Source organism: Acanthochromis polyacanthus, chromosome 8, assembly GCF_021347895.1.
Source record: "Acanthochromis polyacanthus isolate Apoly-LR-REF ecotype Palm Island chromosome 8, KAUST_Apoly_ChrSc, whole genome shotgun sequence".
NCBI classification, from domain to species: Eukaryota; Metazoa; Chordata; class Actinopteri; family Pomacentridae; genus Acanthochromis; species Acanthochromis polyacanthus.
In genome coordinates, this window is record NC_067120.1 from 31,615,143 (window position 1) to 31,759,321 (window position 144,179).

The 144,179-nt window shown below is 39.8% G+C and overlaps 1 protein-coding gene across 1 annotated transcript; it reads left to right on the forward strand.

Moving 5' to 3' along the window:
* The first annotated feature begins 19,753 nt into the window (after positions 1–19,753).
* LOC110969157 (chemokine-like protein TAFA-5) lies at positions 19,754–106,221 on the forward strand. The gene is made up of 4 exons (XM_051952152.1): positions 19,754–20,654; positions 49,154–49,303; positions 76,455–76,582; positions 104,123–106,221. Exons 1-4 carry the CDS (start codon positions 20,564–20,566, stop codon positions 104,129–104,131), a joined length of 378 nt encoding a protein of 125 aa, XP_051808112.1. The 5' UTR covers positions 19,754–20,563; the 3' UTR covers positions 104,132–106,221.
* Positions 106,222–144,179: the final 37,958 nt, after the last annotated feature.

The following is a 144,179-nucleotide window of genomic DNA, read 5'->3' on the forward strand; positions in this document are numbered from 1 at the left end:
CCTGCTCAAAATCATTGTAACACAGTCTGGAGGAGTTTTAATGGAGAAGCACACAAGCAGCTGATTTCCATGAAATAAACACAAAGACACCCAGAGGGTTTTTAATGGTGTTTACACTTTATTCTTCAAGAAGAAAAGTCAACACACTTTCTCTCTGTTCGTGCAAAACCTGGAGCAGCACGCTAGCATCAACTTGTTCTGAAACCAACAGGGTTACACTTAATTGTTGGACTGGAGTTGCATTCGCATAGTTTAAATCAAATTTCCATCCTGCTTCACTCAACATAAATGTGATGACTAGTAAGGTTGTCACTCTTCTTGGCTGTGCTTTCAAGGACATCAACATCTCAGTACTGAAACAGTAAACCTACTGACCAAATGTGGACAGAAAATCAGATCTGAAGACACAAATCGGAGGGTGTCGTCACTTGATTTACTTCTCATCTTTGCCCAGGTGATGTAGCTGACAATCAAAATAAGAGTCATTTCAGAATTGGAGGACAATTGGGCTTCAAAATTTTTGAGGAAAATACCTTCTCTTTTAAAATTCTCTGCTACATATTCATCAATAATAGGTAATAAACTATCAAAGGCTTGATTGACTCAGCTTAGATGTCAATGGTACCATTTTTATTCCACGTTTTATTTGTTGTTTGCTTACCCTACTTTGATGACAGTAACAAGGTTGCAGATCCATGCTAATGTTAGCGTTTTCTCAAGAGTAGAAGCTAGATATTTAGCTAGCTGTTACTTGTCGGTGTCCATGATTACCATTCAATAAAAAATTGAAGTAAAATCCACTTTGGGGTCAACTGACCAAACTTCTCAAAGATGTAATAAATACTAATAAACTCTTGAATTTAGAAATTTTACATGCAATGAAAATTTGTTTTATGACGGTTAGGCATGGACTCGGACCTCATTATCCTCACTGTGCACCCTGACTTCAAGCCCAACAGACCCTGGCAGCTGCTGTCTCCATCAGGGGAACTCTGTGGTTGCTGATGCAGACAATTAGAGGTCCAAGCAGTGGTGGATTAGCACGTCCTGGAAGACGTGGACATAAACCTTTGGGAGAGATACGAAAACATTCTGCTCCACTGCCTGATCCGGGTCTGCACAGTGGGGCAGTGGTTAGCACTGTTGCTTTGCAGCTAGAAGATCCCTGATTCATGTCTCAGCCTGGGCCTGAGATCTTTTTGCATGGAGTTTGCCCTGGTGTACTCCGATCACTCCGGCTTCCTCCCACAGTCCAAAGACATGCAGAGGTTAACTGGTGACTCTAAATTCTTCATAGGTGTGAATGTGAGTGTGATTGTTCTATGTGTAGTCCTGTGATAGACTGGTGACCTGTCCAGGGTGTCCCCTGCCTTCACTCTAAGTCACCTGGGATAGGCTTCAGCCCTCCACCATCCTAAAGAGGATTAAGTGGCTATAGATAATGGATGGATGAATGCCTGATCAGGGTATGATAGGCTGCTATGAGCCTGGATAGAAGTGTTTGTTCTTGTCTGCTGTGCTCCACCCTCCCATCTTCTTCTGCCCCTCTCCTCCTTCTTCTGCCAGCTGCTGCTGATTGTCTACATCACAGCTGCCGATGTTTCATTCTCATCAACTCACTTCTGTTCTCACTTGACAAACAATTGTGTGCATCTCATTCACAGTGTGCACCTTGCCTGTGAATTACTATAATTGTGTTGTCTTTGTGTCAGGGGCAGGGGAGGGTCAGAAATGACACAAGGACCAATTGATTTGATTTTAGTAGTGATGTGGCTTATAGTCTCCATCCACGGATTTGGTAAAGATTCTGTGTCATTGCAAGACACTGACACAGCATCACTGTAACTATTACAAGTGAACACCACATCAGCTGCCTGCTGACGATCACGATTGCGCTCCTACTACAAATTAACCGCTGTGAACTTATCAGGACTTATCTGTCAGTAATGACTCAAGGAACAATTGATTAAATTGTGGGGGTGTTTCCAAGTCCCATCAATTCCCGCTGCATATTTAGGTCATACGACTTGGTGCCCTCCATGTTGACCAGTAAGTCGACACAGTCTGTGCTCACAGGTATTTGTCAGGTGTTGATTTCAGAGCCTCTTTGTTCAGACTGAAGTGTCTTCATCTCTTCCTGACTCTCCTTTCCTGTCAAACGGACAGTTTTCATTTCCTGTGCTGCTACAGACACCAGATGAGTCCTGACAGCGCTCCTGTTGATCTCTCTCTCCAGACTCATCTCATACAACACCTCTGGCCGCTGACTGACAGCTCTGCGGAAAGCTAATCGATGGCAGGAAAACATCAGCAATAATCACTGCCGGCAGAAGCCCAGAGAGCGCGACCTGATGGAGACAGATCCCAGATCAGAGCAGGAGGGCAGCGCTGATGGAGTCTGTCTGACAGGCTACTGAGAGCTTTGATAAGAGTCTGTGAACATAACCTGAAGCCTGTGAAGCTGAACGATCAATCAGCTGGATGGATTCATTCAGAGAGACTGCAGAGCTGCTGCTGCTGTCATCATCAGACGTTTCCATCAGCAGCAACACTTTTATCTGCTGACATTCATCTGCAAACACTGAACATGGAGGACAAATGTTGCTGCCCGAAAATATTTGAGGTGAAGTTGGAAATAAAAGATTGTGTCCTCAACAAATGAAAAATGATGAATTACTGTCTGCAGCTAGCTTCTCTGCTCCTGCCGAACATCTGTCCGCTGAGCCCAGCTGATGGATGCAACGTGTTATATCAACATCCATGTATATGTTTCTTTTTTGTTGTTTTCCAATTTGTTCCTTATAGACGTCCTTTGAGGCAAGCATGTGTAATATGGCAGTGAGCTAAATTATTACAGTGGTCACTAGAGACTCGTATAACTTATAATTTGCTTCTTTTTTTTTTTACTTTACTTTGCCATGGATGGAGATTCTCGGCGGAGTTATGTGACAATCGGCGTTGGTCTGCCTGTTTGTCTGTCTGTTCTCAACATTACTCAAAAACAGACCAAAAGATTTGGATGAAATTTTCAAAGAAAGTCAGAAATGACACAAGAACCAAGTGATTCGATTTTGGCAGTGATGCAGCTTGTAGTCTGGATAAACGTATTTGTTAAAGATTTGTGTATCATTGTGAGACAGTGGCACGGTGTCACTGTAACTATGACAACAAGTGAACACTACGTCTGCTGTCTGTTGACGATCACATGATTGTGATCCTACAACAAATTGACCAGACCACCAATTTTTTGAACATTTCATCCGCTGGACATCATACAAAGACTGAGCAGCCTTGGAGGAGTACTGCACTCTCTGAGTGCTTTTCTTTTAATTATTTGAAGTAGTAGCAAGCTAGCTCATGTAGCATTTAGCTCAGCAGCTGACTGAAAGTCAAGTTTTCAATGAACGATTGCTCAGGTTGAGAAGGTCAATGCTTTGACTCACCGCAGGTCACAGTCTTTTTTTTTTTGTTAGCATTTTAGCATCCAAAAATCTGAACATCCTACTTTTAATGTTATATGTATACATAGCCTGTGGAGCTTATTATATGATGCTGTCACTGTGGTCACTACTGGAAAACTGCTCCAGCAGGCTGCATTTGCTGGATATTCATGGTAAGAGGTTGATAAACAGTTGTTGTGGTAGCATATATACTACAGAGGTTGCTATAAGATGGGATGTAGATAAACCCGACTGCCTCATTGACGATGAAATGCAGTGTGTGCAGTGTTCTGTGTACTGGCATGGAGGGTTTCCATTTTACACATTACTGCAACAAGTTAATAACACTGTCACAAGCTCACAGCAACAGGAGAATTATCCTATTGGGTGAACAATGAATTCAACACGTGAATTGCTTCCATTTATTGTACTGACATTGTTGTGGTCTACATGCTGAATATGAATAAATACAAATTCTTTAGGAAGTTGTTTGCATTATTTGCATTATTCATATTCAGTGATCATTTTTATTTAGTTCCAGGAAGTCTTGCCATAAGAGAAATGACCATGTTTTTGTTTTCCTTTTGTTCAACAGCTCATGTTGTTAGCTACCACCTCATTGCCTCTTTCTGTCTTATAAACATCTCAAAATCTACTCTGCGTCACTCTTACTATACATGATATGCTCATCTACACACGGTTTGTATCTTACTGACAAGCTGTGCATACAGTATATTTAATATCAAAGATTTACACCATGACAAATATAAACCCCCTTCCATCCCTCTCTCACCCCCTCTACCTCTTCTGTGTCTGTCAACCTGGCCGGCCAGCAGCAGATGTTCATGGTGTCCCCTGTCTTCACCTTAAGTCAGCTGGGATAGACTCCCAGCTGACTGCTTTGTTTGAGCGCAAGAAGTGCTTCTCATAATCTGTTTATGTTGTTCTCACGCCCTTTCTCTCTCTCTCTCTCTTCATCCATCTCTAATGTCAGGTCAGGGGTCAACAACTAGAAAGCGTGAGGCCTGTCACACACAACTAAACTCAGCCTGCAAAACCTGCATAACATGCAAGGCAGAGCAGCTCCATCAGCTGAGACAAAAAAAAAAAGCTGGGTCCATACAGTTAGACGTCAGAAATCTAAGTTCAGTGGGCAAATAGCACTTTTTTTTGGAAGGAATTTCATATTTTACTATTCCTGAAAAAGTAACGTGGTTTCCTCAAAAGATAAATTCAATTTTTTCCTTTTTTTTTACGTGTTTGTTAAACCTGAGACATCAAAGTAAGTTGCCTTTAAAAGTCATTTTATTATGTCCCAAATAGGATTTAAGCTTTAACATTGAAAAATATCTTTCTGGTATCACTAAAACCACATGTTGATTAAATGTTATAAAGGTAATCAGATCTTTCTATCAGCTTTACCTTTGTTTTGTTTGTTTCGTTATTCTGAGTTTAAAGACCTCGGACATACATGCTTGACTAACGCATTTAAAGTTTGAATTTATTTTAAGTTGAACTTCCTCATGTATGTATTTTCACAGTGAAAATACCACCATGAAAATCAGAGCGCAACTTCCATCCAGATTAAAATTTATGTGATGATATGTGATTACTTTATTACTATACTATTTATTAATCATATATTTTGATATCTCGTGCGTGTGTCCTTGTGTTTTTAGCCAGAAAAAGTTAAGGCCCTAAAAGTTGGAGCTGTTTTTTTCAAGGCCTGGAAGGAATCCAAATGTCTGGCTGTCTGACGTTTTGGCTCAATGTTGCCAACTGACTTCAACCCTCCTGTCATCCTGTGGGTGAAACTGACCCGTTTTAAAGTTATAAAAAATGTGGAAAAAAATATATATTTTCACAACATTTTTGGTGGAAAAAACAAATAAAAAATGTTTAAGAACATTCAGAAAAAAAATCAACCAAAATCCAGTGAATTTGGGGATTTTTTTGTTTAAAAAAATAAAACTTTTGAGGGAGACTTTTCAGGAATTTTCTTCCTGAAGATTTTGCAAATTTTTATAAATTTGGGGAAATATTTTCTGAATTTTTGGACTTTTTTCAGAGAAGGCAACAGCATTTTTTTGGTAAGGACAACACGAGGGTTAACATCAAGTACATGTCTACAATGAATAAAGGGCCTCTATAATATTGTCATTGATTATAAAAAGTTTTGATATTTTTTTTCTCATTTAAAGTTTAGTATTTGATGACTTGTGTCCCTGTCACAGATACAGTTGTGGCTGCCTTCTTTTGATTAATGGAACAGGCACATCATCGCTGATGCTTACAAGCAGTTGAGACTGAAAGTTATCCAGGTAGCGACATAACTGCTCACATATCACCTCTAAGACCTGAGCTTTGGTTGGGCTTGCATTTTAGATTTCTTCCAGTTATTTGGGAAAAGAAGCAACCAATGAATATAATAATTGCATAATATCCGATTAATATGTTTAGTATATTTGAATTATACTGATATAAAAATATTATTATTATTAATATTATTGCACCTTTTGAAATGTCTGACTACTTTAATTCTATTTTTATGTTGTTGACCTTATGTTTTACATGGAAAGTCACTGAGTTGGAGCCGAAACAAGGAGAGAGAAGCAGAGGAGACGTGATCTGTTGCCTTAAATGCACTTAAAGATTTCGATTGCAAGAAGGATATTTATAGTGCCTTTTACTGTTACCTTGTAAATGACTTGCATGCCCCATGTAGTTAATTTGAAGCTATTTTTCCTTTTAATTTAATAACACCATCATAGGGAAGTCAGAAATACAGCCCTATATTGAATGTACTGACCAGTGCCCATTACTACCTAATTCACTTTATCACTGAATCATTGGTGTGTAAACATATTTAGTGTCTCCGCTTGTGGCCTTCATTCATCAGATAAACTGTCTCCAAGTAAAATGTGGACTTCACATTCCCCTTTTCGTCTGTTATGAGTTGCAAGGACAGTAAATGCTCTCAACTGGCAAAGTCTCAGAAAATGACATCACCACAACTGTGAGCCACTTTAGTAGCCTAGCCACGCTAGACAACCCACGGCAACGAATTTAATTCTCTGCCAGGGTGGGTCTAGTTACCCTCCATAAGGCACGAGGTTGGATGCTCCTAAAACTGGCCGGACGAATCACCATGAAGTGTAGAGTCAGAAGGCGGACGTAACTAAGTGACGACAGAGGCGCGACGATTCTGACAGAAACAACTAGCCTAGCCGCGCTAGACAACCCACGGCAACGAATTTAATTCTCTGCCGGGGTCGAAAACAAAAACGACAACAGTCGTTGAGCTCCATTAGCACCGACTCTGAATAATCTTTCTGTTAACATGTCTGTAATATACTTGAGCTTCACCCATTGACTGTATAAATAAGGCTTCACCGAACTACCGCATCCTCTGATTTCCAGCGCTCTAGGAGCCTATTCGTTGCGCTGATTGGTTGTATACCTACCCAATTGCTGCAGAGTGATTTGATAGACAACCTTTTAGCCCGCCTCCCTCCCTGTCGAGCGTGCCTAGACCCTTGCGTCTTCAGAGCATGGGTCTAGTGCGGCTAGGCTACCACTTTAGTGTATCTGACACAAAACAGACACAGGGCAGGCTGTACACTGAAAGGCAACAGCAGAACATTTGGTGAGCTGTGTTCATGACCAAGAAATTTTAGAGGAAGTTCTAGAAAATAAATGGCAAGATTCCTAAATAACAAACCTAAGGACGCAGTCATGTCAGCTTTTAGAAATGGACTTCCTTTGTCATTATTAAACACAAGAATCAGTTTCTGGTTGGCTGAATTACTGCAATATTGTAACTTACCATTGCGTCGCACAGAGTTGCAGTGTTGGAGCAGAGCTGTCGGTGAGCTGGTGTGCTTGACTTGCAAGGAGTTACATCAAAGCCAAGTAAGGTACCATATTAAGGGAATACTATAACCAGAAAAGCATTCTATGTGTATGTAACTTTGATACACAGAGGTGACGTTTTAGGGGTTAAATCAAAAGTGTGAGGTGGACATAAAGTATTTTCTTGACTTAAGAGAACAGATGAAAAATAACTAGAAAAGCACTGAGAGAGCGTAGTGGCCGCCAAGGCTGTTCATCCAACCATATGGCATTGTCTTTTTATTAAAATGCAGCATTTGTTTATTAGTTATTTATGATCAGAAATCATGGCAACATAGAATTTGGCAATATAATATAGATGTACCACAAACAAAATGAGCACAGGTGTGTGTTATGCATGTGTACGTTATGTAAGGATACCGAATCACGTGACCTAAATAAGTAGAGGGTGGCGGGAATTGATGGGACTTGGAAATAAACTGTCCTTACTACTACTAATAATAATAATAATAGATTGATCAATATTTCTTGTGTTTGAAGCATATTCGTAAGTCATACCTCACCTGAAAGGTTGTTTTTCATGATGAATCCTAAACAGTCTCACCTCAGCCTCAGTTCTGGCATTTTGATAATTATTAACCATCTATTTGAAGGCCCCAAAACAGAACTGCGATGAACACTGAACGCTCACAGTCCCAGCTGATAAGATGGACACACTGACCTACAGCACACGGAACCATGCACTAATTACTTCAGTATATTGTCTCTGATCATGTCATCCAGACTGTTGATAAGCAGATGTCACACTCCATTTTATAGACAGCAGGTCCCAAAGAGGGCTGTTAATTTGAAATGAATCAATAAACACTTTAGATTATTTAACAGCATGACAACAGCCCAGAACCAAGAACTGCAAAATAATGGCGGCACTGCATTTTTGGTTGGGCTGCAAAAAAAAAAAAGTAAAAGAAAAATATAAAAGATTTGTGGGCTTGTTGAAGGTAACCATCCATCCTCTGAATCCTAAAACCCTCAGGTAGGTTTAAAAGGTGGGCCAACCTTTTTTTCCTTTTTAAATCCAGAATTCTATCAGTCAGAACATTTGTCAAAATGTTGCTGACCAATAACTTCAGCACTGTCTTCTAATTTTGGTGTTAGTCTTTGCAACTCACCAGAAGCAAAAAGTGTTCTTACCAGCTCTCCTTCATATTCCCCTGTACTGTATGATGATACTATATGGACATACACAGAGTTGGATAAACACACTACATGTAGATGCCATATTATAAGACACTAATGTCATGGTCCCCCTATAGTGCCTATCCATACCTCTGTCTGCCATCCTCTCCTCCTCTCTCTCCCTCCCACTTGCTCGCCCTCTGGCTCTGCCAGTTAATTGCGGCATGAGAAGCAGCTGCAGCTTAATCAGCCAACTCTACTCACCTGCTCCCCTCCTCTGCCATAAAAGCCCTCTGCTTCCCTCAGTTGTTGCTGGAACATTGTAAGACAAATCCATTCCTTGTTGGCCTGCATCCCCTTATGGACCCTTTTGCTTTCCCCCTGTCTGGACTCCCCAATCTTGGACTCTGTGGTTTGTTTTGGATTAATCTTAGCCTGTTCGCTCCCTCGATTGTTTGCTTCCCTCGTGCTGTGAGTACCTCTCAGGAGCTCTGTGTTTATGTTTCTTTAGTGCCAGTGCTGTTCGGTTTTTGCTCTGCCTCCACAGTCCCGTCCTAGGTTGTAGTAGTTTTGATTTTTGACAATAAAACCCCCTTTTTTTCCCCTTTAACACCTGTTGCCCGTCTGAGTCTGCGCTTGGGTTCTACCATCCATCCAACGTAACAACTAAGGTCTTACTGAGGTTTAATAAATCAATGTGATTCAGATCTTAGTTACATTCTCTATATATCTCAGTCTCGCACACAAGTCTGGATCTGGAAATTCTGGCACCACTTCCAATAACTTGAACCAGCTCCGATCATTATTCATAATTCAATGCTGTGACCTTGACAGACAACACACTATCATATGACATTTTTGTCATGCTTTTAAGCCTGTTACATAAACACAAAGCATATTCATAAGCCTATGAAATAAACATAAAGTAGCCTCTATACATGAAAGTGTTACATAAAACAATAATTTTGCTCTTTGCTCAACCCAGAAAAAAGCATATAACAAGCCAGCTGCACATCTACTCATGCACATTATGAAAGTTCCCTTCAATGTAATTTAATGGGAAGGGGGTACTTGATATGCTGACACAACTCTAAATAGCTAGGAAAGCACTCAGAGAGCACAGTACTCCACCAAGGCTGTTCATTCCCCCATGTGGCATTGGCTGAAATATGCCTTTTTTATTTAAATAAATGCAGCATTTTTTGATTATTGATGATTAGAAATCATGGCAACATAGAATGTGGCCTTTTAATATAGATGTACTCACAAAATTACCTTGCGCTGAGCACAGATATGTGCACGCTATGTACGGATATCAAATTGTGTGATCTACCGGGCTTTGCAAAAGTTCTGTTACACGGTTTCATGATCTTTAGAGACGTTTACATGTCGGAGTGAAAAATTCCATTAAACAAACTAAACGTTCTACCTTATAGGCAGGTGTCATTGACACAAATTTGTTCTCCGGTAAAGTTGTATCAAGATGGAAGTCAAAAGAGTTGAGATATCTGCTCTCCTTCATGCTGGCCACAACAAGTCTGACATAGCCAAGCAGCTGAACATCAGCCGGATGACCGTCCACAGAGTCGCGGAGAGGCTCAAGAATGGTGCAGATCTTTCAGATGATCTTTCAAGAATGGTGAAGACCTGAAAGATCTTCACCAAGGATCTGCACAAAGGAGAGCAGATATCTCAACTCTTTTGACTTCCATCTTGATACAACTTCACCGGAGAAAAAAAATTATATTAAGGACACCTGCCTATAAGGTAGAACTTTCAGTTTATTTAATGGAATTTTTCACTCCGACATGTAAACGTCTCTAAAGATCATGAAACCAAGTGTAACAGAACTTTTGCAAAGCCCGGTATATAGCAGGCGGTGGGAATTGGTGAGACTTGGAAACACCCCCAGTTGTTCCTTGTATCACTTCTGACAGATCAGTCCCGATAAGTCCACAGTGGTCAATTTGCAGTAGGATCGCAAATGACGTAGTGCTCACTTGTAGTCATGGTTACAGTGGTACGGTGCCGCTATCTCGCAATAATACTGAAATCTTTAAAAAGTCCGTGGATCCAGACTATAAGTTGCATCATTTCCAAAATCCAATCACTTGGTCCTTGTGTCGCTTCAGACCTTCCCTGAAAATTTCATCCAAATCTGTTAATCCATTTTTGAGTAATGTTGCTAACAGACAAACAGACTGACAGACAGACAAACCAATGCCATTCATTACATAATCTTCACCACATTCCTTGGTGGAGTGATTATAAAAACCTATTATACTTGTACTTCAATATTTCGCATCACTGGTAATGAAAGTGCCTTCAAAATATGGAAATATGGTCCCTATGACCTTAATAGATTTGGAAAAAGAAATCTTCAGTGTTTGTTTGTAAAACAGACAGTTTTCTGTTCATCTGTCATACTAGCCCAAACAGCAAGTATGTTGGGCTGACTTGCTGGGCAGGTGAAGTGGTCTAAAGCTTCTATTTTGGCAGTGTATTTGGAAATCCAATGTACAAGGACACCACGGAGCTCAGAAGACATTAGAATATCCACAACATCATGTGGTTTGATGACAGGAGGACCATGGCCTTGTCGCTGGAAGATCACGGCATGGCCCCTTTCAGGTATGTGTGGGACTGTTTCCTGGCCAAACACTAAAGACGTTTCATCCCCATAGATATGCAGCTTGTACTATTTCTAATGGGGATTAAGCGGTGTATAGATAATGGAAGGATGGATAGTTGTCACTGGTCACAGCATTCCTACGGACAGCTTTTTCATCATTGTCTCTCTGGCTGAGAAGCTCCTTAAAGAAGAACCTGACCATTGTGGGGACAAACCAGAACAAGCTGGACATTCTTCCCGCAAGGTCTAAATTTAGGAAATGTATAGCTCAACATGACAATGGTAACAAATATGTCAAAAGTTGGGAAATGCTGTTGTCCTTTTCAGCACCATCCATCACAATGTTGGATGACAACAGTGTGAAACAGAAACCAGAGGTGATTCAGCAAACGCAGGAGTCAACTAAATGGATGAAATGGTTTCTGCCCACTCCTGTAAGTGGGGAACTTAGATGTGTCCCACAGCGCTCTGTTTCAATACCTTGGATGTTGCCAATCTCAGTGCAAACAGCAGTTTTACGTCACCCTGATTACATGGGTGGAGAGGGCAGTGCACTGTTCATCAAAAGCTGGGCAAAGAACTTGTCATGCCACATACAAAGAGACACATGAGGGCCACCGCCTGCCTCAAAAAGATATTACTGAGGCAATGGAAAGATGTGGGATAAATAGACCAAAAGCAGCCACCGGCAAGCCGCAGGAGGACATTAGACAGCAGCGCCAAGTGAACAGGAAGAGGTGCAAGATCTGCCCAGCTGTCAGAGATGAAAAAGTCAGCAGCTGGTGTCTCCTGTGCATCAGGCCTGCCTGCAAGGGGCAGAAACACGCCTCAGTAAAGATACTCTTTTTCTTGTGGTAGGAGCAGGTCTGCTAAGAAAACTAGCATCCTCTGCTCTCCCTCGGCCTTGCTGACCAGCTGTTTCTACGATAGCATACTTGAAAGCAAGATAAAAACATGGTCAGACAAAAAGAAAGAAGAATGGGGTGCAGGGAAGATACAAGCACTTTTATGCTGCAGAAAGACAAGAGAACAAGCACCGAATGAGAGTGGAAGAGAGTTAGGTGAAAGAATAATAACACTAGGAATCAGAGCAGCTTCAATAAGTGACTAAGAGAGGGTGTGTATGTGGGAGAGGGACAGAAAGAGGAAAGCTTAGCAGTGGTTCGTTGCAGAGTTGCTGTTTTTTCATAAAGACCATACAGGTGGAGGTTACAGTGATAATAGTGGTGACTAACAACAGGAGCTGTTGGACAACGGAAAGCTAAAACATGGGAAGTCTTTGCTTTTGGCAAGACTTCCTGGATGACTTCACATTCTAAATGCTGAGTTGGAACAAAAAAAAAGAAGAACAGACAGTTGTTCTCTGCACAGTCTACCATATCAGCTGCTAAAGCTTGTAAGTCCCTCAGAGGAGTCATAAGTGTCTTGGTGGCCTCTCTCACTAGTCTCTTTCTTGCACAGTTTCCCAGTTTTTGTTTTACTCAAATTTACACATGCCATATTCCTTCCATTTCTAAATGATGATTTAACATTTTAGCATTGTTTTTACTTAAAAATGAAAGAATCTGTTATGTAAATTCTTTTTTTTTTAATGTAAAAACTTTTTAAAATGCAATAAAAGGAGGACATTTTAAGGAGGATGTATACTTTTTCCAGGATATAGTTACTGTAAAACACAACTGAAAAAAAGTGCAATCAAAATGTACTTTAAAATGATAAATTAAAGCAAAAGTTGTGGTGTGGAGATGACAACTCCCATCCACCGGGTCCTCAGGTGGCAGAAAGAGGAACGGCCCTCACAAATGAAGGTTAGCTATGAATAGCAGTCCCAGACCCAATCGTGGGCTTCCCTTTGGTAAGGCATAGCACCCGCCTGCCACCTGTTGCAGGGTTACACGAAGATCCATTCGGGACGCAGGAATAGTGAAAGCATTGGTGGTTGAGCATTGATAGACAACTGTTTTTGTCACTGATGCCTGTTTGTTTAGTGGACGAACTGTAGAGTCAATGGTGAGGAAACTCTGCCCCCTTCAGTGGGGAACTGCTCCTGTGATAGTCTTGGCAAGTCGTCAGTCTTTCTGCTACTAGAAATTCATAATGAATTCAGATTACAGCTCGACAATTTGAAGCCCGTGCTACTAAGAGGAAGCCGGATGAAGAACTTTGTCTATGTCACTGATTCCATCTGATGCACTTGACTGACTGAAAGCAAAAATCTTATTAACTTCTACTTTAAATAATAATTAAATAACCTCTATCCTAGCAAATATTTTGCTAAATCTTTCTTACAAATTTACCAAATGCAAATACTGCTGGTTCCTACAAAGACAGCAGTACAGACACACACACAGAGGCAGTATGACTGTCTCCAGGTTCAGCACGTGTCGTCTCAGCAGGTTCACTGACAGGTGAGGAGGCGGACAGGTGTTGCCTTCAAGCCTGACCTTTGTTTGTGTGAGAGACAGCAGAGCTGTCAGAAGTCAGAGTGCAAGTAAACACACCATGATGGAGAGAGGAGAGAGAAATCTCTGCACAACAGACAGAGACACGTGACCCTGAATGCCTCGTCATACAGAGAAGGACACAGTCAATTAACAAAAGCAGCAGCTGGTTGAATCTTGTGACTGAGCGGCCAGACAGGTGTCTTCCACAGAAGTTCCATGATAAACATAGACGACCGTTCGAAACTTTGGAGTTACCCAGACAATTTCATATTTTTCATGAAAACTCACACTTTTATTCCTGTGCTAACCAAATTGTACAAGGGTTTTCTAATCATCAGTTAGCCTTTTAATGTGATTAGCTAACACAATGTAAAATTAGGAGTGATAGTTGCTGGAAATGTTCCTCTGCATCCCTATGTAGATATTCCATTAAAAATCAGCCATTTCCAGCGAGAATAGTCATTTACCACATTAATAATATCTAGACTGTATTTCAGATTAATATAATGTTATCTTTACTGAAAAAAATGCTATTTAAAAAAATAAAAATAAATAAAGATTTTTCTAAGTGATCTCAAACTTTTGAATGATTGTGTTTAAGCAAGTAAACAACCAAAAATATCAGTGCAGTCTAATATTAAACATGTACCACACAACATTTGGAATGAAGACTTCTACAAAGTTCTATTTTGATGTTTTAATAAATGCATTTATAAAAGACTGTTAACTAAACATGCAGTGTTAAGTATACATTTCAAAATGTATTCCATTAAAAGCAAAAACAATAATAAGATCAATAACTGTATTGAGTATTGTTATGTATTTCCATAACTTTTAAATTAATATAATTATAGGATTTTTAAAAAATAAATTAAGAAATCTAGTATTTTCTGTTACTATCCAGAGCTCATGATCAAAGGTGAAGGTTGGAAACTAGATTGACTGGTAGCTCAGTGTCTCAGTTCCTTCTTCACTATGACTTCCTGATATGTTACTGCAGACGCTGCATCTGTCCATCTCACTCTCCATTTTCCCATCGCACATGACCCAAATTCCAAGATACTTCAACACCTTTACTTGGGTTAGCAGCTCACCCCAATGCAGAGGAAGCAATCCACCACTGGACATTAGAGAACTGTGGCCTCAAACTCTTATCCCTGCCACTTCACAAAGAGCTAGAAACCACCTTAGTGCTGCTGAATATCACAGTTTGATTAAGCTAGCAGAACCACATTATCCACAAAAAAACAGAGATGTGACTCTGAGGTTCCAAAGCGGATGTCCTCCTCAAACCGGCTGCACTTTGAGATCCTGTCCATGAACATCACAAACTGGATCAGAGACAAGAAGCAATCCTGGTGGAGTCCAAATCCACAGGAAATGTGCTTCACTTTGTGCCAAGAATATGAGCAATGCTCTCTTTTGGTTCTGAAAGATTTGGTTTTAAAAGAAACAAATAACACAAGTACATATATCATGGTAGAGACTGCGATTTGGTAGAATCGGAGTCTCTACCAGTAGAGACTGCGATCGCAATCTCTACCAGTAGAAACTCCAATCCTACCAGTAGAGATTTGTCAGGGCTAAGGTTAGACTTTTAAGGTTAGGGTCAGGGGTCAGGGCAGGGGTCAGATTTAAAGTTCCATGTCTACTGGTAGAGACTCCAATCGCAATCTCTACTGGTAGAAACTCCAATTCTACCAAATCGCAGTCTCTACCCTGACATGAGGGTCATTCCGTGTGGTTTCACCAGATGGTGGTTGCCGCACCATCTTCAAATTAGTCCTAAATTTGTATGCCATTAGATAGTCAGAAAAGTACTTTCTATGCAAAATTGTAGGCCGGTAGCTCAAACAGTTTCTGAGTTGTGGGGGTCTGAAATTTTCAGAATTTGGGCTATAAAAAGCCTCGCCAGCGTTATTTGCATCTTTAAGTGCTTATTTCTCAGCCTCTAGACATACCAGAGAGCTGTGAGTTGGTAAACAAGACCTCTGCATGTAGCTAGTGCCCCACAAACATCCCCAGGTGTTTCCCTACACTCTGCAGGCCGTGGGGGCTTGCTAAAAATGCTAAAAATTAAGAGACACCGACTCACGAGTGGAGTTTGGGACCTTAAAAGTACTAGAAATACTGCACAGAAGTGTTCTAACACCCCTGGGTTCCATTCTACACAAACTTGTGTGATAACTTAGCAAACTGGAGCTTTCTAGGTACCTCAGTTTGGAAAATATGAGCTCCCAAAGTTGGACGAGATTTTAAATTGGCTATTTTGGGGGGCAAAAATCTCAGTGTGGGACAGGTACCAGAGACCCCAAATTTTTCTACAAGACAGTTCTATCTGTCGTCTATCACTGTACAAAAAAGCAGCAAGGTTATATTTGTAGTTACTGAGATATTCTTACTCAAAATGGCATGGGTAATGTCAAAATCGTGTTTTGCTTTTCAGTACTTTAAATTGGGATACAAGTATTAGTAGTCATTCCAATGGTAGTATTATGTATGTTTTGTTCTTTTTGAAATGTTAGTTGTTAAAGGTGACTACCTTCAAAAAGTGTAATGGTATAACTTAGGTATACCTAAGTTATAACTTAGGTATAGGTTCTTTTGCTTGTAACATGACATTATACAATTAAATTTAACATGTTTAATCCCACTGCACTGATACTGTAAAATTCAACATTATTGTTGTATTTTTAAATTAATCAACCATAAACTACTACAGAGCTCCCTGAATTCAAGTTAGTACATGTAATTTGTATGTGTATGTTATAATTACATGGATGCATTGCAAATGGGTGTCAACATGTCATTACACTTTTTGAAGGTAGTCACCTTTAACAACTAACATTTCAAAAAGAACAAAACATACATAATACTACCATTGGAATGACTATTAATACTTGTATCCCAATTTAAAGTACTGAAAAGCAAAAAAGTGTAATGTCCTTTTTGTGTCACAAGGTCTAGTTTAGAGCCATACCTGTAGATATCATGACATGTTGACACCCATTTGCAATGCATCCATGTAATTATAACATACACATACAAATTACATGTACTAACTTGAATTCAGGGAGCTCTGTAGTCGTTTATGGTTGATTAATTTAAAAACACAACAATAGTGTTGAATTTTACAGTATCAGTGCAGTGGGATTAAACATGTTAAATTTAATTGTACAATATCATGTTACAAGCAAAAGAACCTATACCTAAGTTATAACTTAGGTATACCTAAGTTATACCATTACACTTTTTGAAGGTAGTCACCTTTAACAACTAACATTTCAAAAAGAACAAAACATACATAATACTACCATTGGAATGACTACTAATACTTGTATCCCAATTTAAAGTACTGAAAAGCAAAACACGATTTTGACATTACCCATGCCATTTTGAGTAAGAATATCTCAGTAACTACAAATATAACCTTGCTGCTTTTTTGTACAGTGATAGACGACAGATAGAACTGTCTTGTAGAAAAATGTGGGGTCTCTGGTACCTGTCCCACACTGAGATTTTTGCCCCCCAAAATAGCCAATTTAAAATCTCGTCCAACTTTGGGAGCTCATATTTTCCAAATTGAGGTACCTAGAAAGCTCCAGTTTGCTAAGTTATCACACAAGTTTGTGTAGAATGGAACCCAGGGGTGTTAGAACACTTCTGTGCAGTATTTCTAGTACTTTTAAGGTCCCAAACTCCACTCGAGAGTAGGTGTCTCTTAATTTTTAGCATTTTTAGCAAGCCCCCACGGCCTGCAGAGCGTAGGGAAACACCTGGGGATGTTTGTGGGGCACTAGCTACATGCAGAGGTCTTGTTTACCAACTCACAGCTCTCTGCTATGTCTAGAGGCTGAGAAATAACCACTTAAAGATGCAAATAACGCTGGCGAGGCTTTTTATAGCCCAAATTCTGAAAATTTCAGACCCCCACAACTCAGAAACTATTTGAGCTACAGGCCTACAATTTTGCATAGAAAGTACTTTTGTGACTATCTAATGGCATACAAATTTAGGACTAATTTGAAGATGGTGCAGCAACACCCCCAAGGAATATCTGGTCATTTCACCTGGAATGACCCATATACATTATATAAGAAGTATAGATGCCTGGATGAGATAGCGATGGAAAAATAGAGGAAAGGTTGGAGTGAAATAAGAGAACAGTATAAAAAATCTTAAATTATGAAGTAGAAATAAGAAATAAAAGTAATTAGAAACTCCAAACTCCATGTGTCAGATTTTTAGAACAAATATGAAGAAACGATAACATTTTATCTGGACATTTTAGTATTAGCATGCAAATACAAATATTTAATTAGACATATAAAAAAAGTCTGTTAGCTGTGTCAGAATGTTCCTTCACCAAACAGAAACAGTGTCTCTGTATAAGAGTGCGGCTTTAGTTTCCATAGAAACTCTGAATAATTTATCCCTTTATGGTAAACAACACTGTAATTAGGAGCAGGATGTAAAGAGCAGCAGATTGCAGAGTTGATAACGTCTGAGTTAAGGGAAAATATAGAAATAGTCATTGGCTGGTAGATTACTGCAATAATTCATCCTGTCAGGGCAACTCGCCAAAAAAAATGGCTGTTAACAGAAGCATTCGTATATCAAGGTTTATACCTGACAAAAGATTTCTGCAGCAGGACGACAGAGGTGAGCTGCATTTATAGAAGCTCTCAAAGTGACATGATGCTGTATGTTCCTACTGAGGTCCTACAGTCACAAAACAACATATTTATTTCAGTCTCAACCTCAGTGACTTGCACACAGCATGTAGAGATGTAAATGATTATTTAGAGGATTTCAGCAACCAGCACAAATAATAAACTGTAACTGCTGTTTAAAATAACAGCTACACTTTCTATTGATGTTTCATTGTAATTGAATCAATATTAAAACTGAACCTTTAGGATATAAAAGAGTGTCTGTTATATTCAAGGCCTTGTGAAATGAGTTCAATGCTGATAATTGATAAATAAAATCAATGTGTTAGTTCAATAGTTTGCGGTCAAAAAAAGCAATTTTTTCAATGAAGGAACCATTAGATGAATCAGAAATACAGTCTAGACATTGTTAATGTGCTAAATGACTATTCTAGCTGGAAAGGACCGATTTTTAATGAAATAGCTCCGTAGAGGTACAGAGGAACATTTCCAGCAACCATCACTCCTGTGTTCTAATGCTACATTGTGTTAGCTAATGGTGTTGAAAGGCTAATTGATGATTAGAAAACCCTTGTACAATTATGCTAGCACATGAATAAAAGTGTGAATTTTCATGGAAAACATCAAACTGCCAGGGTGACCCCAAACTTTTGAACTGCAGTGTAACTAACAGCAACTAGAAATGAGCAGTCAAAATACGGTCAATTTATTCATTTTTGATACTACTGTAATTATACAGTAATGCTATAAAGTAAAAAAACGGTAATTACTGTCATTTAAGGAAGTAAATCTGGAAAGAATAAAATAGTAACTCCCTTTAAATGACAAGGCATCTACCAAAAGTTTACAGATTATCATCATAAGAATTATCCCATCAATGTACTATTATTTACATTTAAAATAGAAAAAACTAATTAAGAGATAAAGCATCTGTATAGTACAGAAATGTTTGCAGAGGTTACTTAAAATATGTGCAAACAGCAGGTAAATATTATTTGTAAAACTGAAAAAACTGTCAAGACATTGTTATTTGTGATGTAATTTTCCCGTAAACCTTTTTCTGTTCTTTCATTTAATGGAAAGTTACTGAAAAAATGAAAATGATCATATACTTTCGGATGACGGTCACATAAAGGAAATTTACATTTAATACCAAAATAAATATTTAAAAAATAACAGAAATGTGTAATAATCTGTAGCAGAAAAAACACAAAAAGATGGCTATACTACTGTAAAACATCTGTAATAACCGCAAACCTGGAAAAACTAGCGAAACAAAAATATACTTTGATATGAGTTTTGTTTTCAGGTTCATTTGTGAGATTTTCTGTGAAGTGCAATGTTTTATTTTTGGTTTTATCTTTTGATTAAGTGTTAATAAGTGAGTAATAAAATGATTAAAAACAATAAGTATGTCTGTGGATCATCAGAAATCATTCATGGCTTTGAACTGATGCGTTCCTTAATGACTAATTAAACGTTAATTAACTATTAATTACAGCATCATTGACACGGAGGTTCCTCTCAGAGCCTCAGTCTGTTTGCCTGCTCTGCTCTACCGCCTGACAGTCAGTCCCGGTGGCTCCGCGCCTGAGGAGGGTTTTGATACCGGCCGGGACACGCGTTATTATAACGGGTGTGACGTCAGTCCGTGATTGGAGAGCGAGAGAGAGAGAGAGAGAGAGAGAGAAGGCTCAGGCTACAGATCGCAGCGGATCGTCAGACCAGCACGCAGCTGCTCCTCATCCTGTCCTGCTCTTCACCTCCGGGCAACCGGGCACCGACTGGCACACCGGGTGGAGGAACGTGCAATAAGCTATGCCCAGTGCGGCAGCTCCAGCCGGTCCGGTGTCAGTTTTTCCGTCTGTGGCGGGATTTAAGCGGAGGAGCGGATCAAGACTCCTGATGGATCCAAAGCGCAGTGAGCTGTAAGTTGGAGGCGCAAAGCTGGAAAACTTCTACTTTGGAGCAGTTGCAGTGTTTTGGTGAACGTGCTGCTGCTGCTGCTGTGGAGGAGGAGGAGGAGGAGGAGGGAATCACCGGCACCTGCAGCTGCTGCCGGCCGCCTGCGCACCGTGACGCGCCGGGGAGCGCTGTGAGGACCCGAGAGGTTCCGAGTCTGAGGAAGAAGAGGAGGAAGAAAAAGCTCTGGCTGAATAGAATCTCCACCACTCTGGATTTGTCGCTTTAGGCTGGTGTGTGCTTACACAACCCGGGGATGACACCTGTCCCCCGCCTCCGTCCTCGTCTGGGTCGGGTCGGGATGGATGTGGCGTCGTGAGGAGGCACCGGCCTGCGGATAATCACACTTCGGACTTTTCTGGCTCACCGAGTCTCTCCCTCATGCAGCTCCTCCGGCTGGCCTGGGCTCTGACTGCCGCTGCGGTCTGCTTCCTGCTGCTGCTGCTCATCCACAACCAGATCCTGAGAGAAGGTCTGTAGTCTGATCACGGTCTCTGGGGTGGTGTGTGTGTGTGTGTGTGTGTGTGTGTGTGTGTGTGTGTGTGTGTGTGTGTGTGTGTGTGTGTGTGTGTGTGTTGTTTTTTTGTTTTGTTTTGTTTTTTGTTTGTTTGTTGTTTTTTTTTGGGGGGGGGGGGACTAAGTGTCCAGGATGCCTCAACAGGTCACAGAAATGTGTAAATGGCAATACTACTACTACTACTAATAATAATAATTGTTATTATCAGCGGTTTTATTGGGATGACTTTAAAGCTCACCGTGCACTGACAGGGGTTCCTCTGTTCTTCTGGAGAAATCCAGAACCATGAGACAGATGATGGAGAAAACACACTGCACATCTTGCTGTGCTACACACACACACACACACACACACACACACACACACACACACACACACACACACACACACACACAGTCCTTTGAATACAGTTGCTTTTTTGCACTGATTTTTCATAAACAAGTAAATTCTGTTGAGGCCTGTAGATGGTGATTTGAATTGATCAATCCGCAGTTTGTGTTTTTCAACAACTAGCCACGTTTGTTCCATAAAATATAAATTATTGGATTGTTTACGTTCAGATTTATAAGGTGAAACGTCACATGTACTCAATGCAGCACATAAAATAAGAAACACTGATCCCAAAAGAACAGTAATAGAAACAAGAAAGGCTCAAATGACATAATGACCTCTCACGCATCTACTGGCCGACCAAATGAAGTCAACTTTATGTGTCATGCCTTTTCAGTCACATGAGATACAACGCCATGAATGGGAGCTTCAGGGACTGAGCAAATATAGAAAAGAAGTCAAATAGAATACAGAAACCTGTTTCAAGTTATAAGTCCATCATTCTGGTTGAAATATTAGTGAAAAGGTGCATTTTTAAGTAACATCTAATTACCACGTTTAAAGGTATGTCATGTTCAGCCTTTAGTGGTGCCCTCGATGAGGTAGCAGGTTATTCCATCATAGACTCGTCAGATTCTATTAGATTCTATCCTTGGACATGACATGGATGTAGACTGACTTTATTCCTCTCCAGACAGAAATTTAGTTGTTACAGCAGCATGGATATTCAACAAAGGGATAAACAATAAGACAACACAAAATATTAGGGTAGGGTATAAAGTTTTTGTAAAATAAAATAAAATGAAATAAGATAGAAATATACAAAATATAATCTAGAGAGAGAAAAATAACATTCAAAAATATACAACAGTGATACAGAAATGTGCGAATGAGAAAGCGCTTAGATGTGCAAATGATGTAAGTAGGTGCAGTTAAAGTTTACAGATATAATGAATGATGTCAGAATGTAAAGTGTCCAGGATGGTTTTATCAGCAGCTGAAGTGATAGAGTCTTTTTGTGATCTGCCAGACGCAGATGCATTCAAAAGTCTTAATGCCGTGTTGAGGAATGACCTCCTGTACCGTTCCTTGGAGCAGCGGGGGTGTGCCAGTCTGTTGCTGAAGCTGCTCCTCAGATTGTCCACAGTTTTATGGAGGGGGTGGGAGGTGTTGTCCATGAAGGCCAGCAGTTTGGTCAGCATCCTCTGCTCCACCACCTCCTCCAGGCTGACCAACTGACAGCCAACAACAGACTGGGCTTTCCCGATCAGTTTGTTCAGTCTGTTGGCATCCTTCGCCACACCACATCAAAGATGATGGCGCTCGCCACCACAGACTGATAAAAAATTAGGACCATGTGGTTGCGCACATTGAAGGACCTGATCCTCCTGAGGAAGTAGAGCAAGCTTAGGGCAGCTACAGGGCAAAAATGCTGTTTGTATTTCTTTAAGCCAATTGCAGAAAGGTAGAGTGGAGCTAAGCCAATGATACAGATTCAGCATTTACTGACAGACGTGATAGAGGAATTGTTTTGGTCTAACATTTGCACACAGGAATGTGGGAACTGTCATTAAAATGGATAACTGCTCTTCTTTATAATCTGTGAGGCTCTGAACCGATGAGCTGATCCTCTGCAGCAAGGGGAAGTTTCAGTCGTCTTTTCTTGAAGTGGTCGCAGCAGTTAAGATAGTTCTAAGATTATTTCTAGAAAACTTTCAGCTGGAATGCATTTGCGTCTTGAAGTAATGATGAATTTCTGTTTGTGTTTTCTTAAATGAGAGGTTTTGCCTCGGTGAGGTCGTTTTCTTGCAATACCGTTGTAATGAAAAGTTTGATCATTTCATATTCCAGCTGCTCCTCAAAAGGCATGCTTTTGATATCATTCCACTTCAATTTTTAAGTTCCCTTATACACTTTTAAAGAAATTGCACGATTTGTATTACTACCCCAAGCTCTTTATCACTGTCAGTGTCATACAAGAGGTGATGCAGTGCAAAAAAACATGACGGAGAGCAGCAGCAGCCGGAGGAAAAGAGTGGAAAAATGTCTACAAAATGGATGTTGGCATTCTTGTATTGCAGTTCTGTGTAATATTCTTCTTTTTCCATGATCAGAATGTTCAGAATCAGTGATAAAATGAAAAATAAGCATATTTTATATATGAAATCATTCTTGTGTGAACCAAAATAAAAAACAAATAACACTAATTATTACTCCTAACTAAAATATTGAAAATGGCCATAAAAACACACTGATAGTTATATGTTTGACCCACTAATTGAAGAGTGCAGGGTTCAATCACTTGTACATCTAAGGGTTATTATGTAAAACTGTGGTAGCTGACTATCTTCTTTATACTAACACAAGTGATGCTTTTAAACCCATTGAGAAGGCAAATATTACCAATAGTGTGAAAATGATAATATCTCTGAAGGCACATCAGGGAGTTTAAAGTGTAATCTTGTGGTGCTGCGCCTTGGCATCCTGTACGACTTTATGCTTTTAAATATATGTGTACCTGCAGCTTAAAAACGAAGCCTTGTCCTAAAGTCAGAAGAGTCCATTTGAGTATCAGAGCCTCATTTAAGCTTTGACCTGCATTAACAAAATCAATGTAAAACTGCTCAGTGATCCAAGTGGAAGATCCACACAGCTTTTAGTTTTCTAGAGGACAGGACACGAATCAAATCAAACAGCGTCTGTTTCCTTCCTCAGCAGCACTAATTATCCTGTGAGAAAGTTTTTGGGTGTCAGTGCTGGTTTGTGCACAGCTCGTTATCAGAGGTTTCTGCAATGTAGAATTTATCCCTCGGTGAGTTGCCCTGCAGGAGATCAGCCGCATTTAAAGCTTAAAAACTGGAAATGTTAAATGAATAGGACAGTTTAGAGTGCAAACAGTGATTTAAACGCACATGCCGGCAAGCCCCCGCAGCTCAGCTGGTTGAGCGAGCGACCCATAAATAAGGGCTATAGTCCCTGATACAGTGGCCATGGGAGTGAGTCCGATCCACGGCCATTAACTGCATGTTCTTCCCTCACTCTTCTCCCTACATTTCCTGTCTCTCTCTCTCCACTGTCTACTTTAATAAAGGCTAAAAAAAGCCTCCTCAAAAATGCACACTTTGATTGAGGCATACGTGGACTGATCATTATTTTTTTTCTGTTTGTTTTCCAGTTTGACCTTTCAGTTCTTTTCTAAAACAAGTGGGTGGCCTCATGTGGCTGCTTGTTAGATTATCTGGATTAAAGGTGAACTCCTTTCATTTTTTTGCGTCAGTCAATTTTGTATATGAATGCCTACAGAGAAAGAGGTTACAGTGTCATTCCAACCCCGCTGTAACAGGACACTGGCTCTAAATGTGAAGCCTGTTGTTGTGGTCTTCTTTTAGCTCCATGTTGATGGTCCAGTATTGTGATTTTGATCAAAACATCTCCAGTTTATGGTCCCCAGAGGGAAAAATGACCAACAGACTCCTGCAGTTCATGACAGGTTATTATATGATAAAATGGTAGCCAGAAGTCCCATGTGATGAGCACACAACAAAAGCTGGGTAGCATAACCCAACACCAAGCCTGCTCCTTCTTTGGCTCATAACCAGGCGTAAACTAACCGTGACGTCACCCATTGGTTTCAACGCCGAGAAAATGAAGCCCGGATTTTGCTACTTCCTGGTCGCTGTTTTGGATTTTTTGGAGCCAGTGACGTAAAAAGCGTCATCAAACAGACTGGACCGGAGAGCAACTCGGGGCAGGATCGGCTGAAGACTCTCTTATCCCGCCCACATTTTACCGCAGAGGCTTCTGTTGCTGTCTATCAAGTATAGCTACGCCCCCTGGCTCCGCCAACTTTAACGATTTATTTAAAATTCAGTATTGATTTATTTTAAGATCGGCCACCTGATCTCTCATTTTGACCATGAAAACTAACGGGAAAAAAATCCTGAGCTGTAGAACATCAGTCTATTGAATTTTATTCTTTCCAAAAATGAATTGGGGTCTATGGAGAAAAAGCTTTTTGGAGCCAACCCTAGCGGACGGCGTGATATTGCAAGTTTTTGACACTTCCGAGTTGGCTTCAATTCTGGAGCCAGATGCTACGTCCATCTATATATACAGTCTATGCTCATAACAGCCAATCATACCTTGATAGTGCAGCCCCTTCACCCTGCGTCAGCCTCCTTGTGACTGCTGTGAAGCTGTTCTGACGGCCCGTCGACAGTGAGCAAAGGTTCATGTAGGGTTTCTGTCTTGTGAACTCGGTTCAGGTCAGCCTCTCTGAAACTTAACCTCAGCAACATTGCAACATTACTCAAAAACGGCGCAACAGATTTGGATGAAATTTTTATGGAAAGTCAGAAATGACACAAAGACCAAGTGATTAGATTTTGGCAGTGATGCAGCTCATAATCTGGATCCCTGGATTTGTTAAAGATTTCTGTATCAGTGCGAGATAGTGGCACAGCATCGTTGTAACTATTACACTAAGTGAACACTATGTCAGCTGCCTGCTGCGATCACGTGATTGCGATCCTACAACAAGTCGACGGCTGTGGACAACGAATAATTTAAAGATTGAGCAGCCTTGGAGGAGTACTGTGCTCTTTGACTGCGTTTCCTGTTTTCTCCTCATTTTACTTCTCTTCATTCAATTCTTTGTCCTTATTTATTCATCCTTATGTTTTTTATTTGTCTGTAAATGTAATTATGTGAATGTGTTTTTCATTGTAGTGCTATAATTAAAACTATTACCTGTGTGCCTTCAAAAATAAGCTAATAAATAGGTCAATCATTTATTGAACCTTTACTCTCTTTATCTTTATTGAAAGTATGTGATTTAAATGAAGTTAAAAATTATGGTAAATATTTCACCGCTATCACTCAGGATTGTGTTGCCTGTAAATTTAGTGATTTAATTCCCATTGACTGGAATTTGAAATTTAAGTTACCTGGCATACTAACACAACAGTAGCAATAGTAGTAGTATCGTAACACACATTGTAGTTGTCTAACACACGTGCAGGCCGAGCCCAGTACACAATCACTGTATATATCTATATAAAATGCATCAAACTAGATTTGAGGCAGAAAAATATAAAACAATGCAAAAATGCAGCTGAAACATTATCTGTGCATACTTTAGATAACACTTCCACAATAAGAGACAGGGGTGGTTACAGAAACAATCCTAGTCTGATAATCCAAAAGTGCTGCTTGATTGAGAAAATAGTACCGACTGTAGAATAGGTAGTTCTGAGTTTAAATTTTCGACCTTCTTGATGTCCTCATCAAATAGCAGTCTCCTCCTCTCGTCGTCTTTTCCACATAATTTACCATAACAAACTTTCACTGTTCTAATTCTTACAGAGCTGGAGTTACATCCATTAACCATTTGTCTTTGTTTTGGTGCATTTACAGTTAAAACTGCAGTCGAAGCTGTAGGATTCTGAATAAAAGGACTGAAGAGCCGATTATGGATCAGTTCCTGTAAACATCTGCACCGCCTCATGCCTACCTTAGGTTTCTGCAGCGGGAAAATATGTAAAGAAAGTCTGGACACAGACATGTAACATCACCATGCACAGTAGTACGGTGTATCCCTTGCCTGGAAAATCCAGACTGACTTTATTTATGTATTAATATAAATACAAATAAAGGCAGTCCTGCATTGTGATGATAGGAGACGATTTCAAAAAGGAGGGGCTAACGAATGCAGCTTGAACGAGAAAGAACCAATCAGCGTAACACGGATGTGACGCACAAACAAATCGACCTTGAAGTCCATGTAGTCCAAACAACAATGGCATGCAGCCGAGAAAGCGTCGCGGTGAATGATTACTGCCGTTTTTGTCACAAAAATCTGCCAATACATGGGGTACTCTCAAGTACAACACTTATTTTTGAAAAGGCTACGCAACAAAAGACTCCTTCCGAATGATTAGCGGTGTTAGGAATAACTTTGTTAATGTTTGTGTTTGGTTACGGGAGGTGCGCAGGTGTTTTATGGGTAATCCAGATGCTGAAGATGACGCAGCATTAACTCCCGCCTCCCGTGCTATGATTGGTCGTACCAAACTTTCCCGGGAGGGAAACGCGATTCAATACGCCCAATGCCAAACTGATTCTCCTGTATCTCCTAACATGGAGATAGGAGATTACATGGAGATTCAGTTTGGATTTTCCAAGCCAGTGTATCCCTGTGGTCTTTGTTCTTTAGTTTGTAGGCACCTCCACTCTTTGGGCTCATTTAGGATATCTGTTTAGCTGTTTCCTTTGTTTTGGTCACTTTGGAACAGTTCTATGTCTTTTCTTTGTGGTAATTACACATCTCAAAGCAATCACTTTCATTGCTTTGGTTGTTTTTGGTCGATTTGTGCTGTCTTACGTCACTTTGTGGTTATGTTGAGTGTTTGTGGCGGTGTTGCATTTCTTGTTTGTTTTACATCATTTTTTGCAGTCACTTTGCATTCCTTTGTGGTTGACTGATTGTTTTTGCGTGTCTGTGAATATTTTATATGTCTTTGTGATCAGTTTGCATCTCTTTTTGACCTAGGGGCCCAACAGAATCCTGTTAAGTCTGCTGTGATGAATCTGGGGGATGTGATTTTAGTGATTAGACTTGTTAGATGTTGTTTTTATAATGAATATTGATGTCCAGTTGAGCACAATGATCTAAACCAGGCTTGATAGACAGTGTGGATCATCTTCATACATGTTAATTTGGTAAAAACAGATTCTCTTTAAATATTAACAAGCTTCTTACATGTATGTAACTTCATTTTTTAAGCAGACTGTGACAGTAAAAATGTGATGCTTGTGAGCCAGACAGATGACGCACAACAACAGCAACAACACAAAGCTCCTCTCAGTCTCTGATGTACGGCACAAACAATAAACTGCCTTCTGCTCTGTGGTAGTCTGAAGTAGAAACTCAGCGCTTTTTGTTCAGCAGCTGCTTCTGACTCTCCTGCTCATCTTATGCAGATGTTTCAGACAATCAGTGCTGCTGCAGAAAGAGGAAAATCATAAACTCCAGCAGCTGCTCATTGAAATTCACCAGTCAGAGCTCAAACAGACTCAGCAGGTGCAGGTTTCCAGTGATGCTGCAGAGACTTTTATTTTGGAAAGAGATGAGGTCTATCAGTTCAAATTACATCAAAATGTCAGAAAAAAACAGGTCAACTCTTTCTCTTTTTAACAACGTCCGCTTGAGGAGTTCGTGTCTGTGATTGTCTCTTCTTCATTGATCATGGCAGTGTGAAAAGCTGTAATGAAGACAAACAGCAGACTGACTTTAATTCCCGTACGCTCTCTGTTTACTGAGTTTCTCTTTTCTTCTCTCTGCCTGCTCATAAAGCTCATTTAGATCTTGGAAACAAGCCTATTATGCAGCAGACACACTGTTGTGCCTACGGTGTAGAAAGCTTACCTAAGGAGCCGTCAGAGTCCAAATTAATTCTCAATGCTCCATTAAGTCGAGCATATATTCATGGGAATTATGAACACACTGCATTTGAATGAAGGAGAAAATCATCAGCTGGAAAAAAAACACACACACACACACAAACAGAAATTCAGGGAGCAAAAAGCTGCAGAGGGTGTAATTGGATTTGAATAAATGGATCTGGAGGAGGAGCATCAGGGAGTGATTCAGCGATGAGCGTGAAACTGCAACAAAAAAAATTTCCAAATTCGCAAATTCGCTGAGACAAGACGAGATCTGTCGCTGTGTGCACCAACACTCACAGGCGTTAATCCTCAGAATAAGAACCTCTGCAGCAGTAAATGCAGGAACTCAGGGGATAAACTCATAGATTTCATTTACAAAAAAGTCAGAAACAGAATATCCATCCATTCATCCTTTTATTATCTGCACCGCTTAATTCTCATTAGGGTCATGGGGGGCTGGAGTCTATCCCAGCTGACTTAGGGTGAAGGCAGAGGACACTTTGGTCAGTTCACCAGTCTATCACAGGGCTACATATACGGACAACAACGCTCACATTCACACCTACGGACAATTTAGAGTTACCAATTAACCATATTTTTGGACTGTGGGAGGAAGCTGGAGTACGCAGCACAGGGAGAACGTGCAAACTCCATGCGGAAAGATCCCGGGAAGGTGAGGACATGAAACAGGAATCTCACTGTGCAGCGCAGAAACAGAATTTGTCTGGCGAAAAAATGTAGAACTAGAGCTCTGTGACTGGGGTAATAACTAAAAACAAAAAAATTAAAAAATCAGAGAATTGTATGTGAATTGTTACCACACTGGACTAAACGTGCCTGACAGGGCCTACTTTTCTTTCCATCTTATCTCTACTTTTGACATTGAAAATGTTCTAACCCTTGGAGACAGTCACTTTGACATTGTCAGGTTTCATCATTCTTCAAAATACAAGGCTTATTACTCCAATTCAACCAGCAGATACCACTGTTCATCAACACGCCTGTGGTGTTACACTTGCCACTAGGGTGGCGGCATGGCTCAGTGGGTAGCGTGGCTGTCTTGTAACTGGAAGGTTGCCGGTTTGATCCTCAGCCTGTCAAGCTCATGTCGACGTGTCTCTGAACAAGACACCGAACCCCTAATTGCTCCTGGTGGGTTGTGGTTAGCACCTTGCATGGCAGCTTCCGCCATCAGTGTGTGAATGGGTGAATGTGACGTATCATGTAAAGCGCTTTGGATAAAAGTGCTATATAAATACAACCATTTACTTGTTTTAGTGTCATAAGCTGACTCTGTGTGGTATGTCACTTTGACTAGCAGTGTGTCCCTGCTGTTCGACCTCCATTTTGCAAATGAAACACTCTGTTACTCGTCTTCCACTGTCAGACACCTCTTCCCAGCAGCTCGTGTTGATTCTGTGCTGCTGCCTGTTGGCCGCATTAAAAAAAAAAAACACCCTTACACTGATGTTCCATCAGCAGATGTGACTATCCAACATTTTAATGTTCCAAATTATATACGTTTGTCACACTATATAGCATAAATAAACAAGAATAGACAATTTGACACAATGTCTATGGATGTAAGTTAAAAGCCAAACTTTATCCACGGCACATTTAGAGAGAATTGACGTGATAATGTAATAATAATTATAATGCGATTGTTCAATCCTATCTCCTACAGGTTTTGTCTCCATACAACTAAGCTGCAACAGCACACCGTTTCTCATGGAAATGTAACTGTGGCCAGATGATGTTTGCTCTGAACATAATGAGGTGATGTCGTTATTTAATCGATCTGGCAAGTTGCAAGTACGCTGATGCTAAAGGTATCAGCCATATGTTTGTTCACAGAAGATCTTTTGAGCCAATATGTCTGATCTTTCACCCATCTATCATCTATGCACCGCTTAATCCTCTGTATGGTCGTAGGGGGCTGGAGTCTATCCCAGCTGACTTTGGGGTGAAGGCAGGGGACACCCTGGACAGGTCACCAGTCGATCACAGGGTGACATTTAGAGACCAATCACACTCACATTCACACTTACAGACAATTTAGAATCACCAATTCACCTCAGAATGTTTTTGGACTGTGGGAGGAAGCCGGAGCACCCAGAGAAAACCCACACAGGTACAGGAATCTTGCAGTACAATATACACTATATGTATGTTTCGGCAAAAATGGCACCTTTTTTATAGTATTATTTTGGGGGAGCATCTTTGCCTCTTTTACATAGCACAGTGAGAGAGAGACAGGAAACATGGGCAGAAGAGCGGGGGAATGACATGCATTAAATGGCCATGAGCTGGATTCGACCCCATGGTCGCTGCGTCGGGGACTATAGCCTCTGTTGATGGGTCGCCCATCCAGCCAGCAGAGCTATTCGATCGCCCCGAATATGGCATCTTTTTTTAGGGCTAGGATGGATCGTGGTCACCTTGAAACTTTAACCTAACCGGAACCAATATCTGTTCAAATAAAACTGACATTTTTAGAAGGTTGCATTGTCTACTACAGCTGTAAGAGTTGTGCTTCATTCTGTTATTTCAAATTTGTTACAGAAGAAAAATTGATTGTTGGTCATTTTCACCACAAGAGGGAGTATCCCAGCAAGTGAGAGCCATCCATCCATCCATTCTCTATACACCGCTTTATCCTCACAAGGGTCGCGGGGGGTGCTGGAGCCTATCCCAGCTGACTCGGGCGAAGGCAGGGGACACCCTGGACAGGTCGCAGGACTACATATACAAACACACAATCACACCTATGGGCAATTTAGAGTTATCAATTAACCTCAGCATATTTCTGGACTGTGGGAGGAAGCCAGAGTGCCCGGAGAAAACCCACACATGCACAGGGAGAACATGCAAACTCCATGCAGAAAGATCCCAGGCCCACCCCGGGATTTGAACCAGGGATCTTCTTGCTGCAAGGCGAAAGTGCTAACCACTACTCCACTGGACAGCCCCCAAGCGAGAGTCTCTGTCACATTAAATAAAAGCTTTTGTGTGCTCGACAGAAAGGTGTCACAATGTAATGTACTGTTGTGTCTATATTGTGCAGGTAAGAAATTATAAAATTGGTAATAAGTGGACATAAGTGTGTCTGTTGGTTATAGAGATGGTGGGAAAGTTGTTGGCTGTTTATTCCTAGTGTGTACTTTGCATTCGTGGAAAGCAAAAGTAAACAAACAACAAACAAACAAACAAAACTTCCCCAGCACACTGTGCTGTGGTACTATGTGCCTGGACAGAAATGTGTCAGAGCATAATATCTATATTTTGGAGGACACAATTAAAGAAAGAAAACTATAAATCACACTGTCACGCTGAGTGTTTACTGAAGTGTGCAACAGTAATAATAGCTGCATTTTTATATCACTGTTATAAACAAGGAGTTCCAAAGTGTTTTGACAGAAAAAGTAAAAGCAAAATACCCTGAAGGCAAAAAAACACAAAACAAAAAGACAGCAGATGCAAAAAATGCAGTATGTCACTGTTAATAAATACAAATGAAACAATAAATGAAACCTCTGTAACAAAGAAAAGCTTAAAAGCAATTAACAGATATCATCACAGGAAAACTAGTCTCAACAAATGGATTTTAAGAGTTGACTGAATAGAAGTCAGTGATTATGTGAGCCTTATTTTCCCAGGCAGGTTGTTTTAAAGCTGAAGGGCCCTGACGGCAAAAGCACCTTTAGATCTAATCTTTCTGCTTTTCTCAAATGAGAGTCTAGATATAAACCCTGACAGCTGTGTGCTTTGTAGACTTAGACGGTGAGGCTGTGATTCAGGCGGTAGAGGGGGCTGCCCACGAAAGGCAAGGCGGTTCAATCTCCACGTCAAAATGTCCCAAAGTTGCTCCTGATGGCAGGCCTTGCATGGCAGCTCTGCTGTGTGAATGAGAAAGTCATTGAGAAGCAGTTTGAGTACCTCTAAGGTAGAAAAAGCACAGACCGTTTGCCAGACAATTTAGGCTCTTCATCAACCCCAGCCATCTCCTGTTGACTCTGATGAACTTCAGAATTGTTCTGCTGCTGATCATAGTCCTGCCAGTGTAACCATGCACCGTCACTGGCTGGTTAAAAACCCCTCTACTCTGCGTTGTGTAGTTTTAGTTTAAAGAAGTTCGTAGGCTGAGATGTCTTCTCTGTGTCCTTCATTCTGGTAAATATGAGAAAACCTCTGGTCAGCAAGCTCAGCCGTCTCATGCACAGGACACTCGTGCACGCCTCTCAGGAAGTGACAGTCAATTTACACAATTATACAATATTAAAACAAGGTAATAAAACAGAAGATGTACTGAGTAAATATAAGAAAACCTCTGGTCAGTGGGCTCAACTCTCTAAAAAGGGAGCAGCACGTTCATCAGGCTAATGCTTGCTAGCTAGCTTATGGAGTGTCTCAAACTCCCCAAATACATATTTAAACAAATAAAAACATTAAATACACTAACATTCAAAGGTTTGTGGTCACCCAGGCAATTTCAAGATTTCCATGAAAGCTCACACTTTTATTCATGTGCTCACAACATTGTACAAGGGTTTTCTAATCATTATTAGCCTTTTAACACGATTAGCTAACACAATGTAGCATTAGAACACAGGAGTGATGGTTGCTGGAAATGTTCCTCTGTACCCTTATGTAGATATTCTATTAAAAATCAGCCGTTTCCAGCTAGAATAGCCATTTTCCACATTAACAATGTCTAGTCTGAATTTCTGATTCATTTAATGTTATCTTCATTGAAGAAAAATTATTTTCTTTCAAAAATCAGGACATTTCTGAGTGACCCCAAATGTTTGAACATTAGTGTGTATGTCAACACACTCCACTGAACATCCAAATGGATCATAGTGTACATATACTCATAAAATAAACAAAAGGACATCAAGAAAACATTCATTCATGAGCCCATACAGTGCTCCCCGACCTACTTTATGCATGCCTCTCAGGAACTGACAGTGTGGAACCGATGCCAGTTACACACTATAGCTGCAGGGAGGGCGCTATTGAGCTAACAACGATAAATGAAAACCAAATTTCATTAAGTGGAATTATTTACCATATATACACTCTTACACCAGCAGTTATATTGCAACCACAACATCATTAAAAACATATAGGGTTGTCAAGAAACATAATACATAGTAAGCTGCTGCCCACAGTATGTGGCCACCATTTAATGTGACTGTCGCTCCAAGTTTCAAACCAGCTGACCTTTGATCTTGTGTTTGTTCACGTACATCAGTTTGTGCCCGTAAAGTTGCTCTGAGCCATCATTAAACAGTTCAATATGACCTCGACTCATTTTCAGACACTTCTATAACAGTCTTAATAGTTGTTTAGTGTCAGAGAACAAACAGCTTCAGAGACTTTGTGTCTGACCCGATGTTGGATTCTGAATTTGTCTCCTGCTGCACAATAACAAACTCATTAATTGTCATCAGAGGATCAGCAAACAGCCACTGCAACACGTCAAAACCAATTTCAGGCTCATCATTATTCCTCTGTCTTCACTCTCAGTGCAAACACTGTGACTTTTCAATTTGCAGGGAAATAAAAAAAAAAAAAGAGTGTAGATAATAAAAGCTCATATAAACCACATGTCAGTTTATCTTTCTTCCTCTCAACCATGAATAGATTATGTGTCAGCTCTGATTGGACAGGAAACTGCAATACAAGCCGAGAAAACAATGCGCTGTAATTGTTATTATTCTGCTGCAATCAGAGCGAGCTATTTGCAGGCTCCATGCTGCTGCAGTCAAAACACAGAGCTTCATGTAATTTGTTCGGCTGCATCACAAAGTAAAAAACAGCCAAGAGTTTCACTGTAGAGATCAGAGGAAGGACATCAATCCCCACAGGCAGCAAGGCAGCACAGAAAGTTTGCTGCTGTTAAATAAAGGAATGACAATAATGGTAAAGTTCTACAGGATATAAAACCTTAGATAAGAAGTCTGTGAGGCAGGTGTCTTTATAGGGAAGGTAAAGATTCCTGCAAGTGGAAAAACTGCATTTTCAAAACCGAATCTTGGAAAGAAAGACTTTAAAACTGTGAGCTGGAATGAGATATGAATGGAGAGTGATGGGTTTACTGGTGAGGGTTGTTTCTTCTTTCTCACACCGTCTGCTTGAAATACACTATGGGTCAAAAGTTTTTGAACACCCCAATTTTTCCAGTTTTTTTATTGGAAATTTTGCATGTTAACATCTTATTGTGTTCTTTGAAATGAAGGAATAGAACAAATAAACAAATGAAGTTAAAAAAAATCAATGTAGAAACCAAGATGTATTCCAAAGTTTTGTCTAATCAGCATAGCCACCTTTGGCAGATATAACAGGTGAACAAACTTGTGGCGTTCTTTCCACAGTGGAAATCAAATATTCTTCAGAAAGTTCTTCCCAATTCTGTTGCAGAAGTTCCCATAAATGTGTGCCACTTGCTGGACGCTTTTCTTTCACTCTTCTGTCCAGTTCATCCCAAACCAACTCCATGGAGTTTCAGTCTAGAGATTGTGCTGCCACTCCATGTTTTCAAGCTCATAGTTTGGACTTATGTTTTGGGTCATTATCTTGCTATACCTCTGACCAACTAGGAACATAGCAGAGGGCACTGCATAGCACTGCAGAATGCTGTGGTAGGCGTTTTGGTTCAGGGTACCTCTCACCCTATACAAGTCACAATTCCTGGATCCAGAAAAATGGCCTCAGTCCATCATACTTCCTCCTCCATGTTTGACAGTTGATGTCACACACTGAGGAACCATCCTCCTCCTACTCAACAGCGCACAAAAATCTTGCGTAATGAACCTAAGATTTCAAATTTTGATTCATCAGTCCATAATTTCCTCTTTTCTAGTCTTCTGTAGTCCACTGGCGATGTTTCATGGCCCAGGCAAGCCTCTTTTTCCTATTCTCCCTCTTTTCCTATGCACCTTTAGGAACAGCATTCACAAGGTGCTTTGTCAGTCAAAACATGTAACTCAGACAATCAAGCAAGTCATAAGGAATCAAGGCAGAGCAGTCAATTACAATAAATATCAAAAATGATGTTAAATTAATAATTAGCTACGTTAGAACTCAAAACAAACGAAGGAAAAGGCAGTTTAAAATCGAACTTAGAAATTAATAACAAAGAAATTAGAGAAAGAAAGACCACATCATACTAAAAAACTAGGAAGCTACAATTAAAATAAAACAAGAGAGAACATGTTAAATAAACAAGACAGAAGAGAACAATAAAACTATCGAAAGCTAAAACCAAACTTCACGTAAAAGCAAGTCTATGGGGGTTTTCAGGAGTGTTCAAAACATTTATAATACATACAGATCTGTACATTGTAGAATATGGATATAGTGAGGCTGAACATTTATTCAATGACAGTAAAGAGTGAATGTGCTACCCTCTGTTTAACTCCCACCTCAAGATCAAACAGTTTTTGATCGTCTTAATTATACTACGTTAAAAAAATCAAATGCTGTGATAAAACTGCCTTTCATGAAGACCTCCACAGGAAAGAAAGATCAAGAATTTCCTCTGCTGCAGAGGATCAGGTCATCAGAGTCAGCAGCCTCACAAATCAACAATTAACAGCAGCTCAGATTAGACTCAGTGTTCCCAGAATTCAGGCAGTGGACACGTCTCAGCTGTTGGGAGGAGAGTATCAGAATCAGAATCAGAATCAGAATCACTTTATTCATCCCCGAAGGGAAATTCAGTTGTCAGGGTTCTTATCTGTCTAATTTTGAATTGAATAGCCTGACTGCTGATGGCAAGAAAGATTTCCTAATTCTTTTGGTCTTGCAGTGCAGGGATATGAGCCGTCCACTGATGTTTCGTTGTTCATTGAGGCAGATGTGAAGTGGATGATCCATGTTTGTCAGAATGGCCTCCATCTTGCTCAGTGCCCGTCTCTCCACCTCATCCTCCAATGTGTTCAATGTGATACCAACCACAGAGCCAGCTTTTTTAATCAGTTTGTTCAGACGCCTTGCATCCTTCTGTTTTATGCTGCCTCCCCAGCAGACTGCAGCATAAAACAGGACACTTGCTACCACAGACTGATAAAACATCTGCAGCATCTTACTGCAGATGTCTAGTGATCGAAGTCTTCTGAGGCAGTAAAGTCGGCTCTGGCCCTTTTTGTAGATGAAGTCTACGTTTGTAGACCAGTCCAACTTATTATCAAGATGGACACCTAAATATTTATATGATGTCACCATCTCCATGTCCACGCAACAAGTGTTCACTGGCTGAAGAGGGAGTTTGGATCTGCGGAAATCTATGATCATTTCCTTTGCCTTTGAGGCGTTGAGTAGCAGGCAGTTTTTGTGACTCCAGCCACTGAAGGCACTTATCAGATCTCTGTATTCAGCTTCATGTCCGTATCAGACCTTCATGTTGAAATGCTGCAAAGAAAACACTGCTGAGAAAACTTATTTAGCAAGGTCGTTTTATTTGTGGGTACATCTATATTAAATGTCCTCAATATATGTTGCTGTGATTTCTGATAATCAATAACTAATAAACAATGGTGCATTTCTAAAAGAAATGCTGCATTTCTGCCAATGCTTTATGGGGGAATGAACCGCCTTGGTGGAGTACTGTGATCTCTGAGTGCTTTTCTTCTTAAATACTGTGTTAGCAGCAGCCCAGCAGTGTCAGGAGCTGTGATGACTCTCAGTTAATAAAACACATGCTGCGTCTTTTACGTTCTAACCTGAAGCTGCTTGATTTGCAGTTTTCACCTCACAGTGACTACAGCTCATTTAAAAGACCTCCAGCAGTTAGGAGTTCCTGACGTGCGGATCCAGAACAAACTGTCGGCCGTCCGTAGATCTCCTTTGACCTTTATTTTCAGTCATCTTCTCTCGGCATCCGGTGCTCACACTGACAGAGATGAGGAACAGTAACGTCCCGGTGAGCTGCAGCAGATGGAGACCTAGAGAGAGTTGGTGATGAGCTGCAGCTTACAAGCTAACAGAGGTGTGCCTCTGCTCTCTCTCTGGTTACCAAAGGATACTTGCTAGCTATGTGTCTCTTACGTCATCTACATGCAAAGTGAATCCCAATTATGAGATGCTCCTGCAGCAGCAGGTCTGATCTCAGTACCTCAGAGGTCTCGGGGTTATTGAAAGAAAACAGCTGAGACGTGCTGTTCAGTGACCACAGCAGTATCATCTGTAAACAGAAGCTCTTTAGATTCTTTTACAACGCCAGGGATTAACAGAGCACACTTTTAGACAGTCTGCCTTCAAAGACGTCTGTTAAAGCCCACTTACTTTACACCTCCACATACCTGACTAACAGCCGGGTAGAGTGGGTCAAGTTGTTGGACTGTTGGTTCTGAAAATTTACAAAAATTGCTGGGCACTTTTCTGATGCAAGAAACTCCTGTTCAACCGTCAACAACAACCAAATAAATAATTAAATAACAGTTTAATAAATGAACCCTCGGAACTCCAAACAATTTCTTCTTCCACAGTTTTACTCCCTATAGACTAATTTTTCACTGCAATAAAAAGTTCTGCCCCTCCATGGAAACAGTATGACCATGGCTAGAAGTAAAGTAAAAGTAAACTCAAAAATGTTATAATGCCATGTTTTGTTGGTTTTTTTAAAAAGAAAGTTTAATTTTCGGACATTTCCCAACACATTGCGGCCAACCAGTTGCTCTGATACTGTTTTTAAGAAATGCTGCTTTTTCATTATTGCTCAAGTACATTTTATTTTAAATCTCACTTATGGTCGTTGTTACGGCCACCAGTATTGGTGTGCCGTCTAGTTTTTGGGGTGATGTCCTGATGTGTGGGCTCAGCTGTGGTTGTTCCAGAGTCTCTGGAACCCCAGCTGCCAGCCATCCCAGACTAATGACATGGTTGCAGGTATATAGCCTGCAGGTGTGGTGCTGGCTGCATCTGGTTGGTCAGAGGTGGAGGAGAGCTGGAGGGTGGCCCAATCAGCTGGCAGCTGGGGTTCCAGAGACTCTGGAACAACGAAAGCTGAACCCACACATGGAATTTCCCCCCACACAATGGCCCAGCAGGACATCACCCCAAAAACTAGACGGCAATACTGGTGGCCCAAACAGTCGTCTTTCTGGTTTGTGTGAACACATCCTGCAGTTCACCTGACAACACCTGGAAGTTTGTCATGGCTGAGTCTGTCCTGGCTTCTAAGATGCAATTTTTAGTTTTTTTATGCGGATTCTTGCATATTATTTATATTTGTCAGATTTTTAAATGTGACGTAGAATGCTAGCCTAGCCGCGCTAGACAACCCACGGCAACGAATTTAATTTTCTGCCAGGGAGGGTCTAGTTACCCTCCATAAGGCTCGAGGCTGGATTCTCCTAAAACTGGCCGGACCAATCACCATGAAGTGTAGAGTCAGAAGGCGGGCGTAACTAAGTGACGACAGAGGCGCGACGATTCTGACAGAAACAACCGGTGCACAATAAACAGTTATCTTTCGACTCGGTTTTGGCCACAGCCCTTAAAGATTTGAAGCTAAAATTCAACTTGAAAGATAAACAAAGGACGGCACTGAAGTGTTTCATTGAGAAGAAAGACGTATTTGGACTTATGCCGACGGGATATAGCAAATCCTTAATACACCAGTTGGCTCCGCGGCTCCGCTGGTTGGGAAGCTAATGGGACTTAGCCACAATCCGCCGGTGCTCTCGGAACTACGTCAGCCTATTCATTGCGTTGATTGGTTGTATACCTACCCAATTGCTGCAGAGGGATTTGATAGACAACCTTTTAGCCCGCCTCCCTCCCTGTCGAGCTTCCCTAGACCCTTGTGCCGTCAGAAACATGGGTGTAGCATGGCTAGGCTAGTAGAATGCAGGTATTTTGATTAAATATCATCATCTTTGGCTTATTTTCTTCCTGATACATCAAACATCCATGGAACGTCAGAAAGTTTAAAATTGAATGATCCCCCCCCCCCCCCCCCCCCCCTTTTTTTAAAGAAAACATACCTTTCATGACACAATCAAAACAGTGAAGAAGACTAGTGCAGATACAAACCAGCAGGAACTGTTTAGTGCCATTTAACTGGGAGGAACAACCACCTTTTTAGATAATAAGAACTGAACGGCATGAAGAATGAGGCAGTAATGCGAGGACTTGATTGATTAATATGTTGATGATTGGTGTTTTTTCTTACCTTCAGACAGAATCAAGTTGACTGTTTATCGCTGTTTCCAGTCTTTGTGCTCGGCTAAACTAACCGGCTGCTAGCTGTAGCTTCATTTCTATTTAGACATGATAATATACATTTCCCATAATGCTTTAAAAAAGTAAACATATGCTGCCTTTTTAACCAAGAACACCATGTGTCCTGAGCCAGGGCCAACAGCGTCAAAGTTGTCCAAACGGTGTGTAAAGTGTTATTCACAGTGTAGTTGCTGTGAGCAGATATTGTATTTATTAAAACCAATGAAACTGTTTGTCAGATACGTTCATTAAAAACTTTTCCTCATGTTTGACAAACACGGTCTAGGCAGCAATATGTTTCTCTCCCGCTGACTGTGTTTGCTGTTGCAGAATATTAATGTCATTTGTCGAAGGCAGAGTTGAATTAAGACTTCGTAACATTCAGAAACTTGTCTGACTTTAATTTAGTTTTTCATTAAATCCTTCCCTTCACAGTACAGCAGTCTGTGTATTGGTGTGTTAGCCTCATCCTCTGACCTTTGTGTCAGATGTGGCTGCACTCAGACAGATGAAGGGAAACGTGTCCCTTCCCCAGCATCACCTTTGACTCTTTTCATATTAAATTACGCTACTGATTCCACATAAGTCACAGGGGTCTGTATACTGTCTGCATTCATACAGGAGGAGGAGGAGGAGGAGGAGATGATAACCCTCATCACAGCAGCACTCAGACAGCAATGAGATAGTTTATTAGCTTCCATGTAGCCCTGAGGCTAGCAGGACGGGGAGGGCACATCAGAGGCAGAGCAGCAGTGGTGTTAATGCAGGCTGTCAGACGTAATTATGAGCTTCATTAAAACTGCACAGAGTCTCAACACAAGGCTCTGAGCAGCGTTAGTGTTCTGAAAAAGAAGCTTCGACCTGTTAAATCTGCATTTTATGAAACACAGCTACTCAGTTTGAAGCAGCTTTTTAATACAGGTTTCACAAACACATACATGCACACACAATTATATTACATATAATTAATACATACATACACTGCCTGTCAAAAGTTTAGACACACCTTCTCATTTAATTTTTTTTTATGTATTTTCATGACTATTTACATTGTTGAGTATCACTGAAGGTATCAAAACTGTCAATGAACACTTATGGAATTCTGTAGCAAATAAAAAAGTGTGAAATTAGTCAAAATGGGTTTTAGATTGTGGATTTTTCAAAATAGTCACCCTTTGCTTTGATTACTGCTTTGTACACTTGTGGCGTTCTCTTGAATGCATTAAATGACAAAATCCCATAAATAATATCTATGTCGTCTATCAAACCGACGTTAGGTGTGACCACCCTTTGCCTTTTCAACAGCTCATCAGAGTTCTTCTGTTGATTTAGTCTGTTTCATTGTGCCCCGTCTCTTCATGTAATCCCATGTGAGTCTGTTGCAAGACTCCTTGTTCTTCTTGTGGCTCTCTGTCTGCAGTTATGGTGAGGATTGCATTCATGAATAACCAGATGCCTCCCAAATGATGAGGCATAACTGGGAAACTGTGCACAGTACTGCATGTTTAAACCAGCACAAAAATCCACAGTCTGGTATGAAACTTAATGTTGGAATCATGGTTCAGCGCATATTCAGTACAGCTGAGAAAAGAAAAGGAAGAAGTGTATGTAAAATGCAATATGGCTTTAAAAAAACTAATATTTTCAATACAATAAAAAAGAGCAGCTAGCAGTGCATAGTTTTTATTGTTACTCTTAATGCCCTCAATTGTTGCATGCTAGCAATTAGCATACTCGGTGTTTGCTCTCAAATATAAAATAAAAGTAAAAATGTCCACAAAAACAAGCACACATTTTCATCCTCCATCCATTATCTATACACCATTTCCTCCTGGAGTCTATACCAGCTGACTTAAGGTGAAGGCAGGGCACACCCTTAACAGGTCACCAGTCTATCACAAGACTACACATAGAGACAAACAATCACACTCGCATTCACATCTACGGACAATTAACAGTTACCAATAAACCTCATGCATTTTTGTAGACTGTGGGAGGAAGCCAGAGAACCCAGAGAAAACTCACACATGCACAGAGAGAACATGCAAACTCCACGCAGAAAGATCCCAGGAAGATGGGACATGAACCGGGGATCTTCTAGCTGCAAGGAGAAAGTGCCAACCACCAAGCCACCGTGCAGCCCTGTACATTTTCATATGTTACTGAAATGCCCAAGAAAGCCAGTGGTGTGCTTTAAAATCTTCACAAAACTGGCAGAGTGTCTGAAGGAGAATAACCGCTGCAGTTACAGCATTTTTCATGTATTGAATGGTTCTTTATTAATAAATGTGCCGTTTCATCCCTAGTATATATCACCCTGGTCACATTACAATTCTGTTCAAAGGAATTTATTTGCACTCAGCCCTAAAGAAGGATGTGATGTCATTTCTGATGCCTCTAAACAATGTATGAGAGTGACATCACATTCATGAATATAGTGATAAACAGTCATTGTGCTGTTGAGACATTGATGTTTGAACTTGTGTTCTGAAGATAAAAAGCTGAAGAGATGTCCTGTTAGATTGTTTCAGACTCCACAAAGCTCCCTCAGAACAGCAGTAACTGTAAAAAAAATTTGCTGTGCAAACACAGTTCAAATTAAACTGCCTCATTTTATGTTTTGATATTGATGTTTTTTGCAGAATATTGACTGTTTTCATATATTGTTTCGATTATGTCCTTTTCCTGTGGAAGGGGAAAAGCCTGTGTGTTTTGGAGAGAGAAATACTCCTCGTCCCTCAGACATTAATCCTCCTGAGCGATAAGTCACTTGATGGACAGCAGCAATGGCTCTGAGCCGATAGAAACAACAGTACTGTCTTCATTTATGTTTCACATAGACTCTGCTGACAGAAAACGCAGCTCGCTGTATCAAAACCTCTCAGCTCCTGAGTGCTGCTGCCACTGCCTCAAGTTTCAGTCTCACAGCTGAGGCTTTTCACCCCGACAGTCAGGATTTCTAACAGCGTCCATGACAGAATGAACAGCTGAAGGACAGAGTGGCCTTTCAGAGGGGCTGTGAAAGTGTAAAAAAAAAATTTTTATCAAACAAAAAAACTGTGATGAAATAACTCTCATGCAGAGCTTTTGACAAGCGTCTCATTAGACTGTCTTTTAACTAAAGAGATTAAAAAAAACATTTTATTTTCTGAAAGAATTTAACTAACTTTACTTGTTAACGGTTTCAGGGTCAAAAAAAAAGTTTTGTATTATTTAAAAATGTTTTTGATTCATAGGTTTATAATACACAGTAAATGAACAGATATTCCTTGGGGGTGTTACACCTTTAACAACTAACATTTCAAAAAGAACAAAACATACATAATACTACCATTGGAATGACTACTAATACTTGTATCCCAATTTAAAGTACAGAAAAGCAAAAAACAATTTTGACATTACCCATGCCATTTTGAGTAAGAATATCTCAGTAACTACAAATATAACCTTGCTGCTTTTTTGTACAGTGATAGAAGACAGATGGAACTGTCTTGTAGAAAAATTTGGGGTCTCTGGTACCTGTCCTACACTGAGATTTTTGCCACCAAAAATAGCCAATTAAAAATCTCGTCCAACTTTGGGAGCTCATATTTTCCAAACTGAGGTACCTAGAAAGCTCCAGTTTGCTAAGTTATCACACAAGTTTGTGTAGAATGGAACCCAGGGGTGTTAGAACACTTCTGTGCAGTATTTCTAGTACTTTTAAGGTTCCAAACCCCACCTGCAAGTAGGTTTGTCTTAATTTTTTAGCATTTTTAGCAAGCCCCCATGGCCTGCAGAGTGTAAGGAAACACCTGGGGATGTTTGTGGGGCACTAGCTACATGCAGAGGCCTTGTTTACCAACTCACAGCTCTCTGGTATGTCTAGAGGCTGAGAATTAACCACTGAAAGATGCAAAAAAAATAAAAAATAAAAAACTGGCGAGGCTTTTTATAGCCCAAATTCTGGAAATTTCAGACCCCCACAACTCAGAAACTATTTGAGCTACAGGCCTACAATTTTGCGTAGAAAGTACTTTTGTAACCATCTAGTGACATGAAAATTTAGGACTAATTTGAAAATGGTGCGGCAACCACCATCTGGTGAAACCACACGGAATGACCCTACTACAAAAGTTTGGGGTCACTCAGAAATGTCCCTATTTATGAAAGGAAAACTGTGTCTTTCAATGAAGACAACATTAAATGAATCCGAAATACGATCAAGACATTGTTAATGTGGTAAATGACTATTCTAGCTGGAAACGTCTGATTTTTAATGGAATATCTCCATAGGGGTACAGAGGAACATTTCCAGCAACCATCACTCCTGTGTTCTAATGCTACATTGTGTTAGCTAACCGTATTAAAGGATAATTGATGACTAGATAACCCTTTTACAATTTTGTTAGCACATGAATGAAAGTGTGAGATTTCATGGAAAATGTGAAATTGCCTGTTTTACCCAAACTTTTGAGCGGTAGTGCATCTGTATGTCAGCAGCAAACCATGCTTTTCAGGGCCCTGAAGACGTGCGTGTTCTACAGTTTTACCAATTTTTCAGTTAATTGAAGTGATTAATAAAGAAAAAATTAACATTCTATACAGGGCCGGACTGGGAAAGAAATTCAGGCCGGGAGATTTCCAATCAGTCAGGCCACTTCCGCCACCGCAAGGGTTGTGTCACGTGGGATAATGCATCAAAATTTTGTTTTTTTTCCTTCCAAAAATATGCCTTTTACAGTTATGTTATAGCAATTACAACACTACTAAACAGACAGTAAGTCTATTAAACACAACCATAATGACAGCTCCATACAGTCCAGTACTTTCTCTTCTGGAATCTCTTCACTACCCTCACCAATTTTCCAATGTTTTCCTTTTCCTATTATTTATGTAACATGTGGAATTAAAAAAATATATATTATTTTGTCAGCAAATCATTTAGATGTCAGCTGGTCATAGCTAATAGTATATGCAAACACCAATGTTCATTTTATAACTGAAAATTGTAAGTCAACTGCCTATCCTACCTGAAGAGGGGGTCTCAAATGTTTTCAGGCTTCCTGCAACCCACCTGACACCTGTGGAGCTTATTTGGGCCAGACATTTTTATTATATTTTGGCCTTTGAAGTCTGATGATGCATTTGTGAGAAGAACCGACCGTTTGTAAACTTACTTGAAGTAAGAGTGCTCCATAATCTCCGCTCCTTCCACTCTCTGGCCTCACTCTCATATCACCGCTCTGCAGTTCGTTCTCTATGAAGGGGCGGGCCATAAAGCAACTAACCAATCTTGGCACGTTTCTTCTAAAAAAATGTCACTTTGACCAATCCCTATCCTTCTGATTTAGAGCTCAGAGCACTTGCTTTGTGTGAGTGACAGGAGGGTGGGCGTGTACTCTGTAAGGCTTCTAGCGCTGCTGTCTCTGGCCTGTCTGCCAAAAAGCCAATCAACTTTTTTTCATTGGCCTGCCAGTCCGTGGCTGGCCTGTCCAGGCAGGCCAATAAGGAGGCAGGCCACCGGGAAAAGTCCCACCTCTCCCGATTGCCAGTCCTGGCCTGATTCTATATATAAAAAATTTTGAACAAACTAACAGATTTGGGGGAAATGTTAAGGGAAGGACAGAAATAACACTAGGATTAATTGACTGGATTTTGGCAGTGATGCAGCTTATAGTCTGGATCCGTGGATTTGTTGAAGATCCCATATAGCTCAAGTGGGCGACCCATGTGCAGGGGCTATAGTCCCCAATGCAGCAGCCTGGGTTCGATTGCAGGCAATTTACTGCATGTCTCCCCCTATTCCTCTCCCTACTTTCCTGTCTGCCTATCAGCTCTACGTATCTAATAAAGCCAACAAAAGGCAATAAAATAAAATTTCTGTATTATTGCGAGATCGTGGCACGGCGTAACTGTAACTATGCCGACAAATGGACACTACGCCAGCTGCCTGCTGACAATCACATGAATGATCCCACAAATTATTTAAATATTTTAACTGTCGTAAATCATCAAGCAGCAAAATACAAAATGTAACTTGTGATTTATATTACAAAGTATTAAACTAACGGTTAAACCTGCAAATTCTGACACTTTTTTTTTTTTTTTTTTTTTTTGAGATGACCAGTTCTTTAAATCAGCAGTACAACAGTAAAAAAATAAATAAATAAATCCAAGTTCCTATTAAACCCCTTAACAAAGTGTCTGGTCTGTATGTTAGAAAAGTGCAACATGGACATTTTACAGCACAGAGCAGCTAAAGTGACTCCTTTTCTCCTTGTTGTATAAATGTTGTCTCACTTTATACTTGTAGATTTGGACTGAAAATACAGCAGAATTTCCAGCACAGCTGTTGTCTTTACCTTCTGATGAATTTGTCTCATGATATTTTATAGGGCCGCAGCTTGGTTAACATATCGTGTTAATTTGCTGTGTTTCAGTCATTATTTCAAACTCATTTCATTGTCTGACAACAAAAAAAATCTGTAACTAAGAACAACTATACCGATAATTCATCTGTGTATACATATATCTCGATATATACATATACACTCCTGTTCAAGAGATTGTGGTCACCCAGACAATATGTTTTTCATGAAAACTCGCACTTTTATTCATGTGTCAGTAGTCTGTTGTGTCCAGTGTTCTCTTTTATGCTGTAGTTTGTTGGGGAGGAAGCATTAAAAAGAGGGATGCTGCCCGACTGGACAGACTGGTGAGGAGAGCTGGCTCAGTGGTGGACTCAGAGCTGGACTCTCTGGTCTCAGCAGCAGAGAGAAGGACCCTGGAGGAGATTCTCTCCTTCCTGGACAACACCCAGCCTCCTCTGCACAGGACTGTGATCAGGCAGAGGAGTGTGTTCAGCTCCAGGCTGCTGTCTCTGACCTGCTGCACCAACAGACTCAGGAACTCTTTTCGTCCCTCTGGCCATCAGACTGTACAACTCATCATTGAGTAGTCGGGGGAAATCACAATCACAATCACATCAGGGACAAATGTGATTATTATAGAATGTCCATGCACCTTAGGAAGTTTGAAAAAATGTTTTCCTACTACCTGTCAAAGTCACTTTAAATCAGTCAAATTCACTTTAAATCACCATGCCATGAAATGAGTAAATAGTGTGTATTCAATTTTAATTACACTTATTATTTTACAGATTTTAAAATTAGAAGCATTTTTATAGAATAGTGTTGTACTGCAAGATTTATCAGAGTATATGCTACTAACATGCCTTTTTCTCATTTTATGTTGTATGTAAGCTGCTGAACACTTGAATTTTCCTTGGGATTAATAAAGTATCCATCCATCCATCCATCCATCCATCCATCCATCCATCCATCCATCCATCCATCCATCCATCCGTCTCTCTGTCTGTCTCTCTGTCTGTCTGTCTGTCTATCTATCTATCTATCTATAATTCCACATGGGTTTTCTAACCATCAGTCAACATTTCAGCACAATTAGCAAACACAATGTAACATTAGAAGACAGGAGTGATGGTTGCTGGAAATGTTCCTCTGTACCCCTATGGAGATATTCCATTAAAAATCAATCGTTTCCTGCTAGAATAGTCATTTACCACATTAACAATGTCTAGACTGTATTTCTGATTAATTTAATATTATCTTCATTGAAAAAGATGCTTTCCTTTCACAAATAAAGACATTCGTAAGTGATGCAAAACTTTTGAACGGTAGGGTATGAGCTCAGAGATCAGGAGAGAAGCGTCCTGTTCGTTTTTACATCGTGTGTTTGTGCGCCGAAACCGCCTTTTTGTTCTGTGATCATTAGAAGTACTCTCATACTCTCAAAGTTTTTGGTCTTTGGAGACTTTTACAATGAGCTGAGCCAAAGGAAAACATTTCCTGTTTTAGTTAAATTAAAAAAAAGAAAAAAAAACTTGTCAATTAAAAACAGATTTTCAGCATTTACCTCATTGATTTTGCTGACTAATCGTAGCACCTCTTGGCTTAACGGTTGCTTGCTGATTGGAAGCATTTGGTAAAAGACATACTATTGTGATGAAGAATACCAAGTGTTTATGATGATCGTACTGATAATAGCCATAAAATAACCCTGAATATAGGGCATTATCAGAGAGGAATATACTGAGGCTAACATACAGGATTCCTACAGTCATCATCTTGCTCCATAGAAATCTGTCCTCTTATTTGTGAAGATTTTGCAGGACAAGACGAATTTCCCCTCCCCTTCTTGTCTGTTTTGTCCCGCTGAGAAAACTTTCCTTTTTATATGCAAAGTGTCCACAAAAGGTTTTCAGACACGGCCGTTGACAGAATGGAGCAGCTACCCAGTCAGACACCATGCTGAACTTCAGAGCAGTGTGTGCTTCTTAGAAAGACTCGTCTTTTAATGAGCTCCTGCTGTTGTTGCTGTTGCTGATGTTGCTGGTGACGATCGTGTCATCATTGTCGTTGTTTTCCCGCCTCCTGTCTCTATGAACGAATCCTTCTGTTTTCTCCTCTCTGAAGTCCTGCCTGTTAGGGGTCAGGTCCTCTCTACAACCAGGACAGTCCATGGTCCTATTGATGACAGTTCATCAGCATTCAGGGGGGGCTCCTGCCATCACCACGGCGACCAAATACAACGACCTCCCACCCCTCTGCTCCAGAGGCTTTAATCTGTGATTCGCCCAGCAGTCATCCCTCCATCAGTCTGTGTGTCAGCTGCACTCAGCCAACATTAGAATTATCTCTTTCACTGTTCAATTAAAGGTTTCATTTTAAAAATGTCACAAAATTTCACTTAACGATATCAACAGTTCTCTGTGCCAGATCGTTTTCTCCTCTCCTGAAGAAAACAGATTTGAATTAGAAATTTTTTTATGTTACCACAAAAAAAGAAATGTTGATTTTATCTGTAATATTCTTATTATGCATAATAATCAGCTGCACATATGAAGGGATCCTTAAAGGGGTTGCAGGTGTTCTCAGTGCAGCTGCAGAGGTCCCTGTAGACACATGAGCATCAGTATCTTATTTCCCTCGAACAAACCATACTGTGAGGTGACATCTCAGTGGTACAATGTCCAGTTAAAATATACACTAATGTTTAAAAGTTTGGGGTCACAGAAAAGCAATTTTTTTTTCAATGAAGATAACATTAAATTAATCAGAAATACAGCAACCATCACTCCTGTGTTCTAATGCTACATTGTGTTAGCTAATCGTGTTGAAAGGCTAACTGATGATTAGAAAACCCTTGCGCATTTATGTTAGCACATGAAGAAAAATATGAGTTTTCATGGAAAACATGAAATTGTCTGAACAATCCCAAACTTTTAAATGTGGTGTAGTGTATATAGACTTGGATCTGGAGTCAGATCAGCTGCAGAGTTACACAGCACTTTCAAGTGCCTCTGACTGAATACTAAAGCTTCTCATTGAAATGAAGCCTCTTAAAATGTATTACATTCACATGATTACTTATGTTGCCTCACTCAGGTCAGCTGGTGGCAGGAACCTGTGAGATCGTCACTCTGGACAGGGACAGCAGTCAGCCCAGGAGGACCATCGCCCGGCAGACGGCCCGCTGTGCCTGCAGGAAGGGGCAGATCGCCGGGACGACACGAGCCAGACCAGCCTGTGTCGACGGTAAGACCCTCTGAAGCCAAACAGCACTACAACGGCAAAAAGCAGAAACTGTAGAAGGTATTAAGTCAAGAAAAACAAGTCTAAGATTTTCAGATGTGATGACAAACTTCATAAAAGACAAAAAAGGTTATAATGTTCCACTGTTAGATATTTTTTGACTGAAAAATCTGTGTCACTGAACAACATTGAAAAATGCTGAGAAAGACTGTAACACGTACAAACAAATTGTGTTCCTTGATCCAAGTTTATTTGGATTGTTGTTAATTGTGAGTGTGTGTGTTCTTGTGTCTCTGTTTTGGCCCCGTGATAGACTGAGGTCCAGAGTGTACCTGCCCTTTACCCACTGTCAGCTGGGATAGACTCCAGCTCTGTCAGATTAGCAAAGTATCGCTCATGGATGGATGGATTATTATTTGCAGTTAGGAATCAAGTATATGTTTGGCTTACGTCTATAATGTATGTGTGGTATTTATATTGGAACCATTATCACTTACAATAATTACTCTGCCGAAGTGTTCGGAAATTTCTTCTCTAGCGGAGTCCTAAGTGCTCCTATTAACACCCAGAGTCATCTCATTCAAGTCGAATTCTTTACTTGCAGCAAGTGAATCAATACGCACAGGACAGAGGGTCTGAGAAAATGATGAAGGACTGTAGGTTACACACAAGCTTCATAGGCAGGTGTTTGCTTGAGGCGTTGCGCAATCGCCAGTAAACGAACACACATTAATATTTAAAGAACAAAGAGGAACTTGTGGTGTGGTGGAACTCAGTGGGAGTGAGTTCCTGTAGTTGCACAAACACTGGTGAACCTTATCCGTTCATATGGCCTACATTTTTATAACACAAGGAATGCAACAGAGGTTGTGTGACGAGCGGTGTTGGTTTGCCTGTCTGTTAGCGACATCACTCAAAAACGGACTCACGGATTTGGATGAAATTTTCAGGGAAGGTTAGAAATGACACAATGATCAAGTGATTAGATTTTGGTAGTGATGCAGCGTATAGTCTGGATACACAGATTTGTTTAAGATTTCTGTATCTTTGCGAGATAGCAGCACAGCGTCAATGTAACTATGGCTACAAATGAACACTGCCTTAACTGCCTGCTGATGATCACATGATTGCGATCCTACTATAAATCGATTGCTGTGGACCTATCGAGACTTATCTGTCGGAAATGACAGAAGGAATAACTGATTAAATTGTGTGGGTGTTTCCAAATCCCATCATATATTTAGGTCATGCGATTCAGTATCTGTATATACCTAAGGTACACATGCACAACACACGCCTGTGCAGTGCAAAGTCATTTTGTTCGTGGTACATCTGTATTAAATGGCCAAATTCTATTTGTTAGTTATTGATGATTTCTGATCATCAATAACTAACAAACAAATGCTGCATTTCAAATCTGCATTGCAAATCTGCATTTCTGACAATGCCATATGGGGGAATGAGCAGCATTGGCGGAGTACTGCGCTCTCTGAGTGCTTTCCTGCTTTGTACATGTAACAGTGAGCAGACAATCAACAACAACTTAGTTTAGCTGTTGGACTACACGAACCTGCAAATAATACAAATACAATGAGTAGTTTTAAGGCTCGTGGAAACTGTGCTTTTCTTTAGACCAGCGTTGTAACATACAGTATCTTAAAGGAGAGTTCAGAAAGCCAAATCCTTGACAGAATATTTATTGTGATTTGTCTTTGTGTGATGGAATTTGACCAGTGTGCACTCCCATGTTTCTCTTCATGAAATTTTAGAAACGTGTGGAGATCGTCAATTTGAAATCATTAAGGCATAATTAGTGAATTTTACAGCTGATGATTGCATAGCTGCTTTCATCATATTCCAGTGTTATATCTACTATGTCAGCATTATGCCCTTTGTATTTCTTGTACTGAACAATATACGCTACCAGTCAAAAGTTTGGACACATCTTTTCATTCAGTGGTTTTTGTTTAATTATTTTGTACATTGTATTAATACTGAAGGCATCAAAACTATAAAAGAATCCATATGGAATTATGTTGTAAACAAAAAGGTGTTTATCTTCAGTATTAATCTACAATGTAGAAAATATTACAAATAATTAAAAAGCATAGAAACTTTTGACTAGTAGTGTACTTAAACACAATTTCTGATTTGTGTCTGTGTGTTTTAGGAGTATATTGAGAATGAATTAAGAGTATTGTGGAGTTGTTGTTTCACTGTTTGTGAAAATGTCAGCCAGTCTGCAGTATCAACTCTGGGACTGAAGGTCTGTTCACAGCCCAAACAGACAGATACCTCCAGCTTTACTCTAAACCCTCCACTTCTCCACTTCTGGGTTGGGAAGTTCAGAAAGTCACAGCCCAGAGTTACATTGCATTTCATCAGCAGCTGTCTCCTCTTTCTCTTTCTGCTCCTGCCATCTGGAAACGATGACAACAGCTGGAGGGACTCGGTGTGCTCTGCAGGGATTTACAGGCTCTCCTGGTGACTTTCTGAACAGTTGTTTTGCAGAGTTAAAGACATTCTGCAGTCTCCCCTGATGCTTTGTCTTCAGCTGTAAAGAACCTCAGATACTTTGTCATTCAGAATTGTCTTCAGATATTAGGTTTTCCTGACTTCAGCAATGGTTTCTGAGAGTCAGGAAAACTACTGTTGGAACAAAACGATCAAATCCAACAAGATGCTACCAAAACTGTACTTTTAGTTAATCAGCAGAGGTGTGAGCTCTGTGAGTTATTCAGAAGCTGACTTTTTTTCCCTATCTAGATGGAGATATGTGTGCAGTTTTCCCCTGTTTTAAGTATTTGTGGTAAAATGTTGTTGGTGGAAGAAGTATTCAGTTGACTCATTGATTAATTGACCCACAGTTTTAGGTGTGGTTGTACAAAATGTTTGGTAGTTCAACTTATAACAAAACACATTTTAGAAGCTTCTCATTTGTTAACATATTGTACAGTAACAAGTAATAAAGATAATGTAATGGAGTAAAAAAGTAACATTTTCCCCTGAAATGTAGAGTGAAAGAAAAAGGTGTTAAGAAATGAAAGTATTTATCAATTAATAATTGCATTCCACAACTGTTCACAAAATATGTCAGATTTAATGCGTACCACTCAGTTGGCTGTGATGTTTGTTTTCCATCCAGTATATAATATATGAAAAGCAAAATCTGGCGCTCTTGTTCATGATTCATTCAGACTTCACCTTGCAGGTGGTCTCTCCACAGTTTCTACCTCCTCGACTTTCACACTGAAAGCTCTCCCCCCATTTGTTAAGATTTTGTATTCCTAGATACATTTTCCCAGTATGTCTCTTTTATCCGGCTGGGAAAATCTTCCTTTTTTGTGCAAACAGTCCACAAAAGGCTTTCAGACATGTCTGTTGACAGAAACAAGCAGCTACCCAGTCAGACAAAATGCTGAACCTTCAGAGCAGTGTGTGCTTCTTAGAAAAAACTTGCCTTTAATGAGCTCCTGCTGCTGTTGCTGCTGCTCCTGATGTTGTCATTGTAGTTGTTTTTCCTGCTCTGACCTTGCCGGACCTTGTTTCTCAGAACTGATCCCTCTGCTCTCTTTTCTCTGAGGTCCTGTCAGTGATGGGACAGATCCAGTCTGGACAGAGGTCAGGCCGTGGTCCCATTGATGACAGTTTAGCCGCATGCAGCTGTAGCTGTTCTCAACACTTAGCACTAAAAGTCTTCATGATAAATGCTAAAAATTGGCATTCGTCTGCCAGCTTATTTAAACATATCTGTACCCGGTTCTGTGGTTGATAATATAATTTCTTTTATTCCTGGAAACAGGGATGTCAGCTCACGTTATTGACATGAGGAACTTCATACAGGAATTGTTTAACATGTAACTCTTTTGGGGACCTGGATAGTTCAACAGGTTAAGTGGGCGACCCATGTACAGGGGCTGGTCCCTGACGCAGTGGCCTGGGTTTGATTCCCACTTAAGGCCCTTAACTGCATTGCTTTTCCCGACTCTTCTCCCTCCTTTCCTGTCTGTCTCCACTGCACCTATTAAATAAAGGCCAAAAAAATAACTTTTTAAAAAAACATATGTTTCTATGTGTTGTGGCCTTTGAAAACCTTTCTGAAACCCAGTTTGCAGTAGCGGCTGCATAGTGGCCTGGTGGTTGGCACTTTCACCTTGCAGCTAGAAAATCCCCAGTTTGCGTACCGGCCTTCCCAGGATCTTTCTGCATGGAGTTTGCATGTTCTCCCTCTGCATGCGTGGGCTTTCTCTGGGTACTTACTCCCACAGTCCAAAAACACGCTGATTCTAAATTGTCTGTAGGTGTGAACACTGGTGCAATTGTCTCTGTATGTAGACAGACTGGTGACCTGCCCAGGGTGTCCTCTGCCTTCACCCTAAGTCAGCTAGACTTCAGCCCTCCACCAATGAATACTAAGCGGTGCATAGATAATGGATGGATGTTTGCAGTAGTGTCATATAGACAGGAGGAAAGAAAAACTTATGGAAGTGATGACACAGACACACATTCTGACAATAATGTTATTGATTGAATATCGTCTGTGATAATGGGACCAGTTACATTTTTAATTTGTCTTCTAGTACTATCAGCAGTGTAAAGCAAACTGAACTGGAATCAGGAAAAAACATAAAAACATACATACACTAGCAGTCAAAAATTTGGACACACCTTCTCAATCAATTCTTTTTGCATATTTGTATTATTTTCTACGTTGTAGATTAATACTGAAGATTAAAACTTTTTTGGTCACAACAGAATTCCACATGTATTCTTTTATAGTTTTAATGTCTTCCGTATTAATCTAATGTACAAAATAATTAAATAGAAACTATTGAATGAAGGTGCGTCCAAACTTTTGACTGGTAGCGTATGCATTTTGTTTCATCACCAACTGAATACATGTAAGTTTCCATAGCAGTGCAACAACACAGTGTGTGATGCTGTGACTGCACAGCTTCATTCAGTGGGATTAGTAATGCTTAGCTCAACAGATATGCAGATAAAATTAATTCCCTCAGCTGAGAATCTGTGCCATTCAGAAAGAATCATCTGGAAAACAATCTGTGCTTCTTACAGCTGATTTAAATCCCAAACTCTGACCTAACCACCCTCTGAGCAGGTTAGCTGTTCAGCATCAGTTACCATGGTGCTAAGGTTAAAACAGAACCATGCTCTTGAGAAACATCAATATATCTCACTAACACATTTATCTCACTTTGTAATACAGCCCCCAGGTTTGGAGCCAAACAGGTTAAAGTTTGTGTTTTTGGAACTGAACAGGTTAAAGTTTGTGCTGTCAGTGATCAGAGCTGGTTTGAACGTGCTCTGCTGCTTTGGGAGGATATTTTCAGCAGCGGACTGAATGTGAGAACGCCGCTGCTGATCACTGCGACCCGTTTTCTGAGCTCGGAGACTCATCAGCAGCTTCCTGTATTTTACTCCCACAAAGTCTCTAAATGAAACCTGCAGAAACCAAACAGCTGTGATAAACAGGAGCTGCTGCTGCTTGTAGATGTTGAAAAAAATGTGAGATCTGGTTGTCTCATTGATTAAAATGAAGCTTCTTTCAGCTAAAAGTGAGCAGATATGCAAGCATCCCAGCAACAGAACAACCAACACATACCTTTGGAAGTATAATATAATTTACACTAGAGAGCACTAACAAATGTTAGATGCAAATGAAATGATAGTAAATGTCCTATATAAAAAAATGTGTTTTCTTCAATAAGGAGTACAAATTTAATAATTATTACAGTCTTGTTTGGACCTTGGCAGAGCTGTGTGTTAATATCTATTCAGTTATCTGTTGCAATCTCAGGTGAAAACAAGTATTCCAGTGCTCCAGAGTAAAGTACAAGCGTAGTTCACACGCTTGAATAGTTAGGCCGAGGGAAGTTTTCTTTTCTTAGAAAAAAAACTGTATTGAAGAAAAAGTAAGTAGTGGCAAGAAAATATATCGTAAATAAAAGCACATATGTCATTTTAAAGAAAGCATAAGATGCTTTCTTCTGATATATAGCGTAGGTAAAATGCAGTGGATCACAATATACATCTTTTTTTACAGTTTTGTTTAGAAGTGGATTTATTGTGATGATACTGGTGATGTAGAAACTGGCAAACACACAGCCAGCGTTGATGCACTGCACCTCTCTTAGGCTTGGCAACTGCCTTTAAAAAAATTGTGACGCTTTCACGTTTTACATTGATTTTAAAAAATTTTTATGTGTGATATATTTTTTTTCACCTGTGCACTAATCATGGTGTCTAATCAGCATCTTGATATGGCACACCTGTGAGGTGGGATGGATTATCTCAGCAAAGGAGAAGTGCTCACTATCACAGATTTAGACAGATTTGTGAACAATATTTGAGAGAAATGGTAATATTGTGTATGTGGGAAAAGTTTTAGATCTTTGAGTTCATCTCATAAAAAATGGGAGCAAAAACAAAAGTGTTGCGTTTATATTTTTTTTAGTGTAATTTCCACGTCACTGTGAACCTGAGAATGCAGCAACAATCAGCATCAAAGTGAAGCAAAGTTAACAGCCAAGACAACACTGCTGTGGCTGCAGGAGTCTCTGTCTTTCTGTTTTGGGACCAGCCAAAACTTGTGTGGAGAGGCACGAAAGTTGCAATTTACAGATATTTACCATGCAATCAGATGGAGCTTGAGAGGATCTGGCAGGTAAAATCTGTAAAACTACTCAAATCCAGGTGGACAAAGCTTTAAGAGACTTGCTTGAAAGGACCTAAAGCTGTAATTACCACTGAAGAGGCTTCTGCTCAGTCATGATACACACGTGGACAAAATTGTTGGTACCCCTCAGTTAAAGAAGGAAAAACCCACAATTCTCACTGAAATCACTTGAAACTCACAAAAGTAACAATAAATAAAAATTTATTGAAAATTAAATAATCAAAAACAGCCATTACTTTTGAATTGTTGATTAACATAATTATTTAAAAAAACAAACTAATGAAACAGGCCTGGACAAAAATGATGGTACCTCTATAAAAGATTGAAAACTATTTGACCAGAGTGACATGATTAACTCAGGTGTGTCATTTAATTGACATCACAGGTGTTTCCAAACTCATAATCAGTCAGTCTGCCTATTTAAAGGGAGACAAGTAGTCACCCTGCTGTTTGGTGAAAAGGTGTGTACCACACTGAACATGGACAACAGAAAGCGAAGGAGAGAATTGTCCCAGGACATCCGAAAAAAAATGATAGACAAACATCTTAAAGGTAAAGGCTATAAGACCATCTCTAAACAGCTTGAAGTTCCTGTGACAACAGTGGCTCATATTATTCAGAAGTTCAAGACCCACGGGACAGTAGCCAACCTCCCTGGACATGGCCGCAAGAGGAAAATTGATGACAAATTGAAGAGACGGATCGTTCAAATTGTATCCAAAGAGCCCAGAGCAACCTCCAAAGAAATTAAAGGTGAACTCCAAGGCCAAGGTACATCAGTGTCAGATCGCACCATTCGTCGTTGTTTGAGCCAAAGTGGACTTCATGGGAGACGACCAAGGAGGACACCACTGCTGAAAAAAACTCATAAAAAAGCGAGACTGGAATTTGCAAAAATGCATGTTGACAAGCCACAAAGCTTCTGGGAGAATGTCCTTTGGACAGATGAGACCAAACTGGAGCTTTTTGGTAAGGCACATCAACTCTATGTTCATAGACTCAAAAACCAAGCATACGAAGAAAAGAACACTGTCCTTACGGTGAAACATGGAGGAGGCTCAGTAATGTTTTGGGGCTGCTTTGCTGCATCTGGCACAGGGTGTCTTGAAAGTGTGCAAGGTACGATGAAATCTGAAGACTATCAAGGCATTCTGGAGAGAAATGTGCTGCCTGGTGTCAGAAAGCTTGGTCTCAGTCGCAGGTCATGGGTCTTCCAACAGGACAACGATCCAAAACACACAGCCAAAAACACCCAAGAATGGCTGAGAGAAAAGCGTTGGACTATTCTAAAGTGGCCTTCTATGAGCCCAGATCTGAATCCCATTGAACATATGTGGAAGGAGCTGAAACATGCCATTTGGAGAAGACACCCATCAAACCTGAGACAACTGGAGCTGTTTGCTCATGAGGAGTGGGCCAAAATACCTGTTGACAGCTGCAGAACGCTCATTGACAAATACAGAAATCGTTTAATTGCAGTGATTGCCTCAAAAGGTTGTGCAACAAAATATTAAGTTATGGGTACCATCATTTTTGTCCAGCCCTATTTCATTAGTTTGTTTTTTTTAAATAATTATGTTAATCAACAATTCAAAAGTGATGGCTGATTTTGATTATTTAATTTTCAATAAATTTTTATTTATTGTTACTTTTGTGAGTTTCAAGTGATTTCAGTGAGAATTGTGGGTTTTTCCTTCTTTAACTGAGGGGTACCAACAATTTTGTCCACGTGTGTAATTGAATGACAGATTTTTGTTTTGATTTTAATGCATTTTTAAAAGTCAGTTTTTACTTTGTCATTATGGTTTATCACAGTAAACACACAGTGAAATATGCAGAAAGTGAAGTAGGCATGGGAGTTTTCTGTGTCCTATGATCTTTTATGCCATTTAAAAAAAAAATTTACAAATGAGACAAACCATCTTTTCAGATATTTTTAAAGCCTTTTTGCAGAGTCTGAAATATAAATATAATGCAGATGTCAGTAGCAGCTCCGTCTGAATCTCAGTGACCTTTACTCTGCTGGAGCATGGGTAATTTTATGTCAATTTGTATCTGAGGCGACCACTTGCTCTTTCTTTTGTTGTTCTGCTGCTGAAATCCACCAACAGAGCTCCAACCAGCAGCCGTAGAGGAGGAATCAGACTGCAATCAGTTCCTATCTGTTCTCTCAGAGCTCTGACTCCAATCCCCTAACAGCAGCCTGAATCTTGGTTCCAGTGCAGAGGTCCCTCTCTCATCCAGGCATCCAACCCCCGCAGAGAGCTTATGTGTTTAAAGATGCAGAAATTTCACTGGAAATGAAAGGTCCTATTAACTCTGTTTTAAAAAGTCTGAGTGAGTTTGATTTTATGAGAATGTTTTCCGACTCAGAAGCAGCTCCCGTTCACAGAAATCATAAAAAAGTAATCAGAGAACCCAGCGGAATTCTGAAAAAAATGACAGCAGATGCTTTTTATCTGCCTGCTCCGTCTTTCACACTTGATCTGAGCAGTAAAACGAAAAGATGTTACCATTTCAAAATACCACCTGCTGCTGCTGTTTTGTTATAATGAAATCAGACTGACAGCGATGAATAAAAAGGGCCAAGGGGCTCTGAGCCCGTGTGGTAAAAAACAAACAGAGGAGAGACGAGACCTTTTTGTTTTTCATCAGGTGCAGACAAACTGAAAAGGGCAGAGAGGCGTTGCGTTCAGGGACTTGGGGTGTTCAGGACGACTCCTGGACTTGGAAAGACAGTAAACCCTGCACTGACCTCAGAGAGCAGGGGAATATAAGGCAAAGAAAAAAGAAAGAAAAAGATAAGGGTGTCGAGAGAACAGAAAAACAGAAAATTACAAAGTATTGTGTGGACCTTTTTTATTCATAGGTTGTTATAATTAGTAGGAAAAGGAAACTAAACAGCATATAAAACTAGAAAAGTACTCATAGAGCGCAGTACCCTGCCAAGACTGTTCATTCCCCCGTTTGGCATTATTAGAAATGCAGCATTTTTTTTGTAGAAGTGCAGCATTTATTTATTAGTTACTGATGATCAGAAATCATGGCAACATAGAATGGGACCATTTAATATCGATGTACACACAAGCAAAATGACCTTGCCCTGAGCACAGGTGTGTGTTATGCATGTGTACATTATGTACGGATACCAAATCGCATGACCTACATATGTAGCGGGCTGTGGGAACTGATGGGACTCGGAAACACCCCCACACTTTAATCAATTGTTCCTTGTAGCATTCTCGACGGATAAGTCCTGATACGTCTGCAGTGGCTGATTTGTAGTAGGATCGCAATCATGTCATCGTCAGCAGGCAGCTGACGTAGTGTTCACTTGTTGTCATAGTTACAGTGGCGCTGTGCTGCGATCTTCCAAGGATACAGAAATCTTTAGCAAATCCATGGATCCAGACTATGAGCTGCATCACTGCCAAAATCTAAACGATTGGTCCTAGTGTCATTTCTAACCTTTCCTGAAAATTTTGTGTAAATCCATTGGTTCATTTTTGAGTAATGTTGCAAACAGACAAACAGACAATCCAACACCAATTACCACATAACTCCTTGGCAGAGTAGTGAAAGCAGAGACAAACAAAATCAGGAGAAAAGGAAAGGAGAGTAAGCATAAACCAAAAATGCCATCCAGAAAATGATAAAGAGCAGAAAAGAGGATCATTTTCTTTCCCTGTGCAGCGTAACTTTGGGCTTTAAAAGAGTGTCCACTTTTTTTTGTTTGTTCTTCGCCTCTTTTCACTTCCTTCTTCCCCGTCCAATCGTTCCGTCCTCTGGGGACGAAGCAGCGGTCCTCCTTCTGGATGCCGTCTTTGATGAATGAAGCCATTACAAAATGGCCTCCACTCTTTCTGGATAAATGAACTGTGCTGAGCGGTGGCGGATGGATCTGCATTGCAGTTGTTAATTTATCAGCGCGGTGATGCAGCGCTCGCAGGTGTTCAGGTGTTTACTGATACCTGCGATTAATCCACTGTTTCTCCATTACACGCTATTGGCTGAAAGTCTGTTTTTTGTTTTATAACACCTGAAAACACAGCACTTTATCTGGACACTTTCATCCATGTTCTGATTGGTTAGACGATAAAAGACCTTCAGGTGAAACAAGTTTCAGCCAATCCACCAAAAGAGTTCTGTAGTAATGACAGAATATCCCTTTAACTTTAAGAATAAATCCTGATACACACAAACTTTCTTCATTATAAAGCAGTCTGTATGATGAGCTGACAAACCGGGCCAGGGAATCCAGAGACTGATGACTCTGAGCATGGCATGCAGCTTGGTCAGTAACTATATGACATTTTTAAAGATGGAGGTGCTGTTGGACACGGTGAGCTACAGAGAAAAGCGCTCCGAGCTGGGGTTTAAATATTGAAGCAGGTGATTAGTTGATTAGTCAAAGGTTCAAAGATTTTCCCTGAAGAAGGAACAAGAGCCACGTCTAGGCAAGGCACACACTAGCTAACAAGAGAGGACACGTGGGGAGAGATAGGAGAGAAGAGACAGAGAAACAGAAGAATGTAGTGGAACGTGTAGAAATGGTAGAAACTATATGATTAAAATTGCACTCGTTAATTTAGGGGCATCCTCAGCTTGCCTGAGGAAAGGATCAATTTAAATTTAGTCTCAAAGAGACTTTGATGAAAATGAAGTTGATCAGTCTCATTCTGAAAGTCGTAAACTCTTGATTTAATTGACTTCCAGTTCCCAAAAGAAGGAAATATAGTGGTAGAACCGATGAGATTTATACACAAACATTTTTTAACCAAGAGTACAAACAAACAGTAAACAACAATGACATGACAACAACAAACACTGAATAAATGAATGAGTAAATGCAGAGGAACTAATGAACCGTGATCGTCACTGGAAGCAGTTGGTAGAAAAGGTGATAAATTTAAAATATGGAATTGGAAATCAAATTGTAATTTGTAATTTCACCTGTTTAGCTAGTGAAATTAAATTGGTCTCACAAATCATCAGTTAACAGTTCCGTTTAAAGTTCACATCAATGCTTCACAGAGATCAGGCAGCAGACGCATCTTAACATCAACTGAGCAGACTGAATCACACCTTCATAGAACTGTTGCTGCTGCTGAAAATAAAAGAAGACTGCTTTGACCCAGAAGCAGCATAAATGGACAATGGATGTGAGGAAATCTGAACTTTGGTCTGATGAGTTCAGGTATGAAATTTTTGGTTTTAGCGGTTGTGTCTTTGTGAAATGCAGAGAAAATGAACTGATTGGACACTAGAATTATCATTATTGTTTGAGAAGGACAGTTAGAGATCAGAAATGGTCAAAACTACTGCAAAAGTGACTACAGAGAAGACAAAACAAGAGGGCTGACATAAATGTCAGAATATTCATTTAACTACAGCATTGATTCTGTTTTCAAAGTTTTATGGCTCATTCCACAATCGGAGGACATTTTACGTCCCACCCATCAAATTTCAAATTCTCCATGTACAAAATACTAAAACATGCAGTTGTGTAAATGTAATTGTTCCGAGACAAAATCTAAAAAAACCAAAACAAAACTCGGAGAAAAGAATGTTTGAAAATATTTCTAAAAATACCACATAAGTCTGGAATTTCCCCTAAAAAAACATTTTTTTTCTCATCTCCCACCCACCTATGACCAAATTGAATCCTAAATAAAACAGTTAAAATGAAATTTAAATCTCCTCTTTTTGGTGTTTTGTTTATTTCATTGATGTCTCTTGGAATTGTGGGAACATTTTTTTAATCAACATGATATTTTAAATAATAATAGTCATGCATGGAGCGTGTGTCTCACAACATGTTACCAGAACCATTTTAGCTGGCAGAAGAAGAATAAAACAGTGAATCACAGGATACGCTGGAATTAACATCATTTAACATTTTTCCCAAAGAATGGGTAGAATAAAGCTATGTCCTCTCTTGGATTTTTCACATTTTCATAACATTGTCAGACTTGATTGAATGTCTCACTCTACCTCATGCAATCCTGTTATGCAAAATATCAGGATAAGACAAATTCTTTTTACTTTTTTCTTGACTTTTTTACATCAGTAATTTTAGAAAAGGGGTTGGTGTAAACTCTATTCTCTGCACTGGCTGCTTACACTGGATTCACAAGAAATGCAGCGGTATCTGTAGGAGGTTAACTACAAATCCCTCCTTCAAGTGCAGCAGATGCTTAGGATCCGCACGTTCCATCGATGGTAGACCTATAGTCTCTGTCGTTGTTGATGACCAACAGCTTGCTGTCGTAGACGCCTTCTGCTATCTAGGAGACACCATCTCTGCAGGTGGTGGCTGCGAGGCTGTCACTGTAACTAGAATCAGGGCTGCGTGGGGAAAGTTCCGGGAGCTGCTGCCGATACTTGGTTCCAGGAGTCTATCCTTACGCACACGTGGCAGAGTTTACTGCAGTTGTGTCAGTGAGCAATGTTTTATGCGTGTGAGTGCTGGCCTCTGAAACAAACAGATCTGGATCGGCTCCTAAGAAATGAGAGGGTTATGCTCCGCTGGATGTGTGCCATAAAACCTACTGATAACATCAACACCCAGGAACTCCGCATGAGGCTCGGCATTGATGACTTGGTTGTTGCCCTTAGACCGAAACGCCTCAGATGGTTTGGTCATGTCCAGAGGAGCTCATCATGGATTGGCCAGGTCTGCTCCCTGGATGTGGGTGGACGCAGGCCCTATGGTAGACCAAGAAAGACCTGGTGTGAGGTTCTGAGGCAGGACCTCAAGCTCACCGGACTGAGCCCAGAGGATGTGGGAAACTCTTATGGAAAAAGGAAACTAAAGCCATGCAATGTCACACCCGCGGTTGCAGTGGCACAGTGACGTAAAATGGATAGTGAGTGAGTGAGTGAGTGAATTTTATCCTCTAACATAATATCTAGCTTCTACTCCTGAGAAAAGGCTAGCATTAGCATGGGTTAGCAACCCTGCTACTGTGATTACAGTAGGGTAAGCAAACAACAAATAAAACAAGGAACAAAAATGGTGCTATTGATGTGTAAGCTGAGCCAATCAAGTCTTTGATCATTTATTGCCTCTTACTGATGCATAAGTAGCAGAAAATTGTAAAAGAGAAGGTTTATTTTCAAAAGTTTTGAAGCCCAATTGTCTTCCAATTCTGGAGTGACCAATATTTAAACGTTAAGCTTGATTCTAAAAATATTTTTTAATGAAACAAGATGCAACTGGGGCTGCACAGTGGAATAGTGGTTAGCACTTTCACCTTACAGCAAGAAGATCCCTGGTTCGAGTCCTGGCCTGAGCCCGGGATCTTTCTGCATGGAGTTTGCATGTTCTCCCTGTGCATGTGTGGGTTTTCTCCGGGCACTCCAGCTTCCTCCCACAGTCCAAAAATATGCTGAGGTTAATTGATTATTCTAAATTGCCCGTAGGTGTGAATGTGAGTGTGATTGTCTGTCTGTATATGTAGCCCTGTGACAGACTGGCGACCTGTCCAGGGTGTCCCCTGCCTTCACCCGAGTCAGCTGGGATAGGCTCCAGCTGGAAGATGCAACTGAAGTATTTCCTCCTTCTGGAGGATTTCTGTTTCCCTCTTGATAGAGGTGTGAGGTGCTGTGAGAATTTAATTAAGTATCATGGCTGAGCGGAGCTGCTGTTGTTCAATGGGAAATTGGTTTGATAATTGGGGGCTAACGGGCTATCACAATCACACCACTGTGCTGCCGCTCCAAAGGGAGAACTGATTACCAGGTTATGTATTACAGGCCTTTACAGACTTTCATTTTCTTCCTCTTCCCTGAGCCCCAGGCCAGGCTCACAGAGTGTAATTTAGTGTCGGGAATGAGAGCGAGGCTGGAAAGATTGGGAATGATTGGGTCAGTAAAGTATCGCCCCAAACAGCAGGAAATCCCACTGAGTAAAAAATTCATTTCCAAATGAGATGACAGAGAGAGGTTCGGCTGACAGACTGACGCACTGACGGACAGACTGTGTGTGTGTGTGTGTGTGTGCGTGCGTGCGTGCGTGCGTGCGTGCGTGCGTGCGTGCGTGCGTGCGTGCGTGCGTGCGTGCGTGCGTGCGTGCGTGTGTGTGTGTGTAGCTAATTCCCAAAGGACACCGATAGATACAAAGCACCATTATCTCATTTATCATGCATGCTGTTTTTATGGCAGGTCATTTCATGTTACACCGAGTTAGATTATTCTGTGATCAGGGACATCCTGAGATGTCATGCTATGTTATGCTCCACTGCATTATGTCATGTGGTGTTACATTACATTTACACTGATCAGCCACAACAATGAATAGAATAGAATAGAATAGAATAGAATAGAATAGAATAGAATAGAATAGAATAGAACAGCCACTTTTATTGTCAAACTGAATGTACACTAGCTGGTGCACATTTGATTGAAAATCAACAAGCCCTCAAACTCATACGACCACACAGGTCGTATGTACGTGCCCCTGAAATACGACCCATGAGAGCGTATTTAGGTTAGCGCCCCTATGAGGGACAGGAAGGCATTACGGGATTTAATTCGAGAAACGGCTTTTCCCTCACTTTTGCAAGACGGGTTTAGGGTTATGGTTAAGGTTAGGGTTAGTGTTAGGTCAAAGTTTGTTCATGGTGACGTTTCAGCTGAGACACCGGAGTGTCGATATTTACTCAACCGCAAGAGGTCGCTTAACTTCAAAACGTAACACTCGGTCGTATTAAGAGCGTGTACAGACGACCTATATGGTTGTTTTTTCAAGGAGGACAGTCTCATGAAAATTCCTTGCAAAAATTGGCCATCAAACTGGTAAGAAACAAAAGCAAAAATAGTTTGAAATAGGGTAAAAATATTTATTTAAAATATATACATGTAAGACTATTTCAAATCATATATATATATATATATATATATATATATACACACACATATATACACACCTGCATATAAATGCACATTTATTGCACAGCGAAAAACTGTGAAACTGAAACTGTGTAGTTACTAAAACAGCTCTAGGCCATAGAGATCTGGACTCTGCAAACCTCTGAGGGTGTTCTGAGGTATTAGACACCAGGACATCAGTGACAGATTATTAAGTGGAAGTTGTGAACGTGAACCTTCATGGATCACATTTGTTTTTCATCACATCCCACTGATGGTCCATCTGAATAAGATCTATGAAATCTGGAGGCCAAGACAACGTGTTGAATTCTTTATCTTGTTCTTCACACCAGTTTGTAGTGTAAGGGGGTATTATCCTGCAGCTGGATAGCTCAGTTAATAACACCCCTGACTTTGGCACAGGAGTGTTGTGGTTCTTAATCCTGGTCAGGGTGCAGTTGCACAGTGCTTAGTTCATACCTTGTATCTACTCTTAGCTGTATGTCACTTTGGGTTGAAATATCTGCTAAATTGACTGCCATCAGGTAGTTCTCTTGCCATGAAGGGTAAACATGGTCTGCAGCAATGTATAAGCTGGTGTTAAAGGTGTCAAAGTAACACCCACATTAATGCCAGGACACAGTATTTGTCAGTAGGACATTGCCCAGAGCATCACACTGCCTTCACAAACTCACTTTCTTCCCACAATGTGTCCTGCTACTACCTCTTCTTGATGGTAGATGATCTGACAGTCATGTAGAAGGAAACGTGTTTCATCGAAACAGGCTGATGTTCTTCCATTGCTCCATGGTGCAGGCCTGATGTTGCCTAATGTTGCATAGTGTAGCGTTAGACTGGATTGCATTACTTTGGTTTTATAATAAAATGTGTTACATTATCTTGAGTTGAGATACATTTTGTTACAATGCATTGCATTGGTTTGATTTATAATGATATTTAATAGTAAATTTTGTTGTATTCCTTGAGCTTTTGTTGCATTTTTGTGATGCGTTGCACTGCTTTGCATCATGTCATGCTGTGCTATGGGATGTTATATTATGGTTCATGGTTGCATTGAACTGTGTTGCGTTGCGACACTCATTATTTTTGACCTGTACAATTTAGGAGTGATTTAGTGATTAAGGAGTAAAGAAATGAGGTTCAACAGTCTACAGTCAGTACAGTCGGGATTAAAATTCTGTTTTGTCAATGATTCTGATCAACTGAGCTTAGGAACAGAAGAATCCTGCTCACCAGCATCAGGACTTAAACTAATCACATGCCTTATTCTCAGAACAGACTTTGATTTATTTTGTTGTGTTTGATGCGTCCTCATATCTTTTCTCTCTGTAATGAGGAACAGCACTTTCTGCACTCCCTAGTGTGTTGTTCCTTCTGGAACTGGCAGCCATCTTTAATGAGATGCACACACAGTACTGTTAATTACAGACAGATGTTTGCTCCATTTTCCTCTGCTGACAATATACACACATGGACAAAATTGTTGGTACCCATCAGTTAAAGAAGGAAAAACCCACAATTCTCACTGAAATCACTTGAAACTCACAAAAGTAACAATAAATAAAAATTTATTGAAAATTAAATAATCAAAAACAGCCATTACTTTTGAATTGTTGATTAACATAATTATTTTAAAAAACAAACTAATGAAACAGGCCTGGACAAAAATGATGGTACCTCTATAAAAGATTGAAAACTATTTGACCAGAGTGACATGATTAACTCAGGTGTGTCATTTAATTGACATCACAGGTGTTTCCAAACTCATAATCAGTCAGTCTGCCTATTTAAAGGGAGACAAGTAGTCACCCTGCTGTTTGGTGAAAAGGTGTGTACCACACTGAACATGGACAACAGAAAGCGAAGGAGAGAATTGTCCCAGGACATCCGAAAAAAAATTATAGACCAACATCTTAAAGGTAAAGGCTATAAGACCATCTCTAAACAGCTTGAAGTTCCTGTGACAACAGTGGCTCATATTATTCAGAAGTTCAAGACCCACAGGACAGTAGCCAACCTCCCTGGACGTGGCCGCAAGAGGAAAATTGATGACAAATTGAAGAGACGGATCGTTGGAATTGTATCCAAAGAGCCCAGAGCAACCTCCAAAGAAATTAAAGGTGAACTCCAAGGCCAAGGTACATCAGTGTCAGATCGCACCATTCGTCGTTGTTTGAGCCAAAGTGGACTTCATGGGAGACGACCAAGGAGGACATCACTGCTGAAAAAAACTCATAAAAAAGCCAGACTGGAATTTGCAAAAATGCATGTTGACAAGCCACAAAGCTTCTGGGAGAATGTCCTTTGGACAGATGAGACCAAACTGGAGCTTTTTGGTAAGGCACATCAACTCTATGTTCATAGACTCAAAAACCAAGCATACGAAGAAAAGAACACTGTCCCTACGGTGAAACATGGAGGAGGCTCAGTAATGTTTTGGGGCTGCTTTGCTGCATCTGGCACAGGGTGTCTTGAAAGTGTGCAAGGTACGATGAAATCTGAAGACTACCAAGGCATTCTGGAGAGAAATGTGCTGCCTAGTGTCAGAAAGCTTGGTCTCAGTCGCAGGTCATGGGTCTTCCAACAGGACAACCATCCAAAACACACAGCCAAAAACACCCAAGAATGGCTGAGAGAAAAGCGTTGGACTATTCTAAAGTGGCCTTCTATGAGCCCAGATCTGAATCCCATTGAACATATGTGGAAGGAGCTGAAACATGCCATTTGGAGAAAACACCCATCAAACCTGAGACAACTGGAGCTGTTTGCTCATGAGGAGTGGGCCAAAATACCTGTTGACAGCTGCAGAACGCTCATTGACAAATACAGAAATCGTTTAATTGCAGTGATTGCCTCAAAAGGTTGTGCAACAAAATATTAAGTTATGGGTACCATCATTTTTGTCCAGCCCTATTTCATTAGTTTGTTTTTTTTAAATAATTATGTTAATCAACAATTCAAAAGTGATGGCTGATTTTGATTATTTAATTTTCAATAAATTTTTATTTATTGTTACTTTTGTGAGTTTCAAGTGATTTCAGTGAGAATTGTGGGTTTTTCCTTCTTTAACTGAGGGGTACCAACAATTTTGTCCACGTGTGTACAATATACAGTATTCTTTAGTTGCATAATAATCCATGGTCCCAGAGACATCTGACGGTTGACATTTATCTCAGCTCCAAAATTATTTTTAAAGGGCCATTCCACTGATTTCACACATGAAGTTAATAGTAGAGTCATTCCAGAATTAGAGGACATTTTACGTCCCGCCCATGAAATTTCAAATAATCCATGTACAAAATAATAAAACATGCAGTTGTTGTGTAAATGTACTTGTCTTGAGACCAAATCCAAAAAAAAAATAAAATAAAATATTTTTTAAAATACTGAAATAAGTTTGGAGTTCCCCCTAAAATGCCATTTTTCTCTTGTCCCACCCCCCTGATGACCAAACTGAATCACAAATAAAACTGTTAAAATGAAACCTAAATCTCCTTTTATTGGTATTATTACTTTTCATTATTGCATCTTTTAATTGCGGGAATATTTTTTTTAATCAGCATAATATTTTAAATAATTATTATGTGTTGAATTTGTGTCCCACAACATGCACACAGCCCTGTTAGCATGAATTTTTTAGCGGGTAGAAGAAGAAAACAGCGAGTCACATCATAAACTAGAATTAACATCATCTAACAGTTTTCCAAAGAAATGGGTAGAGCAAAGCTATGTCCTCTCTTCTATTTTTCATATTTTCGTAACATTGTCAATCTTGATTGGATGTCGCATTCTACCTCATGCAACCCTGTTATGCATAATATGAGGATAAGACAAATTCTTTTTACTTTTTTCTTGACTTTTTTCCATCAGTAACTTTGTCCTCTTGGTCAGCAGTAACAGCTAGCTAAATATCTAGCTTCTACTCCTTAGAAAAGGCTAACATTAGCATGGATTAGCAACCATGTTGCTGTGATTAGAGTAGGGTTAGCAAACAAAAAAAAAAACATGGAATAAAAATGGTACTATTGATGTGTAAGCTGAGCCAATCAAGCCTTTGATAGTTTCTGTCCTATTATTGATGAATACGGGGCAGAAAATTGTAAAAGAGGTTGTTTTTTTTAAACAATTTTGAAGCTCAAATGCCCCCTAATTCTGGACTGACCCAGTACTCAGAGCATGTCCAGCATTGTATAATGTCCTCTGTGTCTGTGATCATGTGGTTATGCACTGAGACAACAAATTTCATCAGAAAGTGGGGCTGGTGTGGTGTATGAAAGCTGAAGGTGGGTGTTAAAGGGAGTGTCTAATTAAAGCCACTACTCAACTGAAACATGGGAAATGTCGGAGCCCCTGTTTCTTGACCTTTACAATGTTGTGATGTCATTCTATGATTCTATTTTTTTCTTGCTGGCTGTTTCCTACTAAAATAACTCCAACACATTCCTCCTCAACATCTTCACCCCTCGGTTCTCTCTGTGGGCGAATCAGGGAGCCTCAATATGCAAATGTAGATTTTGAGATTGTCCTATTTCTTTATAAATAGCTGGGTGTGCCTTCAAGATGATCTCTGTAGAGTAAACGGAATCAGGTTTTAAATGTTGGACTGAGTTTACTTCGCTTTCACCTGAGTTCACTCTTTTTCCATATATTTATTCATGTATTATTTCAGGAGGGCAATGTGTCAAGATCAAACACGTCATTTATTAAGCTATCATTTGTCAAAAAGTTTAAATAATTCATAGAAAGTGTGCTCTGGTAAGAGATAAATACATATATTTGCAAAACATTTTGTAATATTGTGAAGTCAGACCTTAAAGTGGAAAAGAATTATAAAAAATGTAAACATATGACCTTTAAGATGGCAGATCATTCAACTGAATCTGCTATAATAATGTTTATGGAAAAAGTTAAAGGGAGATTGGAAAAAATTAATTATGTAGGGGCAGTTTTCCTAGATTTGAGAAAAGCATTTGATGTTGTAAATCATAATGTGCTTCTGTCAAGGCTGCAAACATTTAATTTCTCTGACCATGCCCTGAAATGGATGGCATCATGTTTATCGAACAGAAGGCAGGCCACAGTGGTCAATGGGAAGAGATCCTCTTATTTAGATTGTCCACTAGGTGTCCCTCAAGGATCTATTTTGGGGCCTGTTTTGTTTTCGCTTTATATAAATGATCTACCAGATATCTGTCAGGGTGTGGACATACAGTTATACGCTGATGACGCGGTGATTTATACAAGTGCAAAGACACCAGAGGAAGCAGCCCAAACTTTAACATCAGCTTTAACATTAATTCAGAAGTGGCTGACCAGCTCCTGTCTACAGCTGAATACACAAAAAACGGTCTGCATGTTTTTTTCAAAAAGAGCCACCAACATTGCTTGTTCAAATGTATATATTGGAAATCAGGAGCTGCAATTAGTAAATGAATTCAAATATTTAGGAGTGTTATTAGATTCTACACTCTCCTTTAAGGATCATGTCAAAATGATATCTAGAATTATTAGGTATAATGTGTCTAACTTTAACCAAATAAGACGATCTATTAGTGACCAAGCTGCTATGATGTATTTGCACTGTATGATCTTTTCCCATGTAAGTTACTGTATAACAATTTGGTCTTTGACAGGAGCAACAGTTTTAGAACCAATTAAAAGGCTTTATAAAAAAGCATTGAAAATCTTAGATAAAAAACCCTTCACTTACCATTATTGTAACATTCTCCTAAAATATAATTTGTTAACCTTTGAAAACTTTATAAAATTCAAAAATCTCTGTTTTATTTATAAAACCTTACACGGGCTGACCCCACCTCCCATCAAAAGTTTTATAAAATATAGAAGTTCCTCAATTACCACACGAGCCGTAAGCAGAGGTGACTGTGAGGCTCCACAGAGAAAAACTGTCATTGGTCGAAATGTTCTGTCTTATAAAGGCAGCGTAGAGTGGAACAGTCTGCCAATGACAGTGAGGGAGATCCCCACCTTTACAGCTTTTAAAACTAAACTAAAAGATTGGCTTAGGTTAACCCAAACCTGTGAGCATAATTAATGTAAAATAATAAATGCACCTTGAGTAATGTGCAATGCTCTATAGCACTTTGGGGTAATGTGCAATACACTATGGCACCTTAGAGTGATGTGCAATGCACTATAGCACTTTATGGGAAGTATTTTTAGAAATTATACTGTATATTTTTATAATCCAACTGAAATAATTTATATTTATTAGTATGTATACCACTAAATGCACCTTAGGGCAAGTGTGCAATGCACCAAAACACTTAAAAAAGTCCATTTACGGTGATATTTTGCTTTGTTTGGGTGACTTTGCGGGGATCCTTTGGTTGATCTTTATGGAGTATTGTGGATGTAAATTGTCCTTGTGTCTTGTCTCACTGTGTCTGTCCTACATATTGTCTCTCTTTATTGCTATTGTGATTTGTGATTCCTTTGTCCTCCTTTGTCCTCTTGTATTTGAGAACTTTTTATTTCATGTTTTATGAGACACATTACATCAACCTGGCAGGGACAACAGATGGAAATTAGCCTTTGGCTATAATCTGGCATATTTACACTTGTGTTCATTAATATGTACTGTCCCTATGAAATAAATAAATAAATAAATAAATAAATAGAGTAAAATGTAAATGTATAAAGGTAAATGTTTTAATATTACATGAAGAAAATGCATTTGTCAAGTAAATAGTTAGTTGTAATTGCAGTCTTAATAACAGCAGTCAAATAAATATTTTAGTGTTTAATATTTTTATTATGATTTTAACATGAGAAAAAAACATATAACATAAAATAAAAATAAAAACCCACCCACTAAAAACATGCGTTTACAGTCACTCAGTTATGAAAACACTTAGAAACAAAAAAAATGACTTTGAAATAAATAAACAATAAAAATAAAGTGCACACACAATTAGTTAGAAAAAAAATAAGATAATAAAAAAAAGGGAGTCAGTTTAGCCAGCGTAATTTATAAATCAAAGTCATTCTTGCACCTGAGTCGATGCTTGATCAAAATAAAGCAAAAAAGGCTTCCAGATCTTATAGAATTTCCTTTCAGAGCCCTTAGGAACACATCTAGTTTTCTCAAGCTTAAGGTGAAATAAAACATCCTTGATCCAGTGTGACACTGTGGGTGGGGCAGCATCCCTCCACTTCAAAAGTATCAAGCGTCTTGCCAAGAGGGTTGAAAAGGCAACAATCTGTTGACCACCAAGGGGCAAAATCAAACCCTCCACTTTAACCCCAAAAAGAAGTAAAAATGGGTGAGGAACCACAGTAATTCCAAATACAGCTGAAAAGGCCTCGCATACACCTCCCCAAAACTGTTGTATTTGGGAACAGAACCAAAACATGTGAATCAAAGTAGCCTCCGCTAATTTACAACGATCACAGATGGGGTCTACTGACGGGTAAATCTTCGACAATTTGGATTTGCTTAAGTGCACTTTATGTACTATTTTAAATTGAATGAGACAGTGTCTTGCACATATTGACGATGAGTGAATTTTTTTCAGAATATCTTCCCAATAAGATTCCGAAATATTGATTTGAAGATCCTAAAATAAATATTTTTTTTACAAATTATATCTATATATATGCGCATGTCTATACACACACACACACACATGTCTGGTTCTTATATCCCCGTGGGGACTTACCATTGACTCCCATTCATACCTAACCCCTAACCCTTACCCTAACCCGAACCTTAACCCAGACCAAAATCATGCCTAACCCTAAAGAAACGTTTTTGCACTTTTACTTTTTTCAGTAACAACCACATGGCCAAGAAAACACTGTTTAAACTTGTGGGGACCGAAATGAGGTCCCCACAAGTGACATTGTTTTCGGTTTCCCGACAGTTGTGGGGACATTTGGTCCCCACAAGTGTAGCCAGCACCTGAGCACACACACACACACACACACACACACACACACACACACACACACACACACACACACAATGTGTGTGTGTGTATATATATATATATATATATATATATATACAGTGTCTTGTGAAAGTATTCGGCCCCCTTGAACTTTTCAACCTTTCGCCACATTTCAGGCTTCAAACATAAAGATATAAAATTTTAGTTTTTTGTCAAGAATCAACAACAATTGGGACACAATCGTGAAGTGGAATGAAATTTATTGGATATTTTATACTTTTTTAACAAATAAAAAACTGAAAAGTGGGGCATGCAATATTATTCGGCCCCCTTGCATTAATACTTTGTAGCGCCACCTTTTGCTGCATTTACAGCTGCAAGTCGCTTGGGGTATGTCTCCATCAGTTTTGCACATCGAGAGACTGAAATTCTTGCCCATTCTTCCTTGAAAAACAGCTCGAGCTCAGTGAAGTTGGATGGAGAGCGTTTGTGAACAGCAGTCTTCAGCTCTGCCCACAGATTCTCCATTGGATTCAGGTCTGGACTTTGACTTGGCCATTCTAACACCTGGATATGTTTATTTGTGAACCATTCCATTGTAGATTTGGCTTTATGTTTTGGATCATTGTCCTGTTGGAAGATAAATCTCCGTCCCAGTCTCAGGTCTTTTGCAGACTCCAACAGGTTTTCTTCCAGAACGGTCCTGTATTTGGCTCCATTCATCTTCCCATTAATTTTAACCATCTTCCCTGTCCCTGCTGAAGAAAAGCAGGCCCAAACCATGAGGCTGCCACCACCATGTTTGACAGTGGGGATGGTGTGTTCAGGGTGATGAGCTGTGTTGCTTTTACGCCAAACATATTGTTTTGCATTGTGGCCAAAAAGTTCCATTGTGGTTTCATCTGACCAGAGCACCTTCTTCCACATGTTTGGTGTGTCTCCCAGGTGGCTTGTGGTAAACTTTAAACGAGACTTTTTATTAATATCTTTGAGAAATGGCTTTCTTCTTGCCACTCTTCCATAAAGGCCAGATTTGTACAGTGTACGACTGATTGTTGTCCTATGGACAGACTCTCCCACCTCAGCTGTAGATCTCTGCAGTTCATCCAGAGTGATCATGGGCCTCTTGGCTGCATCTCTGATCAGTCTTCTCCTTGTTCCAGGTGAAAGTTTAGAGGGACGGCCGGATCTTGGTAGATTTGCAGTGGTCTGATACTCCTTCCATTTCAATATGATTGCTTGCACAGTGCTCCTTGAGATGTTTAAAGCTTGGGAAATCTTTTTGTATCCAAATCCGGCTTTAAACTTCTCCACAACAGTATCTCGGACCTGCCTGGTGTGTTCCTTGGTCTTCATGATGCTCTCTGCACTTTAAACAGAACCCTGAGACTATCACAGAGCAGGTGCATTTATACGGAGACTTGATTACACACAGGTGGATTCTATTTATCATCATCAGTCATTTAGGACAACATTGGATCATTCAGAGATCCTCACTGAACTTCTGGAGTGAGTTTGCTGCACTGAAAGTAAAGGGGCCGAATAATATTGCACACCCCACTTTTCAGTTTTTTATTTGTTAAAAAAGTATAAAATATCCAATAAATTTCATTCCACTTCACGATTGTGTCCCAATTGTTGTTGAGTCTTGACAAAAAACTAAAATTTTATATCTTTATGTTTGAAGCCTGAAATGTGGCGAAAGGTTAAAAAGTTCAAGGGGGCCGAATACTTTCACAAGGCACTATATATATATATATATACACACACACACACACACACACACACACACACACACACACACACACACACACACACATAATTTAGAAAGGTTCGTAAAAGTTGCATTGCATTATGTAGCACATCACATCACAATGAAATTATTAGAAATAAGAAAAAAGAAAATGTTGTGCTTAAACTAACATGGCCTAACAGGATGCATTACAGCACCTTACTTTACCTTTGTATTTTGAATTTAAGTTATACTTTGCTTTGGCTGCAGCTTGAGTTGCTTTGACAGAGAGTTGACAAGAAAGGTGGTGGTTCAGGAAAAAAAAAAACTGCCCTGTCAACAGTATTTGAAATACAATGAGGATATTTCAGTTCATTTTTTTGATCATAAAAATGTGATCTTTCACATGTGAACTGCTTCATATTGGAACTGCATTCTTTAGTCAAAATAATATCTTGTTGATGGCATGTATCTATAGTCTCGATGCAGTAATATTCTTTATTTAGATGGGAGATAATGTCGCATTCTATTTGTTGACACCTGTCTGATTGCCTCACTGTTTGCTTGAAGGTGAATATTTGTCTGCTTGGGCTCCAGCTGGTCGATCACCTCCTGCGGATCATCACTGTTCTGAGAGATACTCTACTGTTCCAAAGTTTGGAGTCATCCAGGCAGTTTCAAGTTTTCCATGAAAACTCTCACTTTTATTCATGTCCTAACATAATTGTACAAGGGTTTTCTAATCATCAGTTAGCCTTTCAGCACCATTAGCTAACACAATGTAGCATTAGAACACAGTAGTGATGGTTGCTGGAAATGTTCCTCTGTACCCCTATGGAGATATTCCATTAAAAATCAGTCGTTTCCAGCTAAAGTAGTCAATTACCACTTTTACAATATCTAGACTGTAATTCAGATTAATTTACTTTTATCTTCATTGAAAAAGCTGATTTTCTTTCAAAAATAAAGACACATCTAAGTGACCCCAAGCTTTTGAACAGTCGTGTATATGTCTATATTTAATATTCAGATTTGTTGAGCCAAAGTAATAATAACACTTTGTAGAAATACCAAGTTACAAGTTAAAGTCTTCATATTTTTTGCATAAGTACAATTGCAAATGTGTTGGTATCAAAATCTGCTTACAGTACCAAAAATAAATGTTAAGAATTAGACTATAAATACTGATGCATTGATCAATTTTGCACTTTCATGTTATGGCCGGTAAAGGTGAAGCTGAATTCAATTGCTTCATTCAGTGTGGAGTAGTGTGTGACGTGTCCACTGGGAATCAGTAAAGTTGTATTTGAATGTAATAAGGCATCAGCAAAAAATGGGCCACGTGGATTTGTGGATTATATTTTGCATTATTACTCTGTAAATGAAAAGTAGCCCGTAAGTAAAGCTATCAAATAAATGTAGTCGAGTGAAACAATTTATGTCTGAATTGTAGACGAGTGAAGTGTACAGTAGTAGAAAATGGAAAGACTCAAATCTAGTACAAGCATCCCATCATTGCACTTTAGTAAAGCTGCGTAATTATTTTTTGCCATTGATGCTATTTGTAAAAATGATTTTGCTTGCTGCATGGTGATAGTAAAACATGTAAACAGTGTGTGGCCTCTCTTTTGCGAGTGTATAAACTCAGTGCAGAATACAAACACAGAACACCATCTCACACCGCAGACAGGAGATTTAATTAAAGTCATTCATCTGCAATGAGATTATGCTTATTGTCTCTACATTGATTACAGTGTAAAAACATATCATTAACGGCAACAAATACATTCATTCATGGCGAAGCGAAAGTCTGACACTCAGAAGGAAATGGGTCATCAGCAGTTACACATTTGCGACTGAACATCAATAACATAAAACATCCAGATCCAGATGGAACACTTCTCCTGTTCTCTTCCTCAGTGCGTATCGTCAGGAGTCGACAGTGGTGTGAGATGACTCCCTGTTTGGATGATGAAGGTTGTAATCTCCTGGTCAACCAGTCGGGCTGGACCTGCACGCAACCAGGAGGCCGAGTCAAGACAACCACGGTGAGAACACAATCTGACGCACTCACATTCTGTGTCATCGCCTCACTGCAGTATGGTCGTTACTGCCACATTTGACTTATATTCATGTTTCATCTGAGAGCTGATAAAATAGACACAGTGGAAACACCAGAACTACACATCTCTGTATTCACTGATTTTCACTTTCTGATGGTTTTTGGGGGAAAAAAAATCCATTTATGATGTTACCATGGTTACAAAACAATCCCATATAAAATAGACAGTGGAAAGAGATAGAATTAATTTTGTACATCTGTTAGTTTGGAGGATCTTCACTTGATTTCAGTATTTATGAGTGCTGAAGCCTTTAAGCAATTTGTTGTCGACTCGGAAACACTCCTACAATTTAATCAGTTGTTCCCTGTATCATTTCCAACGAATAAGTCCTGATAAGTTCGCAGCGGTCGATTTGTACTACGATTGTTGTCGTAGTTACGGCGACACCATGCCGCTATCTCGCAATGATACAGAAATCTTTAACAAATCCGTGGATCCAGACTATAAGCTACATCATTGCCAAAATCTGATCAGTTGTGTCATTTCTAGGGGTGCAACGCGAAATAAAACATTCCGAAATAAAATTCAAAGACGCATGAAATAAAAGTACGAAATAAAAACGAGAAGGGGTGCGCACCCTCCTCGCCTACTGTAGCAAAACACTCACTTCAAAACGGAGGAAGACGAGGTTGAGGAATTAGCTGACGTTCCTTCATCAAATAAATTGGTTGTGTGGACGTATTTTGGCTTCCTATGTAAACGACGAGAGAACGGTGAGAAGATTGCGGATAAAACAAATGTGCAAAACATGCCGCTACAGTTCACCATATACTGCGGCGAGTACAACCAGTTCACAGTACAGACATTTATAGGTCTAGACTGCAGCTCCTAGGACTGCTATTTGTTTTCCTTTTCATTCAAGAATGTAGTTATCCTGATTGTTACAACAACAAAGCACTTATTTATTGAGATTTTATGTTTACATTTGCACTGTAGTCTAAATAAGGGGAAAAAACTACAATTTTGTTTTTTTTCAAAGAGCATTTATTTTGTACTGATGCAGCATTATTTTTGTATGTCTGCATAAGGAAGAAAATAAAGAAAATGAGATTTTTGCATAACGTCCTACTGTTGGGGATTTCCTTTAATCTTTTATATATTTTATTTTCAGGATTTTCAAATATTTATACAAAGTACAAAAGCCAAAATGAAAAAAAAAGATGACAAAACAGCAAAACAGAAGACAACAACACAGAAGAGCTGCCAGATGAAGTTACCAACTTAAAGAAATACAATATTATTAATGGGTACATGGTCAGATGTCATGGAAATGCCAATAAAGTATACATATATCTACATATACACACATACACATATATATATGTATGCATGCACGTATACTGTATATACTGAGTTTAGAATAATAAAAAAAGTCAAAACAATTATTTGCTTTTTAGACAGTCAATGAATGGGCCCCATATGTCCAGGAATTTGCTTTGAGATTTTAATTTACAGAAGCGAATCCTTTCCATTTGGACAGTCATTATCATTTCGTTGAGCCATCTCTGAAAGCAAGGGGGAGTAGGGGTTTTCCAAACCAGAAGAATTATCTTCTTTGCAGCAACCATGCCAATCATTAGGGCCTGCTGTATCTCAGGTGAGTATCTAAGGGCAGTCTTTGAGCACCCAAAGAGGGCCAGCTCTGGATCAGGGGAAATGTCCAAGCCATAGGCCTTACTAAACCACTGAAAAATCTCACACCAAAATGTATGCAGCTGAGAACACAACCAGAAAAGATGCAATAAAGACCCCTCTGCACCTCTGCATCTGTCACATAATGGAGAAAGTGAAGGGTAGATTTTATGCAGTTTGGACTTTGAATAATGCAGGCGATGCATAACTTTGAATTGAATCAACCTGTATCTCACGTTGATAGAACAGGTGTGAATTCTAGTCAAAGCCTCAGACCAGATATCATTAGAGACTTCAAACTCCAGTTCATAAGGTGATCAGAAGATGCAGAAGTGGAGAACAAAGACACAAAACGAGATATGAGATGTTTGGAATCGGAAGGAAGCAACATAAGTTCATAAAATGAGCACTTTTCTGGTATGGTTTCAAAATTTGGAACTGAGCTTTTGACATAATGCCTAATTTGAAGATACCGAAAATGGTGGGATTTCCTTTCATCTTTATTTCATATCGTGAGTATTTCGTATCGTGAGCCCTGTTTCGTATTTCATATCGTTTCGTGAGTTAACCTTTTCGTTACACTCCTAGTCTTTTCTGATCTTCCCTGAAAATTTCATTGAAATCCGTCAGTCCGTTTTTGAGTAATGTTGCGAACAGACACACAGACAGACCAAGGCCGATCGTCTCGTAACTCTGCTGTGATAACTGGCAGAGTAATGATCTAATCGGATTTCACTATGAACAGGAGGAATAATTACAGTAATCTGCATTAATATGGGCTGCTAACTGCTGCTTTAAGCTGGACCTAAAATGACTTTCCTTGCAGATTTTTAGTGAAAAAGTCTTTAGGTTAAGGTTATAAATTGATTTCAGAATTTGATTAATTATTTCTGATTTAATATAATATAAAAACCTCCATATAATGTGGTACATTTTTGTGGCAAATCAAAGATTTAGGGGAGTTTTTTTTTATTTTGTTCATGTTTGTTGCAAAAAAAAAAGAATTAAATATACACTGTAATGTTTATTTTAAAAAGAAAGATTTATTTTCATCATTGTCATTTAGCTTATTTTTTATTTCTGTTTATTTGTAATGTTTTTAATTTATTTAATTTTTCTCTCACTGTTAAAATTATTATTAAGATTATCTGTGTTGGTGTGTCGATGTGTGTTTATTTATTAATTTGTTTTTTATTAATTATTTGTTCTATTTTAAAGTAAATTGTGAGGGTGCACATGCCTTTTAAGCAACCTAAAATGTACAAAGCAAAAAAAAAAAAAAGTTAATTGCAGAAAGACAATAAGGTTTCTCCAGGGAGTCAGAAGTAATAAAAATAATAATGATGGCAAACAGAGAACTCTGCTGAAAATGTTCTTTACAGTTACATCTTTAATTCTTTCCTGACTTGCCTCTGTGTTTCATTTCGGTCACACCAATCGCACATCTAATGGTAGCATCAGCTGAACAACATAGTTCTAACAAAAGTGCTGCTGGTTCTGTATGTGCGCGAGTGTGTGTGTGTGTGTGTGTGTTGATTAAATAATTGCTACACAACAGTCCTCTCTCCTGTCTGTCACTCTTCACAGCTGCTGATTACCAGCTTTTGTTTCAAAATCCTCTTCAAGCAGCAGATATCATCAATCAAACCGCATTCAAGATTTGTTGATTTTTAAGACACAACTCTTCATCTTCTTCTTTCAAGTCTCAATGGTGCTCTGTTCAGCTGATTATCTGCTGCCAACTTTGTTTCCTGTCTGCGGAAAACGCAGCTTTATTTAACATAGATTTCCAGCTTTTGTTTTAAAGTAGTATTTTTTGGGTAGTTTTTGCCTTTATTTGACAGGACAGTGAGAGAGAGAAAGGAAATATACAAAGGAAAGCAGTAAATTGCCATGAGCTGGACTCAAACTCGTGGCCACTGCATCAGGGTATGTAGCCCCTGTTCATGGGTCTCCCGCCCAGCCAGTTGAGTTATCTCGGTACGCCTCTCTACCTTCTGTTTTAGTTTGTGTCTCAGTAAATATTACTAACTTACTTATTTTTTCTTTTTCTTTTTACTTCGGCTTGAATGTTAATCTCAATACAATTTCGACTCAAGGTCAAGCTTTTTTCCGCCTTTCAGTTGTTTCACTTTATCAGCACACAGAGTTTTCAAACTTTTTGTGTTCAAACATTTTTCTAATCCCCTTTCTGGACTTTTCATTCATTTTGAATGCTCCAAGGTTATTTGGACTTTCATTGTTGGTTTCAGTCAAACGTTGAAACATATTTATTTGTCATGTCTTCATTCATTCGGTCACTTTGTCTCTATGTTCTCTGAACTTGGCCTTGAACAGTGAAGTTTAGTTTGTAGCGTATTGTTAACACAAACTCCGTGAATTTGCTTTTTTTAAGTTTTGAATTCTGTCCCCTGTGTGCTCACATTTATTATATGAGTGAACATTCTGGTTGAATACAGAAAAGTTTATCTGCATTTAATCAACACTGCAGTCTTTATCTAGCCTAGCCATGCTAGACTCATGTTTCTGACGGCACAAGGGTCTAGGGAAGCTCGACAGGGAGGGAGGCGGGCTAAAAGGTTGTCTATCAAATCCCTCTGCAGCAATTGGGTAGGTATACAACCAATCAACGCAACGAATAGGCTGACGTAGTTCCGAGAGCACCGGCGGATTGTGGCTAAGTCCCATTAGCTTCCCAACCAGCGGAGCCGCGGAGCCAACTGGTATATTAAGGATTTGCCATATCCCGTCGGCATAAGTCCAAATACGTCTTTCTTCTCAATGAAACACTTCAGTGCCGTCCTTTGTTTATCTTTCAAGTTGAATTTTAGCTTCAAATCTTTAAGGGCTGTGGCCAAAGCCGAGTCGAAAGATAACTGTTTATTGTGCGCCAGTTGTTTCTGTCAGAATCGTCACGCCTCTGTCGTCACTTAGTTACGCCCGCCTTCTGACTCTACACTTCATGGTGATTGGTCCGGCCAGTTTTAGGAGAATCCAGCCTCGAGCCTTATGGAGGGTAACTAGACCCACCCTGGCAGAGAATTAAATTCGTTGCCGTGGGTTGTCTAGCGCGGCTAGGCTAGTCTTTATCTGTTCTTAACCAGATTATTGCCTAAGTGTAACCACAGACTGTAGTTTGATGTGAATCCGGCTCTCTGGTGTTCAAGTCCGATATTTGGTTGTCCCTCCATCTACCCCAACCACCACCACCACGATGTGGGGATCAATAAAAAATAAAATCACCTGTGTACATAATCCAGCCAGTGATCAAGACCGACCTGGGTGTGACTGTGAAAATAATTAGGTTGTATAAGAATGTTTTGGACTGTTGGACTGTAGCCAGATATACATCCAAATGTGGTGCAAACTTGAAACTAGCATCCAATAAATTTAATGAAAGTTCATTTTAATCTGCATGACTGTTGGAGTATGTGTTGAGATAAACAGTTTGTTGTATAGTGCTAACACAACATAGAAAGAGCAGAGCAAGAACAGTACAACTAAATTTGGGATTTAGAGTGTACACCAGAAGGAAAATGTGCTAGAAATAAAGGATATATCCTAGTTCTATATACCCATTTGATGAAAGTCATAGTCACCTGAGTCCACTCATTCATACTTCAATGGACATTTGCAGCTGTGAATAAGTATTTGCCCCCTTCTCAATTTTTTTTTTGCATATTTTCCCCATTTTAATGTTTAATATCATCAAACAAATGTAAATATCAGACAGAGATAACCCATGTAAACACAAAATGCATTTTTTAAATGAGGATTTTATTTGTTTCGTTGGGCCACCCTCAGCAGCAACAACTGGAATTAAGCATTTTCTACAATGAGTTTTTCACATCTCTGTGGAGATGTTTTAGTCCACTCTTCTTTGCAGAATTGTTTTAATTCAGCGACACTGTAGGGTTTTCGAGCAGGAACAGCCTTGTGAAGGTCATGCCTGAGCATTTCAATCGGATTCAAGTCCAGACTTGGACTAGGCCACTCCAAAACCTTCATTTAGTTTTTTTTAAGCCATTCAGTTTTGATCATTGTCCTGCTGCAGAACCGAAGTACGTTTCAGCTTGAGGTCACGAACTGATGGCCGAACGTTCTCCATCAGGATTTTCTAGTAGAGAGCAGAATTCATTGTTCCATCGATCACAGCAAGTTGGCCAGGTCCTGAAGCAGCAAAGCAGCCCCAGACCATCACACTGCCATCACCATGTTTGACTAGTGACAGCTTGATGGTATGATGTTCTACTCCAGATGTAATGAGACACACACCTTCCAAAAAGTTCAACTTTTGTCTCGTTAGTTCATAGAATGTTCTCTCAGTAGTGTTTGTTTGCAAACGTATAACAAGCCTTTATGTTCTATTTGGTCAGCAGCGGTTTTGGCCTTGGAATTCTTCCATTTTTGCCCAATCTCTTCCTTATTGTTGCGTCATGAACACTGAGCTTAACTGCAGCAAGGGATTCTTGCAGTTTTTTAGATGTTGTGCTAGGTTCCTTTGTGACCTTCTAGATGAGACGTCGCTGTGCTCTTGGGGTAATTTTGGTTGGCCGGCCACTCCTGGGAAGGTTCACCACTGTTCCATGTTTTCTCCATTTAGGGATAATCGCTTTGGGGATTGAACAGTTCTGGAGATAATCAGGCCTGGGTGTGGTCAGTGAAATTGAACTTGCTTCCAAAAAATGTGATTAGCCACAGTTAATTCTTGATTTAACAAGGGGGTCAACTACTTTTTCACATAGGACTAGGTAGGTTTGGAAAGAATTTTTTCCTTAAAACCTTAAATCATCATTTTGTTTACTTTGGTTTTCTTTGTCTATTAGTTTGATAGTCCTAAAAATTTAAGTGGAGGAAATATTCCAAAATATAAGAATTTGAGAAAAGACCAAAAAAATTTTCACAGCATTGTAGGTCACATTCTTCATGTACATGATCACTGACTTGACTATATGTGTCTGTGTCCTGTTTATGGTTACATACAAAAAGTTGATTAGATTATCAAGTCACGTGAAAAATAGCCAAGAAATCAGATTCCCCAGGAGAAATCTAGCTGGAAAATCAGTTTATATTTTAAGCGAAGTTGGAGAAAAATCATATCACTGCCAAAAGATTACTGTAACCAGTTGTCTGCTGTCAGAGCTGAACTTTCCTCCGGGTATCTTAAAGCAGACAGGCAGCATCCTGCATCGACCTATCAAACCCTTCCTCTTTCTTCTTGGCTGTGTATTGGTTCTGGTTTGAGACAATAATAAGCTCTGTCAAACTACCACTGAATTTCACATGTCAGGAAGGTTAAAAACCTGCTTCTCTCTGTCCAGTTGGAGAGCTTTCCTCCATTGGGAGCCGTCTTTTTAAAACAGGACAGCAGTGCAAGTGGCTGCTCGCTGTCGTGAAATTCACTTGGACTGTTGGAGCATTAACTCTCAGCCTCCAGAGGAAACAGTGCTGGAACACTTCTATACTTCTGAAATCACACATGTACAAAGATTTGGTCTTTGTTCCTCTATTTTCTTTCTGACTCCCTTTAAGAGCTTTGCTCTTTCTGCTCAACTGACCCTGAATTTGCTGAACTGAGCGTTGTGAACACAAGAATAAAGGACAAAGCAGCCAAGAAAATAAAGGTCTTTCTTTATATATCCACATGTGGTAGCTGAGAGTGCTCAATGCATTGCAGCTGAAGTGACAACAAGTAAAGGGACTCTCTTCTCTACAAGCATCACACAAAGTAACGACGCAATGAATGCACTACAGACTAAGCACCCATTGCAAGCCTTAGTACAGTGTTTACTGTGCATTGATTCTGAATGCAAAATGTATGCTTTGATTCCCAAACTTTTGTCAAGTACAACATCAAGTATTCAGTGTCTCTGCAGAGTGTGGTGTCTCAAGACATCTCTTATCTCTGGCATTCAGGTACATTCTTCCGTTTTCCGTAAAAACCTGTTGGCTTGAGACACATTTCAGTTTTAGTTTTAGTGGTCATCTCAGACTGTGTTGAGACAAATCACCTGGAAGTCCTCATGAGACTCGAGCAGAGCCAGACCCAACCTGAACAGACTGAGATCAGATTCTAGATCAGATCCAAAATGCAGCCACCTGAACAGACTCTGGCAGACTCCAAACACCAGCAAGGGCATAATACACAATAAACTAGATTGAGAGTTGAAGGATAATCCCGGTATTTTACAGCATTTTATTTTGTATATTTTCACTGTTATTTCACCAAGGAAACGAAGCATCGGCAGAGTTCTGTGACGATTAATGCTGGTCTGTCTACATTACTCAAGAACGAACAAACGGATTTCTGTGAAATTTTCAAGTCAGTAATGACAAGAGGACTAAGTGATTAGATTTTGGCAGTAATCTGGATCCATGGATTTGTTAAAGATTTCTGTATCAATGCGAGATAGCGGCATGCCGTCACTGTCACTGTGATGACACGTGAACGCTACGTCAGCTGCCTGCTGACGATCACGTGATTGCGATCCTCCAACAAACTGACCGAGTACTGCCCTCTCTGAATGCTTTTCTTCTTCTATTTGACTTCAATTTTGCCATATTTTGGGTGTAAATGATTAATATTGAGGAAGAACACCATAACTTCCAATTGTAAAACTGTTGCAATGCAAACACAGCCAATAAATTAACCTAAACTAACAACATTATTTCCATTAATCTGCAGCTGGTTTCTCTGGTCATGGAAAAGTATTTTTCTTTTGGATAAAGTTCTTTAGTGTAGGACTTTCTCTGCAAACGCGATGGTCTGCAAGCTGCAATGTACTGACAGGAAGAATTATATCCATTTGTAACTCAAATAGCCATAACTTCAGCATGTTTCTGTCTAAAATGATAATCTGCCAAATCTTCCCAAATGTGATGCATTATGTTGTTTTCACAACTCAGAGATTTGCAAATACAACCATTATTTTTTAATCTTTCAGATAACAGTAAGCATTCTGTCCTGAGTCTGTAATGTTATTTCACTCTTCTCCTGAAGGATCTCTCACCAGTTATCTTCCTGCAACAGTTCCTCCTGCAACATTTCAGAGAGAGACTTCCCCCTGAGCAAGACTTCTCTTACATGTCTGACTCTTGTCTATCTCTGTAGGAATCTTGCTCTCAGACATTTACAGTAACAATCTGAGCCTGTCAATGGCAAAAACAAGCGTTTTTACACTGAGGCAGGCTAATGTCCAGTGTTTGCACTACAGTCGTTGTAGCATTCTCAATGCTGGACTGATTCCAAACACTTTTGTCACTGTTAATCACTTACAGCACAAAATATGCAAAAATAGGGCCCAGGTTTATCCTTTAATCACGTCCTACTTCCTCCTGCACAAATTATATAACCCATTAGCAATTCTTTTCTTAACTCTGTTTATTATTTATATAAAAGTACCACACAGTTGATGTGACCTCTATATACTTGTTTTCCTTTAACTTGTTCAATTGGTGTCACATTATCAAAATCTGACTTCAATGAGATACCTGTCTAAATACACCGATCAGACATAACATTATGACCACCTGCCTAATATTGTGTTGGTCTCCTTTGTACTGCTGAAACTCCTCTGACCCAGTGGGGCATGGACACAGGACCTCTGGGATGTCCTGTGGCACTGGGATGGTGACAGTGAATTCTGTGGGTCCTGTGGGTTGCGGGGTGGGACCTACCTAGATCAGCCTGATCCTGGAACATCCCACAGACGCTCAGTAAGATCTGGATCTGGGGAGTGTGGAACCAGGGTGAACATCTTAACTCTGTCGTGTTCCCCGGGCCACTTCAGAGCAGTTTTTGCAGTGTGTCGGGGTGCGTTGTCCTGCTGAGGGTGGAAACTGGCATCTAGGACTGCTGTTGCCATGGAGATTGCGGGATTGCTTGAAATGCAATGTTTAAATGGGGGATACATGTCAAACATCCACATGAATGTCAGTACTCAAAGTTTCCCAGCAGAACGTTGCATTACGACAAGATGATCGATGTTAATCACTTCACTTGTCAGTGATCATAATGTTGTAGCTGATGGGTGTATGTCATTACCAATACGCAGGTAGCACTGTGCCCCACAGCGATAATATCGCCGGTTCATGTCCCATCCTGGGATCTCTGTGTGGAGTTTGCATGTTCTCCCTGAGCCTGTATGGGTTCTCACCAGGTGCTCTGGCTTAAGGGTTACTTGGTGATTCTAAATTTTCCATGGGTGTGAATGTGAGTGTGATTGTTTGTCTCTATATGTAGCCCTGTGATAGACTGGTGACCTGTCCAGGGTGTCCCCTGCCTTCACCCTAAGTCAGCTGGGATAGACTCCAGCCCCCTGCCACCCTAATGAGGATTAAGATAGGATAGATGAGACAATAACTGACACAACATGGAGTTGATTATGTTTTAGTTACCTAAAAAATGAAATATTCAACATTTTGACAATGTACCTGCAAAGCACTGAAGGATGTGAAAAGAAGCCATGAACTGATACAAGGAAATTGCCACAGTGTGTTCATCGATTTAATTATACAACCAGAACTGGAGGAACTCTGCATTATGATCAGCTCATTACGTGTTCACATCTCTCCAGCTTCACATGTCGCACTGCTGCCTAAAAAAGGAGAAATCCCTGCAGAAATAAGTGCATCAGGATTCTTTCTGCAGGAATTCAGTCGTTCATTATAGCTGGTGTTGCTGATCTGCAAATTGGGAACACCTGATAGTCAGCAGTTTGCAGTAACATGAGTTAATGTTACCAGTGTACATGTTGCATTTGCAGTGAGAGACTTTAGTCAGCTTAAAAGATAACAATAAATTAGACAGTTATTGCTTCGTCTGGCTTCGATGAAGAAAAAAAGTCTGTATGTCGCTAGATAATTCAGTTGTTTAACTTAATTTGATTATGAAATCTATCACATTTGCAAATGTGTTGCTCTTTGAATCCAGCAAGTTGTCATCTCTGTCAGCAAGATGCTCTGCCATGTTGGATGTGTTGGCTCCCTCAAGGTGGAGGTTTAAAAAGTCTTACAGATGGGCTTCATGGTGTCATTGGGATCACCTTGACTGTCAGCTGTAAGTGAAGTAATACCATGTTTAACTTTGTGAGTCTACTTTGTGGACAATCCATGGACGGGCAGCAAGTGCCTTATTTTTGCAGCCATGTCTATTGTTTTGCCACCATAAAAATTGAAGTGTTCTAATGAGAGAAACCCTCTATACCTGTTAAGAGTGGAAGCAGAGAGCTGGACACACACTTCACTGCTGTTGCAAATCGTGGAGATTCACAGAAAATACAGGGAATGGTATCTTTATTAACTGCAGGATATTGTAGTATGTTTCCAGTTTCTGTATAATGTGCAACTCCGAAATCAGTTATAGAGTGGAAATTGGACTCTGATACAGAGTCAGGTCTCTGTTTCTCAAAACTGAGTGACACTGTGAAGACCCCTACTGTCAGGATTTCTTTGAGCTCTATTCATAAAGACAAATGATTTCATCACTGCTGAGCATCGGGAAATCTCCTGCTCTGTAAAGCTGTGTTACTTTGTCAGTCTGTAACCTTGAGTTGTTATCAGCAGTCAAAACTGCAGCACCCTCTCTGAGGAACCCCACTTTATTTAGTGCCAGATCTGTGAGTTAAACAAAGTAGTTAGTATTCGGAAATTCTAATACTTTTTGTTGCCAATAAAGAGCTTTGATACTCATGACCCATGACCATTGCGTAATCTGAAATTGTCTCAGCCCTCAACATGACTGTTGTTTCATCTACACTACCAGTGAAAAAATTTGGACACACCTTCTCATTTAATGTTTTTTCTTTATTTTGATGATTATTTACATTGATTATTCTCACTGGAGGCATCAAAACTATGAATGAAGACATATAAAATTATGCAGTAAACAAAAAAGTGTGAAATAAGTCAAATGACCTAATGACTTGACCTCCACAGTCACCTGACCTAAACCCAATCCAGATGGTTTGAAATGAGATGGACCACAGAGTGAAGGCAAAAGGGCCGACAAAGTGCTCAGTATTTCTGGGAATTCCTTCACGACCATTGAAAAACCATTTCAGATGACGACTTCATGAAACTGACTGAGAGAATGCCAAGAGTGTTCACAGTAATCAAAGCAAAGAGTGGCTACTTTGAAGAATCTAAAATATAAGACATGCTTTGACTTATTTTTTGTTTACTAAATAATTCCATATGTGTTCATTCGCAGTTTTGATGCCTTCAGTGAGAATAATCAATGTAAAGAATCATGAAATTAAAGAAAAAACATTAAATGAGAACGTGTGTCCAAACCTTTGGCTGGTAGTGTGTGTTAGTTCATGATCCTTCTCATGAGGCTGCACTCTGCAATGCCTGGTGTAGATTTGAAGAAGGCTTATGATCTATCGCTACGTTCCTCACAATTCCCAATCTCCTACTTGAAGAAGCCTTGGAGAACAGCTCCCTGAGTCTGAGCTCTGACCGGGAAAATTGAATCAGTCAGCGGTCATAAAGATACCTTTTAAAGAAGGTAGTTGCTAGAGGTACGGACCTGTACTTTCCATTTGCCAATCAGATACGCGAGATCTGGTCACGTGACTCCCGGTAGACGCTGGAGGTACGGACCCATAGCATCGGTACTACAGGTACGGACCCTAAACCTGACCCTAACCTTAACCTTTGCTTACCTTTCAACAGTTTGCAGTGGTTAGCAGCTTCTTGACTCGCGAGACTCGCGTACGGGTCCGTATCTGTCTGGCAAATGGAAAGTGCCGTATCCGTAGCCCACAGGCTATGGGTACGGGTCCGTATCTGTAGACTCTACCTTTAAAGAAGCAGCAATAAAACACTGTTAATGTGCTTTTTCATATTTTAATAACCCCTGTAAAGAGTGAACATATAATATATAACCCATGTCTTTGACTGAATGATTACTCATGATTTAATGATATTAAAAAGACTTGAAGTATAAATAATCCTAAAACATGCCTAACAAGATGATGGATGGTTATTTTAAGCTTCTCTACAACCTGCACCATAATCTCGACTCTAACTGGTAGGTGAGGATGCAGGGAAAAGCTGTTTCATCCTCTGAGCTCGTCCCCAGCTGATGAATGTCTGCCCAGCTCTGACACACAACAACAATCTCTCTCCTCGTGTCTTCATTTGGTTGAAAGATGGCGGTGCGTCGATGCATCTGCTGCCTCCAGCTCAGCACGGAATACATAGATGGGAAAATCTCATTTTTTAAGGAGCTTCACACAAACAAGCTCATCTGCTAATGAAGGACAGTGGATCTGATTGCCTCGCTGGAAGGCAAATTAAATTACAGAGACGCATCGCTGAGTGGGCGGACCGACACAACACTCTTCTGTGTTTTACACAAGGACAGGAGTCAGCGTTCATTAAAACTCAGAAAGCAGGATCAGAGGAACAAATGATGTTCAATTAGCCCAGAGGAGGTTTGCAGGCTTACAGGGACGTACAGAAAGAGTCGAGGATTTAATTGGTGGTATATCATGAGTGTAGATGAGGACTTGAAAAAAGAATCTCCTTCACATAGTCTGATGGCTCTACAGACTGATGGAGAGGTTTTTCAAAGGACAACTGTTACAAATCCTTTATGGTCGGATGAAAAATGGTCCTCCCACATCCTCTTAGAAGGAAACACAACACTTTTTATTGCCAGAGGTCATAAGACAGTGTTCTTATCCTAAACTTCTCTTTAGGCCCCTTTGTGATTGTGATTAATTCCAGATAGAAGCTGATAGTGGAGAGAGAAACACGCTGAAATCTTTGGTTGATGCTCCCAGGTCGCACTATGAGACACAGATGGTAAATGTTGAGCTTTGGAGGCCAAAGACATACGGTACCATAATTCAGTTTGGCTTGTAGGCAATAGGAATGATGAGTGCATCACTTCATCCGCCTCTCTTCTTACTGTGATCAGGCCATCACTTTGGAACAGGGTAAATCTGGACTCATCAAAAAATATGACCTTCTTTCAGTGCTCCAGAGTCCAATCTTTATGCTACCTAGCAAACTGAAACCTGTTTTTCTAATTAGCCTCACTGATCAGTGGTTTTCTTAGAGCTACACAGCTGTTTAGTCCCAATCCTTTGAGTTCCCTTCGCATTGTGGGTGTGGAAATGCTCTTACTTTCACTGTTAAACATAGCCGTGAATTCACATGTTGATTTCCTACAATCATCTAAGAGTTTGTTCCGACGACATTTGTTCCTCGAAGATGATGGTTCACCACTATCCATCAGGTTTTAATAATGCGTTGGACAGTTCTTAATTTTAATCTTTTCAGAAATCTCCTTAATTGTTTTCTTTGCTTGATGCAGGTTAATAATCTGAGACAGATTAACACCCTTTCCATGACCACAGGATATGTCTTCTGACACGGTTGTTTAAGAAATAAGAAGCTCCTCATTCACAACTTTTCTTTGGACTGACGGTGTATAGCTCACCCTTTTAAGTTGTATCAAGGCTTAAAGTTATGCAGAATTAAGGGCATAGTTGCTTTGAATGACAGATGGGTGCTGTTGCAGGACTGTCCATAGACCAGAGATGTTTGTATAGACTACCTCTGCTCCACTCATGTATTACCTATGTGTTCCTTTTTGAATTAGCTGGGTGTTAAGGAGTCAGGCACTGAGAAGATGGCAATGGCTGAAGCCACAGCGCTGATCTTAAAACCACTTTTCAGGGAGCGTATTGCTGCTAAAGGGTTTGTCTATCTTTATATACAGTCTATAACTTTGCTATGTGTCGTGACCCCAGTATACCAGCTTTACAAGTCTAGTTCCTGAGTAGTCACCAATGACACCTCCAGGAGGAGCATCTACAGACAGAAACAAGCCTGTTTCCTGTTAGTCTAAGAGAAGCCAAAGACCTTTCATCTGAAGACTCACCTGCGTGTGTCAGAGCCGGCCTGTACTTTACACTTCAAGAGGATTTTAAACATCTATAGGCTCTGAGAATATTAAAAATGGGTTTATAGCACTCTTTAATATTTTAAGAAGCTGCAGCTTTGCAATATTAATGACACAATTTCTGGCTTGTTTTTGCTTTGGAAGTGAAATAAATAGAAACAGAGCTCATTGTTTCTCATCACCAGCTGCAATTCATCATAAAGCAATTATGTCGGAAACAAGGCCGCCTGCTTTCAGTTTACTCCCAGCTGTGGTGTTTATCATGGAAATAGCAGATAATACATACACACACGCACACACACACACACACACACACACACACACACACACACACACACACACACACACACACACACACACACACACACACTGATAACTGAAGGCTGTATTTACCATTGTAGGGCAGTAATAGGATTTAAACTAATGTGTAGCTAACAACATGGCTAGACTCATTTCTATCGCCTGTGTCCCTGATTTAATTTCTTTTTAATATCTTGTCTCCTTCAAGGGCTTCTTCAGGACACAGTCTCCTCTCATCAGGCTCTGATTGTATCTGTTTCTTATGCCATTCTGTTTCTTTGTGGGCTTGGAAACGAGTTGTTTCTGTGTTAACAAGCCGCAGATAGAATGCTCCTATTAAGATTGACTGCTGATTATTGGGTTGTAACTGATTTTATTGCCTATTTTAACCTTACTAAGAACTAATTTATTTGCATAACTTATCAGAAGCTACATAAAAATCATCAGCCATGAGGAACAGCTTCTTGTAATTAATCTGAATGTTCTTTTCAGTAACTGCCTGCTGTTTGCTGGGATGGGTACAATTTGACTGCTCCCTCAGTAAAAATGCATTGTGATCCAACCATTTTGAATGTTGTCATACCATTCAAAAACCGTTATCATTTCGATATATCTTGGCTCTTACGGAACTCTTCCACCTTCTGTTAAGCCCAGTACAGTGTTACCACTCTAATGCATTGTGGTGAAGCACTGATTTTGCACTTTCAAAGACAAGCAGAAGTTTTCATTCATGGGTGGAGTGGCTGGTTGTGATGTAAGTGAACAGATTTTCAGCTAGAACGCTTGAGTTCAAGTCCTGTCTCAGGTGATTAACACCTTTATGTTGATTAAAGGTGTAAATAGAAGGCAGATGGGGCATTCGTGTCAGTCCCACTCAGAATATGGAGTTAAAACCACAGAAAACTGGTCCTCCTGCCACCTATCAGCTCATAGAAATCTCACCAGCTGTTGTAAATTGCCTTTGAGTGGCTTTGTTGTCTATGGCTTTGTTATTTTTGCATGTGTCATACCAATATTTTTTTAAGAACTCCCACATCCTGGATTTTGCTTGAAAAATCATTAAAATTGTGTGCGCATGTGTCATCGTTTGATGTTTTCTGTGACTTCACCTCTCCATGCAATACAAAGCCTGTTATAAATTCCATGCATCCAGACAGAAAAGAAATGTAATGCCTGTAATGACCTCGCTTTTCAGTTGCTCGGCTGCACTTTCTCTTTTTTGTACTGCAAAAGAGGACATGTGAGGAGCTGATAAGAAACCCACTTACACACATACATGGAGAAGAACCCATTTTTCTTTCTGTTACAAAGTGTCAGGCTGAGCAGTGTGCCGGCAAACTTTAAAACGCACAGAGCGGAGATGTTGAGAGAGAACAAAGGTTCTTATTCTGCTCCTGGAAAACCAGGATTCTCTTTCCAGTTTAAACCTTAATATCTTGTTTTCAACCTGATACAGTACAGATTGTTTTAAAAAGAATAAAGTCCATCAAAAGTGTATAAACTACCACAGTGTGGCTGCACAACATTGTTGTATGTGGTAAAGACAAATGGCATGTTGGCAGATATAAATACACTAGTGCTGATTGGAGAACTGAAAACAGGTGAAGTGTGTGTGGAAGTCGGTGACTGGGAACAAGAAGTCCAAGGACATTATGTAGTTTTCTGACGTTTATTATTTTAGTTTATATTGTCCTCACAAAGAATTGATTACAGAATTAATATTTGTCAAATGACATTACCAGAAATAATTACAAAGTTCTGGGGACATATGCATATAGTGGTAGGTAGATTTCAGTTTTATTCTTAATTCAACTTTGCCACTACTTATACTGTTTAATGGGTGAAAAGACCCATAATTGGCTAAACTCTACAGTCATGGACTAGATTTCCTAAATCCTGAAAGTGTGACCCTAGGATCAGGTGCAGAACTCTAGTTTCCACTCAGGAAGGTTAGCAAGGAATTTTTGTACAATGATGGAATTTTTTATTTTTTTTAAATCCTGCCTAGCTCAGCTTTAGGAGGTTGCCCCGCACATGTCCTAGTGATACTTACACCCAATGCACTTTCATCTGTGTTTTGTTCCACTAGATACACATTGATTTGAAAAGAATCATTTCATTTTGTTCAGTGAAATTCTGACTTGGATTTGTTTTATGTGGAGTTTTTTTTAGAAAGAGGGTACATATGAAACTAGAAAAGCACTCAGAGAGTGCAGTACTCCGCCAAAGCTGTTCATTCCCTCATATGGCATTGTCAGAACTACAGCATTTTTATTAGAAATGCGGCACCTGTTTATTAGTTACTGATGATCCAAACTCATGACACCATAGAATGTGACCATTTAATATAGATATACCACAAATAAAATGACCCTACACTAAGCACAGGGTTGTGTTATGCATGTGTACGCTATGCACGGACATCAAATCACGTTACCTAAATATGTAGTGTATGTGGCGGCAGAAATTGATGGGACTCAGAAACACCCCCACAATTTAATCAATTGTTCCTTGCATCATTTCTAATGCATAAGTCCTGATAAGTCCCCAGCAGTTGATTTGTAGTAGGATCGCAAAAGTGTGATCGTCAACGGGCAGCTGACGTAGTGTTCACTTGTAGTCATAGTTACGGTGACATTGTGCTGCTTTCTCGCAATGATATAGAAATCTTTAGCAAATTTGTGGATCCAGACTATATGCTGCATCACTGCAAAAATCGAATCATTTGGTCCTTGTGTCATTTCTGACCTTCCTTGAAAATTTCATCCAAATCGTTTTTGAGTAATGTTGCTAACAGACAGACAGACTGACAGACAGACAAACCAACGGCAATCATCACATTACTCCGCCGTGTTCCTTGGTGGAGTAATAAATGCTGCCTAACTCAGCTTTAGGAAGTTTCCCTCCACGTGTCCGAGACACTTGCACCCGATGCACCCTGTGCTTTGCTCCATTAGATAGACATAGATTTGAAGAAACTCATTTCATTTTGTTCAGTGAAATTCTGACTTGGATTTGTTTTATGTGAGATTTGTTTTATGTGAGGTTTTTAGAAAGGGGGTTCATCTGAAAATATTGTGTTGCATAGCGCTGAAAATCAAAGAGACCAGACAACTTCTTAGAACACAAATCAAGAACCATTTCTGATATAAGCCCTACCCACTTCCAGTGTAAATCTGAGTACAGATATTTTTGTAAAAAGAGGTAGCTACACCCTCAGCATATAGACTGATTTACAATGAATAGCTCTATGTTGCTGTTTCACCCCAAGGTGGTGGATGGGGTTGAAGTCAGGATTCTGTGCCGGCCAGACAAGTTCTTCTGCATCACAAGGAGAAAACCATAGCCTAAACACTCTTACAGTTCATAGATGTTGGAAGAGGAGGACAGGTAAAGCATAAAAAGAGTGTTAAAAAATAATGCTTGAAAAATATCTATTTTTTTGATGTAACAATACTATTGTAAAGGGTTATGCATGAAAACAGTTTAACTAGCAGTCTAGGTCAAATATATCATGAGCCCCTCCTTCCACCCCAACCTCGTCCTTATGCAGAGCATTACTACAGCCACTAGGGGGCAGTATATTTTGTGTAAACATACGCAATTTAATGAACAACTGATGCTGTCTCACACAAACACGAAAGGTTACTCAGCAAAATAGACTAACCCTGGGCTTGCGCTAGCCAATCGCCACAGCACCATTGGTGCATCGCCCCGCTAGATGGCGCAGTCAAAAAGCAACAAAAAAGGGTTTGACTTACTTTTTCTTCGAAACGCCCAAGCGATAATATAAGAAAAACAAACTTTTTCTCTCGGCAGGTGTCGGAAATGGTCGGAGCCACCCAAATCTTGATCACCATCCAGCAAAATGATGCACCAATGGCGCCGTGGCGCATCGGCTAGCGCAAGCCCAGCTAGCCTATGGGGTACAATAAGCTGTTTCCACAAGCAACGCGTGTGTTCATTTTTTGGGAGGATGCTCTCCACAGGGTTATTGTTTGAAATAGGAAGGGGCTTTTTCCCTAAAGCTGAAAAAGCACTATTGTCTAATATATGCTGAGACATAACAATGTTCATTAATTTCATCTACAGACCTGTCCACTCAGTCCATCTCTGTATTCACATTTTGCCAACTGCCCATATTTTGTGTTTTCACTGAATTTCTCTGACTGTTTCCTGTGTTTGTCCTCGGCTCTGTTATCTGTCTAAACACCTGGTTGTGAATTAAAACCTGTCTTCCACTGGGGTAATGGAGAAAGTGATGCGTGACAGGTGCAGCGTTCTGATCTTCTTTCTGTAATTGATCCCATTGGGTAGTCTGGCTTTGGCAGGAGCCAATCATAGCTCAGGTTTAAACTGTGTGGCCACCGCTGCTCATGCGAAGTCAGCAGCAGGACACAGGAAGTCTTTGAAGATGACCAGGCTCACCACAGCAGCACCGATTAAAGCCCAGATCAATGAGTTCAGTCCTGCTGAAGCTGAGCTCACCTGATGGCGACACATTGTTTTTGATGCTGTTTTTTACTAGTCAGGGATAAATGTTTAGGAGTGAGGATAAAGTCAGTTTATCCTTAACGAGCCTTTTCACTGAAAATCTATTTCAGTTGTCACTTCATTTCAATTTCATATGTAACAAACCTAAGAAAACAATCTTGTCAAGTTGCAGGATGGGATTGTCTGTGTCAATATTTTACTTTATGTACGGCTAAATTAGTCCAGTATTACAACCTACTGTACCACTGTATAGCATTAAGTTTTACAGTGTATGAGCAGCGTAGTAGGTGAACTGTGTGCTCGAGCTACAGTGAATTGGGAGGAGTGAGTGAAGACAGAGGCAGGAACTTTACAAACTTGAACATTCTATAGAAAGCAACATCTAAACCCCCAAATTTGTCACATGGAGTTGAGATTTTAGGTGTTTAGCCACTGACTAGAGAGGGTCTAAAAAACTTTAGATAAAAGATGTAAACATCAGTTTTTTTTTTGTTTTTTTTTACAAGTGTTCATGTACTTAACTATTTTGCAAGTCAGGCTGCAGATTACTTTTATACTTGTTTTTGTATGAAACGTGAGAACGCGGGGTATGCTGGAATGTGGATGCTGTTGCCTTTAGATTTAGCCAAGCTAATCATTTGTTCCTTTTTGCGAAGCTATCTGGCCTAATGTACTAACATGAAAGGACCGTAAATCTCATCTAATCTTCTGCCTGCCAGAAATGAAAAGTATCAAACTATTTCTTCTAATTGAATCTTTTTAACTGTAACCTTAGACCCTTTTTTTAAAAAAAAAATCTGCTTGTATAAAACACCCTCAAATTCAGATAAGAATCGAAGAACCTTTGACTTGGATACAATAAGTCTCTTTTTAAAGTGAAGTTCTGAGAGTTTGGAAAAGAGAGTCTGTAAATAAAGAAATGAAATGAAGAAGCTCAAAGTATTCAGTGTTTTATTTGTAACATTTATATGCAATGATTACAGCCTGCAGAGCGAGGGTGTAATTTGCTATCACAAGTGTGTGGTCAAGTGGGCTGCTCAGTGGCGTAGTGATTAGCACTTTCGCCTTGCAGCAAGAAGATCCCTGGTTCGAATCCCGGTCTGGGCCTGGGATCTTTCTGCATGGAGTTTGCATGTTCTCCCTGAGCATGCGTGGGTTTTCTCCGGGCACTCCGGCTTCCTCCCACAGTCCAAAAACATGCTGAGGTTAATTGAGTACTCTAAATTGTCCGTAGGTGTGCATGCGAGTGTGATTGTTCGTCTGTGTATGTAGCCCTGTGACAGACTGGCGACCTGTCCTGGGTGTCCCCTGCCTTCGCCCGAGTCAGCTGGGATGGGCTCCAGCACCCCCCGCGACCCTAATGAGGATAAAGCGGTGTATAGAGGATGGATGGATGGAAGTGTGTGATCAAGCATCGGAGCAAAACGCAGAATTCATTTGCAGCCCACTGCACCGGCTGTGTCTTTACCTGTCTGTTGCTTGTCTGTATGTTTCCCTGAGCATTATTATCTTGAAGCCCTCTGTGTGGTTGAAATCTGCCGAGGTACTTTGCATCTATTTTCGGTCACAGACGGAGAAAAAGACAGAGGAGCAAATCACAATCTGCTCAATCAGACAGAAATCTAATTCTCCTTGGAGAGAAGGGCAGCTGTTTACTTCGAATGTGAACAAGGCACAATGCTAATTCACAGACTAAATATCCTGTAAATACTTTTGTTTGGGTTTTTTTAGAACATGAAAGATTGCAGCTGCTTGCTTTCACCTTGTTTTGTGTTCTGGTTAAAACTCTCAGGGGTCAGTTAGACTAAAACCTCCCTGTAAACTTCCAGAGGTAATCTGAAGGAAAGAAGTGAAGGAACGGTCACATTAGCACATTAACCTGAATATAGGACTTTTTTTCTCAAATAGGAGGACTAGGAGGCACAAATATGTTTTCACATCGTCAGATATTCTTTTTGAATGCAGAGTACAGTCCTCTAGAGAGAGTGCTTCATTATGGGATGTTAAAAAACCTTGTTATATAATACATACAATTAGGGTTAATCCCTGTAAAAACATTTTTATACCGCCAAGGAACATTGCAGACATATGTGACGATCAGGGTTGGATTGTCTGTCTGTCTGTCTGTCTGTCTGTCTGTCTGTCTGTCTGTCTGTCTGTCTGTCTGTTAGCAACATTACTCAAAAACAGACTAACAGATTTGGATGAAATTTGCAGGGAAGCTCAGAAATGACACAACGACAGATTTTGGCAGTGATGCGGCTTATAGTCTGGATTCACGGATTTGTTAATGATTTCTGTATCATTGCGAGATAGTTTCACAACGTCACTGTAACTATGACTACAAGTGAACACTACGAGAGCTGCCTGCTGATGATCACATGAGTACAATCCTACTACAAATCAACCGCTGTGGACTTATCAGGACTTATCCATTGCAAATGGTACAAGCAACAATTGATTAAATTGTGGGGGTGTTTCCGAGTCCCATCAATTCCCGCCACCCGCTACATATTCAGGTCACAGGATTCGGTATCCATATAACGTACACATGCATAACACACACATATGCTCAGCGCAAGGTCATATTGTTTGTGGGTACATCTATATTAAATGGCCACAGTCTATTTTGCCGTGATTCCTGATCATTAATAACTGATAAACAAATGTTGCTCTTTTTTTTTAATGCTGCATTTCTGGTAATGGCATATGGGGAAATGAACAGCCTTGGCAGAGTACTGCGCTCTCTGAGTGCTTTTCTAGTTTTAAAATGTGTTACTTTGGCACCGATGCAGCCTCCTCTGTCTATCTGAAGTCACCATTCTGTGGTCTCAAGCGATGTCCCGCCCACTACATTATTTGATTGGTTATTATGTCAACCAGCAACAGCTAGTCAAAAAATAAAGTGAGACAATTCAACAAAGTGTTATTATCAATTCTGACACCAAAACTTACATTTTTATTGCAACTGTAAAAGTGATTTTTCTCCTTGATACTGATAATCCATACTGGTATCAGCCTAAAAAAACACATATTGGTCAACCCTCTAAATACAAAGCGGCGTAAAGTGCTTGACATCAAATCACAGATGGACAGATCGATGATTTCTGTCACAACAAATGTATTTATAATGCAAAACCAAATGTAACATTTCTGTACATTTTGTTAAACCTGTACTGTGGTAGGTCATGCTGCTAGTAGTCTCCGTCTGCTCTGTAACCATAGAAACAGAGCAGAATCACTGGATTACTTGTGATACTTAAGAAAAAGTCTGAGGCAAGTCCATCAAAGATCATGTCTTCCTATGTATGTTTGTCCTCAGTAGACATTAGAAATTGTATAGTAGCAGTTTGTGTGTGATGTGTTGTACCAAAAAAAAATATTCTAACTACATGAACAACCAAATGCATCAGAAAAGCCCCTAAACCTAAAGTCTGATGGATTGTGGCGTTCTGAGGACCAAAGATTCTGTCTGTAACTCAAACTGGACTGTAGTTCTGGCTAATTTTGTTTGGATGATTCCATGAGCTCAGAGTATCACAGCAGCTGTGAAATAGTTCAGTGTTAGCTTCTCTTCCAGCAAAGACTTTTCATGTATGCTCTGACTGCAGGTAACTGATCTGAAAAGCTCCAAACACACCTTCACCTCCGTGTTTAATCAGCTGTGAGCGGAGCATTTAGGGATGGTCTGAATGTTGATGCTGTTTCAGACTGATGTATGGTTCTTAGTGTAATCCAGCTCGTCCTTGTCTGACTCCTCCGGCTCTTTTAGGATTCCAGCTGCAGTCGAACAGGACAGACATGAATAATTCAGAGCAGAGCAGCTCAGAGGTGCCGCCACTGCTGTCTCTTCGTCTTCTTCTTGTGAGTCTTCACCTGGAAGCAATTACAAGAGACCTCCTTCTTCACAGCGGAGACAGAAATGAAGTGTTCTCCGCTCCTTGAGTTTCATGTTTTTAATCTCAGAGCCTTCAGGAGGACATGTCCGGCCTCTGAGATATAGTCTCTACATGTAGGGTGGAGCTCAAGTCAAATGAAGTCACAGCTCAGCTTCAAAAGTTATTCAACCATCTCCTCCTAACTCCAGTTAATCCAATAAACAAAGCTGTGGAGCTGAGGCAGACCATGCAAACATCTCGAACCAACTTACAGTGTAGAAAAGAGGATACTGACACACAGACAGAAAATGCAAATCAGGCAAAAAAGACTTGTTAAACAAGACCTTTACCAAATAGACTGGGGCTCATGTCCCATGGGATCTGAGATTTGGATGATGCAGTAAGGCAGCCCTGCTCGGCTTTTCTTTTCTTTTCTATGAATTAGACATGTTAATGAAGGCATTCACCACCCTGCTTGCAAATGTTCCACCAACAGTTCCTCACCACTATTTTGTAGGAACACCAGTGTTTCATCCTTGGCTTAGCACCATGTAATAGCATTGTGACTGACTTGTTTGCATTTCTCTGAACCAGAGTGTTTTTCCCTTATGCCAGAATGATCCTGGGGTGCAGTCAGACCATTCTCCAGCACCGATACAGTGCTGCAGAGACAGGTTCAGCTTAAAGTTGATATTAGAGCTCCTCGTTTACTCGTCTTGTTATCTCCTCTCTCAGTGTCTCCAACATGTATTGGTGTGTGAATTTCACATGCTGTCAGTGACTCTGTGTTCACTCTGAATTCCAGCGCAGCTGCTTTAATTGGAAGGAGGACTGTGTGAGGCTCGTTTTCCCTAATGAAGCCCAGTGGAGTGGCTCAAATAGAAGCGTACACCGACACCAGCTGGAAGGAAAACATGAGGCCGAGCTGTTGCAGACGGTTTTTAAATCACAAGTCCCAGAATTGTTTAATATGTATTCCTTTTATTTATTTTGATAGTAGTAGACACTTTGATGTACGACACATATATGTATATATGTAACACCGCACCAGAGGTCTACAGGAGATACCTTGGACTTCATGGCTTATTTTTTCCTGGCAGTCAATGTGAATTGTGGGACCTTATATACAGAGTGGGTGTACCATTCTACAGTATGTCTAATCACTTCACTTTGGTTTCTAACACGAAAGGACCAGCCAGGTTCCAGACACATCTCAGGAATAATTAGAGCAAACTGACAGACAAAAAAGGTATTTTTATGCCTTAAGAATAAAATCTACAACCAGGATTGGCCAGGAAATAAAAATTGTGCAGGAAAGGACATAAAATACCTGCCAATATAATGTAGTGCAGAATTTTACCAAATAATTTATCAATAGAAACATTTGTACTTATATAGTTAAACAAAGTCACTAAACCTTCAGAGTATGTGATCGTACAGCTATTGGATTATCTTCCTGAGTCTCAGAAAGAAAAAGGTTTCAAATTTCCTTTTTTTTTTTTTTTTTTTTTACATCACATAAGTCTTAGGTGGAGTGTAAATGACATAACACAAGCTCAACAAATATGTATTCATTTTTGCTTTGGTTCATTTTTGTGTAAGCTATGCAAAACATAGCATACAAACAACATTAACATACAAGTATATTTAGACTTGTGAACCCTGACCACATTAGTGCACAACAACTACTGAGCCCTCATTTATTGCACTCGATGAAGCAGTTTTTCTTTTTGAAGTGCAGAGGCACGTCTGAAACTTGAGTCACTTGATGCATGCTTTCCCACTGCATCCGTCTGCCCAGCTCCTGGACGGATTTGGGTCATTCATCATTTTTGGAAAGTAGACAGCTCCATGCTTCCTCAAGCTCTGATCTGGCTGAGGCCTCCTTTTCTTCTGTGATGGGGTGTAGTCCTCGTCATTGCACTCATCAGTTGTGACTGGCTTAGTTTGACCTTACTGCGCTTGGGCAATCAGTTCCTCCCCCAAGAGCAGTTTAAATTTGAAGTATTGGAGCGTTTTCGTTGTGGGTTGTGCCAAGTCCTGGCTGTCTTTCTTGTACTGTAACCATTCCAATGTTGACTTGCTGGTGTGACTGCTGCAGAACTCAAGTGCGCTTCAGCTTGAGGTCACGAACTGATGGCCGAACATTCGCCTTCAGGATTTTCTGGGAGCAGAATTCATGGTTCAATCAATCACAGCAAGTCGTCCAGGTCCTGAAGCAGCAAAATAGCCCCAGACCATCCCACTACCACCATCATGTTTGACTGTTGGTATGATGTGCTTTATCTGAAATGCTGCGTTACTTTTACGCCACATGGAATGAGACACACACTTTCCAAAAAGTTCAACATTTTGTCTCATCAGTCCATAGAATATTCTCCCAATGGGGATCATCCAGATGTTTGTTTACAAAATTAAGGCGAGCTCTCATATTCTTTTTGGTCAGCAGTGGTTTTGGCCTTGGAACTCAACTTCATTTGTTCAGACAGGTTCTACTGAAGTGATTTCTTGATTGAACAGGTCTGGAGATAGTCAGGCCTCGGCGTGGTCAGTCAAATGGAACTCGTTTTCCAAAAAATGTGATTAGCTGCAGTTACATCATGATTTAACAAGGGTGGCAATCACTTTTTCACATAGGGCCAGGTAGGTTTAGATAGATTTTTCCCTTAAAACATTAAATCATCATTTAAAAACTGCATTTTGTGTTCACTTTGGTTTTCCTTTTCTAATATTTACACTAATTTGATAGTCTTAAACATTTAAGTGTGGGAAATATTCCAAAAAATAAGAATTCCAGAAGGGAGAAAATAGGTGTTTTTTTCACTCTGATTGATGGAGTGTCATTGAGATGATAACTTTCATGTAAGTTCTCAATCTCTGTAGAATTCTGAAGCTCTGTGCGAGTGACCGTTGCGTTCTTGGTCACTGGCAAAAGACCTTTCTGCGTAGCTACTTAGTTTGGAAAGATATTCAGCTATAAAGGGCCCTGATGGTTCCAAATTTCTTCTATTTTACAATTACTGAGCCACCATGCTCCTGAGAACACATGAAGTTTTAGGAATGGTTTTATACTCTCGTTCTAATCAATGCTTCACTGATGTTTTATCACATAGCCCTGCAGAGAGTTCTTTGAACTTCATGGTTTGTTTTTTTTCTTCCAATATGGTCTGAATTATGGCACTTTACATAAAAGGATGAGTTTCTTTTCAAACTCTGTCCAGTCACTTTACCACAAGTGGACTCCAGTCAAGATCCAGACACATCTCAAGGATTTTCAAAGCAAAAAGGGTGATGACCATATGACCTTATTGCCAGTGTCAAAAATGCATTACTAAGCCTGCTTTTATCATGAAAGCGCTTTGGTAAACATAAAATACCAGTTCAAATGTTCATAATCAATGGGCAAAGTGAAAAACTACTTCACCTCGTGGGCTGCACAGTGGAATAGTGGTTAGCACTTTCGCCTTGCAGCGAGAAGATCCCGGCTTTCCCAGGCTCTTTCTGCATGGAATTTGCATGTTTGCATGCATGGGTTTTCTCCGGGTACTCTGGCTTCCTCCCACAGTCCAAAAATATGCTGAGGTTAACTGATTATTCTAAATTGCCCGTGGGTGTGGATGCGGGTGTGGTTGTTTGTAGCCCGGTGACAGACTGGTGACCTGTCCAGGGTGTCCCCTGCTTTCTCCCTTAGTCAGCTGGGATAGGCTCCAGGCCCCCTGCGACCCTACTGAGGATTAAGCGGTGTATAGAGAATGGATGGTGGACTTCACCTTATAAAACAAGCCATCTTTAACACTTTCTAACAAAACTGTGAGTTTTAAAAAATACAGACATGATCTGTCTCTCAGTATTTATGTAAGGTCAATGCTGGTAATTGGTTTTAAAGTCTTTATCTATCATTACTGATGAACATGCCAATATCACTGTGGAATCCCAGTCTGAATACTTTTTGTAAGATCAAGATTTCAGGTTTTGATTTACAATAATTTGAAATGTATGAACATGTATTCACTTTGTCAGTATGGGTCACTGGGTGTTAATTGATTAACAATATTGTCAGTTTATTGAACTTCATATTAAAAGTAATGAATTGTGTCAAAAGTGAAGTGCTCTAAATAAATCCTTTCTAAAATGACTGTAGTTGAATGTTTTCCCAAACCTGGTTGACTCTGCTCAGATCAGCAGGTGTTCTAATTGGTTGTAACAGATTCTTTCACAATGTTTCTCATCTCTGGCCTTTAGGTCTCCTGACAGCGGCGGCCAGGACAGACGCTCACCAGAGAAGGACCGGTTCTCATCGTCCATCGCCCATCATCGCCAGGCGGACCTTCTGCTGCCGCTGCTGAAGACAAACCATCTGCCGCCATCGGAGCTACGGGCGAGGCACCGGCAGCCCCTGCTTTATGTTTGGGTGAACTGTGGAAACTGCCACCTAAAGTTCTTCTTTGTGGAAGGAAAGTGACTGCTTAATTTCCAGAGGATTTAAAAAGAGGTTTATGGCGCACAAAACTCTGTTTAGATTTTACAGACCAAAGATGATGAACAGAGCTGATGATGAGACATTTTAAGAGGGGCAGAGACTTTCACAACCCCTCCTTCCACCAACCCACACACACACACACACACACACACACACACACAAACACCTACACACACACACACGCACACCTACACACTTACACACAATCACTAAAGTATTGTCCTTGTAAAGAAATGAACACATTGTGATATTATACAGTAAGCAAATTAACTGAACAAAGAAAAATTGCATATGAGTTCATGATAAAACATGCATCTGGAGGGGGAGAGATGACGCTTTTGATGTTTCTGTGGAACAGTTCAGCTGGGTATGTGCTCAACATCAATCTGTTGAAGTTCAAAAAGAAGCAATCATATCAGGCATTTTTATGATAAAAACATAATTCTTTGCGCACTTTCAGTAGCCACTTGATAACATATTTTAAATATAAAAATTTCAAGAATAGTATCTAATGCAGTAACAGGTGGATTTTATGGAAAAGTTGTAACTTAAATATTTGTAGTTACACACATGGGTCAAACACAGACACTAAATGAACCTCAGACAATAACATGCATCATGAAACTCAGCTTTGAAACTCTTTGGGTCTATTTGGATGCCATTTATTGTAAACATGAAAACTGTTTTATTTATACAATTATGCATTTTACTAGTCAACTGATAAATGAGCCACAGTATGAACCAACCTAATTAAATTTAGACATTAATAACATCTGATGTTTTGGGGAATCCAAGGATTCTTCTGATGGACAGGTGACACTTCCACTAACTCCACATCCCACTTTTAAAAAATGTGGCATCGGTTTGCAGTGTTTCCACTTTTTATCATAAAAAACTGCAAAAAAAAAAAATCCTCCTGGCTCTTGTCTACCAGACTACATTATGCATTATATCAGATTTGACATTTCAGTGCCGCATTTAGACGACATGCAGCAGCATGGCAGGTTTTAATGAAACAACAAGCAAACCATTTCACACCAAGCTGCCATTTCTGTTTGAGGGTAGGGGGAGATTGCATAACATGTATTTTCAAGTCTAAAGCTCTATATTTAACAATTTTCTATGTTGTATCTTTGTAGAAATCCTTATTTAACACTCATGTTGTTTGTCATCTTTGAACAGTGCTGTTGTTCAAAGCTTGCTTGCAATGTCTGGCAGTTGCACTGTTTCTGAGCAGGGACAGAGGAGGAGTTTTCAACCTCATGTTCTGATAATCCTCTTTAAAACATTTATGAGTAGTAACTAATGGTCAAAGTAGTGACTGATAATTGGTTTGCATCAAACATCAAATATCATATTTCAAACATTTTGCTAGGTCATGAAAAATCTGTTTAACTGACTGTCTGCAGTTATCAGTATTAGTACGTCATTAATAGTCATGCAATCTATAGTTGTAAATGTCAAGTTGTTAATGGAAAACTCATAACAAAAGAGCTACAAAGACAAATCAGGCATCATGTGGAGGATGCAAACTAGGGATTTTTCACAACCTGGCAAGCCAAAAGTTGTTCTTTTAAGTGGTTTACAACTGATCTATGAAACATTAATAAGTGATTAAATAATGCTTATGAAACCATTAGTTACAACTTAAAAACCCTTATATGAAAAAGTGAAATTGTGTTTTCCTTCAGATATGGTAGGTTCATGAACACCAAATCCCAGAATTCCATGTTTCTATAGGTCATTGCCTTATCATCTCGGCTCAGTCTCCATTTGCCAAACGAGATTAACTCACCATCTTTGTTTTGATGCTCTGCCATTATGGAACTATGTTTTTCATTAAACAGAAAACACAAGTTTATCTGTCTTTCATGTCAAAGGTTTCGTCTGATGACAATTTGATCAGTTTTAATATGGAAAAGAACATGCTGGTCACATGCCCACAACTGCTTTCTCTAGTCTCAGTTTCTAACATCATGATATGATGTGAAAATAACAAAGAAATCTATGAAATCAACATTTTAAAGTGGGAGATCTGATAGCTGTCACCTTCATGATAACTTCACGATCAATGTCAACGAGGCCAGGCCTATTTTGGTTATCAGTCCTCTCACAACTTGAGGACCTTCTCTGGTGAAAATCAAGTTTTTTGTACCTCGCTTCCCTGGTGCTTTTTACATTCTACACATCATGAATGAAAAAAACTTTCAACACCATGGCTGAGCATTTCCACCTTGAAACTGCAGTGTTACACTGGCCACTGACGGAAACTCATGTGCAGAGCAATAAGACATAGCAACAGAGTACAGGAGGTCCTCAGTTTACGACGTCATCGACCTACGGCGTTTCCACGTTACACTGGAACTGGTTACGTGGAACTAGTTCACGAACGGAGCAGACGAATACATCGTCACACAGCACTAAAAGATGGCTTTGTTTGCATTCGCCGGCTCTCTTCTTTCTCTATGTCAGACAGCTGGTCCAACTTTATTTGTATACCTAAATTTTTCACATAGCAATTACTAAATAAAAAGATACAGGAACATAAAGAAGTACAAACAGAAAAGATAAAATTTAAATTAAGTTAAAACTCACCAAAAATGCAAACAATTTAAAGAGGTCAAATTCTGAAAAGTGTGTGAAGAAGCCTTACCTCTACACAGTGAATGAAACCGCTGAAAAGATGTGAAAAACTCTGAAACATAAATGGCACTGAAGAGCTAAACTAAATGCATGTGTCTACAATCAGATAATTAAGATCTAATCTTGAGATGATGCTTCGAGATAATGACATAATGAAGTTGTGATCTGAGCGGTGGTTTGCTATCTTCACATAATGAGACAATTAATCACAAGATAATGATTTGATATCTAAGCCTTATAATCAGGTTCTGACCTTAAGATAGCACACAAAAAATAACAAGCACTCATGTTTTGTAGTGTAGAAGTGGTTTATTGTGAATGCACAGACAGGCAGATTTCTGTTGACTTGATTAGTATCCACAGTGCACTTCTCTGGACTTTAGACTGACAAGTGTTACAGTCTCAAACTGGACCCTTCGGACATTTTCCTGCTGAATTCACTGAGTGAATACATCAATTTTCTGGCTTCGAATGAACTAAAAATACTGAGCAGAATGTAGGCTGAGCTCTCTGAGACTTCACTGCTCTTATATTATCCTCTTTTATTTATTAACTTTATATTCTGGCCTACTTCTGCTCCTCAGCTGTATTAGCCCACTTTAATACACAGAACAGGAAATCATCAAAAACCTGCTCATCTATATTGCCTGTTTATTAAAGTCTTGGAGCTGACAGGAAGTCATGGCTGCTTGGTGTTCATTTGGAGCAGCAGCTGAAAGATACTGTCAACATTTAGTCAGTGAATCTTGTCTTTTATCTCACACGAGCGGAATGCTAATGTCCAGACTTTGCTGCCCCTGCAGACTTGTGAACTTCACAGGCGCATTCCTTGGAAGTGTGTGAGTGCCGATGGCTGTCCAGATCTTCAATTCATCAACTCCACAAGGGGCCTGCAGTCCACTTTCTGTGGACTTTCAGAGATGTGCCTGAGGTGCACCTTCACCAGCACTCACTTGGAAGATAACATATAATTTATAAGTATGTGAATATGATTATAAAAGTGAGACTGGTCATAAAAATTAGTCTACAGAGCTTAGAATGGGGCAGAAAAACATTTTGATTTGTTACAGTGGGTTTTGATCATGCGCTTGCATTTGCCATGGATTAGCTGCTATGCGTTGACATGCCAAGTCGAAATTAATGTAAGCCTGTCAAAGGTACCTCGGTGCAAACAGCAAATTTCCATCCAAACGTTTTAACCAAACTTAAAAAGAAACATCTGGGAAAGAAAATGAAAGGCTTTAATCCACTGCTGTTCAGTAAGTAGTAGGAGTTGGTTTGTCAAAATAAGCAGCTGGTGGCGCTAATCCTTCAGTCGATACCGTTTTCCCACTGCAGCAGAAGAAGACACAACAAGATGACGTAATGGAAAGAGCGTCTGTGAAACCTCAAACATTAAAAAGGAATTTTGAAAACTGTTGTTCAATGTGTGACTTTGAGGAAGATTCTGTGTCCATTCCGTTTTGTCCCACTTTGCTTTTATTGATATGCCAACTTTTCCACCTCAGCCAACAGTAAACACTTTGCTGCAATTCTTTACGTTGTTTTAATTTTTAATTTTTTTATTTTCTGCATTTCCATTTAGGGATATTAATGCATAAATTTAAAATGTGCATAATTATACAGTATGTGGTTGAAAATGCACACAGTGAATGCATCACCCTATTACATACACTACTGTTCAAAAGTTTGAGGTCACTCTGAAATGTCCTTATTTTTGAAAGCAATACAGTTATTTTTTTCAATGAAAATAACATTAAATGAATCAGAAATACAGTCAAGACACTGTTAATGTGATAAACGATTATTCTAGCTGGAAACAGTTGATTTTTTAATGGAATATTTACATAGGGGTACAAAGGAACATTTCCAGCAAGCATCACTCCTGTGTTCTAATGCTACATTGTGTTAGCTAATGGTGTTGAGGTTGTTTCTGTAGCTTTTACTGCCTTTTAGCCCTTACAGTCTCAACAATGCACTTTGCCTCCAAATCCTTATCCCTTCTTCTCAGCTGAGTTGCTTGAAGTATTTATTTTCATGCTTATCAAATGAAACTGCATGACGTGACCTTTCCAACAATGTTAGCTGCTCATGCAGAAAGTGTTGGTGTGAAAAAATAAGTTTGAATTTGCAACAAACTTACATCAATCTCGACACCCATTACTCTTGAATTACTCATAAGCCAATCTTTGCATAGATATATGAACATCTGTGCAGTGATACAGCAACTTCAGTATGTACCTCTAGTCTTTATAAAGACCAAGAAAAGAGCTTAAAAAAGGTAGTGAACATAGCCCAGAGCTCAGAAGGTCAATGTGCTTTAAACAGTTTATATTGTGAATGATGGCTGAGAAAACAGCACACTCAGTCATCAGCGAGGAACTCCATTGAAAAAGCTACTGATTCAGACAATAATAATGGTAATAAAGCCGTCAATTCACTGTTTGTACATGTACACCTCCACAGAGAGAAAGATAAAGAACTGAGGGACTGGTTTGGGGATGATATTAGTAATGACCTTCAAACCACAAGTGTCGCCTCATCAGCAGGGCCCTGGAGAGGTGAAGGGACAAGTGTATGAAATATTCTAGAAACCAATGAGAAATTTGTTCTTATACTTGGCCTGTTCATTTGTCCAATGCAGTCATCAGCAGAGACTGTGATACACAGCTCGTGAAGGCAGCGAAGAAAAATTAGAAAACACATGAAACTTTGAAAATGTCTGACCTAAATGAACTGCAACTGAAGAGTTCATTTGCAAAAACAGATAACTCAGTTTTCAGAAAACTCTTTTTTTTAACTGTTTACTTGAGATAATGATAATAATAATAACATTAATCATTTCTTTTTTCTCTATTTTGTCATGTATTTTTCTACTGAGTCAAATCCAGTCAACTTCGGTTTGATTGATATTATCTCAAGTAAAGAATTTTAAAAAGTTTTCTGAAAATTTATAAAACAGAGTTGTCTATTTTTGCAAATGAACTCTTCAACTAACACTGAGCTCAGTGTTGGCTGATAACATGAGAAAAGGACAAGAGCAGGAAGGGTCAAACCACAGAGTGACTACAAGCGACGAGGGAAACAACAGCAGGCAGCAAGTCGAGCTCAATGCATTTCAAGTAAAACTAAGGAGTAACTTCAGACATTTACACAAGCTTGATGTCCTTGTGATTTACTTGAGTGTTTTAATTTCAGGTTTCTTCACATTCCACTATATTTCAGAGGGCATTATTATACCTTTTATTCCATCGCATTTATTCAACAGCTATGATTTCTGTATACAAAAGATACAGAAATCCTATATAATCCATTCACTGTCAAACCCCTGATGTCACAATGGTGCTCTGTGATCTGTTAGTTGAGCAGATAGTCAGAAGTACTAAAGTCTTGGAGCTGAGAGTATTCATCCCTATATTACTGAACTCGACAGACTGCTAAACTGCAATTCCAACAGTCTGGACTCAACACATAAGCAGGCCTAAATACTACCAGTCCTGTTCAATCAAATAAACAGCTCAAGTGACAAAAATTCAGGTGCATGAAGTGGTCTAAAGGCTTCTACAGCAGCAGATTATGTAACAATCTAAAGAAATGCCAGAAGAGGTAAATGATGTGACTGACCTACATCAGTCTGGAGAGGATTACAAAGATGATTTAAGGCTCTGGGATTCCACAGACTAACAGTGAGATATAATCTGCAAATGGAGATAATGGAAGACCTTTCAAAATTCCTCCATGACCACAACTCATCCAGGAGGTAAAAAAAGATCAAAGGAAAATATTCAAGGAACTGCAAGCCTCTCTCACCTTAGTAAAGGTTTATGTTTTCGTCGTGCCCATGCATGACAATAAAGCTATTCTATTCTACTCTATTCTAAAGGTCAGTGATCGTGACTCTGCTATCTGTAAGACGCTCTACAAAAATTGCATCAATGGGTGAGTGGGTCAGTGAAAACTAATGCTGTCCCAGAGGAACATTCATCTGAATTTGGCCACAACGCACTTCGATGACCCTCAAAGCATGAAGGAGACTATTCTATAGACCAATGAACTAATAGTAATAATAACTACTACAATAATAATAAAAACTAAAAACTGAACTGTTTGGACAACAGGGGTCCTGACCATAAAGATGACACAGAATTATATTTGTGTGCAAGTGAAGTAATTCAGTTCATGATACTCCTAGGTGCTTGAATAGAAGGCAACTGGACTTCATCTGTTGTTCCTGAAGATGTTTAACCAGGGTAAACTGCCATAAATGCAGATAACGTGGACTCTGCTCTCTGAAAATCCTGGGGGAACCATCAGGTCATCGATCTGAAAGCTGACGCTGAAACGTAACTGTGTAAGAGAATGATCCCAAGCTTGTGTAAATCCACATCTGATTGGCTCACAAAGGATGAAATGAATGTTTTAGAGCAGCCTAGTCAAAGTCTGAATCTGAACTCCAACAAGATGCTATAGAAGGACCAGAAAAAAGCAGTTCATACTCACTAATCATCAAATCTGCAAAAAGCAACGGGCCAAAGTTCCACCACAGTCATGTCTGAGACCCAACTCTAGTTATCAGCAGTGTTTGGTTGTTGTTTAGTTGTTGCAGCTAAAATGGCACAACTAGCTGTTAAGGTCTGGAGTACAATGAGTATTGCTTAATGTTGATTTAGGCATTGGATAATGTTTTTGCTTCTGAAATTCCAGTATCATTTCGAACTTATATTTATTTTATTTTGTATTAGGCTGTTTTGTTTTACATTGTTGGAAGGTCTGGTTTAATGAAAGATACACACAGACATGGGCAAATGAGGGAGTCGAATTCTTTTTCCATAACACTATAATGGCTTCTTAATAGTTTGTACAGCCATTAGGATAAGTGGTCATTAAAACTCCTGCACCTAACAACCAATCATTTAACCTGCACTACCAGTACCACAGTGGTGCTCAAGAAAATGACGATGAACATGAAAAATATGTGAACAAGCACAATGTAACACTAAGCAACAACATTAATTTATATCATCCCTTGGTTACAATTGTTCCATTGTGATGATTTCCTACTTTTCTTTATACAAGACTTTAAACTGAATTCCGAGATTGCGTGTTGGTTGAACAAAACAAGGCAACATTTGAAGACATCACCTTTGGGTCTACAGAACTGAGACAAAGAATTTCTATTATTTTCTGATTAACCAAACACCTAATCACCAAGGTCACTGGCAATGCAATTGCCAATGAAAATAATTGCTAGGTGCTGACCTGTCAGGTTAAGGTAGATGGGATCAATTGGCACCTTGTATGAGGACATTTTTCAAAATGACGATACAGTTTATCAACAGCAATCTCTACTATTCTGAAATGATGTAATGCTGTATGTATTATCAATTGTGTGCGTGTGTGTGTGTGTGTGTGTGTGTGTGTGTGTGTGTGTGTGTGTGTGTGTGTGTGTGTGTGTGTGTGTGTGTGTGTGTGTGTGTGTGTACGTGTTTATCTATACCGGTGGGGACTTGGGGGGGGACTTTGACCTGACTCCACACTATCTCGGTGGAGACTCGCGTTACGGTGGGGACCAAAAATGAAGTCCCCACGGGGGGAAACAGTGTTTTCTTGGCCATGTCGTTGTTACTGAAAAAAGTAAAAGTGCAAAAACGTTTCTTTAGGGTTAGGCATTGTTTTGGTGTTGGTTAAGGTTAGGGTTAGGGTAAGGGTTAGGGGTTAGGTATGAATGGGAGTCAATGGTAAGTCCCCACAGGGATATAAGAACCAGACATGTATGTGTGTGTGTGTGTGTGTGTGTGTGTGTGTGTGTGTGTGTGTGTGTGTGTGTGTGTGTGTGTGTGTGTGTAATTAACAATAGGATAGAAAACAGTGAATTATACACTACTGGTCAAAAGTTTTAGAATGCCCCAGTTTTGCCAGTTTGTTTTTGAAATTCAAATAGTTCAAGTCCAATGAATAGCTTGAAATTGTACAAAAGTACAGGAACTGTGAGAGGTTGAAAAAAGGTAAGGTTCCCCAAAACTGAAAAATAATGTACATTTCAGAATGACACAAAAAGGCCTTTTTTGGGAAACAAGAAATGGGTTAGCAACTTTTACTGTTCTGCATCAAGCCTTGAGGTTGGTGCTTCCAAGTCCTACAGGTGTCCCAGCTGATTACTTACCTCTGTCACAGCATTCTGTAGCGCCATGCAGTACCCTCTGTTATGTTCCTAGTTGGTCAAAGGTTCATCCTACAGCAAGATGACGACCCAAAACATAAGTCCAGGCTATATCAGAACTACTTCAGGAAAAAAGAACAAGATGGTAAGCTTGAAAACGTGGAGCGCCTGGCATAGTCTTTAGCCCCGTTGAGCTGGTTTGGGATAGCCTAGCCGCGCTAGACAACCCACGGCAACGAATTTAATTCTCTGCCAGGGTGGGTCTAGTTATCCTCCATAAGGCTTGAGGTTGGATGCTCCTAAAACTGGCCGGACGAATCACCATGAAGTGTAGAGTCAGAAGGTGAGCATAACTAAGTGACGACAGAGGCGCGACGATTCTGACAGAAACAACAGCCTAGCCATGCTAGACAACCCACGGCAACGAATTTAATACTCTGCCAGGGTCGACAACAAAAACGACAACAGTTGTTGAGCTCCATTAGCACCGACTCTGAATGATCTTTCTGTTCACATGTTTGTAATATACTTGAGCTTCACCCATTGACTGTATAAATAAGGCTTCACCGAACTACCGCATCCTCTGATTTCCGGCGCTCTAGGAGCCTATTCGTTGCACTGATTGGTTGTATACCTACCCAATTGCTGCAGAGTGATTTAATAGACATCCTTTTAACCCACCTCCCTCCCTGTCGAGCGTGCCTAGACCCTTGCGTCTTCAGAGCATGGGTCTAGCGCGGCTAGGCTAGGCTAGTTTGGGATGAACTGGACAAAAGAATGAAAGCAAAGCAACCTACAAGTGCCACACATTTATGGGAACTTCTGCAACACAATTGGGAAGAACTTTCTGAAGAATATTTCATTTCCACTGTGGAATGAATGCCACGCCTGTGTTTACCTGTTATATCTGTCAAAGGTGGCTACTTTGTTGAGTCAAAAATTTAGAATACATTTTGGTTTCCAAATTGCTTTTTTTTAATTTATTTTTTTTACTTCTTTTGTTTATTTGTTAGAGCTTCTCATTTCAGGCTACACTGACACATTAACACGCATTATTTCCAAAAAAAACACAGGAAAAATTAGGTGTTCTAAATGTTTTGACGTAGTGTATTAGTCTGATTGTCTTACTGCTTGTGTGTCTTAACCTGTCAGACTTCTTCACAGCAATGTCATATCTGGACAAACAAGAAAAAGGTGATGTATTCAAACAAATGACACAAAAAAACCTGATCCTGGCACAAAATTTGATAGGGCATAACTGAAGTAAAATTAGAATAATGCTTTTAACACTTTTACCACCAACAGGTTACAGCAGTTTTCATCTGGAGCCTGGAAGTCCTGATACAAACTCTGTGTGTGTGTGTGAACCAGTGTGTGAATGTTAAAGCAGACTCGGTAAGGCTCAGCAGAGCTCTATTAAAGCCTGCCAGCCTCACTGACATGATGCCATTAAAATGTGACCCGTGTTGTGAGAGACTTGGTGTCTGTGTGTGTGTTAATTCTCTCCTCCAGCTCTTCGCATTTGATATTCCAGCAGTGTATCCTTGAAATAAAGACCACTGTGGGAATCTGGAACCGACTCCAAGATGCTCAACTCAAAGGAAAACAACATGAAGACTCCTATTGTGAAAATCAGACGTACTGGATGATGCAGAGCAGTGAGGAGTGTTTAGAGAAGAAAGAAACTGCACATTGACTTTTCACACCAAATTAGAATTTAAATGATAAACCTGCAAAGCTAAGAAGATTTCTATCTGTGTCAACTGACTAATTTATAGCTAATTAGTAAATGTGAGCCTTTTGTATCGCTCTTTTAGATATAGGGCCACTTCTAATGAAATTATATTCAGGCAACAAACCACACTGAGTGAGAGGAATTTGGTTTTCTGTTAAAATTGAAAGTATGTTTAATTACCCAGTGACAAAAAGCATAGGCACAAATTTCAATGCTAATTGTTCATGAAGTTAAAGTTATTCCAAAGATTATTTCTATGCTGTTTAGAAACAAATAAGTGTTATTTACCCAATTACCTTCATTGTAAAAGTTTTAAGCTGGCATTTAGTAGGTTGGAGAAGGGACTTAAAATCCCGAAATGAAGAAAAATTTTGATATCAAGTCAATTTACAGAAGTTATCACCATTTCGATTTGGTTCAATCAGCCAGCACAGATATTTGAATGTAAAGCGCACACTATTAAGTCTATGTTGTATTTTTGTGTCGAACCAACATTTCAACGTAGTTTTGCAAATTAAAAGGTTTATCTCAATCAGTCAAATAGATTTGTTATCTTGCAACCATGCATGTGGTAAGTGTCGGGAAGAGGTCTCTTTAATCCCTTTTTACTCTGTCAAGGAACGCGGAGGAGTTATGTGATGATCAGTGCTGGTTTGTCTGTTTGTCTGTTAGCAACATTATTCAAAAACAGACCAATGGATTTGGATGGAATTTTCAGAGAAGGTTCAGGCATATGGGTTGTGTAAAGCGTCTTTAGACAATTTGACCTGTAATTGGCACTATATCAATGAAATTGAATTGAAAATGAATTGAAATGAAATTACACACACAGCAAGTGATTAGATTTTGGCAGTGATGCGGCTTATAGTCTGGATCCACGGATTTGTTAAAGATTTCTGTATCATTACGAGATAGCGGCACAGCGTCACTGTAACTATGACAACAAGTGAACACTACGTCAGCTGTCTGCTGACGATCACATGATTACAATCCTACCACAAATCGACCACTGTGGACTTATCAGGACTTACCCATCCGAAAAGATACAAAGAAGAGTTGATTAAATTGTGGGGGTGTTTTCAAGTCCCTTCAATTCCCGCCACCTGCTTCATATTTAGGTCACACAATTTTGTATCCGAACATAACACACACATGTGTAACATGCACCTGTGTTCAGCGCAAGGTCATTTTGTCTGTGGGTATATCAATATTAAATGGCCACATTCTATTTTGCCATGATTTCTGATGATCCATAACTATTAAACAAATGTTGCACTTCTTTAAAAAAAAAAAATGCTGCATTTCTGCCAATGCAGTGGGAATGAACGGCCTTAGGGGAGTACTGCGCTTTCTGAGTGCTTTTCTGGTTTAAATGTGTTGCTCAAAGTGTGTTTAAATGTTTTACAGAAACACGTAGATGAGATTTAGGCTTACTTTACTCCTCTGTATTGAATCTGCACTATAACCTGAGGGGAACCTCCCCAGAATTGTAATTACACGTTGCAGCATTGCAGGCTGGAACAACTATGATTGGCCCACTTTGTACTAATGTGCTGAGTTAAAATGGCATATTGATTTATGAAAAAGCTGTTATTGTATCTGGCTTGCTCATAATGCAAACACAAGAGCCAGTATTCTTTCAATGTAACGATATGCCGTTTTCTCATTTTCATTTCATTTTCATAGCTTTACCCATATAAGAACAAGAGGCAGTTTCCCTACTGTCTCTTTGTTCTGCATTGCCGTAATGTTGGCAAAAGTAACTGTATTAATGAGCTTCTACTCCAACAGTATCTGCTCCATTTCAGATGCTGTTGTTTGAAATACATGAAGAAACTCAGCACAGAAACATAGAAACTCCACCGTTAATGTTGGGAGTGTAGCTGCAAAGCGACACAGACACACTAGCATGGAAGCGTAAATACACACAGTGGAATTAGTCAGATGTGTAGGCTGCAGCATAGATTCATCACAGGTGTATAAATAAAGCTTTAGTGTTATTTAGAAAATTCTGCACTTGTAAAGTAAAGCACAAGGAGAAACTTGTATTCCAAAGAAATTGTTTTTTTTTGGATTCTATTTATGTAGGCCATGAACATCCAGAAAAGACCTAAGTGGACATCTTCACTGACTGTTCTACTGCAATATATTTATTGTAGTAGTACAGTCAGTAAAGATGTCCATATTATAATGAATAAATTGATGCCACTCATTATTTGACTCTGCCTCCAGCACATGTAATGAAACATTTAAAAAAATATACTGAGTTAAAGCTGACTTTCAAGGTATTTAAGAGAAATATTGAGCATGTTTGATTATGCCCTGCTGTAGTGTGACATCACTGTTATGTGTTTCTCACCTCAGCGTCTTTGTGAAGCTGAACATTTACAGCCCCTGACTGCTCATTTGACACCTAAATGAAAGGAATGTGATCTTTTGCCAGCTCCTTTTAAAGCCTATTTCCATCCTGTCAGCTCTCATTAAAACACAGAGTGGCGATGACTGTCCACTTGGCCACACCCACCGATGCTGACCTCTTGAGAAAAAAATTCCAGCGTTTCTGTGGAGCTTCAGCTGATGGAAGCAAATGTAATGTTAGCTTGCCGAACGCTTCATTCTGTTTTATTACCTTTAACACTGTTGCCATGTTTCTGTCTCATCATTATAAGATGATGGCTGGTGTGACAGATGTATTTTTGCTAAATATGGACATATTCACCATTGGTTAAATGCTGATTTGAATTTGGCTGTAAAATTTTCTACAAAAAATGAAAGTTGCTGGCTTTCTCTACCATTTTATTTGCCTTTTTAGGGGTTCTTGTCTACAGCTTTTCACAGGTTTTGTTTTCTGTGTTTCTCTTAAAGTCGGGCTTCGTCAGTTAACTTTTACCATGCAACATGTGAACTTTTCCTTATAACTCTGGGTTGTGACTCTCAGTATTACTAAGACTTTGGCTTAGTTTCAATGCAAATATGCAAAGGTGTCGTATTGTCTCATCCAGGCAGATCTTTACAGCTACACATCCTGCAGCAGCCTTCTCCTCCCTCCTACAAAGGCTAAGCAAGTATCCTTTCCCTTCTGCTAAACGGGTGAATTTGCAAAATATAATTGGTTTCCACATTGAAAGTGATTCTAAATCATCCTTCTGTATGCAGTGATGATCACAGTTAACTAATTAGTTGGTTTACACTGGTGTACGCTCCCTGTCAAAAGTTTTAGAACACCCCAATTTTCCCTTTTCTTTTAAAAAAATGAAATTCAAGTAATTCAACTCCAATGAATAGCTTGAAATTGTACAAAGGTGACTGGTGAAATGCCAGAAGTTTAAAAAAAGGTAAGGTGACCCAAAACTGAAAAATAATGTACATTTCAGAATGATATAATAAAGCCTTTTTCAGGGAACAAGAAATGGGTTAACAACATAAAGCTGTTCTGCAGCAATGGAGGTTGATAAAGCCTTGAAAGTTGGTGCTACCAAATCCTACAAGTGCCCTAACTACAAAAGTAGTGTTGGGACACACAGTGGCACCATATCCTCGAGAGCATTATTTGAACAGTGTTGTACTGCAGAAAACTGTGTGTTGCCATAAGAATGGTGAGGAAAAGGCAATTAACAAGAGAAGAGAGACGGACCATCAAAACACTTAAAAATAAAGGTAAGTCGGGCGCCTGTATAGCTGTACAGGGCCTGGTCCCGACACAGCGGCCCGGGTTCCATTCCTGCTCGTGGCCCTTTGCTGCATGTCTTCTCCTGACTCTTCTCCCCCATTTTCTGTCTCTCCTTCACGATGCCTATCAATAAAAACCCGAAGAAAGGCAAAAAAAATTATATAAAAAAAACAAATAAAGGTAAGTCTTTCCTACTGAGAAACTGTGAAGAAAATCAGGTGTCAGTGATTACAGTCAGTGATTAGTGGTCGTAGTAAGAAGTCTCAGTTTCTACTATAAAGAGAAGACTTGGAGATGCAGGTTTGACAGGTCAAGTTGCAGCAAGTAAGCCATTGCTTTGACATCAGAATAAGAAAAAGAGGCTTGCCTGGGCCATGAAACACTGCCTAAATACTACTGAAGACTGGAAGAAAGTATTATGGACTGATGATTCAAATTTTTAAATCTTTGTTTCATCATGCAGGATTTTTGTAGTCCATCGAGTAGGAGAAAGGATGGTTCTCCAGTGTGTGACATCACGTGTCAAACATGGAGGAGGAAGTGTGATGGTCTAGGGCTGTTTTGCTGGATCCAGGGTTGGTGGCTTGTACAGACTGAAAGGTACCCTGAATCAAAACATCTACCACAGCATTCTGCAGCACCATGCAGTACCCTCTGCTATGTTCTTAGTCGGTCAGGGGCTCATCCGTCAGCAAGATAACGACCCAAAACATAAGTGCAAGCTATGCCAGAACTACCTTAGGAAAAAAGAACAAGGTGGTAAGCTTGAAAACATGGAGTGGCCGGCATAGTCTTTAGACTGAAGCCCCGTTGAGCTGGTTTGGGATGGACAGAAGAGTGAAAGCAAAAAAAACCTACAAGTGCCACATATTTATGGGAACTTCTGCAACAGAATTGGGAAGAACTTTCTGAAGAATATTTGATTTCCATTGTGGAAAGAATGCCACGAGTTATATCTGTTATATCTGCCAGGTGGCAGTCTAAGGCACACCTGTGCACTAATCATGGTGTCTAATCAGCATCTTGATATGGCACACCTGTGAGGTGGGATGGATTAGCTCAGCAAAGGAGAAGTGCTCACTATCACAGATTTAGACAGATTTGTGAACAACATTTGAAAGAAATGGTGATATTGTGTATGTGGAAAAAGTTTTAGATCTGAATTGATTGATTGATTGATTGATTGATTGATTGATTGATTGATTGATTGATTGATTGATTGATTAGAGCTGAATACATGCTGAAGTAGTGATATACCACATGAATTCCATTTTATTTTTTATTACAATCTAAAACCAAGGCTGAAATGGGCTTCTGCAAGCCGCATGGTGTTTCATCTATACTTGTACAGATTTTATTCTGCTAACTACAGTAATCCTTAATAAATTTCTCTCAGTGCTTCAACAGAAAGTTACTACATATTCTTGGAGAGCCGCAACTGCAGCCTGAAAAGTCCTCCTAAAAATTTCTACTTAACCTACACTGATAGAGTAAAAATATTCCTTTGTTGCAGGAACTGCAGGAAGTAAAGCTGCACCTGAGCTATTTTCTACCACTGAGTGAAATATGCAAAAGCAGAGACTGACAGAAGCAGCTGTTAACAAAATCTGAAGGTCAGAGTGACTTTCACACTTGTTTTTAGTCCAAGATGGTAAATCAAGATGCTGTTTATATTGTTTTCCTCTGAATTCAGCAGTTTATTCAGGAACAACTCTGTTGTTGCTCAGCAGCTGACGTTTCCTGCTGAAACTTACTTGGAGAAATTGAACTCTTTTTTTACAAATGTGAACGTTCTACATTCTTCAGAGAATTCACAACTCTCAAACACACAAGGAGGATTCTTCCGGCAGTTGCAGTTGCTTTAACATGCAATTTTAGCTGATTAAAAACCTGTCTGATGCAGCAGATTGACTTCTTGTTTTCATCTCTTCACTCTGCACTCAAAGCTGCATCTGCGGGTCACATCCAGAGTGCAGGATGATTCCTTGCTCCCTGCTGCTGATAAACGGCCACCGTATCGTCCTCAGAGCAGAGAGCTGTAATGGATGCAGGAGGCATGAAAAATGCAGCAGCTTCCCCTAAAACTCTCATCCCACTCTGTAGCATTAGCACGATGACACACACGCATGTACACTTTATCAAACATATGCAGGCTTCTCAGAGAAGAGTAATGCTGTTTTCCATTAACCTGAATTATGTTACATACGACGAATAGCACACACTACATACAGTATATCAGCGTATGTGTGTGTGTGTGTGTGTGTGTGTGTGTGTGTGTGTGTGTGTGTGTGTGTGTGTGTGTGTGCCAGAGGGTTTTCAGTTTGACTAATTAAAGCTCAGGAGCTTCATGTTTGCAGGATATGATGCATGTACATTTTCATATTTTTATACTATGCACACACAGCTATACATACACAGTGGCATGATACTATATATTGCACACACTGAGTGCTTTCTCATATAAAAACAGTACTTTTATGTAGTTGCAGTAATTACACTGATAACTGCAGCTTTGATTTTAAATCCTGAGCTGATGGAATCAAATGAAAATGGAACTAATATTTGCCTATTTATCTGTCTTCATTAAATGATAGGTGGACTGTGTCGAAGGCTGAAATTTTTCCACTGGTTCTGTTTAGATGGATGTCCTTCAAGACATTAACAAGAGCAGTTGAAACTGTTGCTTCCCACCACAGAAGCGCCAATAAGTCCTTTTACTGCAAGAGTTTATTAAAGGATAACCTCATTCATTTGTTTTGGTCCAAGCTCCTATCACAGTCTCTTTGCTTTAGATATATATCGCCTCTGAATGTTTATGCTTTAGCTGAAGTATCCATCAAAGATCCCATATTCTTCAAGTCAAATTTTCCTTTCCACATGACAACTTGCCTTGCGCTTTTACTTAACTCATGAGAGAAGCTGAAACTTAAGGTGGAGTGACTGTTTTTTGGTACCAGCTGAGTCTTTACCTTTTGGCCTTGTACGTATCCGAGTGTGACATAGGTCCAGCGATCCAATGATCCAATGTGACTAGCACACAAAAACAGCCACAGTGAGGTGTATGCTGACAGGAATGATAGGAGGTCAGTCACAGTCTCTCGATAGGCACTAGTCTCAGTCTGACATGTTATGTACCATGTTCACTGTCCTCAAAGAAACGAAATGGTCCAGTTCATGAAACATGACAACAGCGTCCCTCTGCTTCCCCCTTAGCACTGCAGAGTTCTGCTGTTTCTGTGTATTTGTTTTGGGTCATCAAAAGAATTGGCCTACAGAGTTTGATTTCAGCAAAAATACACGTGCACTGCTTGGCTCATTCTGTCAAATTCATACGTCAGTCCAATGTTAATCTGTCATGTGACCTTCTGACATCATTGTGATTCATTAGATTGCTTTACTTAAGACCACAAATGTCCTCTAGAGGTGTTACAGAGGGAAACTTGTTCTCTGACAAAGTTTACAAATGTTACTGTTAGCCAAATATGAAACTCAGTGTTCTGTTTACTCAGATAAGAGAAAGAGAACGGAATAGAGAGAAGGGATGGATCAAGGATTGACTATAAGGTTAAAGATACTGATTCTTAACGTCAGCTCTAGACACTAAATATCATTGCTGTTTATATGAAGAGTAGGCAATGTAACTGTACATGTCTCTGACATCCAAAGTAGCACAGAGGAAGGTGACATTCAGGAGTCTTCGTTTGGCTGCAAATCAATCAGTTTTGGTTTATTTCGCTCCACAACAACTGGTCGGTTCACAACAAAAGGCTCAGCCGCCTGCCGCCTCCCTCCTGCTGTAATCCTGTTACTGCACCTCTGCTGCATCATCCCTCCATCACCCGCAGGGGGGTTTACCATCCGACATGCAAGATCGAAGGTCACGAAAACTTCTAGAGATATGTTAGCTTGTGTTATCAGGCAGGAAGGGAGATGCCTCTGCTGACCAACAGTCAGCTAAGAGCAGAAGGTTGTGACTGCAGCTGCACCTCATATTAACAAGAGGCTAAACTATCAGCTGGATGCTCTTCTCGCCTATTGCCATCTCATTTCAGTTCATATGTGGAAAACTCCTCCTTTCCCCACTGCTCTTTATTACATTTCATGGTACACTGATTGATTGATTGATATAGACTGTGCAGTTATACTGGAGCAGCTTAGATGGAGGGACATCTGAGAATGAATGTCACAAAGAGACACAAGAACAAATTTGACAGTTGAACTAGCACACAAGGTTATGTTAGAGATAGCAGTTCTACATATATTAAACCGGCCAATCAATTCTCTTGGAGGATGGCATCACCCATCCCAAAAGAGTCATTGGAGCTCTGTATGTAGAAAGCGAGAGGGTCTCTGAGTAGGACAACAGTTAGTAGAGCTACAAGCAATTTCAGACCAATTTTATTGTTGTACAAGTCTTTTGTTACGGCCAAGTCTCCAAGGTCAAACGGGTGCAACAAAGGAAAAAACACACACAAAAACAACAGGTGTTATTGGTATTGCTTAGTGACAAGATTAACAGACAAAATCGTGTCATATGAAGAAAACAGCGAGTGGGTGTTGTTAAAATCAATGAAAAAAAATATAACCAAATGAAGGCTAACAGAGTTATGAAACTAAGTAAAAATAAACAAAACAACTCCTTAGCCAATCATGAATCCAATAGCAACACCCATAACCAACAAAAAGATACTAAAGAAACAAGAGCCTCAAAACACATACCCATGACAGACAACAAGTAACTCCTAAACTGCTGAACAGCTGCTAACTGAAGCTACAGCTTTCACAACACTCAGGAAGCTTCCACACTGACCAAAGTTGCAACATACACACATAAACACGAAGACACAAGAGGCACCAGGACGAATTGTTCACGTTAAATCCCAACCAGCCTGACTTAGTTTGGTTGAGGATGTATAGCTGATGTGGTGATTGCTGGGGTCTTGTTGGAGAAGGAATCTGGGTTGTGGACCAATCTGACAGGTCAGGAGGTGGGGAGAACTAGCGCTAGGAGCATGTCTGGAGCTCCAGACCACTCACTCCTGATGACTGCCAGGTGGGATCTAGACCTCAGTCTTCAGCCAGCTGTAATCAGTTCAGTTTCCACAAACCATCTCCCCACATGGAGGCTGCACAGCCCATCACCAACCAACCCCACAGCCACCAGAGGCAGTAACACCATAGGAATATTACCATGAAGATATGCGATATTATCGCAACAGACTGAGATTAAAGCAAAAAAGCCTTGTAATTGTTGAGCTTATCAGCTTGTATTCAGTCTACTTACTGGTCTGAATGATGTTCTCATTGGCACGAGGAACATAAATTTAATGGAATGCACAACTGTAAATATAGTCAGATCTATTTGTGAGACAGTGAATAATTGCATTTATTAACTTTCACATTTACACAATGCAATCTTTGCCAGCTTTCTTTCCACCTTTGGTTGCAGCAGCTGTGTTGCTTTCAGGATGTATATTGATTTCTGATTGTGGTTTGTTCTTCTTGTCTATGTGGACACACTCCAGATTCAGAAACATCGACTTAACAAGTCGGTAATCATCTTCATGTGCTTGCTTTGTGACTGTAGTCGTTAGGCGTAGTCAAGTCAGATAATGACAACATATCCTGGGTATCTTAAATTTGATTCATAGTACAAACCTCTGGTTGAGTCACACCAGCTGCCACCTATCAGTCAACTGCAGATATGGTTTTAAGAAGTTAAATAAGATCATCCCCCATCAGCATCAGTGGTTTATACTTGACTTTGTAGTAGACCTGAGAGTGAGCAAATGTCTATGACAAGCATCCACAGAAACACAACAGGAGCCTTTTCTGTGTTTTTCCTTTTATACACATCTCTAGACACGAAAACTGAATATGCGTGAGGTTGATGCAAACTGCTCCTGTGACAACCTTAAAGAGACAGGACAGGTTAGGCTGCAAGGACAGGGAGACATCAGGAAGTATTGAAGGATGAGGAATATGGGAGGTGGGGTCAGAGTTAACTGGCAAATAAGGCAAGCTCCTGGGAGGAGGAGGAGACGGAGGAGGCGGAAAAGTACGACAGGCAGAACAGAGCAGGAAAGGATCTCTGTGGACGCTGCTGCTGCCGTCGCTCCCTCTGAGACATGTCGGTGAGCAGAGAGACTGCGATGATTAATGTCCAGGTCAGAACAGCTTGTTGAAGGTTAGATGAGGACTGAGGCGGGTGAGGACTGAGTCAGCGGTCCCAACTCTCCACCATGACATCTGTGGACAGAGGACAGACCGATGATTTGTCCAGCAGCCTCCCAGCAGGCTGTAGACGAAACTTCAACTGACTCCCCTGAGCTTACGTTGCCTCAGTTTCCCCCCACTTTACACACTCTCTTACATCCCAGAGACATTTATCATCACCAGAATTCAGCAGTGAATTTCAAAATGTCTCATTTTCTAAAGTGAACTGTCTTCCGCAACAGAGGATTTTTAAGAAAACTACTACTAAAATATGAAAGCATTACTCCACATGACTTCATTGAACAGCCAGAATGATTTCTACCTCTCAGATGTGTCTATCTAAAGACTGAGTGCTGAACAGGCTGTGATTCATTTCACTGCTGCTGGACAAGCTTGAGTTGTCACAATCTGAAGTTTCATTTTGAGAACCAGAAGCTCAGTGAGGTAATTACTAGAAGTTTCTCACATGAAAACGTCTGGGGTGTATTTTATAATGAAAATGATGAAAGTTTACGGGTATAACCAAGCATTCCTAAAAATTGGCTTATTTGCTATCTGACAGTTTGATGTCAGGGTCAGTATCACCTTCATGTCATTCCAGTAAAAACAAGGAAAGCACTCAGAGAGCACAGTACTCCACTAAGGTTTTTCAGTCGCTGTATGATTTCCAGTGAATGAAATCTTAAAACATTCATGGTGGATTGGTAGTAAGATCACAATCATGTGATCCTCAGCAGACAGTTGATGTAGTGTTCACTTGTAGTCATAGTTACAGTGACGCAGTGCTGCTGTCTCGCAATAATACAGAAATCTATAGCAAATCTGTGGACCCAGACTGTGAGCCGCATCACTGTCAAAATCTAATCACTTGGTCCTTGTGTTATTTCTGACCTTCCCTGAAAATGTCATCCAAATCCATTTCATTGTTTTATTGAGTAATGTTGCTAACAGACAGACAGACAAACCAATGTCGATCGTCACATAATTAAGCTGTGTTCCTTGGCAAAAAGAAAAGAGGCTACAGTTAGGCTTGGTAATTTCTATAATGTTTTGGAGCATTCTACTGCACTGTGTCACGCACTCCTCCTCTGACACCAGGGAGTGGCCGGTCCTCTCCCTTCCCCCTTCCCCCTTCCTCCTCCTTCTCTCCAGGTGGAGCGTGGTGTGTGGTCTGTGGAGATGTGCTTCCAATCCACAATCACCTGCAGAGACACACAAGCAGGTGGGAGTGATCTCTGCAACTACCTCCCTCCTCCATAAAAGCCAGATGCAGATCACTACTAATCAGCAGATCGTTGAACAACCTCAGTTACTACTTATTCCTGTTCAGTCTAACTCCCTTGTATATACCCCGTGCTCATGATTGTTTCCTGTGTTCTAGTTCTGGACTTCCTCGTCTGTCTGGACCAACTTGGATCGTCACCTGCCAAGTTCCACCATATGCAGTATCGCGGTTCAACCAAAATAACTTCTAACATCTTTGTCAAACGCCATAAAGGATAAATATTTCCACATAAAAACAAGAGGGTGCCGGTGATGCAGTAGCCTGTTATGGCAGCTTTTTAGTCCAGCGTTTTTCAGTTTAGTGTGTTTTTTCCTTGATGCCAAATGTTTTTTAAAATCATTGGTGATTTAAGTGTTTTTTATTCTATTTTTTTAAAATTATCTTGAAAGAATGACTGCAACAAATGGAATGGAAAAGACCATTGCTATCGTTGCTCAGTGGAGTTATACCTGTGGAGCAACGGAGCCAGCCAACTACTGTTTACTCTGACAGCAGCATCTTGATCTTGCTGAGCTCTCCAAAACTGCCAGGATCCATTCTCTATACACCGCTTTATCCTCATTAGGGTCGCGGGGCTGGAGCCTATCCCAGCTAACTCGGGCGAAGACAGGGGACACCCTGGACAGATCGCCAGTCTGTCACAGGGCTACATATACAGACACACACTCACACTCGCATTCACACCTACAGGCAATTTAGAATAGTCAATTAATTTAGAATAGTCAATTAACCTCAGCATATTTTTGGACTGTGGGAGGAAGCCGGAGTACCCGGAGAAAACCCACACATGCACAGGGAGAACATGCAAACTCCATGCAGAAAGATCCCAGGCCCACCCCGGGATTCGAACCAGGATCTTCTCGCTGCAAGGCGAAAGTGCTAACCACTACTCCACTGTAAACTGCCGGGATGAGACATGGTATTCCAGAGGAATTTCTACAAAAGAGACGTAGAGGAAGATGAGCTGGAGAAAAAAGGAAGGGAGAGACAGTTCGGAGACAAGCTTATAGACCGCCTCTTCCATCTGTTATCACTGGAAATGTTTGCTCAATGGGTAATAAGATGGAGGGGCATGAGACACTCTTCAGGAGCCAAAGACTCAACTAAGAAAGCAGCCTCATGTTTTACATGGAAACATGGCTGAAAGACTCTTCCTCGCCACTCACCACCTCTGCCTGCCTCATTTAGTTAGTGCTAGTTCTGTGATTATTGTTTAGTTGCAACTCTCCTGGTTTGGTACTACCTAGTTTGGGTTAGTTCAGCTTATTTAGTTCTTGTTCCAACTTGAGTTTGGTGTTCATTTTTCCCTGCCTGTCCCACAGGGGCTCTGTACATTTTGTTGTGGAAGCTGCTTTCAATTCTGTGAGTCTCACATGTTATCACTTACTGTTGTAGTTTTTCTGGAAATTGTAAATAAAACTGTTTATTTTACTCCAATGCCTGTCTGCTGTGTCTCCATTGGACTGCACCTGAGTCTCTGAATTGGCATCATAACACAAGGAAGTTGTGGCAATAGCTCTCCAGTCACTTATTCTTCAATTGCAAATCATATCTGAAGATGTTAGTGAGTTGCTATCTTGGCACAACACAGAGAGACAGTTGTGCATTGTGGTCATGGCCGTAGCCAGGTATGAGGTCAGCGAGGTCTGGACCTCACCTATTTTTTCCGAGTTTTTTTTTTTTTCGCCAAATATGCCCAACTGAATAAAACATAAACTCATAAAAACTTGAAACCTCTCTGTGAAACGTGCTTGTAAATTGTAAATTGTGGTAAACATCCATGGGCTTTGTGTTCTGTTTGTGCCTGTGTGCGTGTTGCGGTGAAAAGCTGTTTGATCTGCTGATGCACGTACCCGCAAATGCGCCCTGTGACGCGCTTGGCAGCGGGCCAAACCCCGTTCAAAAACTAGTGTTTTTATTATTAGCACTTTGTAGACCACATCCCCGCCCATCTACACCAAGGTGACCACAATATATTTTTTTAGATAATTCGGCACTAGTTCGGCCTGTCAGATCATACTTTTATCCACAGCGGAGAGCGCGTCCGGCGCTTTTTTTTTTTTTTTTTGATGAGCGCCTGGCTCATCAGACAACATACAATGTATGTTGAAGATATTTCTAACCTTGCCAGTGACGACTTGTGCCTGTGAGAGGTCATTCTCAGCCATGCGAAGGCTTAAGACATGGCTTAGATCTACCATGTCCAACGACAGACTGCCAGGCCTGGCGATGATGCATGTGCATCAGAAAGTGGAGGTGAACCGGGAGAATATCCTTCGACGGTGGGATGCCTCTGGTCACAGGAGGATTCAGCTAGCCTTTGATGTAAAAAGTTGATTTGTTTTTTTGAAAAAATATACATTTTTTTTTGGAAAATGCTGATTTCACATCATTAAAAGATATTTAAACAACAAACATCTTGTGTGACTTGTAGCCTAAAAAATATATATAAAAATAAATATTTTAAAAAAACATCGAAAAATTTTCGGCGCGCGCTTTGCGCGCGCATCATGAGCCTCACCTATTCCAAAATCCTGGCTACAGCCCTGATTGTGGTTAGAGTTGCATTGAAGAACTTGAGCGCTGGACAGGGGGTGAGGAAAGAAATGAAAGAAAAGGAAGGAATCAATGGTAGAAACAAAGAGCCAAGGAAACAACAAAAGCAGAGTTAGAATATCAAACGGAAGAGAGCAGATGATGTGAGACGATTAGATGAAGTTAGAATGGAAGAAAGGTGGGGAGGGAAAGAAAATAGTAGGAAGAAAAGAAGGAAGAAATGGAAGGAAAGAAAGAAAAGGGAATGATGAATACAAAGGAGGTCAGAAGAAGAGCACTGAAAGCTTGCCACAGCTTGCCACATGCCATCAATGCCCCCGGCTTCTGTACTCCCTGTTCTTGGTTCAGCTAAGTCGCTGCTCACTGCCTGTACAGTATTTAGATAACTCTGTTCAGTCCTGTATATTATTATCATCGCTAGTCAGTAGTATGGTCCTTAATGCTTTCCGGCCTTAGTGTTACTAAGCTTGGATCAGTGCCTTTTTTCATCCCAGTCTGTCATTTCTTAGAATAGCCTCAGTATTCCTCCACTCCACTAGAGAGTGTGTTCAATCCTGAGTCTAGTGTTTAGCGTTGCCTGTGTCAGTTCAGAGCATTTCTTCCTGTTGTAATCTTCTTTGTACTGTAATAAAATTATAATTGTGTATTCCTACACCTTTTTGCTGTCTTCATTGCTCTGCATTTAGGTCTCTGGTTCGTTCCGTGACAAAGCGTAAGACATGAAGGAAGGAATAAAGAAAAACACAATGAATGCAAAGGAGGACAGACAAGCAGAAAGAAAGCACTGCCAAGAAATGAGATAAAGGAAGATTCCAACCGAACTAAAAAATGATAAATAAATAAATAAACCAGGACAAAATGATGGAAGAATAATGTAGAGGAGAAAAAGAGTGAAAAGGAAGGAAACAAAGGAAAGAAAGAAGATTGTTGCTAGAGGTACGGACCCGTACCCGTAGCCTGTGGACTACGGATACGGCACTTTCCATTTGCCAATCAGATACGCGAGATCTGGTCACGTGACTCCCGGTAGACGCTAGCGGTACGGACCCGTAGCATTGGTACTACAGGTACGGACCCTAAATCTAACCCTAACACTAACCCTAACCCTAACCTTAACCTTTGCTTACCTTTCAACAGTTTGCAGTGGTTAGCAGCTTCTTGACTCGCGAGACTCACATACGGGTCCGTATCTGTCTGGCAAATGGAAAGTGCCGTATCCGTAGGCCACAGGCTACGAGTATGGGTCCGTATCTGTAGACACTACCAAGAAAGAAATGAAATTAAGTCATGGTGGAAGGAAGGAATTGTGGAAAAGGAAAGAAAGGAGGAGGAAAGGTATGTGGAAAAGGAGAAAGAGAGGAGGAATAAAAGAAACATTGTAAAGAAGGATGGCAGAAAGAATGGAAAATGGGACAGTATGAAAGAAAGACAATCTGATGGGCAGAAGAAGAAAAGATGCCAAGAATGGAAGAGGGAGAGAGGAAAAGAATGCATACAGAGGAAGAAATTTTAAGAAGTCAAATGGAATGGAAGGAATATCAGGAATGTAGCAGAAGAGGAAATGCAAGAAATGGAAGAATGGTGAGGGGGGGGGCATCAATGAAGGACAAAAGGCAGGGTTGTAAAGAAAGAATCAAAGAAAACAAAACAAAATGATTAATGAAAAGAATTTAAAGAACAGTAAAGAGGACAGATAAAAGCAAGAAAGAAATGGAAATAATGAAGGAAAGATGAAAGAAAATGCAAGGAATTAAAGGAAGGAGAGTACAACGGAATGCAAAGAATAGAAAAAGAAAAGAAAAAAGCAGAAGAAAAGGCAGAATGGAAGAAAGGAGGGAAAATGAAAGAGATTAATGCATGAATGATAAGGATGGAAGAAATTTCAGTAAATGGAAGGAAAAAGGAAAGAAAACAGTAAGAAAAAAGTCAAAGCTGTATAAAGATAAAGGGAAGAAGGAGATTAATGAAGCAAGAAAATAAGAATAAAAAGAACACAATGATTCAAAGGAAAGATGCAGGAAAAATGGAAGTGGGAAAAGAAAGAAACAAAGAACTGAATGCAGACATGAGAGAAAACATGGTGGCAGAAAGAAAGAGCACAGAAGGAAAAGAGGAGAATGAAAGAAACAGGACACAGATGGACCTGAAACAAACCGATTCACTCGTCTCTGCAGAAGGTCAGCGAGGAGCCCAGCCGAGCGCCAGGCGTTCTGCGGTCGGCTTTAAAAGGGAAAAGATGTTTCTTTCATTGGAGCATATGTTAATGTGAGCTGATGTCACGCCATGTCACAGCACATATGGAGATGATTCACATCAATAAATAAAGCGTGGATGAGGGTCCAGGAGCTGCTGGTCGTCTAATCAAAACCAAGACATGGAGAAATCAAAGAACAGCGTGGGGAGTTTCTCTTCTTTCACAGCTGCTCTGAGATCAGCAAATGTTCTTATATTCATTTCTGTATCTCCTTTATGAACGCCTGCAATTTAATAGATGAGGTAAGTATTTGGAGATTAGCAAACCAAAGCCTAATAAAAAATCAAATAAAGACATAGAGAAGCTCGACAAATCAGTAAAATAGGGATGAAATGAATATGAGGTAAATCTGTTTAAGTGAAATTACGCAGACTGAAAGACAGGATAGGGCAAGAAAAGAGGTAGAAAGAGAGCACATTAGGAAATAAATAAAAAGAAAAAATGCAGTAAAATACAAAGGAATAAAAATAACGGATGAGGTGGAGGGACTGGAGGGAATGATATGAACGGAAAGAGAGAGGAGAGAGAGGGAAAGAGAGGAAATAATGCAACAATGGAAAAGCAGAAGAGATGAAGTCAGATAAGAGGGCCTGAAGAAACAGGAGGAAAAGGAAGAAAAGAATGTGTAGAAGTCACAAGGAGAACAAATGGCAGCAAGTAAAAGAAATGAGAAAAATAAAGGGAGGTAAAAATTATTGGATGAAAGGAATGCAAGGAGTGGATGAGGGAAAGGACGGAAAAAAGAAAAAACTGTAAAAGAAAAAAATAACAGGGAGAAGATGGGAGAAAAGAAGGAATGGAATGCCAGAAAGAGAACAGAGAAATGAAATAAGGCGATAAAAACAGAAGAGAGGAATATATCCTTCATTTAGAGGACAGAGAAAAAAGAAATTATAAAAAGTGAGAAAGACTGAATGCAAGAACGCATCACATTTTATTCATTTTCATGTGTGAGTGTGTTTATCAGAAGAGACATCGGTTGAGGTTGGGATATTTTGACACTGAACTGCTGTTTGTGTTGTGTTTTAATAAAACACTTCAACCCATTCTGACCTCGGTGAGTTTAACTATTTTGCTACACTACCACACAAAATATGGATATAATTCCTCCCACATGATTTCAAAGTCAGTGAAGTGTTTTGTTTTGTCGATCCTTCCTCTGACCTCTTATCTGATGCAGAGCTGCACATCAGTGACTCTCAACACGAGTTTGGGCACCAGTCATCAGAGGTTCATAGAGTAGTGAGAGCAAAGTCTTCTGCTTGAATCATTTTAAATATTTATTTGTGGGTTAGCATAACGAATAGAGCAAGAATATGCATGTTAAAAAGAAATATATCTTTTAACAAATGAAAAACACTGCTGCTTACTGCTTGCTTCACTATCAATGCTCTTGGTTCTCATAAGTAAAAGAAGTGAACAGAAATCTGTAATTGGAGTTTGTGAATGATTTAGTATTTTTTTTAAAAAACTTGGCACATTTGTGTTGTAAACTGCATCCCTCTGTCAACTACACCATTGACAGAAATGGTTCTAAACTTTTTCTGTCATTCCTCTTTGGAGGACAAAACCCTTCCGCAATAGCTCTGTATATATATATATATATATATATATATATATATATATATATATATATATATATATATATATATATATATATATATATATATATGTATGTATGTATAGTATACTAGTATAGTATAGTAAAACAGGAATAATCAGGGCTGTGTTATTATATCTAATTTCATTTCATTATTTTTTACGGTAAAACTCATTTTAGTTCAGGGGTCATATTGCTGCACAATTTGATCTGAAGTGGGCCACATCAGAAAAATTAGAGCAGAATAATCTATAAATAACCAAAACTTTACACAAAATTTTCTGAAATATTTTTTACAAAACATTATGATCATCGAGAATTTTTTTAAGATGAACAAATCCTGATATTTGTAATGCTTTTAGGATCAATTAAATGATTTAACTTCCCTCGGTGATTAATAAAATATCTATCTACCTGTCTACCTGTCTACCTGTCTACCTGTCTGTCTATCTATCTATCTATCTATCTATCTATCTATCTATCTATCTATCTATCTATCTATCTATCTATCTATCTATATAATTAAGCTTAAGATAATGAAGATTAATATTTCAGAAACTCTCTTTGTTTTACTTGTCATAATAAAGTAAAATCAGTCTCTCTTCCCTCTTCTATTCTTTTAATCAGAGAACATAAAAGATGAAATCCATATGTTTAACACTGCTGTACACAGGCTTGGATAGTCACAGATTATTATTATTAGCAGAAGATGCGTTAAAGTTTTTAGCTTTGTGAAAAGGATCAGAGAGCAACACTATGGAGCTGTGGTCAGCTGAGGCCTTTCTGAGTTTGTATGTCCTCCCTGTGACTGTGCTCCAGCTTCCTCCCACCGTCCAAAGACATGCTTAGAGTAATTATTGATTCGGAATTGCCACTAGGTGTGAGTGTGCTTGGTTGTTTGTCTCTTTGTGTTACTTGAGACCTGTCCACGGTCTACTGACAGATTTAGTATTGTCTTCCTGCTCAGTGTGTGTGACACTTAGAGGCACTAAACTGACACCAGCGCTTGATAATCTAAGCTGTGTGCTTTTAGTTTGAGCTGCTAGTGCAAAAGAAATACTTTGAAAAGTGACAATAAGAAAGGGTGAGTCTACTGGCGCCACGACAGACCTGGAATCAGCACACTGCCTTACATGTGAAAGTATCGATATTTTCTAATAGTAAAAGAAAGGGATGTTGAAGTTACTGCAGGTATTAATGACTGAAAAAGTTACCAAAGTACAGCTAGAAGTACAGCACTACTTTACTTACTATCATGTTCTATTTATCAGGTTTGTTTGACCTTTTCATGTGAAGCACATTTTCTAAATGAACAGCACTATAGAAATAGGTTTATTGTTCTCATGCATACTTTATATGTTGGTTCCTACTTTTCAAATATGCTGTAACATTTGTCATTATTATTGCTGTTCAAGTATATTCTGGGCTTAGGTCTTTCTGTCAACAGTCAGAAATCAAGTGTCTGTGAAGCAGCTCTGCATTGAGTGCTGTTTAACCTGCAGTGAGATGCTCGGCCTCCTGGGAAACTCGTCCCGGTCCTCTCCTACACCATCCATCATGGCCGCCGAGGGGAGGTGGCGGGCGGTTTGGTCCCAGAGGGAAAGGGTCCGGCACTGCAGGTTTCTGTTTTAAATCCACACAGAGCAGAAGGACGTGAGCTCCTTGCGATAAATAAACGTTTTGTGTGAAATAAATCAGCAGAGAGAGTTTCATCATTCAGTGTCAGAGGAACACACCGGATCCAGACGGTGAACCTGTTCTTATTCTATCAGCTGGAAAAACACCGAAACCAGGTTTAATTTCATGTCATCGATCATTTCAGGGGGAAAACAGTTTGCTTTAACTTAGTCCATATTTATTTTTAATTGTACACATGCATTCGAAAAGAAAGCACATTCCCTTCGGGGACATAAACACATGGAAGAAACTTCTGTTTATTATCATGTATTTGACCGAGAAGATGAATTTGAACTTGTTGCAACGTTAATATTAACATTGAACATTCAAATTCATGTTTCACTTGAGGACTGCAGGAAACCTCAAGATGGAAACCTTGTACTTATCAATAAGAGGGTGATGGTCAGTGACAGTCGGTTAATACGCTGCTCGGTTTATTTACTTGGAGATGAAACACTACCTAAACATGTCAAACATCATATTAGACACTGCAAAACAAATGTTCAGCCAATCAATCCTAATGCTATGGTATTTGTTTAATTCCTGTGTGACTGCAGATCAGCTGTAACATTGAAACCACAAATAGGTGAAGTGAATAACACTGATCATCTCATTAAAATGTAATGTTCTGCTAGGAAACCATAGCTCTAGGCACTAATGAGGAATAAAGTATTCACTGAAGCATTGTTCCAGACCAGGCACAGCCCTCTATGGCAACAGTACTCCTTGATGGCAGCATCTTCTCCTAGCAGGACAATGCGACACACCTCAAAAACTGCACAGGAACAACTCAAGAAACATGGTAAAGAGCCCAAAGAGTTACAAACTCCTCAGATCCTAATTCAATTGAGCATCAAGTCCAGTCCACAGAGGGCTGGGCAATTTAGAGAAAACATTCAAAAGGTTGGAGTCACTTACAAATGTCTTTATTTTTGAATTTGAAAAGCATTTTTTTGATGAAGATAACACTAGATTATTAAAGAAATACTGTCTATACATTGTTAATGTGGTAAATGACTATTCTAGCTGGAAACTAAGCTGATTTTTTTAATGGAATACCTCCATAGGGGTACAGAGGAACATTTCCAGCAACCATCACTCCTGTGTTCTAATGCTACATTGTGTTAGCTAATCATGTTGAAAGGCTAATTGATCATCAGTAAACCCTTGTGCAATTGTGTTGACACATGAATAAAAGTGTGAGTTTTCATGGAAAATATGAAATTGTCTGGGTGACCTCAGATGTTTGTAGTGTATTTAACTGCAGTTTTTCTAACAGATATCTTCATCCGTGATATCAATTCAAGCCTCACTTCAGTATTCACTGTACAATAGATTAAAACGTGAAGGCTCATTACGGCATAAGACAGAACCAAAAGTGTGACTGCCAATCAAGCAGGATGGCATGAAGTTATAAAATCATTCACGTAACAGTTTAAACCCAAGGTCAGACACATGCATAATATACTGCAGCCCTTTCAATTTGCTGATCGCATTGTTTTAAATTGCTATTCCATTTAGAAAGTGATTCATTGTTCAGCCCAGCACATAGGACCCAAAGAATTCCCTGCCAACATCCTGCTGCCAGACACCACAACACACCCCAGAGGTCTTCTGTCCATTAGGTGGTATAGATTTGACTACACAATATTACACTGGTGTTTTTAATGTGGCTCATTAGTGTTTGCTTCATATTCGAGAGGGGGCTGGCCAAATGAAGGTGAATTCCATGTAAGCTGAGAAATTGAAATTTATGAGTTCTCTAAGAAAGAATTGCAACAGCCTCTGCAGTCAGATTTCTAATTCAGAAAGTCAGAAGAACCTCAGCAACCCCAACCACGGAACGCATCACCGGTAATGAAAGATGTAGTAACGTTCTATTAATCAGCACCTCGGCCCTATCTGTGTCTCACTAAATCAGTCATATACATATCTGTGGGCATGTTGCTATGGTGTTTTTAGGTGATGATGATACTGGGAAGTCATTAGTATCAACTGATATTGGTTAGACAAGCTTACCTGAAAACAAAAGTTTTCCTAGATACATCCGTTGTTGTTATTGTTGTACCTGTGTTATCTTGTTTTATTTTTCTTATTTATTTTAATTCTTATTTCTTCTAGACACTTTACACACTTGAGACACTTGTCATACTGAAGACACTTCACTCAAACACTGTTAGAAATTTGTTTTTTGTACTTTGCATTTTGTACTTTGCATTCTTTGTTACTTCTATTTTACTACTAACCTCTGTGTAATTGTGGGTATTCCACTAACCTTTGCTGCTTGTATTGTGCTCCTAATTTCCTCCGGGATAAATAAAGTAGATTTTATCTTATCTTGTCTTGTCTTGTCTTGGTAATGTTTATAGTTTTCTTTAACTTATGTGATTGAATATTTCAAACGATGTCACGGATATCACAGCCAGCCATGACCAATAACCCCTTCCATAAAATTTGCTGATGTTCTAGACATTTATCCATTCTTGGAATCTTGTTACTGTCTACCTATATAAAAGAGGGGCATTGCCACTGTAACGTTGCCCATCGATGGCAGAAGTTTGGCATTTTGCAAATCGCCATCTTGCTCATTTGACACTTAGCATAATAAATGAAAGGTGGATCTGAATGAGAACTCGGGGTCACCAGTCAGCCCTGTCCCGAAACACTACTGTTTTCCAAAATGAACATCATACTGTACTGAAAAAGTCTTGGAATTAGTAACTAAGTCCATAAACTCATTAGGAAAATGGTAACTGAAGTAGCAGAGTAAGTGAAAAGTAGAGTCATTTTCTTGCTTTTTTTTTTTTTTTTTTTGCAATCAGAGGAGTCGCCCCCTGTGGGCTATGCAAGATAATGCAGACGCACTGGATGTATGTATGTCTTTTTGACTCTGCATTTCTGAGTTCCAGCTTGGAACTAATCTTACAGATGCTGATTTAATTAGGTGTTCTATGAAGATGGAAAAGGTCTATCAGTGTACCAACTGTCGTTCCACTCAGTTTGTTAGTTGATGATGCTACAGGAGAGATCTGTTGAAGTGGAACCACTGAGTTGACCACAGCTAAAGAAATTTTTGTTTAAGTTAGTTTTTGACTTATACTGCTGATAATAAACCCAACTGAACCCAAATTCACTGATCAGTGGTACCGTTTTTGTCATGAGCTGAGCCAAGCAGTAGTGCTTCAGTGCACCCTGCTGTCAAGTGATTGACCTGTCAAATGGATTTTTACACTTAATTTCAGTCTGTTGTTACTTTGTTACAGATGTTGGTTTGCTGGAAAGACAGGGCACTTAAATTATTTTGTGATAATTTCATGTCATCTTTAGTTTTCATGTTGATAAAACATTTTTTTAACACTTTACACAGCAAGAAAATCTAGTGATATTTCCTTGCTTTTTAGTATTTTAACCCTGACGCTTGCTACTCGTCTTACGTATAGCTCCAGAATTTTCCAGTTCATCCACATTAATTACAGTAATTTAATTGAAGTTAAATTGCTGTGAACATGCTCCCTCCAGCTGTGAGAGTATTTTCTACAGACAATTCCCTCACCTTCCTCGCTCGGATAGAAGGGGGAAAAAACTCTCTGGATGAAGCCGTGATAGAAGCAGAGTCAGTGTAGCATTACGGTGACACTGAACCAATGACACTGAGCAGACCTGGCTCCCACAATGCATCAGCTGTCCTCAAATATCAATTTTGCACTTGACTTCACACGGCTGGCTCCCCATCGAGGGCTCCTCCCGCTCGCTCCGTCCATTTGTCATTAGTAGATCATCATCGAGGGCCAACTCACACACACACACAGATATACAGTATTAGTGCTGCAGGCAGTCCTATCTACATTGTAGTTTAAGTCTGCTTTTACAGACACAGAAGTCTGCAAACAAGTTTTTACAGTCCTCAAAAATCTACAATAGCCTCAAACAGTTTATGTGTCAGAAATAAAGTGAAAGGGGCATGAACGTTAGTGTCTTTTATTATCCAAATTCAAAAACACAAAAATAAAAATGTGAGGAATAGTTAAAACTGTATTAGACACAGTGAGTTACATCCATGTGAGGTTACAGGTGACATTTTCAGAAAAGCCCCATTCAGGACCAGAGCTGACTATACAGCTGAAAATATGTGCATGTTTTACTGTACACCCAAACTACTAAGCACTTTCCTATACATGTTATATTTTTGATTTTGAAAAGGCAGTAAAAAAAAAAAAGATGTAATCTCCAAACTGGCTATGTAGGAAGTATTGCTCTTTGCAACTTGGTGCTACCTGGCACAGAGGTTTGCATAGTCTCCTTACGTCAGGTTTCTGCAGATACGGCTGCTTCATCCTGCAGTTCAAAGACATGCATAATAGGTTAAATGGTGATTCTCATTTTGCTGTGAGTGTGAGCGTAAATGGTCGTCTGGCTCCACACTCACAGCCTTTGAGGAGTGTATGAGGACTCTGATATGGACTTTTCAACACTATTATGTGGCCTTTCTGTGAGTTTGCATATCTGCAGACGTTTTTGACGGGCTTGCCCATCATTTGAGAGCTTAATTGGTGACATGTATACATGGTTATGCTGCCCAGCAAATTGTATGCTAACCAAATATGAGCAATGGAGGAAAGAAATCCATAAAGATTTCACAGAAGTAAAATGAAATGCACTCAGACGTTTGCATGTCATTGGCAGCACCTAGTTGCTCAGTGTAGTAGTTAGTGAATACACATTTGTAGAGGTGTTTAACGTAGGTTTTACAGATAATCATGGCTTTCTGTAATTTTGGTAGCTTGATATAACATATAAACACTGTAATGTCACAGAAGGGGAGTCCATCACACTGAATGACACACAAGTCCAATGGTGATGCATTGTTTCCAAGCAACGTGTGCTGTCACCATAGTACGTCCCATTCTTCCCTTTAGTATCAGTTTGACCCCTCATGAACTGACATACACCACTACAGCTGTGATGTTTGCTCAGTTTGTGAGGGTTTAGTGATTAGGCCGGATGGTGGAGCCTGGGATTGGGTCTCTCTGTTTCGCCCACGTGTTAGCAGTGCAATCAGCTGGTGACCTGTCCAGGATGTATCCAATGTTGGTTGGGATTATCTCAGGCCGGCTGCGTCCCTCTATAGGATAAAGCTGGTATAGCAACTGAATAAATAAGGATAAATGGAGTAAATGGCTAAGCAACAATTGGAACAGTGCTATCCATGACCCAACAACACCAGTTGCTGGTGATTATATAATATGAAAACCTCTTTAATATTGCAAATTGTAACTTGGACAAGAAGCTCACCCTTTGTTGTGCATTGGTAACTGAAATACAACAAGAAATACACAGTTGATGTCACTCGGCGTCCTACATTAAACATGAATTGGAATTAGCTTCTGTAAGTCATACACATTGTGAGTTACTAGTCATGTTCAAAATGGTTTGTACATGTTTTACTTCAAAATTTTACTGCTGTAATGGTTTTTTCTCTCAACTGAACCAGAACAAAAGCGAAATTCTTAACTGTGACACATCGGTCAGCTGGACTTTCATTTTTTGTTTGAGGTTAGCCAGCTGTGACTCCTGCTAATCTGAATGTAATTAGTCTCTTGACATTCATTTCCATATTTGCTAAAAATAACGAAAAGCTTGGAAGCATGTTGATAAAAATGACGGGAATGGTCCGCCTCAAAACACAACATGAGCATTTTGGTCTCACCAAACCGTGGATAAAGTTTCGTCAGACTTTCCTGTACAGACGGCATCTCCTGTGGCGACGGCAACATGCCATGATCTGCAATACAAAAGAGAGAAACGTGACATTTGTTGGTGAAGCCAAAAAACCCTGTCGCTTTCATCGAGTCACCTAATTATTCCTCTGGAGGTCCAATTAGTCCAAAGATGGCTGGACATGAAGCAAACCACTTGTCCAACAAGGAGGCGATGGATTAGATGCCTGTGCACAAGGTACAAACAAGACTAAAAATACACCGCTTTGGACTCTTCATTCAAATTCTGAGTAAAAGTTTGCAGTTTTTTTAAATAAACTTTTAATTGTTGCGGCTGTGGCACGCGGATGTGTCGATTCTTTTAACCGATACAAAACTGGAACAACATGCTAAAGACAACACGGCATCTCTTGTTTTACCAAATGATTGAATGCAGTTCTGTCGCTTCACACAGACGGCCAAGCAACAAACGCATATTGATTCCAGAGATACTCCTAATATAGTTTAATACGGTTATGTAATACAGGAGTCAGACCCCATGTTGTGCCTGTTAGCTTACAGAAAGTTTCACAAAACTAAAAAATGCAGGTAAAGCAAAGACAAATATAATGAGAGTATAACTGTAGTTTAATGAATAAATAGCAACAAGATATAAAGTAAAATAAGATGGTATAGAGTGCCTGTGCTCTATATGGATCTTCACCAGTCATACTGTGCGTACAGATTTATATGAAAATTTGGTTGAGAGGAAGTCATATCAACCCATAAACTAGAAGAAAAAGTAGTTGCAGTTTTGAAGTTTTGGTGTTTTTGATGTAAAGCTCCACTGACCTTCACAATGTCGGCATAGTTGTATCTTTTGCATTTGTAAAAACTGCTGTATGGTACCATTCCAACACTTGGGCCTACTCTACTTGTGTGTACATGGTAACCACATATGCCATCTCACCATCACTTTCGTTGCATCTCTCAATCACAAAGCAGCTGGAAGCAAATATCCATGACCAAAGTTTAGATTTTCACAAGTCAGACGTCCACCATTGGGTTTCTTGACCCCAGCAGTACTTTTCTTCTCCTTGGTTACCATCTGGTGGTTTCTTGGCAGCAGTTCCACCATGAAGGTCTGATGAAAACAGTCTCCTCACACCAGATGATGTTGATATGTCTGTGGGAAGCACTGATGAGGGTTCTAACCTAAGCTGCTGATAAATGTTGATTTCTGATGCTGGAAACTCCCATTAACTCCTTTGCAACAAAGTAAACTCTTGGTCCTTCTGTCTCAGTTCGTCCACATGAGAGCCAGTTTCATCACTGCATTTGATGGTTTGTACCAAAAAGCTTTAGGAAACTTTCAAAATTCTTGAAATCACGAACTTTGCTTGTTTTTTTTTTTACTTAGCTGAGGGCCTCTTTCTATAGATTTCTACAGTGGTTAAATATGTATTTGCTTTATACCTACACTATTTTTCTACAACACAACTGAAAGGTAAGACATTCAACCAAATAATTCTGAAAAGGCTCTCAAACATTCCAGATAAGAGCCTAATGAATTCAACAACAAGATGCCACTTTTATGTGTTATATCAAGTATATCAACTTTATCCAGAGACACTGTTTAAAAGAGGGTCAAATGTCTGCTTGCAAGGGATGTACTTCCTTTGCCACGATTGATTTTTAGCAACTTTTAAATTTAAATAGTAAACTGAAACATTTTTTAGTTAGGGAGCAACACTGTCATTTACCTGGAGTTGTGGAGATGTGTTCAGTGAATGTTAGTCTAGCCATCGCTCTCTTTTAGCTCCGTTTTTGGTCTCCACCAACTCCTGAGGGGAATATATGGTGTTTTATCTGCTAAATGCTTAATTATGTGCACCAAGTCATGTATCATGGTTCGTGTCTGCTATTTGCTGCTGAGAAAGTCAAGCACAATGGCCTTTTTAGGGTGGGATCACAGAAGACAGCAATCTGTTATGACCAAAAACAATGTTATGAGAGCAATGGCTGTGAACGGAACAGGAAGTATGCAGGCTGGACAAACACTTGCTCTGAAGCAATTTTGCGATTTGATGTACCACTGGAAGAAAATGTATTGCTGGTATAGCTGCTTATGCCCATACCGTTACTATATCTAGTCACTAAAATATTTGATAAGAAAACACATCTGTCTTACCAGACTGGTCAGATTTGTTTATCTATTAACAATGTAGAGCACACTCACTGGAAAATCCACCTACAATGTGAAGTGTTATCAGTCGTATCTTACAGCTTTTAGTTCTCTACAACTTAAAGGTGTGACAGAATGCTGACTTATACTAACCTTTAAAAAGTGTTTTCTGAAAAGATTCCCAATTAAAAATAGTGGAAACCAGTCTTCCTATTTCAACCGGAGTCGCTCTAACATCCATCTTATCTCTTTTCTTTCTTTGTCTCGTCTTCTTCTCTGCTCTGCTGTCACCGGCCAGCACTCAGGACTGCATGTTAAGCAAAGTTTCTTTAGCAATTGATACGGGCGAGCGTAAAGCACAGACAAATGGGCTGGGATGTGCGCCATCCATCACACCCACAGAAGACTCATTGTTTGCAGATTTTAACCTAGAGGAGTTCTTCCCATTCCTCTCCTGTGAGACCCACAAATCATAAGCTGACGAGTCGGGCCGGGATGGGGAGCTCACAGGTTTAGAGAGGAGAGAATCCTCTGTTCTGTCTGCGTAAAAAAAGGAAATTTGTTCAGGAATGTGTTTTCTGGATGATCTCAGCAGTTTGCTAATAGCAGATCGTGAATTAAGAAAGTTTTGGTTTTGTCTTTGTTTTGGTAGTTTTGTTTTATCTGGTAGTTTACAGATGCTGTGAGGGTTTAAAAAAAAGTCACTTTCTGACAAAGAAAAGTGGAAAATAGTGTTGCGGCTCGCTGTGCAACATACATTCAAAACCTTTAAACTTCATTGACAATAAAAGTTTACACACCAAGAGCATCAGATTCAGCATGAACTCGCTGTCATGCAGATGTTGGAGGAGCAACAGCAACAGTGGCAGCAGTGATGTAACCAGGCTGGAAACTTCTGGGGGTTAGTGAGTTCTCGGGACAGCTGGAGAACAGAGAGATCCTGAATAAGAGCCAAAAACTGAAATGTTTCTCCTTAGAGATTAGAGATTGATGAAGCTGCAGCTGCTGCAGTACCAGCAGAGTTCAGTATGTCTGAATTATTCCAGGAAGATTTGTAATTCAAGTTTATTCATCTCATCGTTACTCATTCACTTCTTTGACAATTATTTTAACTTTTGTGACTGCTTGTAAGTCCACTGTTGGAGATGTCAAAGAGGATTTTTCTAATAACACTGAAATATTATTTCTGCCAGAGAGCCAGAATAAGGACAAAGAGTGAGAAAATATCACAAGTGGAGCAATAAAAGTGCGGAGAAAAGAAAGTAAAGAGCTCAGCGTTACCTGACAGATAGAAATGATGAACTTTATTGATGGGAAATTATTGCTTTTTGGTTCTAATTTCAAGTAGTTCTCCCTCCTCAGAGTTCTCCTCGTAGCCAGGTGTGCAGGTCCTCCTGGTCGATCTTGGTGGTCTGTTGGTGCCAGCGGTGGTGTGCCAGCAGAGCCACGTTCCCGGCAGAGATGCCGCTCATCTCCATAAAGTTATAATGTTCAGAGAACGGTGACAAACCTGAATGATTATAGCAAACATAAGCAGTTACTGAGGAAGATAAGACAGAAACAGTGAGTCAAACTTCTTTTCCTTTCGGCTTTTCACTTCAGGGGTCGCCACAGCGAATCAATTGCCTCCATCTAACCCTGTCTGCTGCATCCTCTTCTCTCACACCAACTACCTTCATGTCCTCTTTAAGCACATCCATAAACCTCCAGAAAGAGTGAGTCAAACAAAGGGACATTATGATGTTACTCAGCAAACTCAAAGCAACACAACATGTTCACATCACTTTACCTTTCCATTTGCCAATACAAATACATTGAAAAGACGATATAAAAATATAGGCCCCAATGTAAAAACTCACTGCAGCGAAAATGAATCCACCTGTGATCACTGAGATTAAATTGACTTCACTTCTGATTTCCAATAAGCCTCAAAACTGTCTCAGCTTTGGACCTATGAGCTGTGTTTGTGTGCATGTCAGCATCACCATTCAGTGAGATGAGACCAAGATACATTTGTTCAGCTCAGATGAGGGACAGCATGTTTGTGTAAATTTGGCCATGACTGCCACAGTAAATGCACAATCCTGACAGTGAAGCACAATGGTGTGAGTGTGATGGTAGGAGGCTGTTTGAGTGAAAAAG

Bases quoted from the DNA above. Each gene is read 5' to 3' on its own strand.
- LOC110969157 (XM_051952152.1), top strand. From the start codon at position 20,564: ATGCAGCTCCTCCGGCTGGCCTGGGCTCTGACTGCCGCTGCGGTCTGC. The intron at 20,655-49,153 runs GTCTGTAGTCTG...TGCCTCACTCAG, and splicing joins CAACCAGATCCTGAGAGAAG to GTCAGCTGGTGGCAGGAACC. The intron at 49,304-76,454 runs GTAAGACCCTCT...TCTCTTCCTCAG, and splicing joins CAGACCAGCCTGTGTCGACG to TGCGTATCGTCAGGAGTCGA.